General features: G+C 42.9%; 1 protein-coding gene and 2 long non-coding RNA genes across 3 annotated transcripts; 2 read left to right on the forward strand and 1 right to left on the reverse strand.

Moving 5' to 3' along the window:
- The first annotated feature begins 23,124 nt into the window (after positions 1-23,124).
- LOC309538900 lies at positions 23,125-32,688 on the forward strand. Its single transcript, XR_014222476.1, has 3 exons — positions 23,125-23,556; positions 25,889-26,041; positions 32,404-32,688. It is a non-coding gene; the product is annotated as an uncharacterized lncRNA (long non-coding RNA).
- A 16,286-nt stretch (positions 32,689-48,974) lies between these two features.
- Positions 48,975-90,479, reverse strand: LOC309539795 (uncharacterized protein; the record flags this gene model as incomplete). Its single annotated transcript, XM_082236129.1, has 5 exons — positions 90,200-90,479; positions 79,894-79,947; positions 65,572-65,706; positions 49,835-49,877; positions 48,975-49,058 (listed from the first exon to the last, which is right to left on the reverse strand). Exons 1-5 carry the CDS (start codon positions 90,328-90,330, stop codon positions 48,975-48,977), a joined length of 447 nt encoding a protein of 148 aa, XP_082092255.1. The 5' UTR covers positions 90,331-90,479.
- An 8-nt stretch (positions 90,480-90,487) lies between these two features.
- On the forward strand, positions 90,488-97,244 carry LOC309538871. Its single transcript, XR_014222426.1, has 3 exons — positions 90,488-90,801; positions 93,640-93,683; positions 95,002-97,244. It is a non-coding gene; the product is annotated as an uncharacterized lncRNA (long non-coding RNA).
- The last annotated feature ends 46,935 nt before the right edge of the window (positions 97,245-144,179 follow it).

Genomic DNA, 144,179 nt, shown 5'->3' on the forward strand with positions numbered 1-144,179 from the left:
AAAAAAAATGTGGAAGGGTGCTGTTCATGGGATGAAAATAACATATTTGCAGATCTTGCCACTTGGTTCACCTGACTTCGCCCCTGTAAAGGTAAAGGTAAAGGTAAAGGTACCCCTGCCCGAGCGGGCCAGTCTTGACAGACTCTGGGGTTTGTGCGCCCATCTCACATCTATTGGCCGGGGGCCAGCGCTGTCCGGGGACACTTCCGGGTCACGTGGCCAGCGTGACAACGCTGCTCTGGCGAGCCAGAGCCGCACACGGAACGCCGTTTACCTTCCCGCTGGTAAGCGGTACCTATTTATCTACTTGCCCCCGGGGGTGCTTTCGAACTGCTAGGTGGGCAGGCGCTGGGACCGAGCAGCGGGAGCGCACCCCGCCGCGGGGATTCGAACCGCCGACGTTTCGATCGGCAAGCCCTAGGCGTTGAGGCTTTAGCCCACAGCGCCACCCGCGTCCCTGACTTCGCCCCTGAGCATACCCCAAAACATTTTTGCAATACGCAGGAGTTGATCAGCCCACAAATCTTTGTGGGCAGGGTTCCTCAAAGATAGGAGGCTTGGGAACCACTGCTGCAGCCAATTTTACACATAATACCAGCTCTGAATATTCCTGCAGTCACTTAAAGGGATCTAAAAGCAAGCATGCCTTTACACTTAAATCAATTTTTATGTGAGATACTACAACGCATCCATTGAAAATTATTTTCAGGTTAGAGTCAAAGTGCTGCTGTGTTTGCAGATTGCTTTGACCGGGACATTTTCTCTAACTAGCACAATAAGGCACCCTTTCATTCTAATGAACATTAGTGCAGAGAGCAGAACAGAAAATATGACAAGCTACATTAAAGTGGATTCAGTATTTTTCCAAAGTAAACATTCACACAATAGCACTCAGATATGCACTGCAGCTTGATGTGGTACTTCAAAGGCCACAAAAAATAAAATAAAAATCTAATAGAAGCCCTGTTGTAAATTTCTCTCCTTCACAAAACTGGTCAACATTTTTGCTCCATCTCTTTCTCCCCACCCCCCTCAATTTCTCTAAGGAATAAAAAAAATACAGCCTGCCAATCCGTTATTGGAAAACCAAGAAATGTATTTTTAATTCAAAAGTGAACCAGACATAGTAGTGTTTCAGCTTTAAGCATGGCTCTGTCTTCTGCAAAAACAGTGTCGCATTCTGAATATTTGAGCTGGTCTGAAAAGCAAAGTTCATCCCATTAAGGTCTTGTTGGCATTCCATCATAGGTCAGTTCTGCCCTGCTTCCATGACTTTCTGTTCAAATTGAAAAAGAGCAATGGATTAGGATTTGGGAGAAATCCCCATATACCTCTGCCTCACCTAGTATTAAAGAGATAGTGTCAAAAATAATGCAAAAAATGGTATCTTACTCCAGTTAAACTTTCATAAATTCACAAAAAAATATGTTGGCAAGGCAGCAATGATAGGGGCAGTTATGGCCATATGAGGTGATCATGCCTCAAAATGTCAACATTCTGAGAACATATAATTAAAGAAATTGGTAAAATCACATACCATCAGATTATGAAAGCCCCATGGGCCTCATGGGCCTCCCTGACTTGCCTATATAATTGTCAAGGAGCTGTTAAGCAAGCCCAGGTCAACCACAAGGCAGGGAGGTACAGGAGGCATGGAATTCAATTAGCTTTTTATTAAATCGGGTCCTCCCTTAAAGAGGGCATATGTTGCGGTGAGACCTGGAAAACCGACACCCTGTATTGTGGGTGGGTAAGATTGGATAGCCACAACACCCGATTGGTAGGTCCCTTGATGCAAGCTTGAATCAGGCCAATGGGACGCAGGCTAAACGGATCAAGGGACCTATATATACCTATGCACGTGACCCAGAGCTTCCTCTTTTGGTGTGTGCATCAGAACACCCGTCCACCTCTCCCTACTTTTAGGGCTTGTGTGCTTGACCTTGCTATGCCGTCTTGTGTTATCTATCATTGGGACAGGGGCACAGCAGGAATTTTCCCCACTTGGCTGATTGGCTGGTGCCATTTGGTTTTGGCCTGCCGCGTAGCAAATTGTCACAACTTGTAAGGTTGCGGATAGGCTCTGGTTCAGGTGATAGGGTGGGAGAATGGTCTTACCATCCCTATGTGAAGGGTATTCTGTTAAAGGAGTCCAGGGACTCAATGATTTGGTCAACCCCTGAGAGGGGGTTGTGCCCATGCCTGAGTCCAGGGGAACATCTGGGTGGTGGACATAGCCTGTTCACGGTTTTCTGCTTATCCAGGTGTTCACCCTAGACTGACCTATGCTGGTACCCTGGGTCAGCGCTGTCTGCAAGGGTGCAGGGAGCTAGTCGAACCAGAGCCTATGCAACCACTCGCTTGCTGTTGTGGCCTAAATTTTGCCAAAAACCAAACCAAAATTTGAGGTCTGAATTTATTTAAGGGGGAGGTTTAAAGGTCTGAACATGCAACAGAAAATAAGAACATAGCAGAGTCCCCTGGTTTGTCTCAATCCAGCTGAGACGTTGCTGAAACTGCCCAACCCTTCCCCTTCCAGCCTCTCACTCTGGATCCCTCCCAAGCAGACGAAGACTGAATCAAGGGGGTGAGCACCTCCTCTGGGCCTGTCTGGCCCACTGCTCAGCAACATGCAGGACTCTCCTCATGAGGGGGAGGAGAGCCAGCAGGATTGGGACTGGCCTGCTGCTGGGTAGCAAAGGTAGCCTATGACCCCTCTCTGTCTGAGTCTGCACTCACACTGTGACTCTCAGCTTGGAAGGCCCTCCTTTACCTGACTCCCTCTCTTGATCTCCAAACCCCACTGCTTTTAGCCTCCCCCCAGCTCTTCCCTTCCCCAGACTGCTCTTCTGTCTCCCAGCCCCACTAGCTGGGATCTATGTCATCATCTTCTGTGTCCACCCTGGGGGGCTCTTGAGCGAGCAGCTCCCAACACTCTTCCTCATCTAGCCAGTCCCTGACAATGATGCTAATATATGGCTGTTTATTTTATATATTAGTTGAAATGGCTGCCCTTATTGTGTGGGGATTATGATTACAAGCGTGGACATAAAACAAAGAATAACTTAAATAAATTGAATACATCTATCCAAAGCAACAGGAGATTTTCTACATATGTAGGCTCTCTTCATAGGTATGGATGAAAGCATGTGTGGGCTGGGTGGAGCCAACAGGTGCAATTCCACTTTCCCAATCTGCCCATTCATATCTCCATATATAGTATGTGAAATATTTCGAGCTTCCCCTGGCTTGTTACTGTGTATCCTGTCTGGCAGTGGCAGTCCAGGATCCCAGGCTAGACCTTTTCCACCTGGGTATACAACATCTTTTAAACTGGTGATGCCAAGTATTGAAACTGGAGACCTTCTGCATGTAAAAGATGTCTTCTATCACTGATCTGTTGCCCCTAAAAATAGAAGAATCCCAAAGGCTGAGCTCACTATTCTTGCTGCTTGGAAGACAGCTTTGGGGCTTGAATACATTTTGGCCATTGCTGTGTGTTAACATTGTGTTAGGTTAGAGCACTTCCTTTAGGAACTGGTGGAATGAATTTTTATAAAGCTATTTGCTAACTCACCCTGCAAATGGGCAAGAGTGCTCAAACGAACAGAGTGCTGACTTCATCCCAGAGCAGTAAACCTTGCTAGATGCTTTTAAAATAATTAATAATCTGAGTAAGTTCATTATCATTTAAGATCTATTTTAGCTCCACACTTTAATATTCTGTTTTTGTTGCACAGCTATTTAGATAACTGCCATTCATTGATAATAAGTCATTTATTCCTCATTAACTCTTAGGATGGATGTAGATATTCATTACTGCAAGACAACAGAGTCATTTAGCTGCATACAGTACTTGATTATGCACTTTGAGCATTGGCTTGAATGCAAATTTTATTCCACATCGGTCTCATTTTGCTTGTTACCCTCTCCAGCAGCTAAGTTATCCATGCCATTATCTGCTGTGTTAGGGTTCCCCCCCCCTCTTTAAGTATGGCATTTATATAACAAACACTGTTGCACTGATCTATTGACATTAGAGGTTTGCTGAATCTGCAGGTCATGAAAAAGCTGTTTCCATACTTAAAGAATGCACGTTGTGTATTTTTGATGTAGTCATGACAATACAATCTTATAAGAGATGAATTTAGGGCAGTGATGGCCAAACCTGGCCCTCCAGCTCTTATGGGACTACAATTCCCATCATCCCTGAACACTGGTCCTGTTAGCTAGGGATGATAGGAGTTGTAGTCCCAAACAGCTGGAGGGTCAAGTTTGGCCATCACTGATTTAGGGGAACGTGACAGGTTTGGTCACACTGGGCACAGAGCCTTGGGGGTGCGCTAGGAGATGCCACATTTATGATTTAGAATGGAGCAAGGATGTGTCTGCCAAATTTTGGCACCATACAGAGCACCACTGAAAGTTGAGACCACAAAGAATGCATAAGTGAGCCTATGCATTCTTCTCAGAAGTAAGCCCTATTGAATTGAGTGTTGCATACTCTAAGATAACTGCCTACAAGAGTGCAGTCTTTAGCCATTCAAATGGTACGTTGATCAACAAAATATTTTGTTAATGAATTAATGGGGTCCAATATTTAAATCCAGAAGGATGTGGAAACAGGATGGAACTGGTTTATGAATGAAGAGAACCAGAGAAGCGAATTAAATTCTGCACGTTGCCAAGGCATGCACACACACACATACATGGAACATCTGTGGAATAAAAAGCTATGGGTTTCTGCAGAAAAAAGCTATGGGCCACACACTGATTGCTACAGATGTCATGTAAGCAACCAGGAAGTTTGGGGGCACAAATCATCCTGAATGTAAGGTGCACAAAAGACCATCCTGGTACTGCAAAGAACACAAATTATCCTGAATGCACATTAAAAGACCCACATAGAGGGGCTCTCATATGCTGAGATATGCAGTGCTTCCCCCCCCAAAAAAAATAAAAATAAATTAGGGGTACTTTCATTTTCCTACTCATATTGAAATACTGCCCCTCAACGAGGCCAAACTTAGATTCACAAAATGTTTAGGGGTATGCGTCCCCCTGTGTCTCCCCAGAAAAAAAAGCACTGGAGATATGTAACTGTAATAATATGCCATCACACTGAAATTCCCATTAAAGAAATTACCTGGATCAACCTATTATTGCCCATATGTTATTTTGCAAACTCTTTGTTCATAGGAATGTGCTAAACAGGTTTTTTTGTTTTTTAAAAATAATTAGACCTTGTTTGTTTCATTTCAAATGTTTTCATACTGTTATATGTGTCTTTTTTATATAAAAAAATGACATTTCTTTCCTATAATGCCTGGGATTGCAAAGCAGGGAAATTACAATGATTGAAAGGAAACTTAAGCTTCGACACTCATGCCAAAACAGAGCATCTAATTGAAATAGCTTAATCTGTGCTAGATAACCTCAAATAAAAGCTAGAAGCCTCAGAAATATAATAATGGCTTTGACTTATGATAAAACAGCATAACTTGGATGAAAACTAGTTTGAACTTATCAGTCATATTTCATTTTCTTTGAATGATGATCTTTTCTTTTTTTTTGCTGACAAGAAAAAATATGCTTGCTTCAAACATTAAAGAACATATTTTATTTATAGCCATGCGGGCTTGAAATTCTTCATCTTAAATCCACACTGAACTTTAGGGAAACCTTTAAAAACTCAATTACATTTAGGAGAGTTGTTGCTCCTGCCTTTGGGGCCCAAACATTCTCATACTGTGGAATAAGAAACACTTGTTCCGAGAGCCTTATTACCCATTCTAAACCAATGCTTTCCCTTGGCTACTCAACGTTTACATGAGTCTCCTCATTTTCTGTCACAGCAAGTACCTGCTCTATTTCTCACAGAAGCATGGATAAAATCCCAGATACACACCACCACAACACGCAGGATGTGTGGTGTGATCCAACACCTGGACACAGACATCCATTCACACGCAAGCTCTACCCAAGCAGGCAGATATTCCAAGTGCCCCGATTTTCCAGAGACAGTCCTGGATTTACAGAAGCCATCCTGGTTTTTGATTTGATCCCAGAATGTCCCACTTAAGATGTCCCCATATTGTTGGAGGGCATGAAGCTGTCGGACCTCCAAGCCATCTAAAGGCTGTATAAGGAAGTCATTGAATGTTTAATGCTTTATTATGCTTTTAATTATGTTGGAAGCCTCCCAGAGTGGCTGGGGCAACCCAGTCAGATGGGTGGGGCATAAATAGTACAATTATTATTATTATTATTATTATTATTATTGAAAAAGAGATGCCGGAACTCACCGTGAGTACCTCCCTTATTCTCTTATAATAGCAATGGTGCCCTTAGAGGTAGAGGAACTGAGTCCTGGTGTGTTCTAGCTGAAAAAAGCCCTGATTATTATTATTATTGAATGGGATGTCTCTGTTTTCATCACAGAAATGTTGGATGGTATGAGCATGTATTCATGGAGTGCAGGGAAGTCAGGCTCCAGGTCTGAGAGGGTCTTTGTAAAATGGATCCTATATTTTTTGGTGGGTCCCGACTTTAAATGCCTTGCATTGCTTCAGAGCACCCGCTGTAGCGTCTCTCCAGGGCATTGTTGAATATTCAGAATGAGCACTCCGTCAAATCAGCCACTTGCTCCTCCTCCTAGTGGAGGAGAGGTGGAAGCCAACTGGCCCTACTAGGTGTCCTGGCAACCGCTGAAGGATACTGAGTACTGGAATCAGTCATGACTACCTGAGTCCTGTTCATTCTCTCACTTAATTGGCCAGAAGGAAAGATACTTTAAATTGCTTTGTCTGCAGCACAGGGTTGCACTGGATCAGCACCTATGTCATTCTGTCAGGAGTCCAGTCCCCGGCTTGATAACACAGTGAGCGTAGTTAATTAAAAAGAATGGTTTATTGTCAAAACAAACAGATAGCTCCGGGCAGCTTAACACAGCCTCCACCACCATCAATCAAGATGACCCTTCTGAGGACTTCTTCCGGTTACAGAATATATTGAACTTTCTCACTTTGTGCCTCTTGCTTTGTTTCCAGTCTAACAGCCCTCCCCTTAGCCTACTCTTAGGAGGGATTGGCTCAGCTCCAATCTTTTCCAATTCTGAGAAACTGCTTCCTTCTCTGTTTGCACCAATTGGCACATCCTGAGAGCATTGGCTGGGGTCCGGCTGGCTCTATGCCATTCCCTTTTCAGCCAAGAAATTACACAAAACAAAAGAATTGCCGTGAAAATCCCTGAAACGAGAAGTAATCGACTATAGAGTTAAATTAAATAACAAAAAATCAAAAAGTTTAAGGAAAAATTAATCTAGAATTAAACAAAGACTTAACGAGATGCCGGCTACAAAACTCGTTTCACTGAACTAATCAGTTTCCTCAGAAGGAAATAAAGAAATTATAAACCTTAAATGATTTTAAGTGATATCAAACAAACTCAAGAGCAGAGCTGAAACGCTTCCCTGAGTTTACAAAAAAGGTATGAAAACCTCAATGACAAGTTTTAAACATAGCCCTATTTAAGAGAACCAAGCAATAGTAAAAAGAAATTGAGGACTCAGTTTCAAAAACTTCAGTATTGCCTTTACAAAAAGGTTTTAAGAAAAACTTACAAAGGAATATGAGATAAGCTGTTTAGGTTTCAAAGAAACTCAAAAACAGGGCAGAAACTTTTCAGCTGGCATTCCAAGGGGTGGAGGAGTTGGCACTAGCTGATGCTCATGCTGCATGGCAGTTAACCCTCTCTGTTCCTGGCTGCTTTCTTCAGTTTGCTGTCAACCTTCCCTGGGAGCTGGCTGCAAATCTTCCCTGGGAACTGGCTCATTCATGACACATTCGTTGTGAATGGAATTGGTTGATAGTTGGGTACAAGTAACATGGAATGGTTGCTTCAGCTGAGTGATTGTTGCAGAAACTCTGTCTGTTCCAGTCAAGAGACAAATCTGGGATTTAGGTCCACCCATCTCCCACTGATAGCCACCCAAGGTGGTTGTGAAGGCTGAACTAACTACGACATAGGATACCATATCATATCCATATTGTCAAAATAATGTATCTGTTAAGGGTGTGCTTCTTAAGAGTGGCAATTTTCCAGCAATTTTGGTGCCAGGATGAACATGGAAAACCCTTGAAACAACACCTTAAACCAAACAGGTTTTTTGTTAATTAAATTTGGAGAAGGTTCTAGTGCAACACACTGATCAAGCAAACTTGAAAGTGAAAATGAGAAACTTGATGGAAAAGGGGGGGCAGGATTATTAATAAGAAATAGAACACTATTTAGAATTGTAAGATGCAACATACAATTTACATTTTGTCTGTTGACTGGGTAGTTTCTTAAGTGAAAAATAAATAGAATACAGTGGTAGCTCGGGTTACAGACGCTTCAGGTTACAGATGCTTCAGGTTACAGACTCCGCTAACCCAGAAATAGTACTTTGGGTTAAGAACTTTGTTTCAGGATGAGAACGGAAATCGTGCAGTGGCGGCACGGCGGCAGTGGGAGGCCCCATTAGCTAAAGTGATACCTCAGGTTAAGAACAGTTTCAGGTTTAGAATGGACCTCCAGAACGAATTAAGTTCTTAACCCAAGGTACAACAGTATAAAGAATCTGAAGAAAGTATCAGAGGTGGTTCTGAAAAAGGGTTCTTCTTATGTTGATGGACTAAAATCAGTTTGGTTAGTTATGTAGGCCTCCTTTTGGAAATGAATAAAGGCATTTTATATTGAGGAAGACACACAAAATCACACATTAGCTAGAGGTATGAAATGTATGACAGAACCACCGTTGTAACCATGCTATTATAGAAGGCTGCAGGCAAACACTGTTGTATTTCACACATTTTCCTCATAAAATACACATTTTTTAAAGATTGCCTTGAGGAACTGGGAAATATGACAATCGGGATAACTGAGTTCTGACCTGTACTCAAGTCAAGGAGATCATGATCAGGTCATTTTGTATCTCAATTCCTAGCTTGGAACACCATAAATGTAGGGTGAGTCCCACAGTTTTACATTTTACCTGCCTTCTGCCTATGCTCAATAATACAGAATTCTCTCCCCCCCCCCCACGGTTAGGTCTCTCTCAATGAGTTTTTACAGTACTCATAAAACAGACCTGCCATTGTGGCTGAACAAACCTCTAGGCTGTATTATGAAATCTGTTGAGTATTCTCCTAAGTAATAGCAACCACAAACTCACAAGTTCATTTTATGCTCTCCATAAAAAATCTTTCAGATATCTTGGATATGAATCTGACAAATTGAATAATAAAGAAGGACACAAACAGATCACTCGGTAACAACACAAATCTCATGAGTAAATGGTTATTGTTGCCGTATTAGAATAAGAATATAAAACAAAAGAATTCACTTATTAGTCTGTTTTAAATTTAAAAGATTATGTTAAGAGAAGGATTAGACAGAGAAGGGAATAAAAAGAAGAATATTGCCAAGCAGTGGTTTCAGGCCTTCCTGGTATATGTTTTAATAAGTGGTAGACTCAAATCATGCACAGGTCCCACTTATATGCGCTGATGATGTAGGAACCATATGTCTCAACACAGCATATAGCTTGGGCCTATGGATGAAAGCTTTGTGGACTTCCCACTGTGGGAGTGGGAGTGGGAATCATACTTGGCCGCCCTAAAACAAGCTGTCTTCCGATCTGACCCATATTCAATAACCTTCTAAACTTCCAAAACTATCTGCAGATATACTCACACAAGCAGGGAATTTTCCCCAATCCAGATCTGAGCTATATCAAAGTATAGACTGTAGGTAATTGAACTTCTACTGCTGGGCGGGCTTCCATTACCTTCCATTTCCTAACAATTGGCCTCCTCTTTGATGTTATGGGTGAGCTAGCTGGTATTATTTGATCTATAGAAGAGTTTAAAGGAAAGCACCTAGGGAAGAGTTTAAAGGAAAGAGATGTGGGTAACTCCTCTTTCCACACTAATGTACTCTCAAATGCACTATATTGGATTTGTCTAGGGACCTGCTCAGTGGCAACTAGAGTGTAATGGTTCATCCTGATTATGAAAGGCACAGGCAAGAGATTAGGTGCTCTGCTCACTCCCAAAGCATACAGAATATATGTAATCCTAATGCCATCTCTCTCTGTGTTGCATTTTTTCCAATTCGAAATAAACAGATTTAAATGATTTTTTAAAATGAAATAAAATGCAGAATCACTGCTCTTTGTTCAACATGAAATTTTAAGACTCCTCTGGATGACCTATTTATTGAGCATTCACCCTGACATGCTTGGACAAAGCTTACATGGAGGCTAGATTGTTCTTGATTTTATTGCAGGGAGGTAATACAGCTATGAGCATTCATCCTGGTTTGCTTAAGGACAGTTTATACATCATCCACACATTTAATGCATTTCTCTATTACAGTGGTACCTCAGGTTAAGTACTTAATTCATTCCAGAGGTCCGTTCTTAACCTGAAGACCACTTTAGCTAATGGGGCCTCCTGCTGCCGCCGTGCCGCCGGAGCACAATTTCTGTTCTCATCCTGAAGCAAAATTCTTAACCCGAGGTACTATTTCTGGGTTAGCGGAGTCTGTAACCTGAAGCGTATGTAACCTGAAGCGTATGTAACCCAAGGTACCACTGTATTTCCAAACGCCTGTGCCACACTTCCGGAAGTACAGAACAGAGCATCCAGAAGTACACTGTGGCAGTGAGCAGGCAGGTGGGGGGGGGGAGGTGTGTGGCAGTAGGATGGTGCAGGATGGGTGTCCCGATTTCTCCTCCTGAGAGGTTGGAGGTTATGCAAAAGAAAGGAACTGCTAGAGACCAGCCTATTAGCATGGAAATGTTAGACCAGAGCAATTCAAGGCCCTAAAGGCTCTTGCTTTTTTCTTGCACCTATTACAGATTTCCCTGCACCCCACTTAAAATAAACCAGGTCCGGCAGGGGACAATTGCTAAGAAATGGTGCCTGAGAATGTCACAGAAGTGAAATGGTTAAAGGAAAATTAAAAACTTGCTGCAATTGAGGGTGAGTTTGTGGTATTTTTTCCAGAGTGAACAGTGTTATATTAGTATGATGGAACTGATGATCCACTTCAAACAGATATATAGGTATCTATTTCTGATAGATATATATCCAAAATGTCTCACTCGTAGGCATATTTCATATCTTGGTTGTCTAAGAAGTAAACAGTTAATTAAATATACTTCTGAAAATATATTTTGGCATTGACAACATCTTGGTAATATGCATCAGTCATATTGAATGACAACATAAATGCTATGCCAAGAATCTTATAATTAAGGTGATCTTTCATAAAAGTCTTGGAATTAAAGTGAAAACTGACAGGTTTTCTCTAGAGGAAACTATAATGGAGATGCATTTGACCAAGCTATGATTGTGGAGGGATGCAACATTCTGTTTGCTTGATGATTGATAGCTGCCTTCTTGACCAAATTAACTCAAGAGGTGCAAACTAGCATAGGACGAATTGGTGAAAAGGGATAATTACAAGGTATACTCAACTAATTATTGCAAGTCAACGCATAGCAATAACTGATACCTCCAACAAATGTGTTCCAAACCGCAAAATCTTATGCCTTATTCACATGCTATGCAAATCAGGTAAATGGAGATAGTGTTGTGTTTGGACTAGGAAGCTTTTTTGGTTGGCTTTGGACATGTGGCTATCTTTCAATCTAGCCTACTTCCCAGGGTTGTTCAGAGGCTACAGCTCTGCTTTGGGCTTTTCTGAAGAAGGATGTTATGCAAAATAGTAAACTGTATGCAAAATAGTAAATAAGTTATCAGGCAAGAGGGAAATGATCTTGCTGCTTTATCTGGAGATGTCCTAAAAACCACACGAAGGAACATAGCTCACTCACACACATCTAGAATTAGACCCCAGGGAAGAGAAGGAGGAAAGGGAAAGAGGGTTGTCAGGTGAGCAGAGGGATTGGAGAGAAAGTGGATCAAAAATGTGAAAATATAAAGAGTGGGCTTGAAACAAAGTGTAAATATATCGTAAATAACTAAGCAAAGTTTTGTGTAAATAAGACAAATGAAAAGTAAGGAAATGCAATGTTTAAATTCAAAAGAAAGTTGTTTTAATTTTATATATATATATATAAAGTGGTGCCAAGATGTAACCAGAAAAGAAAGTAGCAAAATGTCCTGCGGGTCTCCACTTTCAGGGCTACAAATGTTAACCAATAATTGACTGCATGTTGTGTCAATTTACATGTTTACATTTACATAATTGACTGCATGTTGTGCCAATGATTTACAGACAAGAACTCTGTGTTAATGTGATTTCTAGAAAGCTGTCTTAATGGTGTATGAATGTCATGGGTGGGGCTGACAAAGGTTTTTCCCTGCTCACTTGGACTTCAGAATTAAATCTCCACTTAAAACTATCATGACGTCTCTCTCCTGCACACAAACACACAACTACATCTTGAGTGGGGAACCTGAAGCCCTCCATATGTTGTTCAGTTCTGACTCGCCTCATTGTTGTATTTTATCTGTGTGTGAAAGATCCATTCATTCCAGAAACAGAGAAGATTCAAGAAGCAGCAGAAAGCGGAGATTGTTTTGACTATGCAAGCTCCTTTTCCTTGGGAACTGTTCTTTGGATATGCACAGTTTCTGCAGGAAGGACTGATAACAGCGTAACTTGTTCTTTTGCTTGTGACTTGCGGTGGAGAGAGAGATAGACTTGGACTCTAAGTATGCCTTTACCATGGCTGTGGTGAATGATTGTATATATTTGCTACCAATTTTATAACCTATCAAGTAAACCTCTATACTTGACTGAATCCTTATTGTGTCCACAAGTGTTTATTGTCTTCTTTGTGTAACTACAACCCAAAGATGCTTCTTTTGTGAGAAGGAGCTGTGCTAAGATGATGCTCTGCTGATTGGGATGCTGGCACACTACACCCAGCGAAAGTGATGCTGGAAAGTGTCCTTTATAGATCATCCAGCTATTTTATGGATCATCCGGCACTCATCCCTGACCATTCAACATGCTGGCTGCAATGGCGGAGGAACCCTCTCCAGCACCCGGGGAAGGGTGAACTGCCTGGTGGCACAAGCGCGGTATCCTTACGGACTGAGCACACGTGGCATCCCGTAAGGACTGTGTGCATATGCGGCATCCCATACGGAGTGCGCAAGTGCGGCAGCCTGTACAGTCGCTGTGCGAGAGGCAGCCGTACGGATGCCCATATGGACAGCACATAAGAGCGGCAGCCCATACGGACGCCGTGCAAGATGCGCCCATACTGACTACGCGTGCCCTCGGCCGCTCTACTGCTGGGGGAAAGGCAGAGGCCATCTTGTCAAACCCCCCCAGTGGCACCTGGGGCGGCCCACTCCCTCCGCCCCCCACTTTGCACGCCCCTGGCTGGCTGGGACTGAGAGGAGTTGGAATCCAACAACAGAGGACACTGTCAGCCAGTTCTGCCTTTTGCCCCATTTGTATTTTGCTGCACAACTTGAGAGTGAGCTGCTCAGCCAAATGCTGCTCACTGGTCACGTATCAGAGGTGCCTGAACCCCCCCCCCATTTTGCAATCCCAAGCACAGATACCATATGTGGTTAATAGACTTTGTTGGATTGGCGTGTCACCAGCTGTTAAGGCCTCAGGACTTAGGCACTGATTTACTTGGCCTGGGAGAGCCAGTGTGCTTAACAAAGGTCACATAGGATGGTTTTTTATTATTATTTTAAAGTATTGATTTGACAAGAAGAAAATGCATGCTAAATAAAGTGTGTTTAAATGCGTTCTACATTTGCTAGGCCTCTGAAGCGGCAGAATGTAATGCAAGAGAATGATCCTAGTCATTAAGCCTTGCTTTGTTATACTAATTCCTCCCCCCCCCCGCAAGTAATTAGCAGTAACTACAGAAATATAATGAGGGGAACATGCTCTCAGAAGGTTCCAAAGGGAAAACTTCTACCATATTCTTTACCCTCCATGGAATTAACCAACAGGTATCCTGAGACAGCATGGTTGGAGCAGGAGGAAAGACAACAAGAGCAGAGGAGAATCCAATTTAAAATGAATCTCCTCCCCCTGGGATAAAGATTTAAATGGGAGAGGCATAGAACTAGGCTGGGGCACTGGGTAGCAATTTAGAGAGACCCAAGCAATACAGATTAAAAGGCAAGTGCCAAAGACGCTTGAGGAGAGAGACTGTATAAAATTACTGTTCCAGTAACAAGAAGCCGAAAGCACCAGCCTGAAGATGACGAGTGAGACCTCGTCGAAACGTCGCACAGACACCCCGACTCTTACACGGGAAGACACCCGAAGACACCAAAACCTGCATTCCTGTACCCGTGAAAATCTACGAAAGCATATATATATATATATATATATATATATATATATATATATATATATGCAGGTTTTGGTGTCTTCGGGTGTCTTCCCGTGTAAGAGTCGGGGTGTCTGTGCGACGTTTCGACGAGGTCTCACTCGTCATCTTCAGGCTGGTGCTTTCGGCTTCTTGTTACTGGAACAGAGCAGAGTCTGGTGTTTGAGTTCCTATAAATACTGTTGAGGGGTGTGGTGTATAGCCTCCAACGTTCTGGGCAGAGAGGAAGTTCCTAGATTAGTGTGCCTTTTCTTCTTTTGTTCCTTAATTACTTGAGGGATATCTTGGGTGATTTCATGAGTGATATTCTGAATACCACTGGGTGGGTCATTAAGTGTAGATTAGTTGCTAAAGCTTTCGTGTCTTGACCTCTTGAGCTTGTGAAGAGTTTTTCTGAGAAGATGGCTGTGCTGCATTTAGTTGTGCTCTGGCTTGGCTTCGTGTATAGGGGCGAGCTGTGGTTTTGTGCCTTGTGCCAGCCAGATCAGTGTAGGGATTGCAGGGGGGTGCAGCATCCGGAGGTGCCACTATAGTTTGGTTACTGGATGGAGTCTGTAATATGTCTGTGGAGAGGGTCTGGGTTTGGGTCTGGTGTGGTTGATTGGTGACGGCGTTCTGTGTGCCTCTGGTTCTGGTGTCGGTTTTTGTGGGGAGGGCTAATTTCCAGATGTCTGGCAGGCGGGACGTGTCGTCACGCTTGTTCATGTTGTGAGGGTGTTTCTCTATCTCGATGGCTTCCATGATTATTCTCTTGTGGTGATGTTCCATGTTAAAGAGCAATTTGGAATCTGCAAAATTAATTTCGTGTCCTGTTTCTTTCATGTGTTGGAAAAGAGAGGAAGTTTTTTCTTCTTTTTTGACGGCATTCTTGTGTTCTGCGATACGTGCATTTATTCGTCTGTTTGTTTGTCCAATGTACGTGGCTGGGCAGACTTTGCAGGGTATTTCATAGACCCCTTGGTTTTCCAGCTGGATTTTGTCTTTTGGGTTTCTGAGGATATTGGCTATTTTTTGGTTGGTGCAGAAGGCTGTTTTGATATTGTGTTTATGGAGGATTTTGCTGATTTTGTCTGTAGTGCCCTTGATATAAGGAAGGAGGGCCATGCCATTGTTTTCTTCTGTGTATTGGTTTTTGGGGGGTGTTTCTCTTTGGATTAGCTTCGTAACCCTGTTTTTCTGGTATCCATTGGCGATTAACACATTTGAGAGATTCTGTAACTCAGTTGTCAAGTGGTCTTTGTCAGCCAGGCGTTTGGTTCTGGAGATGAGAGTCTTGGCTACGGAGTTTATTTGTGCAGGGTGGTGGTGTGATTGTGCATGTAAGTAGCGGTTGGTGTGTGTTTTTTTCCGGTAGATAGTGTGTCCTAGGGAGCCATCAGGTTTTTTGTAGATTAGGACGTCAAGAAAGGGGAGTTGGTTGTTGTCTTCTATTTCCATAGTGAATTGTATTTTGGGGTGTAGGCTGTTGAGATGTGTGAGGAAGCTATCTAGTTTTTCTTTCCCGTGTGGCCAAATTACAAAGGTGTCATCAACATATCTGAGCCAAAGTTTGGGTTTGTGTTCTGACTTGTCTAAAGCATTGGTTTCAAAGTGTTCCATGTACAAATTTGCGATGACCGGTGAGAGGGGTGATCCCATAGGTGCTCCTTCTATCTGTTTGTATCTTTGTCCATTGTGGATGAAGTACGTGTTGGTTAGGCAGTGGTTGGTCAGGTCCAGGATGTATTTGGGGGGGTTGTATTTGTTTTGAATGGCTGTCAAGGCTTCATTAATGGGCACTTGAGTGAAGAGAGATACAACATCGAAGCTCACAAGTAGGTCATCGGGATGTAGGTATTGTTTCTTTATTGTTTCTATGAACTGGAAGGAGTTAGTAACGTGTGAAGCGATGGATTCTGCATAGGGCTGAAGTTGCTTAGCGAGAAATTTAGCGAGATTTTGTAGAGGTGAGCCTATGGAGCTGACTATTGGTCTGAGTGGTGTTCCTTCTTTGTGTATCTTGGGGAGACCGTAGAGTTTGGGGCATCTGGATGATTTTTCTCTGGGGATGATTCTTAGCTGGATTTCTTCACTGATAGGAGAGGCTTTTATTTTGGATTTGGTGGTTTTTTCCAGATAGGTGGTGGGATCTGTTTTTATAGGTTGGTAGGTAGGGTCTTGGAGTAGATTTGATAGTTTTGCTTGGTAGTCCGATGTGTTCATCACAACAGTGGCGTTGCCTTTGTCTGCTGGGAGAATGATTATGTTGTTGTCTTTCCTCAGGTTGGTGAGTGCTTTCTGTTCTTCTTTGTGTAAATTGCTTCTGGGTGGTTTGCTGGAGCAGAGGATGTTGGTGACTTCAAGTCTGATTTTATTGGCTTCATCTGGGTCGATTTTGGTCAGGCTAGCTTCGACTCCGCATATGATGTTTTCCGTGGGGATGCGTCTCGGGGCGACTGCAAAGTTGAAACCTTTGGAGAGTACTTTGGTTTCAGTTGGGGTGAGGATCCTGTTTGATATGTTATGTACTGTTTGTTTCATGGGTTGTTGTGGAGGGTGGCTGGGCTTCTGGCGTTTCTCTAGTTTGTAGAGTTTGTTGGTGTGTCTGTCTGTCTTATGTGAGGTCTCAGTTTCAGCTCTCCAGACGGCTAGTTGTTTGCATTGGACTGCCCAGCCACGTACATTGGACAAACAAACAGACGAATAAATGCACGTATCGCAGAACACAAGAATGCCGTCAAAAAAGAAGAAAAAACTTCCTCTCTTTTCCAACACATGAAAGAAACAGGACACGAAATTAATTTTGCAGATTCCAAATTGCTCTTTAACATGGAACATCACCACAAGAGAATAATCATGGAAGCCATCGAGATAGAGAAACACCCTCACAACATGAACAAGCGTGACGACACGTCCCGCCTGCCAGACATCTGGAAATTAGCCCTCCCCACAAAAACCGACACCAGAACCAGAGGCACACAGAACGCCGTCACCAATCAACCACACCAGACCCAAACCCAGACCCTCTCCACAGACATATTACAGACTCCATCCAGTAACCAAACTATAGTGGCACCTCCGGATGCTGCACCCCCCTGCAATCCCTACACTGATCTGGCTGGCACAAGGCACAAAACCACAGCTCGCCCCTATACACGAAGCCAAGCCAGAGCACAACTAAATGCAGCACAGCCATCTTCTCAGAAAAACTCTTCACAAGCTCAAGAGGTCAAGACACGAAAGCTTTAGCAACTAATCTACACTTAATGACCCACCCAGTGATATTCAGAATATCACTCATGAAATCACCCAAGATATCCCTCAAGTAATTAAGGAACAAAAGAAGAAAAGGCACACTAATCTAGGAACTTCCTCTCTGCCCAGAACGTTGGAGGCTATACACCACACCCCTCAACAGTATTTATAGGAACTCAAACACCAGACTCTGCTCTGTTCCAGTAACAGAAACGTCACACAGACACCCCGACTCTTACACGGGAAGACACCCGAAGACACCAAAACCTGCATATATATATATATATATATATATATATATATATATATATCAACAGTATTTATAGGAACTCAAACACCAGACTCTGCTCTGTTCCAGTAACAAGAAGCCGAAAGCACCAGCCTGAAGATGACGAGTGAGACCTCGTCGAAACGTCGCCCAGACACCCCAACTCTTACACGGGAAGACACCCGAAGACACCAAAACCTGCATTCCTGTACCCGTGAAAATCTACGAAAGCAAATATATATATATATATATATATATCTAAAAATATGATTTTCAATTTTATACAATTCAGTAATTTTATTATCATTTTAACATTTCAAAACTTGTCTTCCTTCCCCCTCTTTCTGCGGTTCCTTAAATTTATTTTTAATATTTTCCTGCATATCCAAATTAACGTGATTTGCTCATTTATTCATCTACTTTATAAAACTGCAGGTTATTACAATAATCCTGCCAATGTTCTTATCTGTTTACAATTTATTTGTAAATATTCAATAAACCATTTCCATTCTTTTATGAAAAGTTTGTTATCTTGATTTCTTATTTTTCTGGCAAGTTTCATCATTTCTGCATATTCCATAAGTTTTGGTATCCATTCTTCTTTCGCTGGGACTTCTTCTTCTTTCCATTTTTTGGGCTAGTAACATTCTTGCTGCTGTAGTGGTATGCATGAATGAATTTCTATACAGTTTGGGTAGTTCTGTCCCTATATTTCTGAAAAGGAATCGTACAAGTGTTTATATGCTATGCTAAAAACCTCTGGGCCAATCTAGTGAACTGGAGTGCTTGGTCTTAGAGGATAGCGTTGATAACAAAAACCTGGTGGAACCGAGAGAACCATTGGGACATGGTTATCTTCAGATATAAAATTTATAGGAAGGGCAGGGAAGGACGCACTGGAGGGAAATTTGTGGGTATTGAGTGCAGCAAGCTAGAAATCCTCAAAGGGACAGATTCCTCCACAGAATTGTTGTGGGTGGTGATACCGGGCCGGAAGAGTAATTGATTAGTGGGGATGTGTTGTCATTCCCCTGATCAAAGCGCTCAGCAAGTACTTGAGATGAAGGATGAAATCAAAGACACACCCAAAAGAGGATATGTTGTAATAAAGGGTGACTTCAACTGCCCTCACATTGTCGGCATCCATCTGTCTTGAGAGAGAATGGAGTGCACCTCTGAGGGCAAAGTCAATCTGCTATGTTAGCATCACCAACATCATCTCCCTGGACCACAAGCCTGGGTGGGCAGCGGGTATGGAGGTCCTGGGCTGTCCAGACAATAAGACACCCCTCTCAGCCTCACTGATGTGGTCCAAAGGGAAGCGGAGCAATAGGTTTGACATTAGAAGTTGCCGGAAGGAGGAGTACAAGGCAGCACCCAACCGTCTTAGAGACTCCACTCGGGATTTGTGTAGGGTTTACTCCTTGGCCTTTTTTTCTCCTGAAGATATCCTGCAAGGCAGTGGAGGGTTAGGTTCAGAGCTTTCCTTCTCCACCCTCACATAGGCCGTGCCAGCCATGAGGGTAGAGTTGGAAAAGATTCAGAAAAGGGCAACCAAGATGATCAAGCGGATGGAACAACTACCCAATAAGGAATGATGGCTACAACTTTTGGGACTTCTTGGTTTAGAGTAAAGGTGAGTATTAGATGGCAATATAGAAGTTTATAAAAATTGTGCACACCATCGAGAAAGCGTAAAACACATGCTAGAGGAGAACTTCTGTCTATGATGCTAACATTTGGGTTTTTAATTTTTTTTAAAAAAAGCCTGCTCAGTCACAAGTTCAGCAAATACATGCCCAACCCTGGAAATATATTGCAGTATTTCGTTGCAGGACCTGTTTGTGTATTTCTATTTTAATAGTCCAAGTGATGGGGGTGGGGGGAGTACAGGAAGGCATAGCAACCATTATTTAAAGCGTAATGATATGAGTGCTGACAATTGAAACAAGTGGGCAGGATTTAATACTGGTCTGTTCTTAAGAACAACTGCCTTGATAACACATAATAATCAATATTGAAGGAGTTTAAATTGCAATCCAGCCTTCTTGTATGAAAATGAAACTTTTTCTTAGTTGCAGCATTCAGCTTAAATGAAGACTCATTGAAGACCCCTATTCAGAAGGGAACTGTTATTCCTAGTAATGAAAACATTTATGAGGAACAGCTTGATAGCTGTACAGTTCTTCTTCCTTTCTCATGCTAATTATTCTTATGAGGAAGCTACAAATAGAAACAGAGCCTGCATCCAGTCTCATGCACTAGCAGTTTTAAAATTACTCTTTCGATGAACAAACATTTCCTCTGAAAGGCATGCCAGAGTTACTTACAGTTATATATATATATATATATATATTTGCTTTCGTAGATTTTCACGGGTACAGGAATGCAGGTTTTGGTGTCTTCGGGTGTCTTCCCCGACTCTTACACGGGAAGACACCCGAAGACACCAAAACCTGCATATATATATATATATGAGAAACGCCTGATCCTTAAAAACTTAAAAAGTTTCATCCAAAGAGTCCCCCCTCAAAATCCAGCAAAACCCCAAAACAAAACAAAAAGACCCTTACTGATTGATTGATTGATTGATTGATTGATTGGCCTGACATCAAAAATATGTGCCACATTATATTTAAAGCGAAACTGACCAATACAACTTGGCAAACGGTGCCGGATAGCTCAGTCGGTAAAGCACGAGACTCTTAATCTCAGGGTTGTCGGTTTGAGCCCCACGTTGGGCAAAAGATTCCTGCAATGCCGGGGGTTGGACTAGATGGCCCTTGGGGTACCATCCAATTTGATCACAATTCCAGCAGTAGTATAACTTGGATTTGGTCCTCCAAGTCCCCCCAGATTTTCTGTTTCTGCTTGTACCTCAGTAATGTGAGAAGCTTTGCAGGAGCACAATGCGTAGGGCGTCGGGTTGGGAAGCAGAAGCCAGGAGTTGGAACTCCGCTGAGGGAGCCAAATATGCTCCAGTCAAGGGCATAAGCTTTGCATGCAAAAGGTCCCAGCTTCAATCCTCCATGTAAGATCTATGAAAGACTCCTGTCTGAAACACTGCAGAACTGGGGCTGGTCATTGTAGGGAATATGGGCCAACCGTCTGGCTCCAGATAAGGCAGATTCTTATGTGCCATACCAGCCAGGTAATCTGAATAGCCTACTCTTTTTGCTGTTTTATGATTCCTTGCCTTGCCTTGTGTGTTCCTACTCCCATTAACTGACAACTGAAGGAACCATGCTGCATCGATGCCCAGGCTTTGAAGTGATGCAAATGAGATTTACTGGCAACCGTAAATATGTCATATGGCATTAATAACCCCTGCTATAAATAAGGTTGAGTTTTATTCTAGCCTTCTCATTTGCACCTGAATAAGAAAACTATATATAAATATATAATATTGACTGCCTTGCCTTCTGGACATTTGGCCTGTCCTCCAAGATGCTTGCTTTGTTATCCATGAAGTGTATTGAGTGAAATAATGGCTATGAAGGCATGCCTTAAAGCAAAATAATGGAGGGCAGTTGCAGCAACTGTCACTTATGTGCATCTCCCATTGTGTGTGCTCTCACACACAGATGCCATGCTCTGCCTCTTCTAGGGTCTCAAATGGAATATTTCAGTCTCTGTGCCCAAGACAATTTAGTTTTCCTTACTAAAATTGCTGGCAAGAGCTTTGTTTGTGCCAATAGGTGTTTGTTTATGTTTGTTTGTTACCTGATTATCAGAACACCTGCTTACTTGGAAGACGTCCGGAGCATTGAGTCATTTTGGGCAGGCATCTGAATATTTCTCAACTTGTTTCTTGTTGTTGTTGCTGTTATCCAGTTGTGCTGCACCCACATTAAAACTATGGATCTGATAAGTAATAAATATTGTGCACTTGTGCCTTGAAAGAAAAGTGCAAACACTGAAATGCCATTATTCCGAGAAAGATAAGAACTTAGAAAGAAATGAACTTCTGATATATATCAGATTAGATTTTTAAGCTTCTGTCATTATTATTATTAAAAGTATTTCCAAGCAGCTTATAATGCCATATGGCCTAAATAAAATAATCTCTAGAAGACTAAATTACATTGGCCCTTCCTACCTTTAGAGCTTGTCACATTGCTGTACATGTATTGTGTTATGATAGTTGAGGATTGGTTCATTCGTTTGGTCCATGGTGGAACTCCAGGACTCTCCAGAAGAGATGGGGGGGGGCTCATGCTGTGCGTGACATCATAACATCATGCTCGGACATTGGACCCGACGCCCAGATGTCGGACACGAGGCCTGGATGTGACGCTGTCGTGTATGATGTCCAGGTGTCAAATGGTAGTTCAGCTTCCATGGCCGGCAGCTCCACCACTTCCTCCTGCTACCACCATGGGCTAGGGGCTGCTTCCCCTCCACGGCAGGAGGAGGAGCCACTGCATTCCTGGCTTGCATGACCACTGTGAGCCACTGTGGCCAGACTTCCAGAAGCTGCTGACTGGAGAGCCAGTGTGGTGTAGACTCGTAATCTGGTGAACCGGGTTTGTGCCTCCGCTCCTCCACATGCAGCTGCTGGGTGACCTTGGGCTAGTCACACTTCTTTGAAGTCTCTCAGCCCCACTCACCTCACAGAGTGTTTGTTGTGGGGGAGCAAAGGAAAGGAGAATGTTAGCCGCTTTGAGACTCCTTCGGGTAGTGATAAAGTGGGATATCAAATCCAAACTCTTCTTCTGCTTCCAGAAGCACAGCTCCAGCACACTGGCTTCCAGATGGTGACAGCAGCCTAGCAGGCCTGCCAGCAGCCTGCCAGTCTTTGTGGCACCGTTGACATTCTAGTAGGCCTCGTTCTGGCACCAGCAGCCCCAAAATACCTCACGGCAGTGGCAGCAGTAGCTGCTCATCTACTGGGGGGGGGGCTCTGCCCCATCAAATATATTTGGGGGGGGGCTACAGTCACCTAGTAGTTGGCATCCTGGTGTGGGATAACCGCATCACTGATTCACCCTGTAATAGGAAAACTGTAGAAGCAGCTGCACCTTTCCATTAATATGGTATGAATCAGACCTGAAGTCTGCTGCAAGCGTCCATGTGATTATTATACCAATACCTGAAACAAGGGCATGCAGAGATTCTTTCTTTATGGTTGTTACTGAGCCAGTTATGGAGCCAGTGGCTGGCTTTGGGGCTCAAATTTCAGCAGTGCCCTGTGTGACGCCAAAATTTGTCCCCCCGCCTTCTGCTCCATTTTAAATCATAGTTGTGGCACCTCCTGCACCATCCCTGAGGCTCCATGCCCCACGTGAGTGAACTGGTCATGCTCCCTTAATGTCAGGATGCTGTCAGCAGCTCCCGGCTGACCAGTCCCTGACAATTAGTTTTCTTTAACAGTGGAAGCAGGTTTTCAGATTATACAAAGCTCTTCTTCAGGTTTTGATTATGAGAGCAAAAAATAAACATCCAATAGTCTAGACAGAAACAACTGGGTAGTCAGGCTGATGGTTACTTGGTTGCAGAAGTTTACTGGCCATTGCTGTTGGCATGGAGATAGTCTAGGTTGAATGCAAACATGCCATTCTGATGTCATGTGTGATGTCATAAAGAGGATCTGCTTTAAGTCTTGGTAAAACCAGAAACAGTTAACAGTCAGACTGCATCTCAGCCCTGTCAAGATGGATCTTCATAATAGGTGATGAATAGTTTTATTTGGGGGATATATTAACTTTTAGTATTGGGTGAAAGTTTTAGATTGGTTTGCCAGTTTGTAACCCACCAAGCTGAGGCCAATAGATATACATTAGCAAACCCTGTACCCATCAAATAATCAACTTTATGTGAGACTTTGGGATGGATTCATACAAACACATTTCCATTCTCAAGAAAGGTTGGAAGGTATGTAATTTGAATGGCTATTGCTGTCAGGGTGCTGTTAGTGGCTCCTGACTGGTTGCCCAGAACAGTATAAAGACAAGGAAAAGTTTCATACAGTCCTTTTTTATTTCAAACTTTATAGAGAGAGGCTATAGAACCCAACCTCTTGGATAATGCTGTTGTCCTGAGTGAATCACCACCACCCGTCTCTCCCACTTCCTCATTTGTCAACCTCATCACTTCCTCTATGTGTGCCACTAAGTGCCCTCTGTCTGCTGGATTTTGGGAGATGGTGGGTCTGGAATGCTCTCCCATGATTTCCCAACTTTCCCCCTCATTTGTCTCTGAGCTGCTACCTCCCTCAAACCCCTGTTGTAAATCTATACTGTCCTCCTCTTCCTTCTCCCTGGAAGGGTCAGGATGGGGCGGTGGTCTCTACCGTTTCTCTTCTGACAAGTCCCTGACATCTAAGTCCATCTCTGATGAGATACTCTTCCCTCTGAGACTCATCTCAGGCAATCATTAAACCTTTCTGGAAGTGTTGCAAGATTGTGTCTGGCCTGACTTGGGGTATCTGTATACCTGTATAGTTTCAGTTTTTAAGGGTTTATTTGTAAGGCCAAACTAAATGTGAGGATGACCACACAATGAGTGGTTGTGTAATTGTAACAAACAGAAGCTGGGCTGGGGTAGCAGGAAGAAGCCATTCACCCTTTGAACCCGCCATGTTCCCAATCAAGTCTTCTTTGTGTTTGGGGAGAAACACAGTTTCAAGAAACAGTTGCAGGGACCCCCTGCTGCGGTCCCAAAATGGATAGCATCTCCTCAGCTGCTTTTAACCTTTTGAAGACACATGACTGCTAGTTTTGCCCATAGTTTCCAGTTCTTGGTCAGCATCATGCTGAATGGCTCATCATTAAGAAAATAAATCAAAGCTGATCTTTGGTGATAGATTTCTCTCTCTCTCTCTCTCTCTCTCTTTCTTTCTCTCTCTCTCTCTTTGTCTCTCTCTCTCTCAACCTGAAATTCTTTCTGAGCTGCCTTCTGAAGTTATTCATTTTGATGAGGTACTGTGCAGGAAATGATACAATATAGAGAATGTTATTAATCAAAGCTATTCACTGAGGCCTTAACTGTGACCATTGTTGAGAAATGGAAAAGTGCAGTCTAAATCTGATTGGTTATTCCTGTCATCCTAGACTCTGCATATGGAACAGGTTCCTTCATTTTGCAGTGACAGATAAAATACATATGGGGAAAATTTATTCATTTTATGTGTGTGTGTCTGTGTTTTTTTAAAAATAAGAAACATCAAGTCATTTGTATATTATTTCACATAGAGACTGTGGTTGTGACAGACCAAGTTTACGATTTGAGAGGATTTTCAGTATTTTGATAGGAAAACAGCAAGCTTCAGGACTATGAAAAATAGGAGGGGATTAATAAATTAGCAAGCATTTCCAAGCTACTCAATACACCCAATACTTGTTTGTATTTAGAAATATTTTAATTCAGAAGCCCATCTTCTCTGACAGCTGGGTCAGACTAAGAGAAGAGCTCTAACATAATATTTTCCAGAAATGAGGATGCTTGAAAATAAGCTTTTCTAATCTCCCTCTGTGCTCCCCAACCCTGCTAAATCTCTACTGTCTAGCGGGTCTCCATTATTCTCCTGCCCATTTCTAGGCTCTTTGGTCATGAGTGGTTGCATTTGTCACGATTCCATCGTGGGTTTTTTTAAGGTCTTTAAAGTGCTCCTAATCCACCCAAGGTTCTGTAATAATGGAGCATGAAATTGTTCATAAATTTACAAATTGATCGATATGGGAGGGAATGTAAAGTGAAATCTTCGAAGCTTGCTTTCAAAACACCAGGAAAATGGGTCATCACAGCGAGGACGAAAGGGATGATGGTGGATACAGAAAGCATATGTAGAAGAAATATGCCTCCGATTGCTTATAGTGTGCCACACTACAGCCATATAGTGTTCCACCTACACAGCATCACAGATTTTCCCCTAAGCGCATCCAAATAACTTCATTGTACTAGCCATTGGCTGTGACAAATCTGAATCAAAAATAAATACAAGCAAAAGGGGTGCCACACCACAAATAACAGTCTTTATTTACATCTCTATGTCTCCCTTACAGTTCATTGTTGTATTGTCCAGGGTCTTCTTTCTTATCTTTTTGGCCGCCACAGCAAAAAGGGTGACTTTGTGAGCCATTGAAGTGTTTACATTTCTAAGAAGCCATAGGACCTTCTATGCCAGGGACAGACATCTTTCCTGTACGGATGGTAAGGTGAGAAATTGCCTCCTGGGTCCAATGTATAGTGGGCAAAATAGTAAATAGTGCAAGATGTCTTCCAACTGTGGTTGCCCACATATACAGAATCTGTCTTTGTATGGTACCCTGTACCTTTGTACAGCATCATCTGTCCAGGACGAAGGATGGCATAGTTTGAAAACGTAGCTCAGTAAAAGTGAATCTTAGTGAGGCTGGCCAGAGATTCAACAGGTAGCTAGCTCTAAAATGGACCATTTTTAGAAGGGGGAACCAAGGAGAGAATTAGTGTTTCAAGGAGCATTATACTGCTTTCAGTGTATAGTGCAGATGCATAGTGTTAGTCTGGATCCATCTCCTTTTTTCCAGTGGAGTCCATTCACACACTTAGCTGGAAGTTGTAAACTACAGAATAACAGAGTGTTGAAAACTCAAGCAATGCACAACATGCATGTCTGAAATAGCTTTTAGACTCGATCCACGATCCATGAATTGTTCTCCTGTTCCACTAAAGGCAGTTCTTATTAGCCTGAACAGATAAACAGGAAGGTTTGAGGCATTACAGAGATGAGAGAGGAAATAATTTCCCTACATGAAATAAGAAATGTCAATTCCAGTAAGTTGGAGTTAAAACAGAAAGCTGCTAGGTTAGTATTAGTACCAATAAGCAATCTGTCATTATGTAAAGGCTGCCATCTATCATTCAGTGTGCCCATATTTTTAGGATTACTGTGCCAATTTTCAAATTACATTGTTTTCTTCCCCTTGCATACACACACACACACACACAGAGAGAGAGAGAGAGAGAGAGAGAGAGAGATTTTGTGATAGTGCTCCCCCTTCACCAGTCAGATATGAGACCTCTGTATAGAAAATGCCCCTATCATTAAATGAATGGAATACACACCGTTGAGCAAGCAGGAGGCTTCCCTTTGATACCCAAGGACTCCATATGAAATAATCAAGGGACTCATTCTATTCTCTTTGAGCTTTGACGTATTCTCAGATCTGCTGTGAACTGAGCCACTCTACCTTCTGTTCCCCAACCCATCCTTTCTACGTGATTCCAATTCAGAGTGCATCTTCTTTGAAGAAAGGATTTCCTTTCCCTGTGTGTTTACGGACTGTCTCACAAAAGTGTACCATCTTCATCTACCCTGTAGACATCAGGGAATATCAGAGTGCAAATTGTTAAATATATATCCAGAGGCAATATGGTTCCCATAGTCAAAATCTTTTCATAACACTCACAAATGAAACATCTACATTTCCCCTCAAGATAGAGTTACGGGCTCATCCAGACCACACTTTTCAGGCACAGGTCCACACTTTAAAGCTCAGAGTCCAATAGTTTTTGTTTGTTTTTGTACTGCTGCTTTCCCCAGGAAAACCTGTGTTTTTAGAGCAAGCACCAATCTGCAGAAAGGGTACAGTAAAGTTGATAGCACAATAGCTTCGTAAAAAGCATTTTGGTTTCCCTGTGAATGTCCTGGTCCTCAAACACTCTGCGCTTCAGCTGGGAGAAAGCTGCACTCGCAGAGCTCAGGCGATGCTGGATTTCGGCATCGATGTCGGCCCTTGTGGAAAGGTGTCAGCCCAGTAGGAGAGGTGATCACACTTTTCACACTTCTCCAAATTTTATAATACCTATTCTGCTTCAAAAATAATATCAAAACACATAGAAGTGTGTGTTTAGGATGAATGTTTTTTAATGCATCGAGATAAAATGTATATTTAAACATGTAATTTTGATCAACATTATCTGAGTAAGTATCTAAATACCAATAAAAATATGCCGAACTAAAATAATCTTACCCCTCCATCCCTACCTCCAGCACATTTTATGAAGTCACTTTTGATTATGGCCTGACACCTCATTTTGGGAGGCCTTTAGTGAGGGGCAGATGCATTGTTTTCACATACCCAAAGCAAAACCTTGTGTACGCCTTGTATGCTCTCGGTAGTGGGGCGATTGACTCCATTTGTCCAAGAAATTGCTACTTCAAGCTATACGTGTTGTAGATGTGCTATAAATTTACCAACCAAGAGTGACTTAAAAAAAAATACTGCCAATTTAAACACACAAGTGTGGGATGCTGCCTTACTTCAAATTAGGAGCTGGCTGGCAGCAGCTCTAAGGGTTTTCAGCAAGGGTCTCTCCTGGACCTAGCTGGAGAGATCAGAGATTGAACCTAGACCTTATTCCTGCCAAATCAGATGTTCTGCCACTGAGAAACGGCCCTTCTGTATGCAATTAGGCCAATGAACAAACGTTCCTGGAGCTAATTGATGGGGCAGCTGTTTTGTCTTCTATTAGACAATCTGCAGAAAAAGGTACAAAGAGATGGCAACAACTACAGGTTGTCATAGAGACAGAAACTATGTAGCCAAAGAAAAGGAAAGGAAAAGACTTGGATCTGGAGAGACTGAACACAATATTGAGCCAGTGTCTACTGAAGAAGACTGTAAAAGTGAAGGTGTTTGTAAAGAGTGCTCTAAGCAAAGAAAATCTGTTTGGTAACTTTACTGGCTCCTGTCACCCCACTACCAGGATTCTAAAACTATTGTAAGAACAACAGGCTAGCCATCATTATTGCCACCAAAATTCTCAAATCGCTATAAGAAAAGCAAATTAATGATTATTTATCACTTAAATAATTTAACATGAGGCTGTTTTTCATCACAACAAGCTCTGTTATGCTAATTGCATGGTTAGCATCAATGACCACTTTACCAAACTCTCCCCTGACTCAGTAGACATTCTCAGGCTTCATGCCTGGACCCATTGGCTTGAGAGTCAGTCCCATTGAACACAATGAGGCTTGCTTTTAAGCCGTCATGTGTACAATTGTGTCACCAATACGCAAATTTGTGCAAATTAAGCTGAATCCCTAGCCGGAATTAAGATTGCCGGAAGAAATATCAAAAACCTCAGATATGCAGATGACACAACCTTGATGGCAGAAAGTGAGGAAGAGTTAAAGAACCTTTTATTGAGGGTGAAAGAGGAGAGTGCAAAACATGTCTGAAACTCAACATCAAAAAAATGAAGATGATGGCCACTGGTCCCATCACCTCCTGGCAAATAGAAGGGGAAGAAATGGAGGCAATGAGAGATTTTACTTTCTTGGGCTCCATGATCACTGCAGATGGTGACAGCAGCCACAAAATTAAAAGACGCCTGCTTCTTGGGAGAAAAGCAATGACAAACCTAGGCAGCATCTTAAAAAGCAGAGACATCACCTTGCCAACAAAGGTCCGTATAGTAAAAGCTATGGTTTTCCCAGTAGTGATGTATGGAAGTGAAAGCTGGACCATAAAGAAGGCTGATCACTGAAGAATTGATGCTTTTGAATTATGGTGCTGGAGGAGACTCTTGAGAATCCCATGGACTGCAAGAAGATCAAACCTATCCATTCCGAAGGAAATCAGCCCTGAGCGCTCACTGGAAGCTGGATCCTGAAGCTGAGGCTCCAATACTTTGGCCACCCCATGAGAAGAGAAGACTCCCTGGACCTTGAGCTTGTTTGGAGGTTCTAGCAGGGGAGCGCAGCTATCGTATACCCTTGACCGAAGAACGGTACACTCCTTCTATCTGGGATGGTCGTCCTCTTCCACCGAGCGCGCAGCTTCGGGAGGGACGCACATGGAGCGGTGAGGGAGGAAGAGGACACCCCCCTAGCCAGCCAGATCAGCCAAATCAACACTGGCGATCAATGGGGTGACAGATGTCGCAGCCAGATCCCCCTCACATCCAAGGTTCTAGAGAAAATTTTAACTATGAATGAGAGACAGAAGTTTCAGGAGGAGACAGGACTAACATTGTTTTAAAAAGTGAAATACTTAGGGGTTAACATGACTGCTAAAAACGTGAACTTATTCAAGGATAATTATGAAAAATGTTGGACTGAAGTGAAAAAGGATTTAGAAGTATGGACAAATTTGAAGTTATCATTGTTAGGCCGAATTGCTGTGATAAAAATGAATGTGCTGCCAAGGATGTTATTTTTGTTCCAAACATTGCAAATTTTGGATAAGATGGATTGTTTCAAGAAGTGGCAGAAGGATATTTCTAGATTTGTTTGGCAGGGCAAGAAGCCTCGAATAAAATTTAAGATATTAACGGATGCTAAAGAAAGAGGTGGATTTGCCCTGCCAGACCTTAAACTTTATTATGAATCAGCTGCCTTTTGTTGGCTGAGAGAATGGCTGCTTCTTGAAAATACTGAAGTGTTGGATTTAGAAGGTTTTAACAATGTATTTGGATGGAATGCATATTTGTGGTATGATAAGGTTAAAGCACACAAAGCATTTAAAAATCATATTGTTAGAAAAGCATTGTTTAATGTTTGGATAAGATATAAGGATTTGTTAGGGGAAAAAACCCCAAGATGGTTGTCACCAATGGAAGCGAAGGCACAGAAAAAACTCAGTATGGAGTCCAAATGGTTGAAATATTGGGAAATTCTGGAACAAGATGGAGAGAGAATAAAATTGCAGAGCTTTGAAAAATTGAAAAACAAAGTGCGAGATTGGCTCCATTACTATCAAATAATGGAGGCATACAAATTGGACAAAAAAGTTGGTTTCCAGAGAATGGCAGATGAAGTTGATGGACTACATGGAATTGGCGGAAATGACTGGCAGAATCCGAGACCAGGGAGAAGAGTCGGTGGAAGAAGACTGGAAAAAGTTTAAAGACTATTTACAGAAATACTGAAAAATTAAAGGTAAAGGTAAAGGTAAAGGTACCCCTGCCCGAACGGGCCAGTCTTGACAGACTCTGGGGTTTGTGCGCCCATCTCACTCAAGAGGCCGGGGGCCAGCGCTGTCCGGAGACACTTCCGGGTCACGTGGCCAGCGTGACAAAGCTGCATCTGGCGAGCCAGCGCAGCACACGGAACGCCGTTTACCTTCCCGCTGGTAAGCGGTACCTATTTATCTACTTGCACCCGGGGGTGCTTTCGAACTGCTAGGTTGGCAGGCGCTGGGACCGAGCAGCGGGAGCGCACCCCGCCGCGGGGATTCGAACCGCCGACCTTTCGATCGGCAAGCCCTAGGCGCTGAGGCTTTTACCCACAGCGCCACCCGCGTCCCTAACTGAAAAATTAATGAATGTTAAAAAGATGTTGGAATGAAGTTATATGGCTTTAGTAGAAATGTCATAAGGAATTAAGTATAAATAGATTATTAGAGCATTAAAGGGAAAAATAAGGTTAGAATGTGTTAAGACAATTATAGGATAGAAAATAGAGGAAGATGGAAAGGAATTGCTGAAACAATTAATAGAAGTGGAATACAAAAAGGGAGGTGTGAGGAGGTCATGGAAATTAGTGAAAGAAAGATAAGATATTGAAATTGGACTGTGTTTTAAATGGTTTTTGTTTTGTTTTGTTAGTTGCATATTAGTGTTTAGCAGTTTTTTTTTGTTTTTTGTTTTGTATTGTATTGTATAATTGTATGTTTTTTTTCTTTTTTGGTTTTTTGTAATGTTGTGTTCAATTTGTTGGAAAACTAATAAATATTATTATATATAAAAAAAGAGAAGACTCCCTGGAAAAGACCTTGATGTTGGGAAAGATGGAGGGCACAAGAAGAAGGGGACAACAGAGGACGAGATAGTTGGATAGTGTTCTTGAAGCTATTAGCATGAGTTTGACCAAACTGCTGGAGGCAGCGGAAGACAGGAGTGCCTGGCGTGCTTTGGTCCATGGGGTCACGAAGAGTCGGACATGACTAAACAACTAAACAACAACAACAACAAAGCTGAAGAACCGAAGAAGTGCTCCTGAGTTTACCACTGGCATACTTTAAGATCCCTTTAAGAGTGTTTTCCCTTATGTCTAAACTTATCTAAATAGATTTAAGCATAATCTCTTTTGAAGCAAAAAAATAAAATAAAAAATCAATACAATTTTCTGTTGCATGGGGTGTTTTCCCTACTGATCTTCATTTCCCCATAGTTGTTCCCACGCAGACATAGGCTTTCTGAGTGGGGTATTTCAATTAAGACAGTGCTGTCAAACAGTGATACATTATGTCAGATTCCTTCCCTCATGTAGCCCAGCGGCTGTAATCTTTTCCAATAATTAGCAGGAATGGCTAAAATGTGCTTGCAATTTTTATGTCAATGTCCCCTCTGTCTTCCTTTCCTATAGTTTGCTCAGACTCATTCCCAGCCTTTGGCTCCCTTTGGTTCAAAAATCATCTTTGCATTCGATTTTAAACCAACCCGTGTGTGTGTGTGTGTGTGTGTGTGTGTGTTTGCGCGTGCAAAACAGTCTAATTCGCTCATCGTTACCAAGTTGTCTAAGCCATGCTGTTCCGTTAATTAAAATTGCTACATTCTTCTTTTCTGTGTTTATCTTTTGCCTCTTCAGCTCTTTGCTTCTCATTGTAATGCTCCTTGCTTGAGGATGACTACATTGTTCTCTGATACAGTGTAATGAGTTTTCTGGTGGTGGAAGGCTTACTGTGTTTTGGCAGTCCTGAAAGTAACAGGCATACAGTGCACCAGCTAATTTAGAGAAGAGAGATGCCTATAGGCCACATCTGAATTCGCAAATGCAAGCACACACAGAAAGCTCTCCTCTGCTGGATGTATTTTCACCCATCACAAGTCAATATATGAAAGAAGGTATGTGAAGCCCCATTAGCACACACACACACACTATTTACTTTTAAAGTATTCATGGAATCTTGGCAAGCATGAGCCCAGAATGGAGTTTGTAGGAAGTGGGTCAATAGGAAATGGAGCAAATGATTAGAGCAAGGATCTGAAAGGCAGCACGTGTCCTGGCATCATAGAATCGTAGAGTTGGGACACCAAGGGTCATCTAATCCAACCTCCTGCAATGCAGGAATCTCAGCATATGGTTCCCCTTCCGCTCTAAAGCCATACTAGACCCTACTTAGCTTTGCCAATGTGCGAGCAGTTTGATCACACAAAGATCAAGAAGCAGAAATCTGAGAATGGCAAAAGGAGAGGACCGCAGCTCAGTGACAGAGCACCTGCTCTGCCTGCAGAAAGTCCAGGTTTGATCCCTGTTGTCTCCAGGTTGGGTGGGGCCAGGACTTCCTTCCTAAGAGCCCAGGAAAACAAGGTTACTTTGTGTAGACAATACAAAGCGAGATGGACGAATAGCTTCTTCTAATCTCACGCAGAACTAGTGCTGTGCACAAATTTGTCTGGATTTGTTGTGAGTGGGGGAACATTGTGGGGGTGAATGTCTTAGAAATTTTCAGGTTTGGGTTGAGGGTTGGCTTGCCTTAAAAATAATAATCAAGGAAGCTCAGCCCTCTGAGTATCTTTATCTCTACTCCCCTCCCCCCAAAAAAATTTCTCATTTGGCAACACCCCCTGCTCAGGCTGCACCCCTCACTCGCCCTGCTCCAGTGCTCTTCAAGTGCTTTTGCCTAGCTGAAACAAATTCTTGAACCATGATAATGTCTCTTGCCTGGATGAAAGGAGATGTCTTTTGTGTTTGTGTAGACATCTCCTGGTATAGTCACAGTTTCTGGGAGTCCTGGCTTAGGTGTCTTAGTGTCAGGCTTCGGGAAATCGGCTTCCTCCCCCCGTGGCAGTAGATAAGAAGATCAAAGAAAGGAACGCCTTAGCAGTTAGAAACTTTAATAATCACAGCGAGAGAACAAAGAACATATCTCCTAGAAATGGCGGTGCTCCCAATTAAGGATTACACCGCCTTCTGTCCCTATTAATCTATGTCACTCCTACATCTTGTAAAATGAGCTTGTACCTTTTTGTGCTTTCTTTTTCTGACACTTTCTGAGCTCTTCTTGACCTTGGGCTGACTGGAATGCTGTCCAGAGACACTGAATCTGTTAACTCTCTCTCTCTCTTCCAGTCTTTCTTTTCCTAGCTGTTCCCTATCCAGTACTTCCCAGCTTCTGCCTTCAGAACTATGTCCCTCTGCAAACCACTGTTCCAAATCTATACTTCCTCCTGCTTCTGGGAAGATGCAGGAGCAGGAGCAGGAGTGGGGTAGGCTCCCACCATTCCTCCTCAGTGCAACCCTCCTCAGCATGGTCCCTGACACTTAGATTTTAATGGTCTCTGACTGCTGACTCAGAATCAGGCCCATACCTGTGGTTTCTGAGTAGTGACAACAGTGCTACTGATCCAGCTGGTACCTCACTTCTTTGAAGTCTCTCAGCCCCACTCATCTCACAGAGTGTTTGTTGTGGGGGAGGAAGGGAAAGGAGAATGTTAGCCGCTTTGAGACTCCTTCGGGTAGTGATAAAGCGGGATATCAAATCCAAACTCTTCTTCTCTTCTTCTTCAAAGTCTGGTAAGTGAGACACTGAGCTTTGAGATAGAGATGTGAGGCTTTGAAAAGATCCTAGAGTCCTCCAACCTCTTTCCCAAACCCTAGTAAACACTTGTTTGGGGATGCAGGCAGGAGGACCCTGACAGCACCCTAGATTCCTCCTGCCTCCTTCCCAAAGCGTAGTTAGCATGTTCTCACCTTTGGGGAGGGGATGGGAGGGCTCTAGGACCCTGTCAGAGCCTTTGTGCCTCCTTCCCAACACCTCCTTACCTGCCTTTGCAAAGGCAGTACAATGGTGGGTGGGTTTGTGCGCACCAAATCTTGGCCTTGCACAGAGTCTCGTAGTTCCCAAGTATGCCACTGTGGCCACATTCGGTACCCCTCCCCCTCCCCCAATATTGGGTTCTCTAAGAATGGGCCATGAAATTTGGGCTTTAGGTCTACAGAATCCAAAACAGAAGAGTAGGTGGTACTTACTGTAAGCCACCCAAAATGCCTTGGGTGCCCTGGCAGAAAGACAGTATATAAGTTCAGTAAATAAAGGATAACAATTGGTGAATTGAACAACAAATATACGAAGCCCTTTTGTTAAAGCCAAGAGGTTGCTCTATCTTTCCAAGACAACTTTCTTATGGTTCAGCCTTTGATGCAAGCTAATATGTTAATATGTGTGCCAGCTGCTACTACCTGTAGGGCTGTCCTGTTGTATTTGTTCATTCAGCTCTTTTTCTTTGGTCTCCAAATAACATTACCCCCAGGCCTCGTGATATTTATTGTGTGAAGCCTATACACAACAAATGAAGCAGCGCAGGGGATTTTAAAGGAGCGTTTTGCTGCTGCTGCTTCTTTACCAAATGGCAGTGAGCTCGGAGAAAGCCTTTCCAGGGTCAGAGCACAGAAAACCGGCTTCTAATGGTATTACAGGTCAGATGCTGGCAGCACTGTAGTCAAAGAGCCGGGAGGTTTTGATGTGCATGTGTCAGGGGGTGCTCTGTATGTGCAACCCAATGGCACACCGTGCCTGAGATCACTTTTTGTTTTCCAATTCTCTTGCAAGTGGGCATTCCTCATGGTACTTAGTGATCCAGAAGCCATGTGATCTTGCACATTAAACTACTTTAAGCAGTGATTTTGACTTGCTTAATTAGCTCTGCTAGGATTCCTAATCGTCGTGTGGCCTCCACTATGTACCATGTAATTATTGTGACATTAAATTCTCTCGTGGAGCTGTTTTGCTCTTGATGTCATCTTCTTTCCTGTTGGATATCTTGGCGGGTGAATTTACTACTGCAGAGAAATGAGCAACTCTAAAGCAATCTTTAGATATCATGTAGAATTTTGCATGGCCTCCCATGGGATGTGAATATTGTCTCCATAAGCCATAGTAGCTTGCGATAAGAGTGTGAAAATATAACAGTATTAAGTGCCAGCAGATACTTTTTTTAAAAAAAGAATTAAATGCTGTTCAGTCACTGTGAGTGTTTTCACTACCTCACAAAGCATGCTTTTTTTAAAAAAAAAGATTAATAAATAAATGGGAGGTTTGGATAGAAAACACACAAAACTGACTTAAACTGAGACAGACCATGAGTCCATCTAGGGTTTGGGATTGTGGAGGATGGTCAAATGCAAAGGTCTTTTCCAGGAAAGCCTTGTTAGCCAAGAACCTTTAAATTGAGATGTTAATAATTGAAAATTGAACCTTAATGAATGCAAAATCTAAAAAAGTCACTCCTCCCCCCATGGAAAACTTCATTGATCACAATTCCATGGCAAGGAAGGAATAATAATAATAATAATAATAATAATAATAATAATAATAATAATTTATTATACCATGCCCATTGGGCTGGGTTTCCCCAGCCACTCTGGGTAGCTCCTAACAGAATATAAAAAACACGATGAAACATCAAACATTAAAAACTTCCCTAAGCAGGGCTGCCTTCATATGTCTTCTAAAAGTCAGATAGTTGTTTACAGTGGCGTAGCGTGGGGGGTGCAGGGGGGGCCGGCCGCACCGGGCGCAACATCTGGGGGTTAGGGTTAGGGGGCGCAAATCCACGGGTTAGGGGGCGCAAATTACTTGCCTTGCCCCGGGTGCTGACAACCCACGCTATGCCACTGGTTGTTTATCCCCTTGACATCTGATAGGAGGGCGTTCCATAGGGCGGGCACCACTACCAAGAAGGCTGGTTCCCTGTAATCTCACTTCTCTCAATGAGGGAACCGCCAAAAGGCCCTCAGTGCTGGATCTCAGTGTCCGGGCAGAACGATGGGGGTGGAGATGCCCTTTCAGCCTATATAGGTGTGGCTTCTATATATACCCACCAAAAACCCTGAGGGCATCTTTAGTGGCCTCTCCTCAGAGACGCCCACCAAATGAGATGGGGTGCTATTTTTTTCTAATAAAAAAAGGTTTGAGAATTCACCAGCATTTTAGTGCAAATATATCCTAATAAACACATTTTTGTCAGCAATTTTGTCTATGGTACATATTTTTTTGCAGAGCACTTTCCTCAGGATAGTGCATTTCTGCATGTTACTTTTCCACAGCTTAAGTATTTTTGGCATATGTTACTTGGCAGAAGAGCTGCATTGCAAAATCCAGAGCCGTGAATTTTGAAGGATGGCTGCGTTTCAGTCCTCCTATTGTTCCAGAGTGTGAAAAGTTGGTAGGTTTGCTTTTACATGCAAACTTACTTGGATTTCTCTCCCCATTCCTATTTGAGAGAGGGCCTTTTTAATGTTCACACTCCAGTTACAGAATGTTCTATTCAGAAAGGCTCATCAGACACTTAATAATGGTTCTTTGGGCACCCAAGCTTCCCTCCTCAATATTTTTTATTCACCATTTAGTCAGTGCTATTTTTCTAGAAAAAGAGGTGCTGGAAATCACCATGAAGGCCTGCCTTGTTCTCTTATATTGGCAATGCTGCCCACCTAAGAGATTCTGAAACTAAGTTCCGGTGAGTTCCAGCTGAAAAAAGCCCTGCCTTTAGACCTTTTTTGTTATTTTATATTATTTTCTGCTGCAACTTCCCCACCTTTTGTTGTAATTATTTGCTTACTGGTTTAGCTTGCATATCATTTTTCTGACTGCTCAGATAATGCTAAGTTATTGGGTGCTGTGAACTAACCTGAGATCTATGAAGGGTGGTATGCAAATTGATCAAATAAATAAATACGCTGCACAAATGCTTAAATAAAAATAAAATAATCGAGTAGACTGTACATCCAAATTCTGTGATGCACAGTGGTTTTTTACTGCAATGGTCTTTTCCAAAACTAAAGACAGATAAAACCAATGCCTTGCATTCAGGGGATAACCGATCCCATACATATCCCGTCAGTGCTTATGGGATCGGTTCAGATACTTATTCTGCAACCCACCGAGGGACAAGTTGAATTGTTCCTGAAGCAGAATGTAGTTCCAATCTCATGGATGCAATGATGTTCTTGGTGGCAACCACATTGTTTCAGGTGCACATGAATTGATCTAGTGTCCTTGAATATTCATCGATTATTAATCCATTACATTCAGGTAGGTAGACGTGTTTGTCTGACGCAGTAAAAATAAAAATAAAAAAATTGCCCAGTGGCACCTTAGAGACCAACTAACATTTGTTTTGTGCATGCACATGAAAGCTTATACGCAGAACAAACTTAGTTGGTTTCTAAGGTGCCACTGGACAATTTATTATTATTATTATTATTATTATTATTATTATTATTATTATCCATTATTCCAACTTTCCCCCCAAAGTTGCTCAGGATGGTGTCACCAACTGTATCTTCTTAAGAACTCTGTAAGGTAGGTTAGGTTGAGAGATAGGCACTGGCACTAGGTCAACCAGCAAAAAAATTGTGGCTAAATAGAACTGTAGAACTGTTTGTATTTATGTCGTATAGCATAAAGTGAAGGTCAGGGAAATGAAAGATAAAGAAGATTATGCCTGTTGAATTTCTACCACCTATTGAAGACATTATATATATATATATATATATGCTTTCGTAGATTTTCACGGGTACAGGAATGCAGGTTTTGGTGTCTTCGGGTGTCTTCCCGTGTAAGAGTCGGGGTGTCTGTGCGACGTTTCGACGAGGTCTCACTCGTCATCTTCAGGCTGGTGCTTTCGGCTTCTTGTTACTGGAACAGAGCAGAATCTGGTGTTTGAGTTCCTATAAATACTGTTGAGGGGACCCACCCAGTGGTATTCAGAATATCACTCATGAAATCACTCAAGATATCCCTCAAGTAATTAAGGAACAAAAGAAGAAAAGGCACACTAATCTAGGAACTTCCTCTCTGCCCAGAACGTTGGAGGCTATACACCACACCCCTCAACAGTATTTATAGGAACTCAAACACCAGATTCTGCTCTGTTCCAGTAACAAGAAGCCGAAAGCACCAGCCTGAAGATGACGAGTGAGACCTCGTCGAAACGTCGCACAGACACCCCGACTCTTACACGGGAAGACACCCGAAGACACCAAAACCTGCATATATATATATATATATATATATATATATATATATATATATATATATCTCAGCAGCCATTTTTATAGAAATCTGATTTTATAGTTTAATGGATGTGAATTGTTTAAATACAAATAATGATTACCTAGTATACCTACCAGTTATGCCAACTCCTCAGTCCAGTTAAGAACCAAAGTGCAGGTTTGCTGCAGAAAGCCTTTACAATTACAAATTCAATAGGAATTTTGCTACTGGCTTCCATTAGAGGGGATTATGCTATGACTGTTTGAGACACAGAGGAGAAAAACCAGTGTGATGCTGGTATCACAATTGACAGTGTTGTTGCTGTTGATAGAATCCTCCAAATTTCTCATCTTCCAGCTTTGATGTTGCTTAGAATTGCTACAATGATTGCCAAATAGCCCTACAGACCTGGAGAAACAACATTCATATGCGGTATTATACATTAAATGTGGCTGGCTTCAACCCTATCTGAAATTTAGCACAATATTTTCCAATGGACTTGCAGATTCCTGCAAATTCCATTTTGTGGCAATTTTGTACATCTGAAATTTGCTTCTTTGCTGCGGCCTTTCTCCTGAAATTTGCACTTCATATTTTTACTCCCTGGATATATTCCTCCTAGCTATATGTCAGCATGTAAAAGACTAAAGATGCAGAGCAGACTATTGTGAGGTTCTCTGAGAGTGCATGATTGATTGCATTTAACCAACTTATCATTAGCCTTACAGCTTGTCTTTTTACCTTTATTCCTAAATAATACCATTAGGTGTTGCATGAACATGTGGGGCAGAACTGCACAATGCATACTACAAAACAGCAGCCCCTATATAATAAGCCAACAAAAGAAAATTATAGCTGTTATGTAGAACTCACCGAAACATGCAATTATCCAACTGGGGGGAGAGAAAAAGCCATCAGTGAATGATAGACATTAATGGTGTCAATTTGTTCGTCAATCAACAGACAATCTGAAGCCAAATCTTGGCAAACACAATGTTTTCCAAATTTCAGGAAGTACGTTTTCCATGGAACCTATCATTTGGGTGGTAAGGATCTATCTAATCTTGTGGACTGGTAGCATATTTTGAAAGTTATGTTCATCATATGTCAAAATCTGGCAGAGAAGCATGAATAAGGGCCATGAAAAGCGCTCAGAAACATAGTAGTTCAGTATCTGGAGCTGTGGGGTATCTGTGGAAGCATGTTAGCATATTTCTGGGATATTTATTTTTTCTTCCTCCAAAGACCTCAGGGTTTCACCAAGAGACTAACCCTCTGACTTTATTGCTTACATTTTATTTTATATTACCAGGCAGACATAGCTTTTAACTGAGGATAACACTGCACACAACTGATGAAGTGGGCTCCAGTCCACAGGAGCTTATGTCATAAACCCTTTGTAAATATGTAAAGGAAGATTCATTATTGCTTGGTCAAAGTCACCCAGTGAGTTTCATAGCAGAATGGGGATTTGAACCTTGGACTACACAGTGTAGATGTTGATTGTTGAGTACAGAGTGGGAAGATTTCTTCTACTACTTCTTCATCATCATCATCTTCTTCTTCTTCTTCTTCATCTTCATCTTCTTCTTCTTCTTCTTCTTCAATTTATATACTGCCATATACCCGGAGGTCTCAGGGCGGTTCACAGAAAATATCAACATAAAAACCACAGTATATATAATAAAAACAATAACAACCCATTAATACCCCCCACCCAAAAGAGCCGCATTTTAAAAGAGTATGTTGTTGTTGTTTAGTCGTTTAGTCGTGTCTGACTCTTCGTGACCCCATGGACCAGAGCACGCCAGGCACTCCTGTCTTCCACTGCCTCCCACAGTTTGGTCAAACTCATGTAGTAGCTTCGAGAACACTGTCCAACCATCTCGTCCTCTGTCGTCCCCTTCTCCTTGTGCCCTCCATCTTTCCCAACATCAGGGTCTTTTCCAGGGAGTCTTCTCTTCTCATGAGGTGGCCAAAGTATCGGAGCCTCAGCTTCAGGATCTGTCCTTCCAGTGAGCACTCAGGGCTGGTTTCCTTCTGAATGGATAGGTTTGATCTTCTTGCAGTCCATGGGACTCTCAAGAGTCTCCTCCAGCACCATAATTCAAAAGCATCAATTCTTCGGCGATCAGCCTTCTTTATGGTCCAGCTCTTAAATGATTGACTAGTGAGTCATCTGGGTCTTTGAATTCTTGGGTTCAAATGTGATTTCTTGGGGGGGTGTAGGGGGAACTAGGAACCCTTTTCCCCTTTCCAGAAGCTTTTGTACCTACCTGCCAAACTGCTTTCTGAACTTGGAAGACTTCAAAGAGCAACTTGCAGGATCCAGGGATGAGCAACATCTAAAATGGCAGCTCATGGAGAAACAAGAATTTTTATTCAGCCAGAATCATTATTATTATTTAACAACAACAACAACAACAATAATAATAATATTATAGTAATAATTTATCAGCAGGGCACTGATATCAGGAGTAGAAAAACAGGGGGTGCATGCTTGATTCTTTCACTTTCTCCTGTTTGTTCACTCAAAATCACCCTTAGCTGATTTTCCATTCATCAGGGAAAGTGCCAAGGACCCTTTAACTTTCCCTCCCACTGGGAAAAAAGCAGCTGGGGTGGGGCAGTTTTGATTAGAGAAATGGAAGAAATCTCCTTGCCCCCCACTTCCAATTTTAGCTTTAAATTTATTATTTGGAAACTATTGCAAATAATTCATTTGCATATCTGTATTTATGTGCAAATAAAGTCTAAGAGGTAGATCATAGCAGTGAACAGCATCATATCAACAACACAAGACTGTTGATGGGGGTAGATGGCCTACAACATTTGTCACATTTGCTAAAGCATCTACATGGCTTGCCCATATGCTACCAGGCCAGATTCAAGGCTCTGTGTTGATATACAAAGTCCTGAATAACTTGGGTCCACGATACCTTTAAGACTGCTTGAACCCTTATATCCCAGCCCAGTTTCTGAGATCCTTGGGAGCAGCGCTGTTCATTGTCTCCCATGTTACAGAGGACTAACTGGTCTCAGCCAGAGGAGATCACTAATGAGGGTGTGGGAGAGGCATAAAGATTTAACAGAACAAAAAAACACCCTGGTGGTTATCACCAATTGAAGCTTCGTTACTCAAACCGCTTGGCAAAAAGGGGAAGTGGCCTACATACAGAGATTTACTGAGAGATCAAGAAGGGAAATGAAAATTAAAAGACTATGAGGAAATTAAAGGCCATTTTCAGAGTTGGTTACATTACAGACAACTACATGAAATGTATAAGGAAGATAATAAGAAAGGGTTCAGTTATACAACTTCCAGATTTCAAAAGGAAGTTATAGAAGAAGAAGTGAAGCTGCTGAAGAAAGCATATAGTATTCTGCTAGAATGGGAAACAAAAGACGAGGAGGTCAAATCAGTCATGATCAAATGGGCACAAGATATAGGACATAATATACAATTTGAGGACTGGGACAAATTATGGAAGGTAGATCTGAAATTTACAGAATGTTCTCTTTTGAAAGAAAACTATAGGAAAATGATGTAAAGATTGTATATCACACCAGCACAAATAGCAAAAATGTACAAAACCGGGTCAAATATATGTTGGAAATGTAAAGAAAAAGAAGGTACTTTTCATCATATGTGGTGGGAATGTAGAGAAGTTTTAAAAAATTGGGAAATGATATATAATGAACTGGAAAAAATGTTTAAAATGACATTTGTAAAAAAACAACAACACAGAAGCATTTTTGTTAGGGAGTGTAGGACAAGAAAAATAAAGAACTTATTTATGTATGCTACAACAGCAGCAAGAGTCTTGTTAGCACAAGGATGGAAGAATGAGGAAATCCCAACGAAAGAACAGTGGCAAGAAAAATTGATGAGCTATGCGGAATTGGCCAAACTGACATACAAACTACATGATAAGGGCAATTGTGACTTCAAGGAAGAATGGGAACTTTTTACAAATTACCTAAAAAGACAACAAAATGATCTGGACTCCTTGGCAGGTTTTGAATAAACATCCACAAATTTATGAGTTGAACACATGATTGATAAGGCAAGGATAGGTACAATTTTATAACATGCAGAGAACAATATGTGCAAAGAAATCAGAGAGGGGACCTGAGGGAAGTCCTTGGTGGGGGGGAGGGAGGGGTGGGGGAAGGTGAAAAAATAGTGTAATTGATTATTTGGACTGATTTCTTATACTGAAATTGTTTAATAAAAATATTTTTTAAAAAACAAACTGGTCTCAGCCAGAAGACAGACATTTAGTTATGCTGGTTTCATGCTGTGGAGTACTCTTCCAGCAGAGATTTGGCAGGCATCTTTGCTTTTCAATTCAAGGCATCTATTGAAGGCTTGTTTTCCATTCTGACAAGCCTATGCAGTTGTTTAAAAATGTTTTGGGAAAACCAGTCATGTTAATGATTGTTCTGTGCTGCTTTTAAAGCTTTTAAAACTGCCCTGATGTTTTGTAAGACAGCAGTACGCAAATACTTTTACAAATTAATAAATGTATGTCTCAGTTCAGTGGATCGCATTAATTAATTGAACAAAGGAAAGTATTGGTAGGCAGGTGACCTAAATGCCAAAACCGAAAATGCCTGCCTGAAGTTCATTGGGAGCACATTCCAAAAGGCATATAATCCCACACAAAGGATCCAGGTCTTTCTGGACATAAGATTAGCCCTGGGCACTGCTTACAGATAGGTAGAGTGTATGGAAGAAGACTCGTGGAACCACTCATCGTGTGCAGTTTTGACCTCCATTTTAGCTAGAATGGGTCCTCATGAATTGGCATGTTAATTTGGTGCCATTCCCGAAACTTTCAAGGACAGTTCATGGCACCCTAGACTAATGTTTTCTTTATAAACAATGCATATTAGCTGAACATGGTGTGCATAAGCAGCCAATCTCCTTATTTCTAAAGCTTGCTTTATGTAAATGCATATTGCTTGCATTTGGCCTGTTAAAACCTAATTTACAGTTTGTGCCCCAAGAGGATAAGAAGTTATGCCTATAAGCTCTACTGTGTGTCCCTAAGAAACAATTCTCTCTGTAACTGTGATATTTTTTTCTTCCCATGGCAAATTGGTTCTGAGATAGGAAAAAATAAACACATTTGTTTTCATGAAATGCTATAGGGAAAGAAAAGTCATCATTTCCTCCTCCTCCTCCTCCTTGAAATGTGCCATAATTTTTGTCTTTTGCACAAGGGATCCACTGGAGGTTTCACTATTTAACTGCAATGATTGCTTTTAAACACAGGGGAAAACCTTATGCATGGATAATCACAAATAACCCACATGTTTAAAACATTTGTGATTTGGGATTTTAGAAGGATGACACAGCATCATTTCTGGATAATATCAGTTGGGGCCTCAGTACCCAGGAAGGGCCTAGCCCCACTGGCAACTGCTCTGGTTCCCCCTTACCAGGTGGCAAGCAACTATCACCCATGATTTAAATATCCCAAAATGGCCTACAGCATGAATTGGAAACCTTTGACCCTCCAGATGCAGTTCCATCATGCCTAAAAGTCTGGTAGTTGTTCTTCTCTTTGACATCTGGTGGGAGGGCGTTCCACAGGGCGGGTGCCACTACTGAGATGGCCCTCTGCCTGGTTCCGTGTAACTTGGCTTCTCGCAGTGACGGAACCGCTAGAAGGCCCTCAGCGCTGGACTTCAGTGTCCAGGCAGAATGATGGGGTGGAGATGCTCCTTCAGGTATACTGGACCGATGATGATGAAGAAGAAGAGGAGGAGGAGGGGGAGACTGAGAAATTTTAGAGTAATTCAGGTCACTCCTTACTTGCCTCTTAATAGTAAGAAAAGACATTTATTTTTATTTTTTAATAAGATATTTATTAAGATTTTCAAAATATTACAAAATAAAAAGAAAAAAAGAAAAATACAAAATAAAAATAATTAAAAACAACTCAATCTTTCCATTACTTATTTTCCATTAGCTTGTTTCCCGGACCTCCTCACGCCTCCCTTTTTTGTATTCCAGTTCAGTTTATTGGTTCAGCAAATCCTTCCCCTCTTTGTTTATCCTTATCTTTAATCTTAAAATATTATAAAATTAAATCTTTACCTATTAGTAATCCATTTTTCATATTCCCTTATAGCATTGCAGCTAAAAACCCCTTAGTTTCTATCCAACATCGTTCTAACATTCATTAATTTTACAATATTTCTGTAAATATTCTTTAAATTTCTTCCAATCTTCTTCCACCGACTCTTCTCCCTGGTCTCGGATTCTGCCAGTCATTTCCGCCAATTCCATATAGTCAATCACCTTCATCTGCCATTCTTCCAGAGTGGAATAGTAAGAAAAGACATTTAGACAATGGGGTTTTTTTTTCATTTCTACTCTAAAATTAGATTTTGCTGGTTGCCTTGTTTTCGTCTATCTAAAATGTTGCCGGGCCTTATTTGCTGTGGAATTTCACACTGAAGCAACAGGTTGTTTTGCCGTGGACCTCAGCAGCAACAACTAAAAGTAAACTCAGCTTCTCTCTAGGTTCATTATTTTATACCAAAATCCAGAAGTACTCCCACATAGCTGCAAGTCAAATTAAGTATATTTGAGGAATCAGATTTTGATGAACTCCAAAGTGTGCTGACCTAATCTGCTTCTCCCAGACTAATGTGCAGGTAGGCATGTAAGCATCCTTCAGATTTTCCACAACTTTAAGTTTCGTGATATAGCTTGCAACTCAAAAAGCATGTGAAAATTAGTTTAGAAATTTGCAGTTTAGAATGAAACAAAATACATGAACCAACACATGCATTGGGATGCAATACATAATTGATGAAATACATATGTAAAAATATGTACTTTGTGATAAAAAAATATTTAAATGCATATTAATATGCAGATTGTTAAGCCGATTTTTATTCTATTTCTTACGAATTCCACTCACTAATGCAGAAATGGGATAGGATGGATTTAGGGATGAATGCAAAATTATCAAAGGCCGGAAGTAGAGTGATATTTCCACTGCTATGTCAAGTACAGGGGGACGCGGGTGGCGCTGTGGGTAAAACCTCAGTGCCTAGGGCTTGCCAATCGTACAGTCGGTGGTTCGAATCCCCGCGGCGGGGTGAGCTCCCGTCGTTCGGTCCCAGCTCCTGCCCACCTAGCAGTTCGAAAGCACGCTTAAGTGCAAGTAGATAAATAGGGACCGCTTTATAGCAGGAAGGTAAACGGCGTTTCCGTGTGCTGCGCTGGTGCTGGCTCACCAGCTGCAGCTTCGTCACGCTGGCCACGTGACCCGGAAGTGTATTCAGATAGCGCTGGCTCACGGCCTCTAGAGCAAGATGAGCACGCAACCCTAGAGTCGGACATGACTGGCCCGTAAGGGGCAGGGGTACCTAAAGTCAAGTACAGTTTGCAACATTTACAGCTGCTCTATCTTCAATGCCTTCTAGTCTGTTTCCAGGTTCAATTCAAAGTGCTAATTTCAGATTTTTATACCTCTTCATGGCAGGGGAGACATGTATAAACAGTTGCTTTGTCCCTGTTGTCCAGTTCTGTTAGTTCAATAAAGGTTCTTGCTGTCATCACTGTGTCTTGTGGGAACCTTCAAATGCCTTAGGTTTTTATTGAGGAACTGCCACCTCAAATTGCACACTGGACAATCACTTCACCAGTTCTACAATAGATTGTACTTCCTACTGTAGCCACTGGTTAAGGGCATATACTGTTCCCATTGCCCAGTCGTCCACTCAGGTTCCCTGCCCTCTAAATTCTGAAGCAAGATCAGTGTTCCCTTAGCAGAAGATTGCACTGAACTTTCATTGGTAACTATGGAAAGATATTTGCAAAATTAGGGGCTGGGGGTGGGAATTAAGGATGTTGCTAGAGAATTATTGTTGTTTCTGACTCGTGGTGCATTTATGGTTGTTGTTGTTATTATAATTTTTAAAACTTAATTAAATACAGTATCCTTTCTAGATAATTTTTTTTTTTAGGTAAAGGTAAAGGGACCCCTGACCATTAGGTCCAGTCGTGGCCAACTCTGGGGCTACAGCGCTCATCTTGCTTTACTGGCCGAGGGAGCCGGCATACAGCTTCCGGGTCATGTGGCCAGCATGACGAAGCTGCTTCTGGCAAACCAGAACAGCACATGGAAACGCCATTTACCTTCCCACCTATTTATCTACTTGCACTTTTTAAAATGAGCACTTATTTTCCATGTTTGAACTGAGCTATTTTAAAGCCCTAAATCCATTTAAGTTTTGCCATCACCTGTAACAAAGCATGGCAAAATTGTGTTCCAGTATCTGAATTTCCCCTCTGTTCTGCATGTATAACTTGTAGCACTGCAAGCATCCAAGCCTTTGTTCCATGTTATGGATTATTGGCACCATGATTTAGAGTCCACTTGGTTGCTATGCACTTTTGTGCCAACTTGTTCTCTGCTGCTCTTTCTCATATTTTGTGTTGCCTAATGGTTTATGTTGCTAGGTAACACACCTACTTTTCTCGGTTACCATAGTGCCCCCTTCAGAGGAAGACAGAGCAAGCAGAGACATTTTCTCCTCTACACAGTGGGTGAGTGTAGAGAGAAAAATAAGTTTTTACTTCAGGATTGACTTCAGATGTTTCAACACATTCCTTCATAAGTGCATATTTGTTACTAGTTTGTGCAGTATACTCACACATCTTCCCTCGAGATTGCACATTTCCCAGTTGACTTTTTTATTCTTTCATTTTATGTCTTTATGAGGTGAAAAATGGACAAAAGTAATGTCAATTTCATGAAATCTACCCAGCAAGGGTTTTCTGCCAGTATCCCAAAATATCAAAAACAGACAGCAGTTCTTTCCTTTTGTTCTGTTGATGTTGTTCTGTCCTTCTTTCACATTAGGGGTAAAACAGGGATACAGCAGCAACAGAACAGAAGGAATAACCTTCCTGGATTCTTTGGGAAATTGGTGCAAAATTGTGTCTTGGTAGATTTCATGAGAGTGAATTTCTCCCACACACTCATTTCTCATGCTTGTTTTGAAAAGACAGTATTGCTAGTTGGAGACAAATATAATCAGAGTTAACATCTGAGGGCGGAACATAAACTTTGGAAAATGCTGCAGTATTAGGAGGTCAGCAGAGTGCAACCTTGGGAGCTCGCAGGCTGTCACTATTTTTGAGTAAGGTGCCCTCACATAACAGCACATGTAGGTTATGCAATTGAAGTTGAAATGGTGTTACCGCAGAAGAAACCCACTCCTCCTCAGATTTCTTGCAATAAGGAAAATGACAAAAAAGTGCACTTGGAAGTTGCTTGATGCAACCTTGTCTTGCCTCCACACAAACAAATTAGGACGAATGAGCTATAAACAGCTGGCGTCATCTACCTCCCTACAGCCTTTCTGCAAATCAGGATGAATGCTCAAGACACATGTCATCTGGAAGCAACTGCAGATATCCTGTTTATCCCTTTAATATTTCCTAGGCACAGTGGGGGGTTTTCTGGGGATACTCAAGTGTATGCAGTGCCGGCTCTTTTTTGTTCCAGAAGAAAAGCTCTGGTTAAAAGTGTGGCACTTACTGCAATAACTTCATGGTGAGTTTCACACCTTCTTTTCCTAGAAAAAAACAACCCATGGTCATATCTGTGTCCATGAATATTACCCTCTTCTTAAAATTCAGAATACTACCTTGATTTTCCACAACAACGATTATATGCACAATCATGCCTTGGGTTACAGATGCTTTGGGTTGCACAATGTTGGGTTGTGCACTGCACTGAACCCGGAAGTACTGGAACGGGTTAATTCTGGGTTTCAGCGCTTGCGCATGCGCAGAAGTGCTAAATCGTGCTTTGTGCATGCACAGAAGCACGACCCACGTGTGCGCAGACGCGGCGCTGCGGGTTGCGGACACTGCGGGTTGTGAACGTGCTTCCTGCACGGATCACGTTTGCAACCCAAGTGACCACTGTACTATAAGAATTCGTTGTGGCCAAAACTCACATTATGCCAAAGTATTTCAAGAGATGATGTATTTACAGCCCTTGCAAATGGGCTCTTAGTTTCCATATCTAAGGTCCTCTTCTTCAGACAAGTGGACTTGATGTCTGTGACACCCATGACCTTATGAAACACCCACTCTCATCTTGATGACCCCTTTTCATTATTATAACATCCGGCTGGCCACATTTTCAACATTATGTTTAAGAAGGTTCCACTCGTCACCTTGCTCCAGGTATGTGACATTTACCTGTCCGCCAAAAATGCAATGAATAACCTCATGCATCTTTATAGTCTTTCATCATTCTAGCTCTGCAACTCTCATATATTTCCATTTAGCTATAACCTCTTCCTCTCTGTTCGCTCCCCCCAAACTCTGTCTCCTTGCCGATCTCTGAACTCCCGCCAGCTCTTATAATGCACGTCAATTCTATACTTCTTTTCCAAGCCCCCTTCTTTCTTCCTCTCACCAGTGCTATCTGTTTCATTTCTGAATAGTTTCATATTCCTAGCATTAATTTTGAGCAGATGACATTTCTACAGCTAAGATAGTGTAAGCTAACCTTGTCTCAAATTGCTAATATATTAGGAAAACACCACTGTGGCCTTCTTACTCCTGTGCCTTTAACAGCTGAAACCAGCAGGAGAAGGATTTAAAGATATGGAGATAGGCATTATCACCTCTGATGTCTACAAATCAAGTTGCTGTTCAAGGCACAGGAGAAGAGGCCAATTTTCAAAAATGAACATGCTTAATAAGGTCACCTCTCTCATTCTAACAAGGTGACTTATTTGACAAACAATTTCCTGTCAGATCGAATTCCTTAATTAAGAGTGAATTCTGGATTAAATAATAATAATAATAACACCAGGGTTGTCCATTGATTAAAGATTTGTTAGTTGATTAATCATCTGCCATGTAACCAATGAATGGATGAATTAATTACATATTATTTCTCCTTTCTAGAGCATCTGTAGCAGCCAGACACCATTCATGATATTTATTTAGAAAACACAGGCACTTACAATCCAAGCAAATCCACTTGGTAAGTTCCAGCTCTTTAATATACTAAAGGAAAAGACAATGTAATTAATATAACAAAATGATTGTTCAAACATAGCAGCATAATCCCCCCCCTTTCCCCCCAGTTGTTCTAATGAAAACATCCCAGAAATGCAACGGCTTCTACATAAATGTCTCTTAAATGACATACTTATGTTGAGGTTATTTTTATTTGGGCATGTTTCTCAGCTCCACTAATTAAAATGCCTACTGATTAATATTGCTTGTGATCAATTAATCACCTACAACTATAGTGGATACATTCACCAATTAAAACTTGCAGCCCTAAACTATTCCTTTATTTTTGAGTGATCTAACTTTCTTTGTGTATAAAAAATTACCTAGACCATCTTACTAACATCACTTCAGCCAACCACATGCTTTTTGGGACTGCATTATTTTGCTATTAGTTGTATATCTTAAGTCAGTAGTACTTCATTATGATAGGCTGTAATGGTGAGAGAGAGGGGAAAAATATTTCGCTTCAACAAAATCTCTCCAGAAGAGCTCCATTAAGGCATTCTGCTGCATGTAGTGAGGGTGCAAACTATGTCCTTGGGACACATTCCCTGGCCCTGATCCCACATCATACAGGTGTTGCTCACTCATCCACTTTTGATATTCATGCACTCAGAATGACAGTGAGGGGTGAAGGAGATGGCACCACTGGGAGGTTGCTGGTGCTGTTCTTTTCAATGAATTCATCACTTAATACAAAATGTCTCTATGTGACTTACATGCGCAATCAAAAAACAACCATGAGGTTTCGCAATAAAACAACAGTACTCCCACAACCCAAAACATGCAACACATCAAGAAGTATGATAATCACATTCTTTCGTGGGAGAACATGTTAATGCCAGTGCTTGGTGGGTCTTGCTTGGAAGAGCATTTTATAGACTAGGGGCTACAACTGCTTACCCTTCAACATTTCTCCAATGAAAGTAGGGTTCTCCTATTCAATAATAATAATAATATGATTTATATCCCACCCATCTGACTGGGTTGCCCCAGCCACTCTGGGAGGCTCCCAACATAAATAAAAACATAATAAAATAATAAACATTCAAAAATGTCCCTATACAGTGGAACCTCATGTTATGTACTGTCCTCCTTATGAATGTTTCAGGTTATGAGCTCTGCTAACCCGGAAGTAGGTGCTCCTGGTTGCGAACTTTGCCCAGGATGTGAGCGGAAGTCGTGTGTCAGTGGCAGTGGAAGGCGCCATTAATGAAAGCACACCTCAGGTTAAGAACTCTTCTGGGTTAAGAACGGACCTCTGGAACAAATTAAGTTCGTAACTGGAGGTACCACTGTACAGGGTTGCCTTCAGATGACTCTGGGGTTGGATAACTCCACACCCTCCAACATTTCTATGATGAAAATAGGGATGTCCTAAGGAAAAGCGGGACATTTCAGGATCAAATCAGAAACTAAGATGGCTTCTGTAAATCCGGGACTGTCCCTGGAAAATAGGGACACTTGGAGGGTCTGCAAGTGTGAAGACCTTCTTTGAACAACTCTTAGAAGAGGCACCCGGAGAAGGGACTCACATACTGAATTCAGGGTCTGGCATATTTAAGTCAGGAGAGGCTTGCATGCACAACCCCATATATTCTACACAGTTCTGTACCTACACATTCAGCCAAATGTCTGAATACTGCTAATCCAAAGTAATAAATGTTGGAAACGTAAAAAAAAAAGAAGGATCTTTTTATCACATGTGGTGGGAATGTAAGAAAGGGGAAAGCTTCTAGGAAATGATATATAATGAGATGAATAAAATGTTGAAGTATACATTTATTTAAAAAAAACACCAGAAGCATTTTTACTTGGCATTGTAGGGGAGGATATTAACAGACAGGATAGTAAATTGTTTTTATATGCAACAACGGCAGCAAGAATATTATTGTCACAGAAATGGAAACAAGAAGAACTACTGACAAAAGAAGAATGACAGACAAAATTAATGGACTATGCAGAATTAGATAAGATGACAGGTAGGATCTGAAGCCTGTGGGACCAGAGATTCTCAGAGGACTGGAGCAAATATTTGAATAGGAATTGAATATTTGAAAAGGAATTGTAATCAACAGATTACGCTAGTAGGACTGCAAGAAGTTTTGTAAGGAGGACTATGCGAAATACTGCAGAGAAGATTATGAAGAGAGTTATTAGTTAAGGACAATTAAAAGTAATAGAAAAATTAAGAAGTGTAGATTAAGTGATAAAGACTGAAAAATTTCAGATGTGGTTGATGGAAATCCAAAACATTGCATAAGATAAGAAAGTATGTTATATGGTTTTTGGAAATTGTGTGTGTGTGTGTGTGTGTGTGTGTGTGTATGAATACTGCTAATCCAGTTCAAAGTTCTACTGCTGAAGTCCTACTGAAATGAGTAGGAGCTCCTCAACAACACTATAGTGGCAATATCCTTTGCTTGAAAAGTCCCAGGAAGTCTGACGCTGATAATGAACACATCTTCTGAGCGACAAAGTGTAGCATCAGAATGTCAGGATCTGGGATGCCCATTCCACTTTGCAGCAGCAGGCTGTTTGCCTTGGAGACAGGCTCTGATGCCTTGAGTCATAAAAGGAGCAATATCAGTGCAAGCTTCACAGAACTTTGTCACGACAGCTGCAAGTTTCCTGTGCAGCCATATATCTGGATCAGGAAAATGCAGCCATCAGCTTTTTTTGATGGCAGGAACGAACGTGCAGAGGGAGAAATAAGCGAGAGAAGAGAAATAAGCAAGTCTGCGAGGCATTTTGAAAGATAAAAGGACAAGAAATCATAAACAGTAATAAGCTTGAAAAGCACTAAGGTCTATTAAATGCAGCCCATAGCACAAATAAACGAGATGCCCATGGTGGGTTTGGATGGTGGGAAGAGGAAGAACACAATAAAACTGACTGGTTGAAGGCATACGCATGTCATTCAAGCTAGTATATCCACTTTAGAGATACGTAAGCTGGGTCCCTCACCTAGAGTCAGGTTCTTGACAAACTAAGGGCCCTTCAACATGGTGCACAAATACATAGAGATGGCTATCACTACAGTGAACTCACCAATACCAGGAGCATTTCCTATTCCAAAGACAGGGCTGAATATGGAAAGAAACCCATCCTAACTACACACAAAGCCCACCCATTTATTTTCAGGTTGTGAACTGAAAGTGGCCTCTAGAGCATGGGTAGACAGACTAAGGCCCAGGGACTGGATCCAGCCCAATCACCTTCTAAATCCGGCCCACGGACGGGAATCAGCGTGTTTTTACATGAGTAGAATGTGTCCTTTTATTTAAAATGCATCTCTGGGTTATTTGTGGGGCATAGGAATTTGTTCACCCCCCAAAAAAAAAACAGCTTGCCCCCCTCAAGGTCTGAGGGACAGTGGACAGGCCACTTGCTGAAAAAGTTTGCTGACCCCTGCTGCAGAGCTTAAAGCATAATACTAATAATAATAAATTTTATTTATATCCCGCCCTCCCCAGCCGAAGCCGGGCTCAGGGCGGCTAACAACAATAAAACAGTACAAAAGTACAACATAAACAACATTCTAAAATCATTCATTATAAAAATTAATTAATTCAAGCCACTAGCAACCATTGGGCCAGAGCTCTGCGAAGATTGCCGAGGGAGGGAGTCAGGCTGTGCCCTGGCCAAAGGCCTGGTGGAACAGCTCTGTCTTGCAGGCCCTGCGGAAGGATGTCAAGTCCCGCAGGGCCCTGGTCTCTTGTGACAGAGTGTTCCACCAGATCGGAGCCACAGCCGAAAAAGCCCTGGCTCTAGTTGAGGCCAGCCTAACTTCTCTGTGGCCTGGGACCTTCAAGATGTTTTTATTTGAAGACCGTAGGTTTCTCTGTGGGGCATACCAGGAGAGGCGGTCCCGTAGGTACGAGGGTCCTAGGCCATATAGGGCTTTAAAGGTTAAAACCAGCACCTTAAACCTGATCCTGTACTCCACCGGGAGCCAGTGCAGCTGGTATAGCACCGGGTGAATGTGATCTTGCAGCGAAGACCTCGTAAGGAGTCTCACTGCAGCATTCTGCACCCGCTGGAGTTTCTGGGTCAGTCTCAAGGGCAGCCCCACGTAGAGCGAGTTACAATAATCCAGTCTGGAGGTGACCGTCGCGTGGATCACAGTGGCTAGGTCAGGGCGAGAGAGGTAAGGAGCCAACTGCTTAGCTTGGCGGAGATGGAAAAATGTCGCCTTTGTTATAGCTGCAATCTGCGCCTCCATGGAAAGGGAGGTGTCGAAGATTACACCCAAACTCTTAACGGACGGTGCTGGCACTAATTGCGCCCCCGCAAGAGATGGGAGTTGCCCCCCCAATCCCATATCGCCCCGTCCCAGCCACAGGACCTCTGTCTTCGAAGGATTTAGCTTCAACCGGCTCCCACGTAACCATCCAGCCACAGCTTCCAAACATCTGGTCAGTGTGTCTGGGGCCGAGTCAGGATGGCCATCCCTTTAAGGGTTGTGCCATTTATTGTGGAACAATGTTTAAGTAACTTCACCCCCAATCTGGATTACAGCACTTCTAATTAAATGTCTTCAATGACAAATCAAAGCACTCCATTTCCACTGGGCCACTTTCATGTGGCACCAAGAAACGCTTTGACATTTGAGCATCGGGAAAGTGCAACCTCTTGCAAACTCTTTTTGCCGCTCTCAAATTCTCTTGCCCTAACCACCCATTGAGCTGCTGGAACAGCTTCTTGCAATACATTCAGACCTAATTAAGATACCAATTAGTGACTGAAATCAAGAAGGAGAATATGACTATTTAGCATGGGCTGTAAACGGCTGCCTTGATCGCCCAGCAAGAGCCACAGCCTTGCTGCCTGACTCCACAGGTAAGTAAAGAGTATCATAATCAATAGTTCAGTGTGCCAGGGCACAATCATTCCATTCTTTATAAGCCAGTACAAGTATCTTTAAATCAATTCAGCCTTTGACAAGAAATCAGTGCTTACAATTTAGTACCCATTTGGTCTTTATAAAGGTTATGTTTACAGGGTACCGTGGTAATGGGGAATCTGTACAAACTGGAGTTTATGAACCAAAGCAAACATCTGGGGGAACTGGAAGTAAGATTCTTGAATTGCCTATGTCATGTTGCTACAGGCATAGCTGTCAACTTACAGATTTGAAAATAAGGGACCAGCAGCCTTGAAAATAAGGGAGCAGCCGCCAAAATAAGGGACCTGCAGCCTCACCTGTTCCAGGCACTCCAGTCTTCCTGTCCTCCTGGTCAAACTCATGCTGGTAGCTTCGAGAACGCTGTCCAACCAACTTTGTAACCAGAGGTTCAACTGAATAGAATCTGAATCACATGCACCACAAGGCCTATGCAGCCTCAACTTAAGATGGCTCCCCGGCCTGGCTTTGCACTGCAAAGTTTGCAGCAGCATGTGCAACAAAATGGCGTCCAGCATTCAAAAACCCTCTCAGCTTGCATTAACTAGCCACACACAAGGCATGCAAGCTCCACCCCCCCAGTCGTTCTTAGACTTCTTATTGGGTGAGCAACACAGTTGGAGCCTCCCTCCTCCCTGGCCGGCAGGGAGGGAGGGAGAGGAGCTGCTTCCTTTGAAATTTAAGGGACATCATTTAAGGGACATCCATCAATAAGTGACAGCAGCGGGACATGGCAGTGGAATAAGGGACTGTCCCTTCAAATAAGGGACTCTTGACAGTTATGGTTTCACCTCTAGTATACTGTACTAAAATTTGATGGAATTCTGTTTTTTAAATTTTTAAAAAAACTAGAGGGGAGATGCATCCATATTGCAGCATCCTTTGGTGTCTTCTCTGTTCCAAAAGTAGAAATTGACAAACTGATGCATTTTCCCATTTTTATTTTCAATTAATTAAAACAAAAAACACTTCACTTGCTTAAAATGCACAACCCCTGTTGGTCCGACAATCTGCTACATTCCCACACCTAGGCAGGGACTGGGGAGCATCTGAAATATTTGATGGGTGTATCCTGCAGAAATCAAATGCTGATGATTAGACATACCATTTTGCATACCTGTCTTTATGGTCTCAAGGGGTTGGATGGTGATTGGCAATGCACTCCACTGGCTTTTGTTGAATGCTATATTGTAGTGATGGCGAACCTTTCAGAGACCAAGTGCCCAAACTGCAACCCAAAACCCACTTATTTATTGCAAAGGGCCAACAAGGCAATTTAACCTGAATTGGTGCAGACTCTTCAGTAGTTGTCACTACTCTGACTCCTATTTAACCCTTAAGAAAGAAGTACCTGGTTACCATATTGCATTGTATCTGGGGAATTTGTGTGAAGTCCAGGCAAGCTCTCTCAGTTTTTGCATTGAAAGAGAAGATGCATATAGATCTTTTTGCCAACAATTACCCATTCTCAGCACCGTTGTTTGCCTTCATGAAGGTAAGTGTAGTTAATATGTTTTGACATCACCACCACAAGACTGGGTTTGTCTTCTCTATGAGATACTCATCTTCTCTGTTAGGATAAAAAACTTGTTTCTGCAGCAGCTGGAGCTATTAGAGAAAATAAGTTCCAACAGTGATTTACCCGCTCCCTCGTACATCCCTGACCGGCTCGTATGCAGGGTGTCGGGCATGGCCCCAGGTGCGCCCTCAATCGCTGCGCCTGGCTGTGGTTGAGCCACAAGAAGTATACCAGCAAGTGGGAGGTGGTCATGGTGTGGTGAGTCCGGTGGGGCCCAGAGCCCCGGTGCTGGGTGAGGGGTGACAAGGACGGGGCAGAGGCAGCCCTACCTGGCTACCCAGCACTGGAACAAAGTGACTTCTTGAAGCTCACCAGTGTTGCCATCCTCCTCTGCTGGCTCCTGCCTAGCGCCTCCTATTGGCCTCGGCTGGAGGGTGTGTAAAGCTTCAACCTTGCAGCAGCAGCAGGAGGAAGAAGGCTGCTCGGATGCCCAAGTTGAGCTGAGGACTCGATGTGCCACCCTCGCCTTCCGCTGGCTCTGTCTTGAGGCGATGGCGCGTGTACCCACAGAGAGGACTCTGGCATGTATGCCATAGGTTTGTGCCACCACTGCTATATTGTCATAAGGAATGCTAATTTCTGTCTCTCCTCTCACACTGTAAAACCAGGTCCCTAAATTATTATTTTAAACCATTCCAATTTGTGGGATTTTAGAACGGCCAGATCAGTTAAGTGTTGCTAAATTAGCTTCATTGCCCTTTTATTTCTACCAGGTAACATGTCAAAATGAATGATGAATATCTAAAGCCTCTGATGTAAGACTAGCTAACACATTATCCAAACGAAATGTTTAAATAATAGAGGAAATTATAAATATGCTCAGCTTGCATGAACACTTTCAAATGGATGCTGCCTTCTGTATTCTTCAAATTACAAGGACAGGCCTCAGGGATGGTTTTCATCTGATTTTGTAAGAGACAAAACAGACCTGCCATTTGCCTCTATGAATAGAGCAAATTGAGATGCTCTCAGAATTCATGAATAATACAGACAGTAAAGGTAAAGGTACCCCTGCCCGTACGGGCCAGTCTTGCCATACTCTAGGGTTGTGCGCTCATCTCACTCTATAGGCCGGGAGCCAGCGGTGTCTGCAGACACTTCTGGGTCACGTGGCCAGCGTGACAAGCTGCATCTGGTGCGCCAGCGCAGCACACGGAACACCGTTTACCTTCCCGCTGGTAAGCGGTCCCTATTTATCTACTTACACCCGGGGGTGTTTTCGAACTCCTAGGTTGGCAGGCGCTGGGACCGAACGACGGGAGCGCACCCCGCCGCGGGGACTCGAACCGCCGACCATGCGATTGGCAAGTCCTAGGTGCTGAGATTTTACCCACAGCGCCACCCGCGTCCCATAATATAGACAGTAGTAGAATTCTAAAACTGAGTCTCAAGGTCTGGGAGGAGAAGCAATTTGCCCCTCTTCCATTAGCATCAGGTTTCCCCCGATTGCATTGTTTTCACTTTGTTCCATACAACTCGGTAGAGGGTACGTTGATACTCTTATATAACAAAAGAGAAGAGCTATAGTCTGGAAAACAGTCCTATCCCAGGCCTACCACTGAGTGGCTCAGTCAGTGACTCGGTTGCTTGGCTGATGTCAAGGAGCTGTCAATGAACCAGGTCAACCACAGGGCAGGCACACACATGGAAGGCACAAAATGCCATTTGCTTTATTAACAGAAAATAACAACACAGCAGAGTCCTCTGGTTTGTCTTACTCCTGCTAAGGCATTGCTGAAACTGACCACTAGCTCTGCCCTTTCCCCTCTAGCCTCTGACTCTGGATCCCTCCAAAGCAGATAAAGGCTACATCTAGAGGGTGTGCATCACCTCAGCAATGTGCAGGACTCTTCTCGAATGGGGTGTCAGAGGGGTGGGGGGGAGAGCCAGCAGGACTGTGTCTGGCCTACTGCTGGGTAGCAAGGGCAACCTCTGTCTGAGTTTGCTCTCACACTGTGACTCTCAGCCTCTAAGCCTGTCCTGGAAGACCCTCTTTCTCCTGACCCACCTTGATCGCTCAAACCCCCTGCTTCTAGAACCTCCCAGCTCATCCCTTCTGCAGACTGCTCTTCCGTGTCCCACCACGAGGACCCGGGATCTAAGTCATCGTCTTCTGTGCCCTCCCCTGGGGGGCTCTTGGGTGGGCAGTTCCCAACGCTCTTCCTCATCCAGTCAGTCCCTGACAGCTGAGTAGTTTAGAAAGACATTCCATTACCTATTCTTCAACCCAAGTTACGTTGTTCTTCCATGTATGTTGACAAACATACTAAGTTCTGAGCCAGCTTTTCTGTGTCAGCAGCCTTTCATTGGGCAGAATGGAGCCAGAGTCACAGTGAGAAGTATATCCCTCCCCCCAGTTATCCATTATCATTCTGGAAGGATGTATCCCCTGAACATGGAGAATTATTTTGCAGATGTGTACAGAGACACATGTCCAGAGAAAGCAAAGCTGCAGGGGACCATCCATGGCTCAATGCTTCCTGGCCCTATTGTGCTTCTAACCATGTCCATGTTACTTGTCTCCTAAAAGCTTGAGGGACTGGAGTCCATTTCTAACCTTGCCAGGCTTTGCCACAGCTGGAAACAGTTCCACATCAGCAAGGCAACTGTGTTCCTTGCCATCAGATGTGACTGATTCTGCCGTCTTTGGATGCTTCCACCCTGACACAATTTTCAGATTGGATTCAATCACAGACCAGCAAATCTTGGTTGTTCAATTAAAATTTGGAGCCCATCCCCATAGGACTTTTTGTGATAAGGAAAGTGACATGAAAATGCACTGAAAAGTATGGGGCAACATAGGGTTGTTGCAATGTTGTCAGGATGAGTACTCAAAAAATAGCCCACATGGTTTAACCTCCCCCACAAATGTTCAGTGGCTGTGTAGGACTTCACTCCCATAAGCACAGTACAATAGGAAATACATTTAACTACTTTAAAACATGTCATTTGTAGCTGAAAACTTGTCAGTTCATTTGGCCATAATGAAACAATAGTCAACATTTAAGGAGGCAGTATTTCCCTGCTGGCTTTAGGTTTTGCACAAATTATGATGTCTGATTCTCATTACACATTCTTAATTTAATTTTTACGAGGAAAAAAGATCCACATGCACTAGTTCTCAAGAGTGCAATAGTAACAAGAAATCATTTTGATAATTTTAAAGTGATGGAGTGCCCTATTATAAACTCTGTATTAATTTCATATTAAAAATTAATTTGCTTTCTGCTTAATTTGAAATGTAGAGTAAATAAACAGATGGGAGGGGGATTTTTTTTTTTTTAGTAGCAAATGGTTTTTCAGATTTTCTGCTAGTGAGTTTATCCTAAGGTGAATAAACTCTGGTGCACTTAAAATGTGGAGTTGCATGCATGCGTGTGTGTGTGTGTGTGTGTGTGTGTGTGTATTCAGTATCTTTTCTATTTTTCTTCTGCCCAATTTTCCAGCCTAAAAGCCCTTTTAAGAGACCTATATATGGGGATGCTAATGTCAAATTTTCATTTCTCATCTTTAAGAAAATCTTAAATTCATTTCTCCACAGTTCCACATTGGCTTGTAATTACATTTTATTTCAGTCCTCATGAAAATTCATCAGAAATCTGGTGTGGATTTCTCCGAATAAATTATTTTTTGCAAAACAACTTTTCTCATATAAAGCATTTTATATGCTTTTTTCACCCATCAATATATGCATTTATATGCTCACTTTACCCTAGTATATGCACTTTTGTACACAAAATGACTGGAGAACTGCATTGCAACATCTGGAGATGTGTGAATTTTGAAGGATATCTGTGTTGAAGTTTGCATATTGCTTTGGAAAGCGCAAGTTAGGTAAGATCACTTTTAAATGGGAACTGAACTGAAATTGTCCCCTGTCCCACTAGATCTATATTTAGAGAGACAGACAGACAGACATTTTCTTCTGGATCAGGATCTGTGATTTTTGTGCAAAAGGTGGAAAGAAAATCTTTCTTTTCTAGGTTGGGGGTAAGTAAAGGCAGATATATATATATATATGTATATCAATCTAGATCAATCTTTCGAAATCTGGTATCCTCCAGATATCTTCTCCTAGTGTGTCCATCAGCACAAGCTAGCATGGCAAATGAACAGGTATGCTGGATATTGTTGAATCCCTCAAGAGCACCAGGTTTTGGAAGGTTGATCTAGATCAAGAGGCTTGGACATTAAGCAGAATGTGAACTGAGAAGCAAGAATATTTGGACATTAAGCAGAATGTGAACTGAGAAGCAAGAATATTTGGACATTAAGCAGAATGTGAACTGAGAAGCTAGAATATTTTATTTTAATTGTTTAGAAAATGATAGAAACATTTTCTTCTAAAATTAGACTTATCCAAATATCTGAAAGCAGGACTGGAACATTTTAACAAGGACCAATATTTTATGTCCAGTTATGTTTGAATACAGGAACCTATGAAGAACTTATACCATGTCAGACCATTGGTCCACTTAGTTAAGTACTGTCTGCAGTAGACTCTGTACTGACTGACAAATGACTCTCCAGGATTTCAGACATGGGTTTCTTCCATCCCAGCCTGAAAATGCCAGGGACAGAATCTGCACACAAAGCAATTGATCTACCTTGGAGCTACACGCCTTCCTCACCCTTGCATAGACATTTGGTTCAGGGTATATTCACACAGCTATGTGCTAAAGTATTCATATGGGGGATTTGTCACCATGTATTCTAGATGGGAGCCATTTTCATCATCCCCATGTGAAAATGGCTGAAGTTGCTATGTCAGAGCAACTGCTGGTTTTGAAAGGCTTTCTCTGACATAATATCTTTAGACAATTTCAGGTAAACTGTTCTCCACATGAAAATGAAGAGACAAAATCATTGTGGTCCAGTTCACACGCTGATCCTCTCAGCAGGTTGCTGAAGTGTTAATCTGCATGGGCTGTCATCATTCCTGCAATTGTAATACAGTGGTACCTTGGGTTACATACGCTTCAGGTTACAGACTCCGCTAACCCAGAAATAGTACCTTGGGTTAAGAACTTTGCTTCAGGATGGGAACAGAAATCGTGCTCCGGTGGCGTGGCAGCAGCGGGAGGCCCCATTAGCTAAAGTGGTGCTTCAGGTTAAGAACAGTTTCAGGTTAAGTACGGACCTCCAGAACAAATTAAGTACTTAACCTGAGGTACCACTGTATGGCTCATGATCATTGTGTTTTGCAGAATGCCTCTGAATACCAACTGCTGGTCAACACAAGTAGGAAGAGTTCTGTGCCAGCAAGCCAGTATCCTGTTGCTTATTCCTGAGGAGAGTCAATATGCCTGCATCTAACTGACTTGCCCTCTAGTTCACAGACTAGATAAGGCTGCTCTAGTGCAGAACTTTTGGTATCTCTAACAAGACATCAACCCCTTTAATTTTGTACTGTTGGATGCAGAGAGCAAAACCAACCCCTGTATATGCAGTTTATTGACCTGACTAAGGCTTTTGACACTTTAAATCGTAATGCCCTGTGGACTGTCCTTCTGAAAATTGGCTGCCCAGATGAATTTGTGAACATCATTCGACTCCTTCATGATAATATGACAGCAACAATTGCAGATAACAATGGCTCTCAAAGTGAACCATTCACAGTGGGATCAGGGGTTAAACAGGGTTTTGTTATTACCCCAACTCTATTCATTATTTTTATTGCCATGATCCTACACTTTGTTGAATGGAAACTCCCCACCAGAGTAGAAATCATATATCGAACAGATGGAAAGCTCTTTAATCTGAACAGGCTGAAAGCAAAGAGTAAGGTTACTGTAACTTCCGTCATAGAGCTTCAGTATGCTGATGACAACGTAGTGTGTGCACTTTCAGAGGATGGCCTCCAAACCACCCTAAATATCTTTGCAGAAGTTTATGAAAAGCTTGACCCATCATTCAACATCCAAAAACCCAGGCGCTGCGCCAACAAGTACAAAATAACCCCTCTGCAGTGCCACAAATCCAACTCAATGGTGTAACATTGGAAAATGTCGATCACTTCTCCTACCTGGGCAGTTATCTTTCCACATAGGCCGACATTGAAATTCAGCATCACCTTAGCTCTGTTACTGTGGCTTTCTTCCGATTGAGGTGCAGAATGTTTGAGAACCGGGACATTTGCAGGGAAACCAAGATGCTTGTTTACAAAGCTATTGTACTACCAACCTTACTGTATGCTTGTGAAACATGGAGAACTTATAAACCCCATCTCCAACTTCTCTAAAGATTCCATCAACGGTGTCTCCGCTGTACTGCAAGAAGCAAAGATCACCAGTGTTCTTCAACATCAACTCCGTTGGACTGGTCATGTTGTGCGGATGCCTGATTATCATCTTCCAAAGCAACTACTCTATTTCAAACTTAAAAATGGAAAGTGCTATGCTGGTGGTCAACAAAAGAGGTTTAAAAACTCTCTCAAGGCAAATATTAAAAAATGTAGTATAAACACAAACAATTGGGAAACACTTTCCTGAGAGTGCTCCAATTGGAGAACAGCCTTTACCAAAGGTGTCATGGACTTTGAAGACACTCGAACTGAGGATGCAAGGGAGAAACGTGCTAAGAGGAAGGCACGCTTGGCAAATTCACACAGTGATCAACTCCCACCAGGAAACCAATGTCCCCTCTGTGGAAGGATGTGTGGATCCAGAATTCGCCTTCACAGTCACTTACGGACTCATTGTTAAAACCATGTTTATGGAAGGTAATCTTACTTGGCTATGAGTGATTGCCAAAGAAGACACTCCTTCTTCACCCTTGAAATGTGCATAGTCATTTGGTTCAGGGTTTTTCCACACAGCTATGTGCTAAAGTATTCATATGGGGGATTTGTCACCATGTATTCTAGATGGGAGCCATTTTCATCATCCCATGTGAAAATGGCTGAAGTTGCTATATCGGAGCAACTGCTGGTTTTGAAAGGCTTTCTCTGGCATAATATCTTTAGACAATTGCAGGCAAACTGCTCTCCATATGAAAATGAAGAGACAAAATCACTGTGGTCCAGTTCACATGCTGATCCTCTCAGCAGGTTGCTGAAGTGTTAATCTGCATGGGCTGTCATCATTCCTGCAATTGTAATATGGCTCGTGATCATTGTGTTTTGCAGAATGCCTCTGAATACCAACTGCTGGTCCACACAGGTAGGAAAAGTTCTGTGCCAGCCAGCTAGGATCATGTTGCTTATTCCTGAATCTAACTGACTTGCCCTCTAGTTCACAGACTAGATAAGGTTGCTCTAGTGTAGAACTTTTGGTATCTCTAACAAGGCATCACCCACTCTAATTTTGCACTGTTGGATGTATTGTCTGATAGGCATCATCATGTTGCATCATTCTCAGCAGGATATTGTGGGAAATGTAGTTTCCATGAACCCTAACCTTCTAATATCACCCATGGATTCTTCTATCCAGGATGCACCTCTGGCAGAATTTCAGGTCTAAATTAGACAACACTGTGAATGAGGGGAAGGCTAACACCCAGCTGAGACCATGATGAGCTGGAATTGTATCTTGGAACTTGTAATTGGCTCAGATATCCAAATGCCATAGCCACAACATACAAACAACACATTTGTGAATATTCACAATGGCTCTGTACTATTATTTTTATACCATAAATGATGTTTCTGTACCATTTCTGCCCAGAGTGGCTGAAGCAACCCAGTCAGATGGGCAGGGTACAAATGATTTGTTGTTGTTGTTGTTGTTGTTGTTGTTGTTGTTGTTGTTGTTGTTGTTGTTGCAATTAAGACACATAGGCCAATCTGGCCATCCCAAGATCATACTTTAAATGCAAGAATGTCCCAATAATGAATGAGATTTGTGTTAATGGAACTGAGTGCAGTGAAGGCAGTGCAAACAAATAAATGAATGTTTTTACAAGGATTCCCAAACCATCATTTGAGGAGGAGTCATTTTTTTGGCACTACTGAAAATGTTGACAAAGTTAAATCATGAGTGGTTTCAGCTCATCTTGAACAACAATGTGTTTCAGAGCAGTATTATTACTAAAAAGAGTCAGGGACGTGATGCTTCAGTTCTGTGGAATTTCTTTGTGCCTCTCAACAGCATGCTTCGGTGTCCCAAGAGTCTTGCATCATTGTCTTTATTTTCATTCATGTCCCTGAATCACGCTTATTAAAGACACATTGAAGAAGGTATCATTTTCTCCTTCCCCTCTTCTATCTTGAAGACTGTCCTTGTACAATAGAAAATTGCCCCATTGTTCAATGATTGAGCTATGTTTTAAGTACACTAATTTCATCTATCTGTAGATAATTAAAAACAAAAAGCCCCCCAACAGGAGGACATAATTTCTTGAGAAATGGCATTGTATGATCTACAGTTAGCAATAATAATAATAATAATTGGATGTTGGACAGTTTGGAGACATTGATATAAATAAAGGAGTTATTTGTTAACTGTAAACTTTTAGATTCCCCAAAAACAGAAACAAGGAATAAGTTCGTTCAAATAAAGTAAAAAATGGGTTGTCGTCCCCTTTGTCATGTGTATATATTAGAGGCAGAACCCAATGCAAGATATATGAGAAATCACTCAAGGAGTCTACGGCAATGAAATTCAAAAATTGGAAATATGGCAGAGACCTCTTTACAGAATTGTTGCTTGCTAAAAGTATAATTATATTGCTGACCTTTAGGATAATCTTAGAGGTTTTTGTTCACATGAACCTTCCTGGTTATCAAGGACTTCTCAAGAGGCTTTGTTTTTATGTCTTGCTGTTGATAGGTCATGGAACTCATTTCCTGGAGGGCCCCCATTTGCATTATCCTCTGGGTAGTGATGCGGGTGGCACTGTGGTCTATACCACTGAGCCTCTTGTGCTTGCCAATTAGAAGGTTGGTGGTTCGAATCCCTGCGATGGGGGTGAGCTCCCGTTCTTCTGTGCCAGCTTCAGCCAACCTAGCAGTTCAAAAGCACACCAGTGGAAGCAGATAAATAGGTACTGTTGTGGCGGGAAGGTAAACAGCATTTCTGTGCACTTTGGTTTCTGTGACTGTGTTCTGTTGCGCCAGAAGCAGTTTAGTCATGACCCAGAAAGCTGTCTGTAGATAAACGCCAGCTCCCTCGGTCTGAAAGCGAGATGAGCACCGCAACCCCATAGATGTCTTTGACTGGACTTAACTGTCCAGGGGTCCATTACCCTTTTTTTTTTACCTTTTATCCTCTGGATGTAGGATCTGCTGCACTGTACACACCATGAAGACACTATCAGAAGCCCTGGAGCCCATGGGATAAGACTGTGTTGCAGCTCTTGCCTGAGACAATGTGGCCCTCTCATAACTTGCATTGCTAGGGGGAAGACAAATGTAAGATGCTAATGTTGACTCTAAATAGTTGCTCAGTAAGAACTAAAAAGAGCATGGTGTTAGTAGCACTACATGGGCAATTATCTAAACAACAACAACAACAACAACAACAACAACAGCAGCAGCAGCAGCAGCAACAGCAACTTTATTTATACCCTGCCCTTCTGGGCAGCTTACAGCACATAAAAGATTGTAAAACATTAGACCTTAAAAATTTACCGATACAGGGTTGCCTTCAGATGTCTTTTGAAATTAGATAGTTGCTTATTTCATTGACATCTGATAGGAGGGTGTTTCACAGGGCGGGCACCACTACTGAGAAGCCCCTCTGCCTGGTTCCCTGTAGCTTCACTTCTCACAGTGAGGGAACTGCCAGAAGGCCCCCTGAGCTGGACCTCAGTATCTGGGGCTGAACGATGGGGATGCGGGGGCAGAGTGATGCTCCTTCAGGTGTACAGGGCTGAAGCCCTTTAGGACTTTTAAGGTCAGCACCAACACTTTGAATTGTGCTTGGAAAGGTACGGGGATTATATGATTTGTATCCCTGACAAATTCAGAATTAGGCTAAGAAACACTTCATTCTTAAATTCCCCAGATACTCTCAGATAGAGTCTGTGCTGCAAAAACACACATCTGCAAATTAATTCCTGCACTAAGGGTTTTTAAATGTTAATATTAACATTAAAGTCAGCACTGAAATTTCATCCAGATTTAAATTCAAAGTGAGCGTCTGGGTTCCTCCTCCCATGAAACACCTGAGGAATTCTGAGGGAAGCCAGAAGGGTTTTTGATAGCAAAATTTCTCAGGGGATTCCATACAATCTTACAAAGGCACCAAATTCTACCCAAGCACCTTTGGATATTCTTCCTTTATACTAAGCAACTGAGGAATATTGCGGAAAGACAAAAGAGCTCTGATATAGCCACTACGTTACATCCTTCCCTCTTGGCTGAAAATTCTTGCAGATTGCAGCTTACAAGCTCTCTACACTCCTTGATATCTGTATTAGTAATTTAAATTGATCACAGAAGAAGCAGATGTAGGAAGCTAAGGATGGGAGATTTATATGTGGAATTTGGTGTTTCCAACCTAGTGGACCTTTGCCCACATCAGATGTTATGAATGAACCAGCCCCCAGGGAAGGGTTGCAACCAGCTCCCAGTGAAGGAAGTAGCCAGGAAGAGAGAGGGTTAACTGCCAGGAAAGATGAGCATAGCTTAGTGCCAACTCCCCGTCCCTTAGAATGCCAGTTGAGAAGAGAATGAGGGTGAATAGAGAAGGAAGCAGTTCATCAGGTGGGAAAGAGCAAAGAGGCAGTCCCTCAGAGAATGAGGAAGAGGCGGGAGCTGACCCTTTTAGTCCCAGGTCTTGGCGAATGGGAGGGTTACAGGATAGGAGGCAGGGCAAAACACGTCGGAGGAAAAAGTTCAGCTGCTTCTGGTCTTCCAGGAAACAGTTGATGAGACTAGTGGCATGTTAGAGCCGTCTGGATAACTCTGTTTGTTTTTGCAATAAATCTTCCTTTTTAATTAACCATGCTTGCTGTGTTATCAAATCGGAAACTGGGACTCCTGATATCAGACCACCACTTGTTCCATTGCTTCATGCACACCTGTAGTGTCTGCAGGGAGGACATGACAATGCGGGGGGGGGGGGAATCTTCTGCTTATATAATTAAAACAAAGACTTAAGTCCGTGTCTCTTTCAGAAGTCATTTTAATATCATTGATTTGGCAGGTCTCAAGCCCATGGATAGGGAATCTGGTTTGATCCTTGAAGAAAACATGTGAAATTATGGTCCAGAGAAGGAAACACAGATAAGACATGATGGGAAAATGCCGCTCCAAACTTAAGGAGGGAATCTTTGCCACACCCTGGGCTCACCTAAAAAAGAAGACTCAGAAATATTGCCCAGGGGAGGAGTGGACAATGACAGACAGGTCCTAATGGTCCAATCTTGAGTGAGAGCTAGCTACACTCTCCAGGAGTGCCTCACTTTTCTCCAATTTTTGCACCCAGCCCCCATATTCCAACCAAATTGAGCTTTGTCCACATTAGACCACCTCCTATTTCATGCATGCCTACAGTAACTGTGTGGAGGGCATGGCAAACTGGGATGGGGGCAGTTCACCTAACTTAGTCTACTTCCTACCAACAGCACCTCTCCAAAGAAGAAGAAGAGTTTAGATTTGATATCCTGATTTATCACTACCCGAAGGAGTCTCAAAGCGGCTAACATTCTCCTTTCCCTTCCTCCCCCACAACAAACACTCTGTGTGAGGTGAGTGGGGCTGAGAGACTTCAAAGAAGTGTGGCTAGTCCAAGGTCACCCAGCAGCTGCATGTGGAGGAGCGGAGATGTGAACCTGGTTCACCAGATTACGAGTCTACCACTCTTAATCACTACATCACACTGACTCTCTAAAGTCCTAGCTAGAATGCTACCCATCTATTGTGGCCTGTCAAATGCTTAACAAAGCCACATTCTAGGTGGGCAGCAAAATCCAGTAAGTTTATGGAGCCTCTGTTGGACCACCATCTCCAGTTAGCAGAATGCACTGTGTTCTGTCTCAGGTTGTGCAGTCCTTTTGTCCTTGGAATGATGTATTTACAATTTGCTTTCGATTACATTTCCCCTTCCTATAGTCCCTGACTGTGTTTTACATAATGCACAGCTGCGGTTGGTATCCTGTTATATTGTATATGCATTTGGGACCATGGAGAAATAGGTAAATGAACAAAGGGGCATTGCTTTGTTTCCATAGGTATATATTTCAGTGGCACACTATTTAAACAGCATAGGCTCACAAGCCCTCCTAAGGGAGCCTTTTGAGAAGTCTCTGCACTTATCCGTTCTTTTGAGGAAACCAGAGAATTTGTGAGTCATAATGATACTTGGAGCTCATCTCTGTTGGAAAACATCTTTCATTTGTCTACTGCTGAAAAATGTGCTCCATCCAAGTTTACTTTGATATCTGTTAGACATAAGGAGAGCTTCACCTTCTTATGAGCCACATTAAATGATTGCAGAAGTATATCTTAGCTCTATTTTTATGTCCCCTGATGCCAGGACATCATGTCTGTTGTTTTCCCCAAGGGTGTGTGTGTGTGTGTGTGTGTGTGTGTGTATCTCAAAGTAATTCTCAAAAAGAAATCTTTTGGAAGCTTAAGGAAAAGGAGAATTAAACACCTCCACTGATATTGAGGAACACCATCATGGAGCATTTAAGTACATGTGATGTGATTTTCAGAACACAGTGGCCAAAAGAAAAGAAAAAAGTGGAACTCAAACAAACAAACAAACAAGCAAAAGTAGGAAAGCTCGAAACCCCTTTATAAAAACTGATTGTAACATTTCAGCACAAGGATTTCTCAACAGTTCAGTTTGTAATGATATTAATATTAGTACTGTCTTTTGTACTGTAAAGTAGACTTGCTGTACGGAAGCCTAAACTGAATGCCACAACCAGACTGCAGAACCCCTTTCATCCCATGGACCACATTCCCTCATTCAGAACCTTCCAGGGACCACATGCCCATAACAGGTAGGGCCAGAGATATAAGTGGGTGGGATAACTGATGTGACTCTCACTCTTGTACAGTAGGTAACATTCCAGTCACACAAAAGTAAAAGCTTTCTGTGCACCTACAAGTCACTCAATCATTCATCCAGGCAAGTAAGATGTGTTATTGTTGTTTGTACAGTAGGTTACATTCCAGCCAGACAAAAGTGCTCAAGTAGGGTGTGGACTAAGAAAGGTGTGTGGCATAGAAAACATCTCAAGAGTCATACAGGCCTGGAGGACTGCATTTTGGCTGAAGTTCTACACAGACACCAGCTCTGGGAGGCTCTGGGTGCCAGGGCACCCACAATTTTTTGTGTGGGTGCTGGCTCCAACGCGACTTCTGGTTTCTATCGGAAGTCACGTCAGAACCCCAACACAACCTCCCAGACACCGTCCGAGGCCATGTGAAACCTCGGAACACGACTTCCAGTAGAAACCGGAAGTCGCATCAAGGTCGTGCAAAGTGTCGGATGTGACCTCTGAGACCCCACGAGGCCTCGGGAGAGCTGCAGTGCTGCCAATGCAATGTGAAATCATGACATCACATTATATCACAGGTGCCATTCGGCACTTATAACCTGGGGCACAAGTCAGCACTCCTGGTTCTACACCACTGCAGTACAGCATCCACTTGATAGCAGCATTGCCAATGCTCAGAGATGATGGTAAATGCAGGGCATCATGTTGGCTACCATGGCCTAGTTTTCACTGAGATGGCAGCTGTACCAATTTGTGCAATGTAGGGAGGAAGCTCCCATTACTGAATGTTCTCCACCCCCCACCACTCCACAACAAAGCATATTGAGGAAGATGCTAGGATTATTCCCCAAATCTAGGGGTTTCTTATGTGGAGGGAGTTTTTTTTTTCCTTTTTGAATGAAGACTATTCAGTGATGGTTCTCACTTGCAGTCTGAAATGATACCACTCAGACACAGGCAGTTCTATGACAAAAGTGAGAATGAAGCAATTGATGGAGCAATGTTGCCTTCGTTTCCTACAATAAATAGAGCAACTAGCTTAAGTTAAAAACACTTAGCTATATAAAATGATTCCTGTAGGAAAGAAAAACAAACCCACATGGTTTACCCTGGAGTATGACAGCTACAAAAACATCATTTTGTTCTTTCCCTTCCACTGCTCTTTGTTTTCCATTACCATCCTTGCCATCATCCTTGAACTATTGTAACCATTGTGGTATGACAATAGCACCTTTATTGCTGCTGATCAATCCACCTGGAATACATATGCTGTTCTTTCATAACCAAAGTTTGCTAAGCAATTACTCAAACAATTACTCTTATTATTATTTTTTATATGTGTGTTCTGCAACCTAGTCCATATGCCAATAAAGATCTCATTCTCAAAATGTAGGTCCTAATGTAATACCAACCTACATACAAGCGTGGGATATCAGCTGGTTTTTTCATATTTGTAGAAATACGAAAAAAGATGTGTGGGGGTGGGGGAACTCCATGAATAAATCCAATATTTTTAACAAAGCCATTAGGCAAAACTGAGTCCACCTCCAGCTCACTCTGCAAAAACTGAACGCCTGCAGCAAATAGAAGAGTTTCAACTCTTTTAAACTCAGTTCTTATTTAATGTGAAAATTTTTAAAAGTAGTTCTGCTTATACAAATTGTCAAATAGATACCGTTCTCTATTCCTTTGTAGCAGGATAGAAGGGGCTGTGGCTCAGCAAGATGGCTTATGATAGCCTTGCAGTGTAGTTCATAATTAATATTGCAAATCAGGCACAGATTGATTGAAAAAGAACCCTGTTTGTCAAAATTGCCAGTTAGGGATAGGGCTGAAGCTGAGAGAGTAGCTTGTAACTTTCAATTTTTCCAGCCCTCTAGCCCAGGGGTTGTCAGCCTGGTCCCTACCACCCACTAGTGAGAGTTTCAGGATTCTAGCTGGGCAGTAGAGTGTTATATGGCACAAGCTGAATCCTCGTTCCATCGAGCACTGATGGGAGGTAAGGAAATTTTACCATCAAGAAAGATGCATTAGTGGACGGTAGGTATAAAAAGTTGACTACCCCTGATCTAGCCACAGGGTCAAGAAACACACACAACAGGAATACACCACAACAATTTTTTGCTGGGCTCCATTGGTATAATGAATATTAATAGTGAATTCATACTCAAGTGCTTATCCCTGTGTATAAGCACCAATCAACAGATTTGGAAGAATCCCAAGGTTTGCACAAATACCCTTCCTTAAAAAAAGGAAACCTTCCAGAAAGAAGCTCTATGGCTGGGGAGAAACCAAAAGGACCCCAGGGAGAACAGAGAGTGCTGTGTTGCCATATTACAGAAGACCACTGTGGTGCCCACAAATTGCACCTCTCATATCCACATAATGCCTAGAAATCTTGTGGCCCCTTTAAGTGGTTAATTCTTTCCCGCTCCTATTATCCCATAAGAGAATCCTTTCACCCAGACTTTGTGGGAATTGTGACCTTCTCGATAAGCTTCCACAGGGATCCTCTGATGACACCTGCTGTATGGAATTTCTGCTAGTCCCAGAGCTATCTATTATGGCTCGTCATATATTAATTAGTCATTTACCTGGCAGAAATCCATACATTATGAGAAGGCCACTGACATATAAAAGCCACCAACAAATCAAAGCCACTGACATAAATACTAGGCCTGGTTTATGTAACCCTAAGAGTGTATCAGTCCTGAGAACATATCAGTTGGTTCGCCTGGTACATGAGATCCAGCTGAGGACTGGGAATGATAAATGCCCAATGCCTGAGCCAATGTCTCCCTACATCTGAAACTTAATAAAGTTGTGGCCAACACATTGTCTTCAGTCATTATTCTGCTTGGGGGTCACCTGGAGTTGGGGGGACTCCGCCTGTCCATGCAAACAGCTTTCCATACAGAAATGTTGTGTCGCACAGCCCATCCATAGGTCTCTGTATTCTAGAATGTGTGAAAGTTATAAGCATATTACAAACTAGACAGAACTGCAATGCCTGGATGATTCTCTCCTTTTGTTGCTCATTAAGCATTTTGCCTTAAGGGTTCAAGCTCAGCAGGGTTTAGGTCCTATTTCTGTATGTCGCATAAGGCTTGGATTCCAAAAAGCTCCTTAATCACTTCAATCCTTTTTGAGAGTGTGTGTGGTTCGCACAATACCCTTAGGATGTAAGCAAGCACATGAAATTCCCTGAGTCACATCAAGGAGCTGGCAGTGTTCCGAGAACCACTGTGTTTTTGTTTCTGTTGTAACACCAAACATTTCAATTTCATTGGACTCAAAATGTTGAGACAAGGAGGGTGAGCTGACTCTTCCAGATAAGGCTGTCTCTTTAAGAATTGTGTATTAAAACAAAACAAGCCCTGAGCCCCCGTTTATAACAGTCATAATCTTCTTGATGTGCTGCTGTGATAATGGTAATCCCTTTGATTTGCTCGTGTTAATGACCCTTAACTCCGCCTTGGGTTACTGTCACTACGTACTGGTCTTTAACTGCAGAACAGTAAGAAATGAAAAAGAGAATAGCAAACTGTTTGCCTAGCGTTATTGCTCTGGCAATGAAGACAATATCATTTTATCTCATATTATCACAGCTCTCTGAAAAATAGTGGAGACACGGTGGTCTACCAGCAGTTCCTAGAAGGCGCTAGCTACTTCACAGGAGTAGGGTGATTTGTTTTCCCATGGGGATGAAAATAAAAGAAATATCAGTCCTGGCAAACACTTCCTCAACACTTCATAGAATATTCTTGGAAAACCCAGGGTGGGGTGCAATGATTTCTGGCAAGCACTACTTATTGACCATTGCAGGTCAATTCACCAACCAGTGTGCAGAGTAAATGAAAAATAACTTTTCCAAATTTGCAACTCAATCCTATGCACATTTAGTGAGAAGGAACTCCTATTGTGTTCTATTGAACCTACCTCCTAATACGTGTATTTAAGGCTGCATTCTTATACTGCAACTAGGAATATTGGGAAATTATGAAGGAAATGGTAAGGGGAGCAGAAATTGCTGGTGTTTGCTTATTTGACCCATGTCTATCTTGGAAGTGTCAGGGTGCAACTCAGCCTATGTGATCTGTGTTGATCTTCTTTCAGTGTTAGACTGCTACTTTTAGGGTTACTGGCCTCCTTCCCTCCCTCAAGTCTTCCTCTTGAGTGCAGACATATTTTGGATCTGTCTTCTCTTGAGATGCAAAAGCAAGCATGGCTCATTTCATCTCCACCATAGCCAGATAAGCCAAAGCATCTTTCCAAACATTGTGTATTTCTGATAATAAATATAAGCCTTCTTGTTTTCTTAAACCCAGAGTGTAAGTGAGATTGCATCCAGGGGAAGCGTGCTCCTTCTCGGTAGTGGCACCCACCCTGTGGGATGCCCTCCCACCAGATGTCAAAGAGAAAAATAACTACCAAACTTTTAGAAGACGTCTGAAGGCAGCCCTGTTTAGGGAAGCTTTTAATGTTTAATAGGTTATTGTATTTTAATGTTTTGTTGGAAGCCGCCCAGAGTGGCTGGGGAAACGCAGCCATATGGGTGGGGTATAAATACCGGTAATAAAAAATTATTATTATTATTATTATTATTATTATTATTATTATTATTATTATTAGTTAAGCCTTTGGAATGGAAACCAATCTAGTGAATATGATCAATATCCACTGTGGTTGTTGTTTTCAGTCCACAAACAAGTAATTGATGACTTTTCCATTGCATTGTGTTTCCTGTGCATGGAAACTTTTCCCACCAAAATGAATGGTGTATAACATAACTAATGCTGCAATTAGTTACATAAAATTCCACCATGGTGGGCTAACATGGTTTTTGTCAGAAGCTGAACTGCAGCAGAATGGCAACACTGGCATGCAACAAACACAAGTCAAAATGGAAATCAGTGCCTTCCTATATCTCCAGCTGCAACTCTCTGCACATTTAGCAGTAAACCTCACTAAGTAAAATGGGACTGACTTCTTAGTAAACATGCAGAGGATTACATAGTCTGAATTACCTTCACATCCAAATATAGAACAGTTTATAGAAAATTAAACAATGTAGTTAAATGCAGCTAGTCTCCTGCCTAGGTAGTTTAAAGGGACCAACCTGTTTAGTTCTAGCCATAAAACTGTCTCACAAATCCTAATACAATTTCTGGGCCACAAACCCTTTGGCTAACCTGTGAGTAAGCCCCATTGGGCACAACAGGTCTTTCTTTTAGGTGAACACACATGGAGTTGAGGTTGCTCTTATGAACTATTTCTGAAGTTGTAAAAACTTCTAGCTGAAAATATGTACCAAAAGACAAAGAGGGGGGAGAAAAAAAGGCTTCCGTATTTTTGCTCTAAATGAGACGGTTCAGGTTTTTATTCAGTGAGGGATGCAAAATTGGCTCACGTTTGCCAGTTTGCACAGGTGCAGATGTGTTTGATCATATGGCATGCTTACTGACAGCCAAGGGCACATCTCCAAATTGCAGACCCAGATGCTTGGATCTTTGCTGCCTTCTTCACTGCCGGAGATGGAGCCGGATGCATTCACCTACTTGCTCTCTCGCTAGACTAGGAAGCCAATCTCTTTTATCAGACAAAATGTGCAAGGAGAATCAGGTGGTGTCTCCAGATTGTCATAGCCAGTGTTCCTTTAAAATGAAATAACCCTATTTTATGCTTGGTTTATCTACACCCCCGTGTCCCGGCCTAATCCCCCCTCCTGCTACAATTCTAGGAAGAAGGGGGGGAAAGCTATCCCCTCCAGCAAAACTCCTCTCCTTCCTCCTCTTTCTTGATCTCTGGTGGCTCTTGCATCTATTATGGCACTCTGCATGAAACAAGCTCATGTCAATTCCCACTCTTTCATCTTCATTTTTAATTAAATTCACTTGTTTTGTTCATGGCAATATAAAAATCTGCCTGTCGCAGTTTATTAAACTCTGGCGCTATGAATATGTATTTTAGATGGAAAGCATTTCAATATTTTTATAGATAAATTGCTCCCGAGTTTAAAAATAAAACAGAGAGGAAACAAAAGAGGAAGGTGGGAAGGGTGCTTTTTCGTGCCTGCAATGCAGACCTTTTTAGTTGTTCAGTCTTGAAATGAGTGGAGAACATTTATTGCTGCAATTCAGCCAGAGGATCGAGTAAGCCTGCTTGAACTTAACAAGACAGGAAGAACAATCCTATACACAAGAAGCTGGTGTAAAGTTAAGCCAAGCCAGCATAAATAACTCATATCCAAACCCCATGTCAGTATCCCAGGGTGAGAGGCTGGGAGGAGAAAGGATTCCAGTTGAGAGCTGGGAGGGACTATCTTTTGTGTGTGGAAGGGGCTGAGAATGGCCTTTAGGAGAAGACTCCTACCCTTAGTTGTTTGTAAAGTTTGTAGTTATTATCTTGTTGTATTGTCATGAACTTCAATAAAAGTCTTATAATAAAAAATTACATTTTTTATTAATGCATTTATCCAAATAAAATAGTAAAGGGTAAAGGGACCCCTGACCATTAGGTCCAGTCGTGGCCGACTCTGGGGTTGCGGTGCTCATCTAGCTTTATTGGCTGAGGGAGCCAGCAGACATCTTCCGGGTCATGTGGCCAGCATGACTAAGCCGCTTCTGGTGAGCCAGAGCAGCACACGGAAATGCCGTTTGCCTTCTCGCTGGAGCGGTACCTATTTATCTACTTGCACTTTGACGTGCTTTCGAACTGCTAGGTTGGCAGGAGCAGGGACTGAGCAACGGGAGCTCACCCTGTAATAGGGATTTGAAACACCGACCTTCTGATCGGCAAATAAAATAGCATACATCAAATTGTTGCCTCAGCTCCTTCGTAGCTGATACAAATTCAGGATGTTGCTTATGTCAGTCATCTCTCTCCCTATTTTATCCTCAGGCCCTTTGTGGGATACTGCTATGGTGATCCTGTCAAACGTGGATGTCCTTAGTTTACTGACCCCCAGAACTGGTCAACAGTCAACTTGGGGATAGCACTCTTTTTAGTGGTGCCGGTGGCAACCTCTAATAAACAATACAAAGAGGTACTACATCATGAGTATCAACATCTTAACCTTCAAATCCTAGGGCCAGCTAGTCAAAAATGTTTTGTTTCCCCTAGTGGCTGCACCTTATGATATGAGAGATACAGGCTTAGAGTGATGCAGCCATATACAATCACATATGCTTTCTCACTATGTTGGAAGGGAGTGTATTTGTAGCATAGTGCCATAAAACTGCTTGGGGCAGCAAAATGTCCCCAATGAATGACACGGCATCTTGGATCTGAATGCCTGCATAAAGCCACCGGCTATGATGATACAGTGATACAGTGGATGTTCGCCCTAGTTCTAAACACTTGCCTCATGGAATTAGGCTGTAACTTCTTGAAATATGCAATAAGGAGACTGCTGGGCCATACCTTGGCTATTTACTGACCATGCTTGTTCCCTGATGTCTGTCCCTGCTTGCAACTCCTTGACTCATTAATCAAGAGTGCTGAGCAAACGTCCATTTCCTGCACTGCAGCTCTGACCTGCTTTCACAGTTACTAGATTAGCACACCCCAACACACATATTCTTTAAACTGCGGCAAAGGCCAGGCTGGCTTCTTATCTTTTGTTTGCACAGGAGGCAAAACGAGCAATAATTATGTCTCAGGGCATGGTTGCAATTCTACTTTGCTTAAGCTGATTTATTCAGAATGTATTTCAATACCGCCTTTCAGCTCTGGAAAAGAGCTCCCAGCAGCGTGATGCCTGTTCCCATGGACCGAGATCCTCAGCATCCTTGCTAAACTATAGTCTGGTTAGCATCCGTCTGTCTCGGAAGAGTGTGCCTTCGGGGATGAAGTCGAATCATTGGTGAGTTACAGTGTCTGCTGTGGTTGCAGAGAGTGAAATGGAAGAGACATGTTTTGTTGCAGTTGGGGCAGATGAAGGCTTCCAGTTGTGTTGATGCAGGTATACCATGATGCTTCTTTTTTGTGCTCCTCTCAGCAGACCAGACCACCTCTGGTCACTGCTGCGCACACATGACCTGATTGTGTCTAGAAACTGTGGTCATCTGCAAGGGATTCCTACATGGCGGGGTTAATGTTGTCAGTCTTCATATCATGTTTTCAGACATATTTGTAAGCAGACAATGTAGCACCCTGCTTGTGGTTAACGCTTAGCTGGAATGAAATATTCAACGCAGCAATAGAGAAATTAATAATGTATTTGTCAGACAAATAAATGAGAGACACAGTGGTATATGGATACCAAAGCTCTGCCCACTCCAGCCCTGATGGCCAGTGCTTATTTTTCCTCAGCCCAGCCCCCTTGCTCCTCCTTTGGCTGCCTCTGTCCAATCAGCCTGGTTGAAATTCTTATTGGCTGTTTGCTAGAACCAATTATAAAAGATACACCCATTTCCTATTACCTTTTATGGGAGACAAAGAGCTATATTTCCTTCTATCTATAAGTGGCAAACAAGTAGCCATATATCTTACATTTGCCTCAACAAGACACCTTAATTATCAGATCAACTTTGCCCTATTGCCCTATTCACTGCAAAACAGATGGTTAAAACAGATGGTGCATGGTTTTTAATTTTTATCTTAAACAGAGATCTTGGGTTCACCTTCTCACACACCATCAATGAAATAAGAATCTAACATAAGAATCTAACATTTCTTACTTTCTAAATCCTTTGCATAATTACATTTAAGCCAATATATTTCATACATAACATATATAGATTTTTAAAAGAAAAGGAACTTAATAAAAACACTTTCGGTTTACAACCCTTCTTTCCCTAGACAGCTGCTGTTTCTATTAGCTCTTGCCCTTTTTAACCTTATGAAAATATGACTCGAGTCTTCTGTTAAACAATAAAACTTACTATTTACCAACTCTTAATTTGGGTTTTTGCAGCTTGATTGTATTCTGTAATTTGTATGGTCAGTGTGACCTTTTGCTCCCAGCCTGTAATTTCCTTTTACAACCCTGAGGAGCTCGTCTCCTGCTTATAGATCAGTGGGGCCCTGTTTAGGAAGATAAACATCTGCCAAAGCACCCAGCTGGTTTCTGCCTGGCATGAGAGATACAAAACATTTATAAATATATATTTTTAAAGCTCATTTTAAAAATACAGGTCTTGATCAGATGCCTCAACAACACCACTGGGCAGGTATGGATCCACTCTTCCCTGTATCTAGGAATGCCAACACCTGTTTTTATCTGTTTTCAAATGGACACACTGCGGGGTAATGCAGAATCAAACAGCACTGAGCTTCTATTTTTGGAACTATACCAGTTTCTCAAGAAGAGCTTGTCAGTGGCAGAAAATATGCAGTGGATCTAGATTGTGTGGGGACCACAAAACAAGCATTCAGTTTCCATTGTTTCTAGAGCAAAATGTCATGTACCCACAGTCCTAGTTTGTCCCCTCTGAGGATGGACTGAATTTTAATGGGACCCTCCATCTCTAGTGGCAAGTGGAAAAAAGGCCTCACAGTGGTAGATTGCACTTCATCTGCTCATTGCTAACATACAATACATAAAAAATCCTATATAAAATAAGAATAAATGCCCTGCAAATTCAAATCACCACAAAGCAGATTATGCAGCAAGAATCATCTCAACTAATTCTGAATATCATATCTGGCATACTGTATCAATTTCTCCTAAAGCCTGAATGAATAAACACACTTCTAAACATGATGGAAATGAAATACTGGAGCTACGAGTGGAGGGGGGGTGAGTTGTTCATTTTTGGTACATCCTTATTCATTCTGCTACTTTTTACTGTTACAGTGGTACCTCGGGTTACAGACGCTTCAGGTTACAGGCTCCGCTAACCCAGAAATAGTACCTCGGGTTAAGAACTTTGCTTCAGGATGAGAACCAAAATTGTGCTTTGGCAGCCGGAGGCCCCATTAGCTAAAGTGGTACTTCAGGTTAAGAACAGTTTCAGGTTAAGTACAGACCTCCAGAATGAATTAAGTTCTTAACCCGAGGTACCACTGTATTAGTCACATTCACTCCTTTCTTGTAGACCACTTTAAATGCTTTTTGTAGACAACTGTCACATAAATGTTTTAAACAGATAAATAAAGGCATGAAAGTAGACAGAACATGTTCATGGAGGCAAACATGTCCTCAAAATACATACCGCTGTGTGTGCCATGACACTCCTAAGTTATCAATAATTTCCGCTGCCTAGCTTACATATTGAAGCTGCATTGTCGATTATTTTTCTTCTTCAGTGGTAAATACATTTTGGAATTTCAATAAACACATTTGCACCCTCTGGGCAAACAAGAAGACTCCCAAAGTGCTACACCATATGGCCATTTGGATGCAAGCCATGCTTCATGCTGTTGCACTAATTAAAACAACTGTGACTTTAAAGACATCACATGGGTCCCCCCCCCAATGGGTTAATAAGTTCATATCATTAGTAATGCTAGTGTGCTGTTTCAGGGGGATGCAGTTTAAAATTCCCGAAGATATGTTTTGGGAGACCATTATGAAAGAGTGAGTTATAAAAGAACATTTTGGCAATGAGAATAAGGTCTGATATGCATACGAAACAATATGGCATGGTGGAATACTGAAATTATAACATTGATGAACTCACTCAGTGTTCCAGCATGGGATCACATTTTTCTTGTTCTCCCAAGTATTAAAATTCCTGAAAAACAGAAAAACAGTGCAGCATACAAATGCATAGGGTCTAGGGTTGAACATCTCCCTCTCGCTTTCTCTCTCTGGTAGAATTGTGACATTTTCTGCTTGTATGCGTGTGGGAGAGGTGGGAGGGCTCATGAATGGTATGTTTGAATCTACCACCACATTCTGCCCCATATGTAGACCTAAGCAAGGTCAAAATGCTGACTGACCATGGAATCCTAGACTAGAACGCTACCTCAGCTGCAATCTTTTGCAAACTTATTTGGAAGTGAGTCCAATTATTTTACAGTGGTACCTCAGGTTACATACGCTTCAGGTTACAGACTCTGCTAACCCAGAAAGAGTACCTCGGGTTAAGAACTTTACTTCAGGATGAGAACAGAAATCGTGCTCCGGCAGCGCGGCAGCAGCGGGAGGCCCCATTAGCTAAAGTGGTACCTCAGGTTAAGAACAGTTTCAGGTTAAGAATGGACCTCCAGAACGAATTAAGTTCTTAACCTGAGGTACCACTGAACATACAGCCCACTTTTTATTCAGTATTTACAGAGGGAGGCTATAGAACCAGCCTCTTGGATAATGGCATTGTCCCGAGTGAATTTCCACCCCCGTCTCTCCCACTTCCTCATCCGTCAATCTCATTTTCTCTTCTACGCATGCTGATAGGTGCCCTCTGTCTTTGAGCTCTTTGCTCTTCTACTTTCAAGGCTCACTGGTTTCTGGGAGATGGAGGGTCTGGAATGTTTTCTAAAGATGCTGTATCCATCAGCTGTCACCCCCCTCGTGCTTCCTCTTCCTCCTCCTCCTCCCCCATTATTTCCCAACTTTCTCCTTCATCTGCCTCTGAGCTGTGACCTCCCTCAAAGAGTGGACAAAGCTGGTGTGTAACTTTTGAATAAATGTGTTCCTAATAAAATAATAATAATAATAATAATAATAATAATAATAATAATAGTAATAAAGAACCCCCAAATGTGTGAGGCATTGCCCCCAAAGTTGAGACATTAATCACTGAGTAGGCAAAAAATATTTGTGGTCTTAAATTTAAAAAAAAGATTTAAGCCCTCCAAAATAGATGGGAGGTATGAAAGAGGTTTTGTTAAATAAAAGTTATTACAAGAAACACTACAGTAATGCTTCCAGGTTTGGCTATCTTATACCTGATACATACCCTATCAGTCATGGATTATATTTTCCCTAGGAAGGAAGATATAATGCCCTTGGAGTTACCATATCAGCAGAATATAAAGAAAAAGGAGCTGCTGGGGTGTGTGTGGAATACTTAATATTACTAAAGAATTGTGGGGGGGGGTAGGGGTATCTAAATTATTGATTGACCATCTGGTCCAGTTGACATATAGCAGGACAACATTATTTCCCACTGTGTGAATAAGCCCTGAGTTCATAACCTGTTCTGGTCCTCTCAGAGAAAATCTCCATGGGTTTGTTTTTCTTCCCTCAAGCAAAATCTGAGAAGAAATTTGAAGAGTTTGTTTTTGTGGCAATGGGAGATGGGAGAAATTGCTTCCTGGGTAATCATTGGAAGGCATTTTGTGGGGAAAGACTATCCATGACTAGTGAAATCTCAGGGAGGGGTATTCCCACATATCCCTATATTGAAATGCTTGGGAAATACACTTGCTTGAATGAGCAAAATAAGAGACTACTTAAAATCTGAACGGAAGAGAATTCTAACATGGAAGTGATCAGCTCTTGATGAAAAATACAAGGGTGCTCAATGTGTTCTTTAAAAGGAGAGAAAATGGATAAAAGGAAGGGGGTGAGACCATAATATTTTCAAGACTCCTGTGGAGTTCTATATAAAACTAAGCTTCAGGCACAGCCAGAGGAAAAAGATGAGTTTTTGACAGTCTGCCTTTGTCCGCATTAGATGTAGCACTGGAGGAAAAAAAGAAACCTATTTGGATTAGGACATGACAAAGGATCTGATCACCAGAGTAATTTCTAAACTTAAAAGTTAACAAGCCTGCTAAAGAAATGAATGGGGCCTTGGCAGAATTCCATAAAGCATGTACAACAGGATGTCACTCCATATGGCGTTAGAGATTTATAATGAAGCTCATCTCCTTTTGCCTTGAGAAAAAAACTTCTATATTGCTTATATCAGCAAGCTAGCGTGCATTAATTTAAGGCTAAAAACTGAATAGTGCTAGACAAATCATCTACATGCCAAGACCCGTTCTCAGCCCCCTGCGACTCATGCCATTAAAAGTAATGCCCTCTGGCAGTGTGAGGGGTATGGATGGGACCTTTTAGCAAAATCCCCAGATGCCTGCAAGTATGCTAATATGGTGTATTGCAGCAACATGGTCACAATACTGTACATTATTTAACTTTGCTCCTTTTTGTATTCTTATACAAGGGGTAGGGAACTGGATCTATCTGGCAGGCCAGATCCTGACCTCCTCCACCACCTGTGAGCCATTTTCATAGGTGGGTCAGGTTGAAATCAAACCACGCTAGAAGATGAGTGAGGTTTTCCAGGAGCCACCCAAACAGTTGATTGGCAGCATATTCAAACCCTGCTTTCAATAGGTAAAGGTAAAGGGACCCCTGACCATTAGGTCCAGTCGCAGATGACTCTGGGGTTGCGGCACTCATCTCGCTTTATTGGCCAAGGGAGCCAGCATGTGGCCAGCATGACTAAGCTGCTTCTGGTGAACCAGAGCAGCACACAGAAACGCTGTTTACCTTCCCGCCGGAGTGGTACCTATTTATCTACTTTCACTTTGAGCTGCTTTCAAACTGCTAGGTTGGCAGGAGCTGGGACCGAGCAATGGGAGCCCACCCTGTTGCGGGGATTCGAACCGCTGACCTGATCAGCAAGCCCTAGGCTCTGTGGTTTAACCCACAGCACCACCCTCGTGGCTTTCAATAGGTATCTGCTCCAATTGTGAGGTTCAATCGGATGCTCCTGATTGGACCCAATCCCAGCAGAGCTTCTGTTTTATGCCAAATTAAAAGGCACCGAGTACAAGTCCTGCTTGCCAAGGAACAATCAGGAATGCACTTTAAAGTTCCTAGTTGTTCATTTGCAGCTGCAACTTCACCAATTCCACCTCTGGTATCAAATATGAGTGGGACAAGTTGGGGTGGCTTGAGTAAAAGATCCTGAGAGGCCAAATTAGGACTCTAGTAAAGAAATGAAAAAGGTACTTAAATGTACTTTTCCTAAAAAAACCAGAGGCCTTTCTCTTGGGCATTGTCGGCCAATTGGTGTCAAAGAGGGATAGAACTTTTTTTATGTATGCTACAACAGCAGCAAGAATACTCATCGCAAAGTATTGGAAGACACAAGATCTACCCACTCTGGAAGAATGGCAGATGAAAGTGATGGACTATATGACACTGGCCGAGATGACAGGCAGAATCCGTGATCAGGGAAAAGAGACGGCGGAAGAAGAATGGAGAAAATTTAAAAGCTATCTTAAGGACTATTACAAACTTGATGAAGGTTAGAATGTTGTGGTTTTCAGGAATAAAGGGATACAGTGACATAAGGTCAGAATACAGAAAAGACTAAGATGATAGAGGTTGGAAAGGAATAATTGGGAGTTGCTATAAAATTATGGACATTGGGATGCAGAAAGGGGGGGTATGGGGGAGTCCCGCAAAAGAAGTTTATGAAAAAAATGTTATGAAATTATACGTGTTTGTATGTCTTTTTAAGTGTATGTCTGTTTTTAAAAATTTTGTAAAACCAATAAAAATTTTATAAAAACAAAACAAAACAAATTAGGACTCTAGTAAAGGTACAGGGACCCCTGACCATTAAGTCCAGTCATGACTGACTCTGGGGTTGTGGAGCTAATCTTGCTATATTGGCCGAGGGAGCCAATATACAGCTTACGGGTCATGTGGCCAGCATGACTAAGCCGCTTCTGAAGAACGAGGGCAGCACACGAAACACCATTTACCTTCCTGCCGGAGCGGTACCTATTTATCTACTTGCACTTTGACATGCTTTCGAACTGCTAGGTGGGCAGGAGCAGGGACTGAGCAACGGGAGCTCACCCCGTCGCAGGGATTCAAACCACTGACCTTCTGATCAGCAAGTCCTAGGCTCTGTGGTTTACCTGCGTCCCTAATTAGGACTCTGAATGGGCATAATTTAGACCTATGGACTGGAGGCTCCCCACTGCTGCCGTATACCCATTTTTCCATTTCGCTATGGTAGCCCTGAGCTCCCAGAGATCAACTAAGCCAAATGCAGCCTACTAGTTATGTACTGGCAATCCCCTCCCCTATTCATTCATTCATTCATTCATTCACTTTTTAAATTCTCTCTCAAGCAGCAAAATCAGCATGATTATTAAGCTGGTGATCCAAGTCTGGCAAGGTGAATCACAAGTTATGCATGGTAGAATGAGCATGGAAGTCTCATTGCATAACTTTTAAACACAACTTCCATTTCTAAAGAGGGAAGAGGCTTGGCATCAATCTTGGGTTTCAGGGCAAATGGCACCCACCAAGCCTTCATGGAAATGAAGAGCCGGGTTGAGACTCAGTGCAACTGGTGGGCCCTTGTAGCATCCCAGCGACTCATCGAACACAGCTGCAAACTCATTGGTTAGTTTCCAACTTTTTTGGCCTATGGGGTACCTCAGATTGAGGCAGGCTTGTCAGGGTCTACACCATATCTTGCAGTCGGTGTACACCTCTGCTTGAAAGCCCTTTGGTTACATAACCACATCTACATATCAGCTAGAAAGTTCTAGCACACCTCAGTGCAGTTTCTATATTTCCCCTCACTTCAATCAATTTTCACAAAAATAGTTTAGCAGAAGAGGCCCATTGTTCAATGGCAAGAAACATTCAATTATGACAGAAATCTAGGATAAAACACTGATTCACACTTGCATGCCCTACACTTTCTTGTCACTTCTTGGCTGGAAACTGAGTGGCATTTGCAATTTACAAGAAAACAAATCTCTAGTCTGAAAAACAGCACCAACCTAGTCATTCCTAGCTCTGTGCTAAGGGTTTTGTTCAACCAGACATTTGCTATTCTAGAGGGAGACAATACGCTACAAAGCACTTTGCTAAAAGTCTTTTCAATTGAGCACACACAGCAATTACATATATCCAGAGGATAAGATCCAGATCAGCTTCAACAGGATGTCAGAATTAAATGGTGCCCATTTGAGACATAACAATAACTGAGGATTAAGATAAAAGCAAGGGACTTCCATTATCTAAAATTGGTCATGTACCATTACTTTACAGAAAAATGAATGTTCTTGTCTCACCCCTTTGATGGTGATACCAAGCATGAACTGTTGGGGAAAGGAAGGATGTGCAATGCTTTTACAGATTTAATAGAATTAATCCTTCTTAGTTTTTAGAAGTTCAGTTATAGACTAAGAACCTTCAGCATTTTAGGCTGAATGCCAATCTTTCGTCTCACCCTGCAACACTTTCAATTTTTGTTTCATAAACAGCCTTCTCTTTCCCACAATGCCTTTCCCTGTTTCTGTCTCTTGAGCATTCTTTTCCCCATTATTTTTTTCCTAAATTTCTTTCTGTTTAGAGAACTTAACAACAACAAAATGATGGTGTCATTGGAGCCATACCTCCAGAGGTATGTCCCATCAGCTTGATTTGGAATTTGCTACGAGGTGTGTGAGAGCTTTGAGAATCATCACACACACACGCGTACACACAGAGCTTCCATATTTTCCAAGAGTTATTTTCTGGCTCTCCGTTAAAGAAAAGAATCATATTTGTTTTCAGCACAGGTCATCACAGTTCTAACAGAGTCTAACAAAAGCCAACAGATACTGCTTTTCTAGGGAATCGTGCACTTTCTGAGGAATTAGACCACAGAATACAGCCTGAGCTCCTGTGCACTGGAGCAATGCAAAGATCAGGGAAACTCCCAGATCCAAATGAGGTTAAGCTTCAAACAGGCTCTCTGCCATATCTCTCATTTAGCTCATAATCTGACTATAGTTAGAGCTGAGGGTGGTGCTATGGCATAGTCCTCAGATATTTCTTCCCCAATAATAGATAGAACACATTGACTTGGAACTAAGTAGAACCTAATTCTCACCAATGGGGCTGCAGTATGGAGGAGAGGATAAAGAATTCCCGTTGCAGATTCAGAAGAAGGCCACTTGTGCTATATTGGATCTCACTCGATCAATGTAAGCTTAAGATGTATGTATAAAATCCATATTTGGTTGTATTGCATGACCAGGTGGCAACAGCCCCAGCCCTGAGGAATTATAAGGACAATGTTACATAGAATTAAAATTAGGCCACAACTTTATTAAACTTCCGAATGTAGGAAGACCTTGGTTTAGGGATATGGGAAGTGTAGCAGGCAGCCAAGCCCATATCTCCGCACGCAGGGTAGTTCACTGACAACCTTTCAGTGTATGACCAGTGACACCCATATATAGCACCCCTTTAAGGGGGGGGACCCTGGAATCACCACCGCAGGGGGGTGAGTCACCACTTCACCCCCCCCCCCTTTATAGGGAAGAGAAGACTAAAGGATTCCACCCAAGGCCATAAGCTGTGACGAATTGCTATGGGGAAGACAAAACCTGCCAATGCAGGAAAATTTCTTTCCGGTCCTTCAACAGCAACTAGTCAAAGACTGTAGCAACGCCCGCTAAGCAGAAAGAAAGAGTTAACCTGCAAACAAGAAAACATTAAACAAAGGGAGGGTAGGGAGGGTGAATCTCCAGAGCTGACTGCCTGGCTATTGTTGGCTCCACCTCCTATTTATAAATGGGGCTGGCCCCACCTCCCAGCAATGATTACTGAGGCTGTGCGTGAACCTCCAAAAATTAACACTGAGAGGTGAGCTAGCCCCTGTTTGCCAGTAAGCTCCCTGGGAACTGTAGCACCACACGTGATCCCGCAAAGGGTACCCACAATGTAAAGTGTGAGTGCTTATTATTATTATTATTATTATTATTATTATTATTATTATTATTAAATATGTACTGAGTGGAATTCAATGTTATGCTATTATAACTGACCTGCTGCACAGACATTTCTGTTTGCCAGATGCAACTATTTCATCTCTCCTCCCCCTGTTCTGTGCAGGTTCTTCTCAGCCCCAGAGCCAATTTGGGGGGCACATTGGCGGTGAAGAAGGAGGAAAGCCATACTTGTATTAGTCGACCTCGTTGCATTTGCTCCTGCTGGTATAACTATTTAGTTGAATCTGGCCCACTGAATATAACTTAATTTCATCCCATTTTTAAATGTGTGTTTTTATCCATTCTTCTGCTTTCACAATTCTTACACCTCACAGATCTAGAGAATTTCCTAGAGAACCATTCAGGGTATGGCTGGTCAACATCACTTAATCTTCCCTGAGATATGAAAGGCCACAGATTCAGAAAATGAGATTATTTCACCCTTCCCTCTTTGCCTCGCCACCATCTGCTGTGAATAGGAGGCTATTTCTAGGCCTATCTCAAGTACTGAGGACTCTGCCAGAGGAGATAAGCACCTTCCAAAATCTTGCATCTAAACAGCTCAAATCTTTCACAAAAGGCTCCAATTTTTGCAGTTCCTTCTTTGTCTCTTTTTCTCCTGATTAGGAATGTGCTCAAAAAGAAAATCTTGCCTTGAAACATCAAAAAGCAGAAAATGCTGAAACAGCTTTCAAATTTATGCATATTCAATACAATGTGGTTCTTAGCAGAGGGAAGAGGCAGTGTCATCTATCCCAAATAAAACCATATATTCTGCAATTACAATCTCCCAGCAACAAAATGCACAGATGCTTTTTGTGTGCAGATGAAAAACAAAACACTTTAGATTAACAACAATTTAGCTAAACTGAAGTCTGTTTAAAGTTGGCGTCATTGTAGCACCATAGGGAAGGAGGTCTACTTTGTTCATTTCAAAAAGTTAGTTAATTTTAACCAGGAGAGAACCAGCAACTTATTCAGTAGAATGCTAATTGTCTAGTTATTGCACCGAGATGTTCACGCTGCCTTTTACTGTTATTGCCACACAATCAGAAACACACTTAATGCCTGCCTATAGAAAGGAAGTCTCACTAGACTTTCTCCCAGATAAATCGCTCTAGGACTGTGACCTTAGGGGACAATCCAAAATCTAAATTATCCTGGAATGATCAAATCAATAACTGGCAGACCTCTGGCATAAATGCCCAAACCTGGATCAGGTAGACATACGCTGGCACAGCCCTAACTCCATTCAGCTTAGCCATATGACCAGGCACCGACAAGAACTTACACCAGTAAAGCGGTGTAAAAAAAAAAAGCTTGTCTTCTCTCTGCCAAATGTGAACCAGCTCACCTGGCAGTAGCGATGCTCCTGAATGGCGTTTGGATTTGGTATACTTTATGCCATTTGAACATAAATTTTCACCTGTGGGAGGGGTGATACCTGTTCCCCCATAGGGGTTTATTTTTCTTATTTGTGTATGTGTGTGTGGTAAAATTCACCTCCATTGTGTTTTAGCGCTACCCTTCACAGTAACAGCTTCTTCCATCTATATATATATCTATATCTATATCTATATCTATATCTATATCTATATCTATATCTATATCTATATCTATATCTATATCTATATCTATATATATACACTTGTCAGAGCTGCCCTAGGTCCCAGCTCACAAAGGACCAACGCCAGTTCGTTGTTATATACAAAGGTCTTTATTGAAGTTCAGTTTCACCTTCAAAGCCGTAGTGTGCAGCTCTACGTCTTAGACTCTAGACCGTCGAAGCTCCGTCTGAGTCTCCTCCCCCCAGACACCAGTTTAAGACTCTAGCCTTGCTCCACCTCTTCCTCTGCTCTTTCCTTCTCTGGGTCCGCCTGTCAGCTGGGGTCTCGCCCTTCCTAGACTCTTCTGACGCTGAGTCCCCTGAGTCTTCCCCCTGCCTCCGGCGGGCTTTAGAACCTGGTTCCCGATCCGGGCTTTCTGCTGTCCCGTGCGCCTGTACGTTTGAATTTGGCGCGCGCGCCCAGCCGGCAACCTTCCTCCTGACCGTTACACTGCTCCTGTCACTGCTTCTCCCTTCGTGGAGGCTAGCTGGACTTGACCTCCCCTCCGTTCCCCCACTCTCCGATAGAAGCGTGGTCAGTCTCGACTCATCTTCTCTCCCTGCTGGAGGAGACGCTGGCCCTGACACCTGGGACTCTTCCCCCCCACTACGCTCTGGTGGGGAAGCTGGCCCTGATCTCCGGCTGCTGCTTTGGGAGTCCCTGCTGGCCCCCCTTGCCCTGACCATCAGCGCCTCCTTCTGGGAATCTTCTGATTCGCTGGAGAAGCTCATGGAATCTCTCGGGTCACTGCTATACCCCCCTACGCTGCCCTCCGATTCTTCCCCTTCGCTCTCCATCTCCTCTCTCCCCTGTGCCTCTGTTCCTGAGGCCCTGACAATACTTTATTTTGTTGCTACTCCAGGTAGCAGGATCAGACCTCCTCTTTCAATGATCCAGCTACCATTTTCTTTTCCCAACTGTGCTCTGGACATAACATTGTTGCAAGGAATTGTGAGGAGACGTGCACTGCTAAGCCATCATTTCTCCAGCTTAAATGCATTAGCTGAATTTATTTATTTTTTTCATTCTGACTTGTGATTAAAATGTTTTTGTTTACCACCCTGGGACTCTTGAGTGAAGAATGTAAAATGTAAAGGTCAAGGTCCCCTGGACGGTTAAGTCCAGTCAAAGGCGACTATGGAGTACAGACTATAAATACCTCAAATAAGAAAGCAAACTTTGAATAAAACCATATATATCCATATGCATCCTAGATGCCAGCAGAAATATGGTGAGGAAAATCTTAGCCAGCCGATTTCCACAGCTGGTGTACCACCAGTGCTTTTTCTTCTTCTAAGAAAAATGTTTAGGGGTTCTCTCATTTTCCTGCTCATATTGAAATACTGCTCCTCAATGAGGCCAAACTTAGATTCACAAAATGTTTAGGGGTATGTGTACCCCACGTACCCACAGAAAAAAAGAACTGTGTACCACTACTGAGAAACTGAAAAATGTGATTTTTTTAATGGAAAGTATAATTTCTGTGTTTGGACCTGTCATGTGAAAAGTCATGTGTTGGTCCACAAAACATGCCTGGAATCCAAACAGTGACAAAGATTGCTGCCTCTGCCTAAGAAACCCTCATGCTGAGTTTAGTAGCAATATCTCCAGAGGAGGCCAAACCTATGAGAATAAACAGGAAAAGTCATGCTAAAGTTATGTTTTGCTTCACCATCTTGATTCAGAATGGTACCTGGCATCTAAACAGCAATGAAGACCACTGTCTCCACTCCAGGAACCCTCATTCCAGCTCTGGTGAAAACATCTCAGGAAATGGCTAGACCTATGCCCCAAAGTGGTTGAAGTCACATTTTCATCTGCCATCTTGATTCAATATAGCGTCTCTGTCAGGATGCTGTCAGCAGCTCCTGGCTGGTTGTCCAGGAAAGTATAAAGACAAGGAAAGGTTTCTGACAGTCAAAAATTACTGGCCATTGCTGTTGGCATGGAGATAGTCTAGGTTGGATGCAAATATGCCATTCTGATGTCATGTGTGATGTCACAAAGAGGATATGCTTTAAGTCTTGGGAAAGCCAAAAGCAGTTAACAGTCAGACTGCATCTCAGTCCTGTCAAGATGGATCTCCATAATAGGTGGTGAATAGTTTTATTTGGGGAATATATTACCTTTTACTATTGAGGAAAAGTTTTAGATTAGTTTGCCAGTTTGTAACCCATCAAATTGAGGCCAATAGATATACATTCACAAACCTATACTCATCAAATAATCAACTTTATGTGTAACTTTGGGATGGATTCAAACGACCGCATTTCCTTTCTCAAGAAAAGTTGGAAGGTATGTACTTTGAATGGCTATTGCTCCCTGCTGTCAGGGTGCTGCCCTGGATCCCAGCTAGTTGCCCAGGAAAGTATAAAGACAAGGACAAGTTTCATACAGTCCTTTTTTTTATTTCAGACTTTACAGAGAGAGACTATAGAACCAGTCTCTTGGATAATAGTGTTGACCCGAGTGAATCTCCACCACCCGGCTCTCCCACTTCCTCATTCGTCAACCTCATCACCTCTTCTATGGGTGCCACTAAGTGCCCTCTGTCTTCAAGCTCTTTGCTCTCCTTCTTTTAAGACTTGCCAGGTTCTGGGAGATGGTGGGTCTGGGATGCTTTCTAGCGACAACATGTCAGCCAGCTGCTCTGGCTCTCCCATGATTTCCCAGATTTCCCCCTCATCTGCCTCTGAGCTGTGACCTCCCTCAACCCCCTGTTGTAAATCTATACTGTTTTCCTCTTCCTCCTCCCTGGAAGGGTTAGGATGGGGAAGCGGTCTCCACCACTCCTCCTCCTCTGCCCAGCCCCTGACATCCTGACATCCAAATGTCAACAAAGAGTACCAACCTCCCCTCAGAAACCCTTGTGCCAAGTTTGGCGGCAATGTATCGAGTGACATCTAAATATACATATGGACAGAAAAACCTCTTTCCAAAATATAAAGTAGATTATAAGGGGTGGGGAGCTGGATCTGTCTAATAGGCTGGATCTTTATTTCCCCCACCCCCACTGTCAAACTTTGACAGAGATTCTCATTTGTCACTAACCTGATACCACAATGCCAACAGGTGGTCCACATTCCTTTATCCATGCAGTTTGAAATCCAAATAATGTGAGCAAAGACTTTGCAAACACTGGTAATCACAACCAGCGAGGAAACCTGATGGAACAGAGGTACCCCATTGTTTCACTAGATCTTACAACCATCAACCCCATTTATGATGGTGGAGGCACCCAGAAAAATCCTAATGCGATCTAAATGCACATGGCAGACTCTATGGCCGGGGGAAGGGTGTTCCTGCAAGTACACCTCCATGTGGTTATGCTAGGGATTTGAAGATCAATGGTAGCATTTTGAAATGGGCCCAGAAACAAAGAGGCCATCAACCCAGACATTGGGGGGGGGGTCTAGTAATAAACACTCGGCTGCTGAAGTCACAATCAAAGCCTTCTCACTTCACTTAGCTGTTTCATTTTGCAGCAGCAGTTTGCAATACTTGGCTGAGGAGACAATCATAATGGCTGAGGTCAAGTTTGACCTTTTGCCCATGCTGCAGCAATTTCTTCACATCGTTCGTACCGATCTTGTACAATCTTCCAACACTTTCCTGCGAATCTATCTGCCTCTTGGGGTTATCTATATATTGAATGCTCTGGCGCACTGTTTCCTTAAAAAAAATAAAAAAATCTAATTCTACCCTCAAGTCGTAGTTTCAACATTTTTTGAAAGAATGTAGTATTCCTCATTTTCTGTTTTTGCTTTATTTAACAGAAATGGTAATTTTGAGAGTGTTAAATATATATATATTCGTGCATATTAATGGGCTTCTTCCAGGCTTAAGCTGATTTATATATTTGGTGTAGTTTACAGATTATACAGATTTTGGGTTATGAAGATTTTAATCAAGAAGTATGTCTTTTTAATCTTTATGCTCAGCCTCGTTTTGCTTCAGTATTAGCTTGGCAATTAAGGTAATGAATTTTACTGAGGAAGGCTGAAGGAAGGGAGTGCTTTCTAAACAGACACCTGGCATGCACTGGTTGTCATGGTGATTTCCCAGATGCTCAAACAAGTGGAGAAAAGCAGCAATTCAATATTCCCATAACAGAAGAAGTAGAAACACTAATTGATATCTGTTTCAGAGAAACATGGGCTAGACTGTGGGATTTCAAGCTGCAGATGTTCTTAGGAAGATACATTAAGAGCTATAGTGCCCTAGAAGCATCGGAAGAAGGCACTATTTGAATACTACATTAATCTGCTCAGCTAACAGGCTGCATTATCCCTTTGATTAGATGGTCATGAAGAACGCATAATTTTTGCCATGCCAAAATCTGCCCTCCAGTTTTGTGAAAGTTCTTCCCACCCACCCCCTGTTGAAGAAGCTTCCATTTTTCTGTCTCATTGAGAATTTGGGCGAAATGGTATTTTGAGCGTATCTTATTGTGAAGTGACCAAAGATGGTAGCATGCAAGGGCAGGGTGTATAGGCTTTTTTGTGTAAAAAGGGATGCCAACTTGAATAAAATATTGGGGGACCCAGGTAAGTCCCTGCCCCACATAATCAACAACAAGACACAGCACACACATACTATTTGAATGGAAATGCTCATCAACTTTGCGGAGGTTCAGCCCCCTCAAATATTTTATGGGGGGGCAAAGGGACCTCAACCCCTAGGAGTTGGCGCCTATGTGTGTTAATATTTATCCTATGAAGGTGGGTACAACTAATGCAGAATGTGGCAGCTAGACTGGTGGCTGGGAGCGGCTGCCGAGACCACATAACACCGGTCTTGAAAAAACCTGCATTGACTCCCAATACATTTTGGAGCACAATTCAAATTGTGGGCCTAAATGGGCCTAAATGGCCTTGGCCCAGTATACCTGAAGGAGCATCTCCACCCCCATCGTTCAACCCAGACACTGAGGTTCAGTGCCAAAGGCCTTCTGGTGGTTCCCTCACTGTGAGAAGTGAAGTTACAGGGAACCAGGCAGAGGGCCTTCTTGGTAGTGGCGTCTTCCCATCAGATGTCAAAGAAATAAACAACTATCTGATGTTTAGGAGACATCTGAAGGCAGCCCTGTTTAGGAAAGTTTTTAATGACTGATGCTTTAATGTATTTTTGTAGGAAGCCGCCCAGAGTGACTTTGGAAACCCAGACAGATGGGCGGGGTATGAAATAATAATAATAATAATAATAATAATAATAATAATAATAATAATAATAATAATACATCCTGCCACTGAGCCTCTCTGGATGGCTATGCCTCCGGATCTGAAAAAGCTCCATAGGAGAAGTTACCGGTATCTCATGATGTTTCCTCAGGGTCTTAACTGGGCACTCTGGGAAGGCTGCAAAGTCCCGGTCACAGACAACATGATTTGCCTAATGGAAGGAAGGACACTTGTGAAAATTGTCAGCCACTTCAGGAGTCAGATACATAAGTGGGACAAAAACCCTGTACCCCACCCATGAGTATTCACAGGAATTTTCTGTCCCCAGTATGCATGGCACTTTACAGAACACAATTCTAAAATTTGTGGCAGGAGAGAAGAGCAGAGGAAGAGGGACCAAAGGGGAGGTTGGAGTAAACAAGGCAAGAGTTTGCTATTGTTCCAGATAACATGTGATTTTAGCAGTGCTTTTTTTGGGGGGGGTGGAATGCAAGGATATGCATACCCCTAAACATTTTGTGAATCTAAGTTTGGCCTCATTGAGGGGCAGTATTTCAAAATGAGTAGGAAGATGAGAGAACTCCTAAACATTTTTTTAATATATATAAAAAAGCACTGGATTCTAGGCTTAGCTATAGGCTAAATATATCAGCTAATGATCCACTGGCTCTTAGCTCACCCATCCTATTAGATGGTGGGTTTGGATTGCTCTCTAAGCCAGGATTGTACAGAGAGCCTACTTGAGTAGAGCAGACTCCCCACCACAGATATCCACCCCACAACTCATTAGGTGATGGGAGAGCAGAAACCATAATGACATATAGGTCAGAACGAGTGGGACCATTCCCCCTTGCATATGTTAATTGTGTGTGTGTGAAGAATATGTCACACTGTGCACTCTTTGTAAGTGCTTGAGGAGCCCTTTGAGGTTGTGAGCATCAGAAGGAATATTCACATATCTCCAACAACTTCACCCCAAACTCACCAGAACTCAGTTCCGGCACCTCTCAGGTGGTCACCATTGACATTATATCAGAACAAGGGAGGTGTTCATGGTGAGTTCCGACACCTATTTTTATGGAAAAATAGCAACGAGCCTTAATCTTTATGGCTGTTTTCCAATTCAGGTATGACTTCAGGTTTCATGGTAGAAAGGATTTGAACAAAGGTTCAAATGCCTTCTCTTGACCAGGTTAAAATTAAGCGATTAAAACCAGTATGCATTAATGATACATGTAGTACTTACTTTCTTATAACTTAATCTAATTAGAAGTAATGGCGCTCCTGATAAATAATCATATGTGGTCATTTTCAGAAGCACATTCAATGGTGCCACTACTGACAAGATCCCACAAACTCCTGTATTTCCTTCACATAGTCATCTGTACATGTTATTCAGCAAAAAGCCCAGGTTTGCTACTCACCATATGTTTTTGAACACCTTCTTGCCATATTTACACTCTCCTTTTTCTAAAACGCACATAACTAACGATATGAAGTGTGAAGAGACCTCAAGCTGTCAATGTAAAGGCACTAATTTACGCTCTGCCTCGCTCTATTTTTTTCAGGAAATTCATACAGCTGCACTTTTTGTTTTGTTTTTATAGAGAGAGCCGAGTTTTAGTATATTTGTTTCATCATAATGATACAAATTAGTTAAGAAGTGGGTGGTGGTGGCATTGAACATTATATTATTTGATATAGCTGGTTCTTTTATTTTATTTTTTGTAATGAAGTATTTTTCTACTCTTGTGATTCAAGTATGTAACAATCTCATAAAGTAATTAACCGCATTTCTTGGATTGCCCGCTGAAGTGCATAGCAAAATAAAATGGCCAATAATCATAATTTAGGATGCACAAGACATCTGTGCACCTCGTTTGCGAAGTTGTTAGCAACACAGCACAGCCTCCTACATCTGTACATTTCATGGACTTTATCCAGCTTCATCGCAAACCCAAACAACGTAATTGTCTTAACATTGTAATGAAGTTTAATGGTTTATATAGTAGCTGGGAAAGCATTATTGGAACAAGTACGTATTAAAGTCTCAATTGTGCACCTTAGACTTGAGAAGAAACCAGAAAGCATTCCACCTCATCCTCCAATTTGTTTATTATGGTATGGGGATTCTAAATAAATAATAGGCTGATGGTTAAAGTTGCCGGCTTTTATGCTGTAACCACTCCCATGCTTGTGACTACAAACTGATGAGATGGTGAAGCTTTTCCAATCTCTCCAGCTCTATGCCACTTGGGTCAAAAGTTGTGTAGGTGGCAGAGAAAATCAGAATATAAAGGCATGGAAAGACTTTGTACATAAAACCAATAGGAAGCAACAGTACACTACCTTGGACTGTTATAGAAAGCCACATTCACTTCCTCTGCCTCTCACTAAGGTCATAGAAAGTTTCCTGAGGTGCAATGTTGGAGTAAGTTCCTTGTTATGTCCAAGCTCAGGGAAACTGTGAGCATTTTAAACCAGGTGCAGAAACATTTTTCCATCCAAAGTCTACATTTCCTCATGGATAACTTTTTGATGGACACATGCCAGAGAAGGGTATGGCCAGAGGTAAAAAATGACAAGGCAATTACTTTTGCTCCTATTTTTGAACTAAGCATAAGTTAAAGTAACCAGGAACTCTGGTTTGCTTCAAAGCAGAAGCTTTCCATTTCGTTTTTACAGCCATTCTAGTGCCATGTCCGAGGAAAAGTGAAGTGGAAGTAACAAGCTCTTTGGCACTAGATGGTGAGTCTCCACAAATGGTGAAAAAATTGTCCCATGCAGAGGACACACTTGCAGACTGAAGTTCCACCAAATGTCACCTACAGTGAAACCTGAGATGAATTTAAAAGTTCCTCCTTAGCATAAACAACTGATGGGTTTTCAGGCTGCAAAGAGAATTTCAGAAAGATGGCTGAAACATCTGGGTTCTTCTAGTGGGAATTATATTGTAATTCCCACTTTGTGGAGTATGTTGTGGGTGCAGTTTTCTGTGTTCCTTCACAGAGTGAATGCTTAAATGAAGAAGAAAAATAGGTCTCCACAACTACCTCTGCACCACCTTCTACATCTAACAAATATTCTTTCATCTCTTGTATAGCCATGCATAAAATGTTCTCCATCTAATGCATTATAGATTTGCCAGATGTAATTTAAAGCATAAGGAAGTGTTCAATAAAAAATTAATGACATTTTAAACATTTTTCAAGCTCTGAATAGGCATTTGCACTCAAGCTAAATGTTTTCTTCAAAAGCAACATTAGAAGGGGGGAAAAGAATTCATTAGGTTCCCACTTTCATTTCTTAAAAATCTTTTTTTCATGAACGAGGCACCCTTGTACGGTATGTGGTATGTGACTATGCAAAACTAATTATTACCTTTCAAGAACAATATATGTATATCCCTGCAGGCTATTATCATTGAAAGCAAATCGTGTGGAGTCGAACAAACAGCCTTGAGGGCTTTCATAATTACTGACAGGGATATTAAAAGTGACAGATATGAGATGTATGCTTCAAAATAATAATAATAAAAAATTATTATGAGCACAGCTACCAATTTGTCATTTGTATTTACTCCTGTTTGACAAACCAGACACCCATTGTGTGGCCACAAATGATCTATTTTTGCTGCATTTGGGGTAGAAATGAACGGTTCAAGCAGGCTATATTCCCCTTTCTAACAGAAGGATTCCTTCACTTCATGCAGAGATAAAACTGTGAGTCTTTAAGTAAAAATAAATCAAATCTGCTAAAAGGCTTCCAGGCTACTTTCTGAGGCATGTATTTTACGCAGCATATTTAGATGTAATTAAAACTATCCATTTAAGTTCTGCAATTGACGGGGACCAGAGTTAATGTTCCGTGACCCCACAAAAACTCCATATTTGCCTTTTATATTTTAAGATCCACAGAACTGAAGAGTAGTTCTTTTTGTATCCATCGCAGGCACAGCAACCATCCCTCATGCTGGGAGGTAGATTGCCATAATCATCATCATTATAATCATTTTATATGTATGGCGCCTTTCCATAGTTAAAACAATGCTCAAGGTGGCTTACAGCATGACAAGATTTACATAATTACCAACATAACAAAAGTCATAAACAATAAATAAAAAGGTAAACATAAAGGACCCATGACAGTTAAGTCCAGTCATGGACGACTCTGGGGTTGCGGTGTTCATCTCGCTTTACTGGCCGAGGGAGCCGGCATTTGTCCACAGACAGTTTTTCTGGGTCATGTGGCCAGCATGACTAAGCCGCTTCTGGCAAAACCAGAACAGCGCACGGAAACACTGTTTACCTTCCCACCGGAGCGGTACCTATTTATCTACTTTCACTTTGATGTCCTTTCGAGCTGCTAGGTTGGCAGGAGCTGGGACTGAGCAATGGGAGCTCACCCTGTTGTGGAGATTCGAACCGCTGACCTTCCGATTGGCAAGCCCTAGGCTCAGTGGTTTAGACCACAGCGCCACACATCAAAAAGTACCCAACCAAATGGAAAGCAATTTCCACATAAATCATAAAATCTAAAACTAAGAATCCAGCATTAATATCAGTCACAATTTAAAATGAGATAGATAGAAACTAAAATCAGTATAGAAAAACAAAAACAGAGCCCTCTCTGCCCAGCAAGGCAGTGCCCTTCAGGCTCCCAGCAGGTCAGTCCTGGGAAGCAGTGGCGATGGCAGCACTTCTTTATGAGCCTGTCATGCACTTTGTGTGGGTCTCCTCTTGGTGACTGTATTGGTGTTTCAACTGGCATGGTAGCCAGCCTGATAACAAGGGTGAGATCTATGAGCACCAGTATTCCAACATCAGCACTAGTTCTGTAGTGTCTTGTAAGCACAATTCACTTCTGCACTTTTGAACTGTGGAACACTAAATGGCTTTACCCTAGAACATCTAAGAGCATGCTTCTTCTCCCATAGCCTCTTAGAAGATGGCCGCTAACAGGAAAATGCACTTTAGCATTAGCTAAAGTGGTACCTCAGGTTAAAAACAGACCTCTGGAATGAAATAAGTTCGTAACCAGAGGTACCACTCTATCTATCTATCTATCTATCTATCTATCTATCTATCTATCTATCTATCATCTATCTATCTTACATTAACAGGGTGATGCCATGATTCTACATAACCAATCAGATTTGGCTACTTAGTGATTTCACTGGAGTCAAATAAAATGAGTTCAGAGAGATGTAAATAAACATCTAAACACTTTCTCAAGTGGAGCAAAAAGAGAGAGTTTATACAATGAGAAACACTACTCAGAACCTTCCTGAAAACGTTAAATAACTTTGGCCATTGCTAACACAACATATATTAGTACAGTGGTACCTCGCAAGACGAATGCCTCGGAAGACGAAAAACTCGCAAGACGAAAGAGTTTTTCATTTTTTGAGTTGCTTCACAAGATGAATTTCCCTATGGGCTTGCTTTGCAAGACGAAAACGTCTTGCAAGTTTGTTTCCTTTTTCTTAAAACCGCTTGAAGAGCTGCAGTTGCGACTTGACCGTGCTTTGCAAGACGAAAAATTCGCAAGATGAAAAAACTTGCAGAACGAATTAATTTCGTCTTGCGAGGCACCACTGTAACTAATAATTAAGAGGACATTGTTCAGTCCTTTGTGAGTGAAAATAATGTGGTATGGCTTCCACTGTTACATTTTTGCACAGGATGGAGGAGAGCATATGAATCTTCTGGACTCCTTTCCCATCTTTTCCAGTGCTGAAAGCAAAGCCCTGATTTTGAAAGCTTTAAAGCTCAGCAAGCAGGGGACCAAATGCCACCAGAACACAGTGAAGAGAGAATTAAGGGGGTCTAAGAAAACTGAGCAAGAAATACAAAGCATAGGAAAAGTTCCCTTGACTCCAACATGGTGTTTGGGAGGAATATAAATGGATAAAGACACTCGCTGGAGGTCAGAAATCTTCCTTCCGTCTCCTGCTCTTTCTTTTATGGAGCTATGGATTATTCATGTTCTTTTTGCAATGTGAGGGATGGACAAAGCAAAGCCAACTATCTGGCCCATGGCTAGCTGACATTGTTGAATATAAATAGAAATAACACACAGCACAGTCCTAATTAAACCCTGCAATCCATTTTTATGCTTCATTTGAACAGGGTCCAATATTGGATATACGTAGTTGGTGCTTACTTTTAATATAAGGGATGCTTTCTACAAGTTAGGTGAAACGCTTAAAGCTTTATTCTAGGATGGAACGGAAGACACATTGAAATCATTGGTGTTTATTTCCATGTACTTCTCTATAAACCGTCAAACCTATCCCTACCCCCCAATTTCTCATTTTAGGAGTCAAGTGCAACTCAGCTGACTCACCTGAAATACAAGGAATTTCGTAAGCCTATATGCCTATACCATATGATAAACTAGTGCTGCTTAACATTACAGTTTTACCCAGATGCTGTAAAAATGTAGTGCTCCTGCAATGATAATCTGTATTGCAGACAGTGTGTTCTCTTGCTCCTCATAATCATTCTGTATTTCACATCACGGGCTGTAGTCCTGCTCCGTCTCTCACCCAGGGATAGAAAATCTATAGCTTTCCCTCCAACTCCCAGAGGTCCCAGCAAGTATGGGACGGATGGTCAGGGATGATGAGAATTGGAGTCCAGCAACATTTGGAGAGCCCTAGACCCTAGGTAGGGAAACTAAGGCCCGGGGGGTGGATCCGGCCCAATCTTCTAAATCCGGCCTGCAGACGATCCAGGAATCAGCGTGTTTTTACATGAGTAGAATGTGTCCTTTTATTTAAAATGCATCTCTGGGTTATTTGTGGGGCATTGGAATTCATTATTTTTTTTTTCTTTCCAAAATAAAGTTGTCCCCCCCAAGGTCTGAGGGACAGTGGACTGGTCCCCTGCTGAAAAGGTTTGCTGACCCCTGCCCTAAACCGTCTGTCAGCTTCCAGTGTCAGAGCGCAGCTTCCATCTATGTAAGTCCACTCACTCGCTTTTTCTCTTACCTTTCTCCAGCTTCATGAGTCTCTTCTTCACCACAGTTTTCACCTTATCATTTTAACTGCACTCCCTTTCCCCACACATTGACTTCCACCCTCCTTTCCTCCAAAATTCCATTCTCCTTGATAACAGATGCATGGAGCTACACACACCCCCACACCCCTGTTTTGACCCCAATTTTCTGTCATTCCATCCAAGTGTACCTTCCTCCATCTGCCACAAGTGAATCAAATGAGACTGGAGAGGAGAAATCAATGTCAGTAAGTTGCTCCAGTTGGCATGCAGTTCAGCTCAACATGCTTGTTTCTCTAATATACGTTCAAAAACTGTCCTTCTAATTATTTAGCATAGCTAGAAAGCCTAATCATCTGTTTAATATATCTGTTTATAGATGGCACTAATTGGTTGACTTCTTTTAGAAACCCATCTCAGTTATGGCCTTATTATTATTAGTAGTAGTATTATTATTTAAAAAAAAACATATTTGCAAAAAGGACTACTGATGCCCAGGTGTGTTTTTTTCCTCCTTGTGTCTTACATTTGTGTACTTATTAATTATGGTGAGAGAAGGCAACACCAACTCCTGTATCAACAGGGAGACAGAGTAACATCCAATTATGCTTTAGCACATTTGCTGTCTGAGCTTGCACAATAACATTTTACCTAAATGAATCTCTAATTCAGCGTATGTGGAAAAGGTAATGCTTTGAGCTATATTCCCTTCTGCAAGTGTATCGCTTATTGGACCTCATATTTGTAAGAAACACTCCAGAGTGATGCATGTATCTCATTCTTTATCTCCCTTGCTGGTTTTTAGCCATCAGAGGTTTATGATTTTAGCAGATGTTGCTGGGTTTGTGGGTGGAATTTTTTTCATGTTTTTGTTTGTTTCAAGGCAAGTTAATGAATTGCATCCTTCCCTGCTTTCTCACTTTGGTAGTGCAGGGGGACGATGACAAATGCATTCATGAGTAAGTTCCTTGCAATAGTTGGCGAATCAATTTTGCATGTTTTCCTCAATGTTTCCAGTGCAGTTGTACAGCGGAACTTGTAGTTTCACTTTATTATTGATGAGGGCATTTTGAATAATTAAAAAAACACACACCCTGTAAAGTTGGAGTAGTGCAGACAGTAAAATGAACCATCTTTTCTCTTAGCTTATGATCAGAGGCACTTCATGGAATAGACGTTATATGAATCAGAAAACAGAATTTTTGATCGGTATCACTGGGAGGCCCACTTCAATCATAACTTAATTGAGTGATCTTTGGCAGAAGAAAGGGCTAAGCAGGAAACCCTACACAAATCCAGAGTGGAGTCTCTAAGATGGTTGGATGGCACCTTGTACACCTCCTTCCAGCAACTCCTGCAGCCATGCTGGTCCCAAATGTGTTGCTCTGCTTTCCTTTTCATATCAGCAAAACAGAGAGGAGGGTCCAATTATCTGGGCAGCTCAGAACCTCCGCACACACTGCCCAGGCTTGTGCCTCAAAAGGTCCCTTGGAGGCTGCTTATACAGCAATGTGACTTTACCCCCAGAGGTGCACTCCATTCTCTCTCAAAACAGACAAATCTCAATAAGACATGTGAGGGGGGTGTCAGAGATAAGCACACTTGCATCTGTGTATAACCCAGGTTCTAAAATTTGTTGGGAGCCTCAAAAGGTCAAAAAGCATTCCTGCTTCAGTCTGTTGCCTTCTATATGATCGAAGCAGGCAAAAAGGTCCTCATCTTCACTGCCGTCTCCTATGCTTACCATCACCTTATAGTAGCACCTAAACAGGACTGGATTGCCTTAGAACTTCCTCAATGACTGTAGGAAAGTACTGGATTGATATGAGTCTACCCTGTACATCGCTGCTTAATGCACATTACATTGAACAGTGCGGGTTCAAGCTATAAAGAATCAGGTCACTTGAGGGATTGGATTTTTGTAGATTCCAGGGCCAATTAACTGATTCAAACCTCTTGGATTAACATGTGGATCATATTTCAGAAAGTGAGAGTCCGGACACAAAAGTTGTTGAGGTTTATTTGGGGGGAGGGGCGAAGGTTTTCCAGATTTCTGGAGACATTTCAGTGATTTCTGCCCACACGTATGGCAACCTTACATTTCCCATTGGTGCAACTCAATATCTCAAAATACAGTTCTAGACTGGTGTACTTTGAGGGGTGTGTGTGTGTGTGTGTGTGCAAATTATGGAGGTTACCCACTGCAATAAGTGAAGTCACAGTAAACTAGACATAGGGCCTTCTCAGTAGTGAAACTCACCCTGTGAAGCACTTCCATCAAATGTAAAAGAGATGAACAGTTATATGATTTTCCATAGACATCTGAAGGTAGCTCTGTATCAGGAAGATTTTAATATCTGATGTTTCATTGTGTTCCATTATATTCTGTTGAAAGCCTCCCAAAGTGGCTGGGAGAACCCAGTCAGATGGGTGTGTAACAAGTAAATCATCATCATCATCATCATCATCATCATCATCATCATCACTGATTCATGTCGCTATTTGGAAAAAATAAGTTATGAATGAACACATACAAAAGTGATGCATATCACACACTCATTTGTCTGTCCTTAGTACAGAAGCTTCTCCCACTTAGCTATTCATCCATGTTAAAGAAACCACAGCAAATGGCTTACCATGTATTGTCTGCACACTCTGACAAGCCACACTTGAGTTAATGGCTTTCTCTGTTGGCCATTGGCATAAAACATAGGGGAGATGGCGTGGTGTGTGCGCCTAAAATTTATTTGTAAATGATATCAATAATATCTGGATACCAGGTTCTCCAGTTTCAATGGTGTAAGGTTGGATGCAGGTGGCGCTGTGGTCTAAACCACTGGGCCTCTTAGGCTTGCTGATGGGAAGGTCAATGGTTTGAATCTGCACGATGGGGTGAGCTCCTGTGGCTCTGTCCCAGCTTCTGCCAACCTAGCAGTTCGGAAGCACACCAGTGCAAGTAGATATATAGGGACCATGGCGACGGGATGGTAAACAGCATTTTTGTGCGCTCTGCTTTCCGTTGTGCCAGAAGCAGTTTAGTCACACTGACCACATGACCCAGAAAGCTTTCTGTGGACAAACGTCGGCTCCCCCGGCCTGAAGTGAGATGTGTGCTGCACCCCATAGTCACCTTTGAATGGACTTTACTGTCCAGGTGTCCTTTACCCTTTTTTATTTTATTAAGGTTAACACTAGGATGGAGAAGAGGTGGCAAAAAGACCACAATCTGTGCATTCACTGAGACTGATAAATGTGGACACCTCAAGAGCTTAACAAAATGTACAAACTTCAAGTCAAATTTTCCAGGCACTAGAATTCAAACAAACCACTGCTGGTTCTCAGGTGCAGTTCAAATGTAAAACAGGACCCTGGGGATACCTCTGTGGTTCATGTTGAACATCTTTACTTGCACTTTTGGAGACTCTGTCTGTGCTAAGAATACCAGGGATTTTTCGTACTATCCATCTTGCAACATTTCAAGCTGTGATTGTTTGACATTTTAGTATGGGTGCTTTCCGCAGCTGCACCCTAGGTCTAGGACTAGGTATGCATAGATGAACGGATCTGTCAATTTCAATTTCTATCAGTTTTTCATCTTTCCAGTGTTCAGTAAGCCCCATTTCTGCATTAGTTTGGAAGATTGTTTTTAAAAAAGAGGTCCACAGAAAAAATATATATACATTTTTTTCTGATGCAAAGATTTATAATGCATTTTTGCCCAATATACACATTTTTTGCAAGAAATTTGTCCTAATATAATGCATTTTGTGCATTATTTGCACTTTCCCCTAAAATACACATATGGGGTGGGGGGCTGGACAATTGAAGCCCACAAAAACGGAGAAGTGTGAATTTTGAAGGATAGCTGCATTTCAGATCACATATCAGCTTGGGAAGGGCGATTTGCTCTGATTCAGCACTGAACAATGGATTTTCCTGGGGAAAGCAGTGGGACAATGAGAAAACTGCTTGGATCTGTGCTTAGAAAGCACAGGACAAGTGGAAAACTGCTTGGAACAGTGCTTTCTAGATATGGAACAAGTAGAAGTCTGGAAAAGCCCAGGACCAGTGTGACCTGGGGAGAGGGGGTGTGGTTGGGGGAAGTAAGGCTTTTGACACTGTAAATCGTAATGCCCTGTGGACTAGTCTTCTGAAAATTGGCTGCCCAGATAAATTTGTAAGCATCATTCGGCTCCTCCATGATAATATGACAGCAACAATCACAGATAACAATGGCTCTCAAGGTGAACCATTCACAGTGGGATCAGATGTTAAACAGGGTTGTGTTATTGCCCCAACTCTATAATAAATTATTAAATTATAAATTATTATTATTCATTATTTTCATTGCCATGATCCTACACTTTGTTGAAGGGAAACTCCCCACTGGAGTAGAAATCATATATCGAACAGATGGAAATCTCTTCAATCTGAGCAGGCTGAAAGCAAAGAGTAAGGTTACCGTAACTTCCGTCATAGAGCTTCAGTATGCTGATGACAATGTAGTGTGTGCACACTCAGAGGATGACCTCCAAACCATCCTAAAAATCTTCGCAGAAACTTAGAAAAAGCTTGGCCTCTCACTCAATATCCAAAAAACCAAAGTGCTGCACCAACAAGTACAAAATAACCCCTCTGCAGTGCCACAAATCCAACTCAATGGTGTAATGTTGGGAAATGTTGATCACTTCTCCTACTTAGGCAGTTATCTTTCCACAAGGGCTAACATCCAGCATTGCCTGAGCTCTGTGAGTGTGGCTTTCTCCCGATTGAAGTGCAGAGTGTTTGAGGACCAGGACATTCGCAGGGAAACAAAAATGCTTGTTTACAAAGCTATTGTACTACCAACCTTACTGTATGCTTGTGAAACATGGACCACTTATAAATGCCATCTCCAACTCCTCAAAAGATTCCATCAACTGTGTCTCTGAAAAATTTAACACATCACTTGGGGAAAAAGGCGAAGTAATATCAGTGTACTGGAAGAAGCAAAGATCACCAGTGTTGAAGCAATAATTCTTCAACATCAACTTCGTTGGATGGGTCATGTTGTGCGGATGCTTGATTATCGTCTTCCAAAGCAACTACTCTATTCCGAACTTAAAAATGGAAAGCATAATGCTGGTGGTCAGCAAAAGAGGTTTAAAGACTGTCTCAAATCTTTAAAAAATGTAGTATAAACACCGACACTGGGAAACACTGGCCTGCGAGTGCTGTAATTGGAGAACAGCCTTTACCATAGGTGTTAGGGGCTTGGAAGACACTTGAACTCAGCACACTCTAAGAGGAAGGCATGCTTGGCAAATCCACACCGTGATCAACTCCCGCCTGGAAACCAATGTCCCCACTGTGGAAGGACGTGTTGAGATTCCATTGTGGGATTGTTACATGTCACATGTCTGTTTACATTCCAGCACAGATTGCTGGGTCCCGTGAGCAGAACTTCCACTGTATTGCTTTTGTTTAGACTCTCTCTCTGAGAAGATGGCAAGGAGAGACATGTTTCATTGTCCTGATTTATGTATAATAAACCCATAGTTTTAGTATGTATCTGTGCAGTTTACTGTGCTAAGTAAAGTGTGCTCAAGTCAGCAAGCTTGAGTCGCTGATTTACGTCGGAGCCAGAGGTCGATGAATCTCCGCAGCGAGAAGACTGAGAGGGAGACGCTCCAGCTGGGGCTGAGCCAGCTGGCCTATCGACTCCCAGATGCCAACAGGACGTGTGGTTCCAGAACTAGCCTCCACAGTCACTTAAGGTCTCATTGTTAAAACTGTGTTTATGGAAGACAATCTTACTTGGCTACGAGTGATCGCCAAAGATGATGATGAAGAAGAATTTGGGGAAAGAGTTCAAATGTCCAGACATGGAAGCTTTGGGGGCCGCATTTGGCTCCAGGAACTGAGGTTCCCTATCCCTGTTTTACATGCTCAGGTACATTCCTAATCATAACTTCCATGTGGTGCTTTACTGTTACATTCTTTTGAACACTGGTAAAACCATGAAACACAAGTATATGGTACAAGTATCCAATCAACCCCACCAAGATTTCTGTATCTGGAAATGCACATAAGTGCCCATTCAGTCTGGTCAAACAACACACTAATAAGAATCCTTTAGAATTAATTTAAAAGCTTTTCTTGTTCGAGTGGAATTCAGGAGGGGCCGAATGAAAGTGAGAGGGGTTGCTGAAGTATGAATTCTGCCCTTTATTTTCAGATACATGAATAACAATCTGAAGATTGCACTTGTGTAGCTTTGAACCCCTGGTCTCTCTGACACCCCACTTGCTCAGGCACTGAGTGTGTGGCAGGTTATGCTACTGACCTATAAGAGCTGCCCTGTGTTTGCCTTGTGTTTTGTCCTTTCTCATCCAGATATATGTGACTCAGTGGCAAAGAAAGCCTCACACATCTCTCATTTTGTGTCAAAAGATTCTCAAATAATGGCCACATGGAGAAGAATATAGAACAAAGTTATAGGGGCAGGAAATACCAATCATTATTCACTATCCTCCATATACCCACAATCCAGATTACTGGCATTTCAAAGTGTTGCAAATGTATTCTGAGAATATTTTTCTTGCTCTTAAATATTTATTGCAAAAGGGATTCAACACACTTCAAGTATGTGATTATATTCTTTACTCCTTGTTGTCTCATCTCTTCAAGGTTTTCAGAATTTTTGCAGCAGCAATCTCACCCAGTATGCTGCGAATTGTTAGCAAAACGACCGTTTCATTCCCAATTCCTGAATGGCCCCTTCAGCAGCTTCATGTAGATGTTAAACAGCAGCAGCCTGAATAGCATTGTTGGTTAGAGCATGATGCTAATAATACCAAGGTTGCAGGTTCAATCCCTGTATGGGACAGCTGCAAAGCCCTGCATTGCAGGGGAATGGACATGATTATCAGGGTATCTTCCAACTCAACAATTCTATGATTCTATGGGGGACAACATGAGATCCCTTGGGATGCCAAATCAGAAGAGTACAGAATTAAACTTAGTATATCCACTTATCACACAATTACCTGTTTGAAATTGGAACAACATTTTTTCCCCACCTGATACTCAAACCTATACTGATTGACATGGGGAATTTAAAAGATGAAATGTACATTTCAATATATCTGAGGCAAGAATTCTCTAAAATTACATCCTGTTCCATTTATATAACATAAGGCTCTACAGATAATATATTTGTGCCTGCTCAGAAGTATGCATCATTGAATTCAATGGGTCTTACTTCGTGTAAATGTATATATTGTTATGAGTTTGTGGGTGCTAGACAAAAGGGGGGAGGTAAAGGACCCTGGATGGTTAAATCCAGTCAGAGGAGACTATGGGGTGCAGCACTCATTTCTCTTCATGTTGAGGGAGCTGATGTTTGTCCACAGACAGCTTTCTGGGTCATGTGGCCAGCATGACTAAACCCCTTCTGGAGCACGGAGGACTATGATGAGTACCAGAGTGCACAGAAACACCATTGACCTTCCTGCCGCAGTGGTACTTATTTATCTACTTGCACTGGCGTGCTTTTGAACTGCTAGGTTGGCAAGAGCTGGGACAGAGCAACGGGAGCTCACCCAGTCACAGGGATTCAAACCACCAACCTTCTGCTCAGCAAGCCCAAGAGGCTCAGTGGTTTAGACCACAGTGCTACCCGTGTCCCAGGGTGCTAGACACCTGGGTCCAGTAGCTGTTAGAATTTAAGCAATGCTTGGAGTGTTACAACTGGGTTGAGAGACTAGTGTGTGTTAAGCCAGACCATGTGTATTAGGCTGTGTACTACACACTTCTAAATCTCCTGGAATCAGCATATGTGAAGAGCCAATTGAAGAATGCTAAGCTTCCTGTGTCCAAGAAATAGCCTGGGATGGTGAGCCATTAGGAAAGCTAAAAGATCAAATGAACTCTGTGTATGATAGCAAATGGATGGGGACTCTTCCTCCTCCAGATTTGAGATAGTGAGAAGAACATAAGCCAGAGTTTAGGGAAGCAAGGGGAGCCAGAAGACGAAGGAGAAACGGCAGTCAGGAAAGGCAAATTCATGGCTGATGTCTGTTTGAATCCAGGGGTGAATCAATGAAGGAAGGAAGACCCTACTGAAGCACTAATGCTGTGAACCCTTCAGTCATAGGCTCAAGTTGCATATGTGTGTAAAGAAAGCATATGCCATATAGACACCACAGTCTCTGCTAACATGGACCCTGGGTGAACATGCCTGGAACCCCTGGGATCTTGCACTGCTCAGAGATTGGTGTGGCATGCAAGAATACAGTTAAAAGTCTAGTTGAGAATGCGGTTGTGTCAACAAGGGGAATCAAATGAGCACTGGTTGCCTTAGAGACACAGTGAGTTTTAGCTACAAGTGTGTGTCGGGGAGAGAAAGTAAGACCTTACAACAATGAGCTAAAAGGAAATGTTACTTTAATTAAGTGTTTGGGGACAGCTGAGTCAATTGCAAAATCTCATACATGGCAGTAGAAGCAGAAGTGTAATTATTGCCTTAAAAGCACATGTTAATACACTGTTGTGAGATGAAGATTGCTGACAATATTAAGAATTGTCAATTGTGATTAATTGCTAGATTTATTCTTAATTACAATTCTTGAATATATCGGATGAATGGTCAGTGGGTCTACACATGTAAAAAGAAAGAACCTAGTATTGGATTAAACATTTAAATGGTGAGTCTTTTTATCATGTAGTGAACAATCAGAATAAAAAAAGCTTTACTAATCTGCTGCAAGAGATTTGAATTTAGATTACCACAATTTTTCAGGCATCATGGTCTTAAAAGGAGGATAATATCGAAACTTTTTGCTTATGCCTTTCATTATTTTCTATACCTCGCTTGCACTAGCAACTATCACTTTCCTGAGGCTTATTTCCATTCTCAACATTTTTATAGCTCACACCTCAACTCGCAGTGCCTGCATTCCAATCCAAGGGTGCAACTGATTAAAGTAGAAGCTGAAATATGCAATAATTATATGCTTCAGTTTTGTCACTCATTTATTTACATATAATTTTCTTATGTGACTGAATGCATCCTGCTAGACTTCAGCTCCTACCTGAGCAGAGTGCAGCTGTATCTGGTAGCTTATTGACATTTCAGGAGTAGCCAATCAGGTGCCCTCTTGGTGATACTGGATTCCAACTCCTATCAGCCTCAGACAAAATGGCTAGTGGTCAAGTATGGTGGATGCTGTAGTCTAATCACTGTACTATGTAAACATTCCATTCCTCCTGTTTCCCACCCATCTCCATTTGATGAGTATCCTATTTCCTTTTTGTTTTATAAAAAAGAAATTATTTACACAAAAGATAAACACAAACAGGAACAAAAAACATAAAAATGCAAAAAAAAAAAATCAGAAATGACAAAGGGGCTTGGTATCCATTATCTTAATTGGTTCTTGTTGTAAATATCTCATTTCCCATATTATTTGCTAAAGGAACAGCTAGATTCTCAGATTTTGTATGTATGCCTAAGGATGCTGTTGTTTAGTTGTGTCCGACTCTTCATGACCCCATGGAGATCATGCCAGGCAATCCTGTCTTCCATTGCCTCCCGCAGCTTGATCAAACTCATGTTGGTAGCTTCAAGAGCACTGTCCAACCATCTCATCCTCTGTTGTCCCCTTCTCCTTGTGCCCTCAATCTTTCCCAACATCAGGGAGTCTCCTCTTCTCATGAGGTGGCCAAAGTATTGGAGCCTCAGCTTCAGGATCTGTCCTTCCAGTGAGCACTCAGGGCTGATTTCCTTAAGAATGGATAGGTTTGATTTTTTTTCAATGAATCCAGGGTCACTTATTGTTTGCTATGTACATGTGAATGCTGAGAAAGCTGTAAATCTGGGGACTGTCCTCGGGAAACAGGGACATCTGGTAACCTTAGTCATGGGACTCTCAAGAGTTTCCTCCAGCACCATAACTCAAAAGTATCAATTCTTTGGCAATCAGCCTTCTTTATGGTCCAGCTCTCACTTCCATACATCACTACTGGGAAAACCATAGCTTTAACTATAAAGCCCTTTGTCAGCAAGGTGATGTCTTTGCTTTTTAAGATGCTGTCTAGGTTTGTCATCGCTTTTCTCCCAAGAAGCAGGCATCTTCTAATTTCGTGACTGCTGTCACCATCTGCAGTGATCATGGAGCCCAAGAAAGTAAAATCTCTCACTGCCTCCATTTCTTCCCCTTCTATTTGCTAGGAGGTGATGTATGAAAATGTAATGTTAGACAGATTACAAACATGGTTAATTAACCCATTTGATCAGAGGTGTAGCTGCTGTAGTTGATGCAACCCAATTGCCCTTTCACGGTCCATTTCTATGCCTGCCTATTCAGATATAAGCATCTTGGAGTTCCGTGGGCCTTCATTCCCAAGTAAAGCTGCTAAAGACTCCTGGAAAAACTAAAAAAATAGCACAGGAGGGTCTAAATAGAATGCATGGTTTTGGACCAATTTGTTGCATTAACTATATCCAAAAGCTGTTAATGATTTGTAAGATGCTTCTGTTGGAGAAAATAATAACTTTGTAAAACTGCATAATTCTGATGATTCCATTTTCTTTTCAGCCTATGTTAAATTGAAAAGGCCTGTGCCTGACTACTTTTCACAGAACAGAACTAGCTACTTTTAGGTCCTGTACACAGTGAATATCCATTCTAGAACAACGAAAAGAATAAACTGTTAGAATCTATTGAGGCCACTGTATGTATAAAAAGAGAATCGGCTAGGCATGGCAATTGTGATTAATCTTCAATTGTTTTGTAGACAGATGGAAGGGGATATTGGGAGACATTTAATGAATAGGAAAATTAGTCAAAGAAAGTCAAAGACAGACACTGAAAAATATAATCACGTGATGTGGGCTGATCTGAAGAACCAAATGATTTTGATTGATTCAGGATGATGACTTTGGGTTGCATCTATTAAGTTTGCAGTGATCCTTTGATTGCTAAATAGAAATCTGGAAGTGTATGAAAAAAACATTGCTTTGGATGTGATTCTTTGCAGCCTCCTTCTCATTTTGGAGGCTGTCCCTATGCACATTTGCATTTCAATAAAGGTCTATCTTTTCCCCCTTGGAGCTTGCATCCTTTCCTTTTGGATTTCTGGGAGGAATATCTCCAGTCTAGGAACCCCTTTTCAAATTTCTCCTACACTCCAACCCTACGTGAGTTAGGTGATTTCTCTTCCATGAGAGGTGGTTGACTCTGCTTCCTTGGAGGTTTTTAAGCAGAGGTTGGATGGCCTTCTATCATGGATGCTTTAGTTGAGATTCTTGCCTTGTAGGGGGTTGGACTAGATGACTCTTGTGGTCCCTTCCAACTCTACAATTCTGTGATTCTTGCAGTGTGCAGATTCTACCTAGCACATACTGTACACCCACACCTGTTACTGAGACCTAGTTTACTCCTGGATTTGCTCTAAACATTACTGTTCTACCAAGGTTCATGGTGAACATGCTTGTTTGTTCTTCTCTCTAGCTTCTGTTTTTACAATGAGCCAGTTTGAAAGCTGTGCATTATGATGCTGAACTGTTTTAAATTTTATATTCATACATACAAAAGCTTGAACTGTGTTGATCCTTGAATTTCATTAAAGATGTGAATAGTGGCCACCCCTGTGAAAAAATATTGCTCATCTTATCAAACAATGTTTAGCCCCTCTTGGATTTTCTTTGTTATTTTGCCAGTGGAGGACCTCTCTTATAATGTTGCTTTTATTTGTCCAAAGCTACCATAAATGTCTAGGGACACGGGTGGCGCTGTGGGTTAAGCCACAGAGCCTAGGACTTGCTGATCAGAAGGTCAGCGGTTTGAATCCCTGTGACAGGGTAAGCTCCCATTGCTCGGTCCCTGCTCCTGCCAACCTAGCAGTTCGAAAGCACATCAAAGTGCAAGTAGATAAATAGGTACCGCTCCAGTGGGAAGGTAAATGACGTTTCCATGTGCTGCTCTGGTTCGCTAGAAGCAGCTTAGTCATGCTGGCCACATGACCCGGAAGCTGTATGCCGGCTTCCTCAGCCAATAAAGCAAGATGAGCGCCGCAACCCCAGAGTCGGTCACGACTGGACCTAATGGTCAGGGGTCCCTTTACCTTTACCTTTACCATAAATGTCTATATACTAAGAACACAAAAACATAAGAAAAGCCCCAATAGATCTGATCAAAGGTTTATCTAATCCAGCATCCTGTTCACAGACTGGCCAACCATAGGCCTATGAGAAGCCCATAAGCTGGATTCTGATACCCTGTGTCCCATCCAAACCTGTGATCCTGTTTCTGTAAGGGTAGAATGTGTAAGAGGAAGCTTGCCATACCAGTTCCTTTGTCAAGGTAAAGGTTTTAGCTGGCTAGTTAAGTACCACAATTTAGCATATCCAGAGAAGTTGTTTGGTTGTCATAGAGGCAAATGGGTGGCCCTTTTCACAGCTGAAAAACAGTAAGCTGGAAGGATTGAAAGAGTTGTGTGTGAAAGTTGGGTTGACACTGGAAACTAGAGATATATAAATGTGTTCCTCTGTGCTAAACTTGGGTGCTATGTCTTAGAGCTTCCCTAGAACCCTAAAAGGGATAGGTGTTTGAGTGTTAATGCTCTCATTCATAGAATTACACAGTTGGAAGGGACCCTGATGTTCATCTGGTCCAACCCCTTGCAATGAAGGAATCTTAACTAAAGCATACATGACAGACGGCCACCCAACTTCTGCTGAAAACCTTCAAGGGAGAAGAGTCCACTACCTTCCACAAGAGTTTGTTCCACAGCCAAATGCTCTGTCAGTTCTTCCTGATGTTTAGTCAGAATCTCATTTCTTGTCACCTGAATCCATTCATTCAGGTCCTACTTTCCAGAACAGGAGAAAACAAGCTTGCTCCACCTTCCATTTGACACCCTTTTAGATATGTGAAGATGACTATCGTACCTGCTCTCCCTTTTCTCATATCCAGGCTAAACATACCCAGCTTCCTCAACCGTCCCTCATAAGGCTTGATTTCCATACCCTTTATCATATGGGTACTGGGTCTCAGAACACATTCCAGCTTGCCAATGTCCTTCTTAAATTGTGGCACCCAGAACTGGACACAGTACTATGGTACCTCAGGTTACAGACGCTTCAGGTTACAGACGCTTCAGGTTACATACTCCGCTAACCCAGAAATAGTACCTCGGGTTAAGAACTTTGCTTCAGGATGAGAACAGAAATTGTGCTCCAGCGGCCCGGCAGCAGCGGGAAGCCCCATTAGCTAAAGTGGTACCTCAGGTTAAGAACAGTTTGAGGTTAAGAACGGACCTCCAGAATGAATTAAGTTCTTAACCTGAGGTACCACTGTACTACAATTGTGGTCTCACCAAGACCACAGAATAGAGCAGAACTATTCCGTCCCTTGATCTGGACACTATACTTCCGTTCAGTGCTATTTTTCTAGAAAAAGAGGTGTCCGAACTCACCATGAATGCCTTTCCTGTTCTCTTATAATGGCAAAGGCACCCACCTGAGAGGTGCCAAAACTGAGTTCTGGCTAAAAAACAACAACCCTGCTTCTGTTGATGCAGCCTAGAATAGCATTAGCTATTTTTGTCTGCTGAGACCCCTAGATCATTTTCACATGTACTACTGGCAAGCCAGGTCTTCTCCATTTTATATTTGCATCTCCTTCCAAGCCCCCTAGTGGACGGCTGATACATGCCAGTGTTGAGCCTAGGATTACATGTCCTCCACAAGACACAGATCTACATGGAGAGTCCCCTCCCCCCCAGCCACTGAAAAAAGATCTATGGCCTATGCTGCAAACCTTGGCTTTTGGATACAGAATTCTGACTAGACCCTATCTAACAGGATATCCAGTTATCACACTGTTTCTTGGTGGGGGTGATGTACCACTACATCCCCTTACCTGATGTTAGACTAAAAGGATTCCACCCAATGCCTTATCCACCACCTGAGACTCCAAGGGTCAGATGCAGGTGGCCTTATAGGCTGGGGGGCAGAAGGGAATGAAGCCTGCTCCACTCTGGTCTGCTCCCAAGCTGCGCCCACCCAACAAGGCCGGATTGACATTGGGTGGTGGGAAAGCCCACCTAACCAAACAGCTGGCCAGGGGATTCCCCCAAAGCCCAGTATTGCTTCCTGGGGGGACAGAGCCTGCTGCAACAGGTGCCACAACAGCAGACCCTGCAAGTGTCCCTATTTTCCAGGGACAGTCCCAAATTTTACAGGAGCCACCCCCGTTTCTGATTTGCTCTCTGAATGTCCCACTTTTACTTAGGGCATCCATATTTTCATTGGAGAAATGTTGGAGGGTACAGTAGGACGTTCCCATTTTCATCAGAGAAATGTTGGAGGGCATGGTGTTATGCCACCCCTGAGCCAAGGGGAAAAGTAACATACAACCTTTAGAAGTCATCTAAAGGCAGCACTGTAAAGGAAAGTTTTTTTAAAGTTTAATGTTTATATATATGTGTGTGTGTGTGTGTGTGTGTGTGTGTGATTGTGTGTGTGTGTGTGTGTGTGTGTGTGTGTGTGTTAGAAGCTTCCTAGGGTGGCTGAGTTGCCCAGTCAGATAGGTGGAGAATAATAATAATAATAATAATAATAATAATAATAATAATAATAATAGAAGAAGAAGACGATGTCCCAATTTTCATTGGATAAATTTTGCAGGGTATGCAACAGCCATCCACCCTGAGACTGGGTAAGCAGCTATTATGATTCTGTGTTTAGGGATAGATTTCTTCCCCTTAAAAGGGGATGCACATTTTTTAAAAAAATGAGGGAAAGAATCAATGGGCGAGAGTGCTTTAAAGAGCTTGTGTAGCAACAGAGGCTGTTTCTGCAGTTTTGTTTTTCCTCTTGGTAATCCTGCTGTGCCAGTTGTTCTAAACCAATGTGCTCCCGCTGTAACAGCAGATCCAGCCTCCATGCCTGACTAGGCTACTTGAGTAATCATGGTATTATATTGTTAAATCTTAATGAGCTGTGTAGGGCCCATGAGGCCTTAAATCAAGGAACCAACAATTCAAAGGGGGGAACCTGGGAAGGGGGGTTCCATTCTTCCAACGAGCTGTAATTCCACATCCCATCTGTTATCCTCTCGACCAAATTGTTTACACTGTATTTACATTTGGGATATATCGTGTTTCTTAGTACAGTGCTGGTAGATAGGGCGAAAACTAGCCATGGTATGAAGAGCTCTAGCTGAGAAAGATAATGAATGCCTCGGGGCTCTCTTGGGATTTGTCGGCCGTAGCAAAATGCTTCAGCCATTTTCAAGCCAGAAATGGTCATTATTTTTTAGAAAAGTGCAATGGGGGACTCGCTCATAATTTTCAGTCAGCCTGCTCACACTTAACCCCTTTTGTCAGAACTAACCCTGCCTTAATTCTCGATTCCTCAAGAATCTGGGGCCTCGGTCTGAGACCTTTTGTGATCCTGTGAGAAAATGCACATGAATTAAAAGTTGCCCAGCGCAGCGTTAGTTTTGGTACCAACTGATTCAGGAGGGGAATAGTTATTCCTGGCACATGCAGTGAATCCGAAACAAAAGTGTGAAAAGGGAGAATGTGCTGGATATCTTCTGTAAGGTAGCTACTGCCACAAACAACAGGTAGACAGGTGTGTGTTCCTTACCCTGCAACAACTAAAGCAACAGCAGCCGTACATGTGGCAGAGAGTGTACACTTTCATTATAAAAAAGTACAATGCACTACATCAAAAGTTTTGATCAGCTGCCAGCATTTGAACTCTGGTAATGTTTACACCAGGGGTCAGCAAACTTTTCCAGCAGGGGGACGGTCCACTGTCCCTCAGACCTTGTCGGGGGGCAGAATATTTTTTTTTGGGGGGGGAATGAACAAATTCCTATGCCCCACAAATAACCCAGAGATGCATTTGAAATAAAAGGACACATTCTACTCATGTAAAAACAGGCTGATTCCCAGACCGTCAGTGGGCCAGATTTAGAAGTCGATTGGGCCGGATCTGGCCCCCGGGCCCTTAGTTTGCCTACCCATGGTTTACATGAAGGGCACAACTCTCTCTCTCTCTTAAGGGCTCAGTTTTAAAAGCATAACTAAACCACAAATGAGTGAACCAACAACACAATGATATTGTGGCTTTGCTTTACATACATTAGCTCAGTAATGCTTAAAACCACACTGTAAAGCCAGTGGGCCATAACCAGCCCCCCCCCCCCGTTTTTTGTAGTTCCAAAGACCCACCCACAATTTACAATTTTTGACCTGTAGCCCCTGAAGTATTGACCATGTGAATCTGCCTCTCAGACTGAACAGGATTAGCCTTTAGAGTACGTCACTTTAGGTACATAGAATCATAGAATTGTCAGGTTGGAAGGCACTTTGAGAATCATCTAGTTCAATTTCTTCATTGCAGGAACATGCAACATACAGGGATCAAACCTGCAACCTTGGCATTATCAGGACCACACTCTTGCCAGCACCACACTGAGCTGTCCATCAGCAACCCTGGGGCATGCAGTTTACAGGGTGTAATGTCCATACTAAGGATGTAAGTATTCTTGGGTCCCTGACATTTGAGGTGCTACCATATCAGTGGAGGAAAATGAGGGAGAGACCAAGAAGTCTACCTCTCAGCAGAAGAAGTAGATGAGGAAGCTGAGTGAGTGAGAGGCCTTCTTCTATGGCATGAATGACAATCTGAGTTGGAGAAGATCTGTTTGAGAACAGGTGCCCAGTTGGGAATACAGGCGTGTTCAAAAGTGCACAATTCTAACTGGGGTATTTCTGAATTTCAGAGACATCATTCCTTTGAATCACAGCCATGTGAGAAGCGCTGCTCTATCCTTCTGGGTAGCCAAATTTCTGTCTGCCAAACCCTCTTTGTTTCTTCCCCTCCTTATAGAATCTAAGCCCACAGCTCTTCGACTCATATAAACAAAGATTGATTGTCCGTGTGAGTAATGTAATATCAACAATGATTAAGGGATCCCTTTCAATCCCCGCCGTATCATAATTAAAACTAAACCTTTTTCTTTATTTCTTTTTTTGCATGAGTAATGCAGGGGTGGTAGTCCCCTGGAACCTGAGTCCAGATTGCAAAGCAGTTTGTTTTGAGGTTTAATTTTCTTTTTATTTAACCTTTCAGAAATTCATAGAATGGTGTACCGTTGAAATGTGAGTAAAAGTTGCCGCAAAGGTCTCTGTGTCAAGAATGCACCTGACCTTAACAATTAGTTTGTAGGAATCAGGAAATGTCCTTTGATTCCTTTAAGAAAATAACAATTTTTCTCCTGGGCAGGACCATCTGTAACTTTCAAACAATAGTTGATATCACTGAGCAGTAAGCATCTCCTCTGCCGCTGTGATTTAATGAAAGATAAAATGGATATCTGTGATCAAAGGCTGTCACAGAAGATGACACCAATGTCAGAAAGAAAAGGGAGAGTGCTGGGTATTTGAGTATTGTTATTCAACTACTTTTGTTGGAATTAACTTTTTTAAAAATAAAATAATAATAAACCAAAAATCATCTCCATAGAAACCTTTGAATAGCAGCATTGATGGTTTATAGATTAACAATAAGGCAAGTCACCTTCTCTTAGACCATTTCTCTATATAACCTAGTTTCTGAATAAATGTATAGAATTTTTTTTAAAAAAATATTTAAAATAATATAAGCACTTGTCTGCACAATGCAGTAAGTGCACTAATTAAAATAATCAAAACTGTGAGCCATTATTACAGGCCTAAAATGGACAATTTAATGGACTGGATTTTATGCAGTTTCTAATGAAAGTTGACCTCTTTGATTAATCAGAATTCAGGGTAATTCAGCACTGACTGAGTACTGCATAAGATTGCAGTTAACGCTGGGGTGGAAAAGGGTGGGGGAAGCAATAAAAAAATTATGCATTCTTCACCCTCATAAAGCACTATCATACACATTTATCCAGGTCAGTTATGCAATACAACTTGCTGTGTTAAAAAAAAAAAGGAAAGCATTTCTTCAAGAAGAGATGAGACTGCAAATATTGCCTTATATTATTATGATTACTATACAGCAAAAGTGCTGGGGCCCATCGGTTCCTGATTCACAACAGTCTATCCACTTAATCTTCAACAAAAGGCTCGTTCTTGTGTTGCCATTCTCTGGACTAGTACTTGTGAAGGGGGCAATTGAAGAAGGGCCTCAGATGATGATTGCAAGGTCTAGGTTGGCTTACATGGGGAGAGGCTCTCCTTGAGGTGTTGCTGTCCTAAGCCATTGAAGGCTTTATAGGTCAAAGCCAGCACTTTGAATTGGGCCTGGAAACTAATTGACAACCTGTGCAGTGTAATATGCTCAAACTGTCTTGTCCTGATGAGCAACCTGGCTGCCAAATTCGACAACAAACATTCTTCAGAGTCAGCCCTACATATAATGTGTTGCAGTAATCTAACCCAGAGACTACCAGATCATAGATAACAGTACAGTGGTACCTTGGTTCTCAAACTTAATCCGTTCCGGAAGTCTGTTCCAAAACCAAAGCGTTCCAAAACCAAGGTGTGCTTTCCCATAGAAAGTAATGCAAAATGGATTAATCAATTCCAGACTTATAAAAACAACCCCTAAAACAGCAATTTAACATGAATTTTACAATCTAACCAGACCATTGCTCCATAAAATGAAAGCAATAAACAATGTACTGCAGTCACGCAACCAATCAGTCAGTAGATGAAATGGGTTCCACATAGTCACACACACAAAAAGAGCCGCAAAAAGAAAAACACAAAATAAATAGCAAAAACAAACATACCTCAGCATAACACTCAAAATGGAAGTGTGGCACTCAAACTGGAAGTGTAGCATTCAAATCGGAAGCGTAACACTCAAAATGGAGCACGTTCAGCTTCCAAAAACAGTTTGCAAACTGGAACACTTACTTCTGGGTTTGCAATGTTTGGGTTCTAAGTTGTTTGAGTACCAAGGTGTTTGAGAACCAAGGTACTACTGTAGTTAGACTATCCCTGTCCAGCTGAAGCTGATGGAAGGCACTCAAGGCTGGCCAGGCCACCTGAGCTTCAAGCAACATCGAAGGATACAGAAGTACCCCCAAGTTAAGTACCTGCTCCTTCATAGGGAGTATAACCCCCTCAAGAGCAGGCAAACTCCCATCCATCCAGTCAAAGGTACCAACCACCAAGAAACTTATCTTCAGTTTGTTGGTACTCATCAAGTCCGCTACCAATCCAAAGTCAATCCAAAGCATTTGGGAGGGCACTTGATTGGCAAAATCTAGTTTATACTAACCCAAATGAACTATGAATGAAGCAGGAAGTCTCGGAAGAGTTTTAGTCAAGAGGGGTAGATTTTCCTCTTCCCAATCATTGTGACTATGGACTTAGAAATCCTAATTCCTAAGAAATGAGGGCTATAAAATACCCCCTATATATAAACAAAATAATTTGACTTCCTATAGCAGGCATGTCCGACCTGTCGATCGCTATCTACCGGTCGATCGTGGGGCGTCTCTGGTTGTTCCTGGTCGATCATGTGATCCTGATCTATTGCCAAAACAAAAGAAAAGAAAAGAAAGCTCAACAACTTTGTGAAGCCTCCCCAGAAAAAGCTCAACAACTTTGGGTCTTCCTCCCACCCAAAAAAACTTTGGGAGTAGATCACAGTTCCTTGGGAGTTGGACATGCCTGTCATATAGCATTCATTTTGTGTGAATCAAAGCAAAGAGCCAGGCTTGTTAATTTAAATTTGAAAATGAAGACTTTAAAAGAAAGCAATAATAATAATAATAATAATAATAATAATAATAATAATACAGGGGCTGAGGGTGGTTAGGCCAGTGTGCAGCTTCTGAGCTTGGATCCACGGCTAATATGACATCCCACAGCACGTCTTGCTTCATTGGAGCCAATCCAAACTCAGCATGGTGTAAGGGAGGTAAAGCCCTGACCTGCTTTTCTTCAAACTCCAAAGCCATAGTAAGTTGTACAACGAAACTCTCCTCTCACTAACCAGTTGTGCTGTGACTGCAGAGTGCTTCAATAGCTCCCTATAGCTCCTGGAGGCCTATAATTGTCAAGTGACTTATGGTAAATGTTTGAACTCTTCCCTCCTCCCCCTGCTTCTTGCTATCTTTCTGAAGATGCTCATAATAGCTGCAAAAGACAAAAGGCAAATGCCTAGAGTGGCAGGGGATTCATTTCAGCAGTGCTCCTTGATGTTGGTTTGCTTTCATTTACTTCTGAGAAACAGTCCCTTAAAAAAAAAAAAGAAATCCTTGCTTTTAATTATTTTTAAGGAGCCATGTTTGGCACATCATGCCTCATTTCAGACCAAGGCCAACTACAGGCACCCGGGAGAAAATAAGATCTCTGATTGCTCCTTTGCTACCCTTTAGTGTCTCCCATTGATGCAGTAAAGCTATTAACGACTCAGAGCGGCGCATGGGGGAAGTAAGAGGGAGAGAAGGCTTGTTGTAATAGCTCAGTGGAAAATATGCTATGGAATTCCTATAATTTCTCTTCCAAGGGATAGAAATAAATTCTGACTTTCACGCCAAGAGCTGGTAATAATTTAGCTATTGTTGTTGTTGTTGTTGTTTTCATTGTTGCCCTTGTCGAACTCAGTAAGGAGGAGGCTGGAGATAAAAGTAGAATTAGTTGGCTCTGTCTGTCATTGGCTATAACTCCATCTGTTGTTGATTGCCCTTTCTTTTGCTCTGTCAGTCCTAAGGGCACTGGTGCCAACTTGAAATAGTAACAGTAACAACAACAACAACAACAACAACTATTAGTACCTTGTCCACCTGACTGGGTTGCCCTGGCCACTCTGGGTTGCTTCCAACAAATATAAAAGCATAATAAAAAAACAAACATCAAAAGCTTTCATATACAGGGCTGCCTTCAGATATCTTCTAAAAGTTATTTGGTTATTTATCTCCCTGACATCTGGTGGGAGGGTGTTCCTCAGGGTGAATGCCACTGCCGAGAAGGCCCTCTGCCTGGTTCGCTGTAACTTCACTTCTAGTAGTGAGTGAATTGCCAGGAGGTCCTTGGAGCTGAAAGATGGTGGTAGAGATGCTCCTTCAGGTATACAGATTTCTTAGGACTGATTCGTTTTGAGGATGAGCTATCTGATATGGACACTGCCAGTGGCTGTAGTGACTTACTTGTGGCATGCAGATACAGAGATGGATGGACTGGAACATGAGTGTCATGCTGATAGGCAAGGGGGGTGCCATGGGGTGCACCACAGCTGTGTAAAAGCCAAGCAGTGGGCATCACAGTGAAAGGAGGGGCTAGCACAGAGTGCTATAGCATATCCTCCAACATTTCTCTGTAGCAAACAGGGTAATCCTATTCCACCACCATCATCATCATCTTATTATTTATACCCCACCCATCTGGCTGGGTTGCCCCAGCCACCCTGGAAAGCTTCCAACATATATAAAAACATAGTGAAACATCAAACTTACCTCGCCCCTCAAAAAACCATTTCCCTATACAGAGCTGCCTTCAGATGTCTTCTACAAGTTGTACAGTTACTTATCTTCCTGGTTAGGGCGTTGCATAACTCCATACAGTCCAACATTTATCCAATGAAAATAGGGACATACGTACTAAGGGAAAGCCGGACATTCTGGGATCAAATCAGAAAGCGGGATGGCTTCTGTAAATCTGGGAGTGTCCTTGGAAAACAGAGACATTTGGAGGGTCTGCTCTAACTTTTAACTGTGATAAAAACAGAGCAAACAAAAGCAAGGAGAAGAGAAGGAGTGCTGCGATGAGATATGATAAATTTGTAGTGAGCAGTCTCAAAGAAGAGTGAAAAAGAGATTGGAGCATCATGGGAGACAAGAGTGGCTACAGGACTGCGGGCAGAAGGAGGTTTGTTTGCCTAAGCAGAAAGCTTGGTGGCCAACGAGGATGTGTTTAAATCAAAGCTAACCCAAGAAGTTCAACGATGAAAGGGACTCAAATGTCCTTGGAGTGTCTGGGATCCAGTAGGTGAACCCTGAAGTAATGGTACATTCTGTGGCTCTGAGACCTTCACCTTGCAAAGTGATAAACAGTCCCCTTTCAAGGCCATGCCCTTGTAAACTGCTGTACATGCTAATGAAGAGACATCGCTAAAAAAAGAAAAGGAAAAAGGCAGGCACATTTTCCATGGTTTTGTAGTAACTGACTCTTACAAAAAGAGACAGGTCTTGCCTCCAAAAACATATTTTTTTTTTTTACATTAATAATAAGTTTGGCCCATTTTAATCTCATATATATCAGAGTAACAAGAGGAATGGGAGTACATTATTGTTGCTTCAGATTTTTTTGAATTATATTAATTTAGAAAATGGGCATATTATTGTTAGTGTCTCTTTCCTTTTCCTTCATTATTTTCACACTGTGCTTGCTGACAGAAGTTCTTTTATTCATTTCTCTCTTCTCTTCTTGCCACAAATTCTCCCTGCTTGTTTAACTTTGAATTCTTAGTCATTCTCCATAGAGGAAACCTGTATAGATCTTTATAAAATGTATCCATTCTTTCCCATTCATTTGCTTCTTGAGAGTTTCAACAATCTAGAAAAAATAATAATCACTCGTATCAAATAGATGAGTGAGCATGCCACAACACACCCAGTTGTATGAAATACATCCTTACTTCCAGCAGGCTATAATAACAAAATATTGTGTGTGTGTGTGTGTGTGTGCCCTGTGTGTATCTACCAACATCTTATTTGATAGCATCTCATTGTGCACAATATAATGAAATCTAAATTTATTGAGCTTTCAAAAAGAAAAATGCTGCTATTATGCACAAAAAGCCCTCCTCGGTTTTGTTAAGTATTACCAAACAGTCCATCTATTATGCAGAGAAACAAATAAATTTCATGAGTCCATTTTCATACTGAAAGAAAATTAATACTAGTTTTGACAAAACCCCACAACAATTGGATTATGTGGTACCTTTATCGCAGGGTGTTGTCATTGCATTTATGTTTGGGGTGGTCAATTGCTTGGACTTGTTGGGGTATACAAGCAAGGTTGGAAGGATGCAAGCTCATTCAATGGCCTCAATCACTGTTGCAAGAGTGCTCTCCCCATCATGCTAGACCCTTCAAATATTGGTTGGTGTGATCTAAGACACAATATACCTCAGCCTGAAAGCAGGTTCATGGCAGAATGGTGTTGGGTAGGAGGCTGCAATCTGAAACTCATTTCCCTAAGATTAGGACTCATGGGATTCAATAGGACTGCTGAGTCCATTGTTAGGATTGTGCTGTATGAGTTCTAAGCCAAGAAGGTCAGTAGAGCACGAGACTCTTGATCTCGAGGTCGTGGGTTCGAGCCCAGCTTTGGGCAAAAAGATTCCTGCATTGCAGGGAGTGCTTCCTTCTAACGCTTCAGTTCTATGATTTTATAACCCCTTGTTGTAATAGTCACAAACTCAGTAGATGTCCTTAAACAAGCCATTATTTTATGACCATTTTTGAAACCCTGATTCAAGCATTTCTCTGCCCAGACATGGAAAGTGATATGCAAATCCCATCCCCAGTGTACCCAGATACATGGCCTCCTCTCAAGCATTTTTGAGGTTGAGCATAATTGTATGAAGGGGCTTCTGAAGACATTCAACTGGTCATGCTTAGAAGCCCCTGTGCACTCAGGAATCCTGATAAGCAGGGCTCCTAGATTGCTAAACAGTCATTCCTGTGCTGGATAACATCTTTTCCACTTGAGTAAAGGTACCCCTGCCCGTACGGGCCAGTCTTGACAGACTCTAGGGTTGTGCGCCCATCTCACTCAAGAGGCCGGGGGCCAGCGCTGTCCGGAGACACTTCCGAGTCACATGGCCAGCATGACAAAGCTGCATCTGGTGAGCCAGCGCAGCACACGGAAACACCGTTTACCTTCCCGCCAGTAAGCGGTCCCTATTTATCTACTTGCACCCAAGGGGGTGCTTTTGAACTGCTAGGTTGGCAGGCGCTGGGACCGAGCAACGGGAGCGCACCCCGCTGTGGGGATTCGAACCGCCGACCTTTCAGTCGGCAAGCCCTAGGCGCTGAGGCTTTTACCCACAGTGCCACCCGTGGCCACCCGCGTTCCACTTGAGTATGTTTCTCATTTTTCCAATCTTAAATTGAGCTCAACACGTTTCCACAATTTTTAGACTTTTTCCTCCAAAAAAGGTCTCATGAAAATTTGTCAACATTTTAGTGTGCATTTTAAATACCGTGGCACATTTTTGCAAGCAATTTCCCTTCATATAATGCATCTTTTATGTTACTACACAGCTGTATTTATTTTTATGCATACTTCTGGCTAATATATTCATTTCTGGATTGTTGTTGTTGCTTTAATTGGAGAACTGCATCACAAAATTGGGAGAAGGGCAGATTTTGAAGGATGGCTGCATCTATATAGCTTTGGGAAGCGTAAATGGATTGAATTTATCCACCATGTCTACACCTGAGCATTTCAAAATTCAGTAACATTACAGGTCAACTCAGAAGTAAGTCCCACTGAGTTCAGTGGGAATTATTTCCAGGTAAGTGTGTACAGGATTGCAGTCTAAAAGTACTGACTAGATTGCTGAAATGTGTGGAGACCAGGGAGTTTGTCAAGTAGACATGAATCAACAAAGCTAGACCAGTTTCAAGTTTCTTGCCAATAGCATCTAAGTTGTAGGTGATCAGAAAACCAGTCACTCAGGAGATCTAATATTTCTTCCATCCCTCTGAGTCAATCACACGATGTTGTACAAATAAGAAATGGGGGAGACTCATATTTGCCTCACCAAATGAAATTGTGCCATTTAATTTGGCAGTTGCTGGGCCTCAGGTGGTGAAATTGCACCTGCATTTTCAGTTCCTTGTGCCCAGTAGTGCTAGAGAGGATTCACAGACTAAAAAAGGATTCAGGCATCAACAGGATGTTGTGTAAGGAAATGGTTAAACTTCAAAGAGAGCAGGCTAAAGTGAGATACCATTACAACTATGTAAAATGTTGTTGGAGGCAATGGGGAACAGTTCCCAGTTATGGCCACAGAGAGTGAAGGGGAGTGGGGGAGTCAATGGTCTTTAATTAAGAAGTGAGGAAAATGCAGATCGAATATCAGGAAAGCTTTAATAACCATAAAAATAGTCAGGTAATGGAAGAGATTACCAAGGGAGGTTTTATGAAAGTACTAAAATAGGTTATGAAGGCTGCAATCTACAGGCCACTTACTTGCAGTTAAACCACCTGAGCCAATTAGGAGAAAGCAGGCTTGCTTAAGTGGTTTGTAGAAAGGAACTATAAACATCTGTCAGAAGTGAATTATGAATAATTGGTCCTGCTTAAATGATGGAGGGTAGCCTTTAAAGGATTACTTTCTAAAAGTGTCTCCTTTTTCCTAAGGTTGTAATGAAACTGGGGTTGACTTTTTACAACCCAGCTCCCCATCAAGCAATTTAGAATCCCTTGAGGTCCACTTTTGTTCAGAAATAAAAAAGGAGGCTACAACCAGGAAGGAGGAAGTAAGGCAGTCTTATTGGAACAGTTGCAACAGAGTCTCTCACTAGCCCCTTGCAAGGAGGTGAGGATTTTTTAAGCCCTCAGGGTGTGACCGCCCAGTCACAGAAAGCCCACCCCACAAATACCACAGATACATCAAAAAATGGGTTGTACCTGTAAATCAGATCATGCTCAGTGTTCATGTTTCTCCAACATTTTCACAAGTCTGTCAGTCAAGATGTCTGACAATACCTTGACTCCAGAATCCATTGTCCCCATTCATACACAGAAGGTACCCTTTTGCTTGGCAGATACCTGTCTAACCAGTTTGTGGAGGGGCTGTCTATCAGGAATTTCTGCTATGTGACCTGAGAGGGTCTCTGAGGTTGACTAGGGGCCAAATGGCCTAAGTATTGCTGTCTGTATTATTTTGGCCCAAGTTTAATTGAGTAAACTGATATTTTATTGAACAATTTGTGTCTTTCACTGCTAAAAATAAAAAAGAGGCTGATAGAAAGTATCAGTAAGCAATAGACTGCAGTGACTGACAGATAAAGAGTTACACTGTATTTCTTCAGGTTTTTTTTTTTTGCAAAAGGGATCCTGAACAACAACTTGCAGTACCTAATGGTTCAGAAAAGATCAGAAAAGAGAAAGGCATCTTTGTGTTGATGAGGAGATGACAGTAACTCAAATTAGATCTAATATAAATTAGTTCATGCATCAAAAACAAGCTCACACTTTTCATAGCATTTGTATACATACTTAAGGTAGGTGTGTAAGAGGCTCATTTATACAGTTGTACCTTGGATCCCAAACACCTTGCGACTCTAATGTTTTGGCTCCTGAACGCTGCAAACCCAGAAGTGAGTGTTCTGGTTTGTGAACATTTTTTGGAAACCAAACAACACAGCTTCCATAGTTTCCGATTGAGTACAGGAAGCTTCTGCAGCCAATCAGAAGCCACACCTTGGTTGTCAAATGTTTTTGGAAGTCAAATGGACTTCTGGAATGGATTCCGTTCAGCAACCAAGGTACGACTGTAATTATATTTTGGGAATGATTCATGCAGCTGCATTGTTTTATACTTTGTGGATGTCCCATGATCATATCAGAAAGTAGTTGTGTTCTGCATTACAAATCAAGCACTGTTAGGAGTTTTTTATTTTTATTTTTCCAAAGTATTTCTTATCAATAAAAAAATTGGTGTGTTGCAATATGCCCTAGTGTGTGTTTTATATAAATACGCACATACACATACCTTTATATACACAAATTGTCACTCAGGTTTCAGATGACTGGAGGAAGGACACTTCTTCCATTTTCTTTTAATACGTGGCTTTGGTTTGCATTTTTACTGCATTGTTGTTGTTTTTTATTGTTAGCTGCTTCTAGAGACCATTTGAACAGCAAGCAAAATATGGCAAAAAAACAAATAATTTGATTTGTAGAGTTGTCACTTGCTTTGATGGACATTCAATTGCTTCTGAAGACACTTGTCTGCTACAGCCACTGAAGTGCTGAGGAGAATTTTAACAGCTTTCTAGCTTACCAGATTTCTGATTGGCTCTCTATCTAGAGCAGGAAGTTACTGGTACATTTCTAATGGCTATTGATCCACAGTGAAGTATAGGTAATCCCTGAACTCTTTGGAGGAGCTAAGTGATTTATAAATTAATATTCAAATCAATGAATTGCCCTTCCCAAGGCAAACTCATAGATATCATGGGGGCAAATGTATGCTCAGAAGTGCTCTCTTGAAAGGTTTCATTCACGTAAATTCAATGCTGCTAGCTAAACAGTCTCTCTCTCTCTAAAGAGTGTGCCATTTCATCTAAAAGGGATAAAGTTCATTCTCTCTCTGGCTTGAATTCTGCTATGCTTCTGAGTTATCTCTTATCTCCTATCTCCATCTGATCTTAGTTCAGCTTTAATGAAAAAATAATAATCAAACACTTTAAAAAGTTGCTGAACATGTACAAAGAGGTTCTCCGGAGAATTGCCAATGTATCTACTTCATAGACATCTTAGACATTGTGAACACTGAACTGCCATCCTGGAACTACAGAAAAACTTTTAAAACAAACAAATCTTCCTTTTCCTCAATCTGCCAGCAGCTGTGGAAAAGTCCTCCGTGGATTATCGGTCTGTCCCATTAAATATACACGATGATTCTTTGAACGAGTACCAAGCCAAGCCTAGAATTAAAATGCTCAACCTGCTCTGAAGTGTATATTTTTGATTTCTTATGAGTGCTTTTCTTGTTACGTAATTAAATCTGTGAATGCTAGCTAGGTCAGAGGCTTCTAAGTAAAGCAGCTTTCCAGTGAAGATCTAGAATTCTCCTCTGAAATATATATGAGAATGTTAACCAATTATTCTTCCTGTCTCTGTCTGTTCTTCTTTTCCTTTCCTTGTTAAAAATAAGTATATTGAGGCCATATTGGCAATGACACCAGTTCTGATCAATTAAGGTGGTGGCAGGAGGAATTCAGTTGGGGTGGGGTATTATTAACTCATTAATTGATTAATTAAAATTGTATACCACCCTTCATCCACAGCTCTCATGGTGTTTCACAACATAAAAATACAATATAAAAACACAAAGTACATGATAAAAACCGGGGGTGGGGGTGACCACAAACCAATAATCCCCACCCAATGCCTCAAACACATTTTAAAGGGGTATAAACAGTGCTTTTTTCTGGGGGTACGCAGGGGTACGCATACCCCTAAACATTTTGTGAATCTTTGTCCATTTACTGTATTTATTTTTCCTGATTTGAACTATAAAATGGTGATTTTCTTGAGTCAAAATGAGAGTACCCCTAAACATTTTTTTATATATAGAAAAATATCACCGGGCATAAACATGTGAATCAGTCAAAGCCCTGGTTGAAGAGGTATTCAGTGAGGGTGCCTGTAGAATCTCCCTGGGGAGAGCATTCCATAGAAGGGAGCCACTGATTTGGCATTCTTGTACATAACAAACCAAAGTTTGTTTCTGTTTCTGTGCAAAGGAAGCAAATCATGTATAAATTTTCTCCTCCAACTAACTAATCTATACAAATCCCTGCCTGAGAGTGTGTTGCGTTGCTATTCCTAAAGATTAGGAAGCAAAACCTCTGAAACTCAATATCTCTGAAACTCAACATTAGCCAGTTCATAGGTCAAATCTACTATAATTGTGATTATCAAATGAATCACGAAACCAAGTTTCAATCGAATGAAGTTTTCCTCTCAGAGCTGCCGGTTTCAGAAGTCCCTGGGGAGGTTTATTGACTGTTTGACCACTCTGGGAATTGTAGTGCTGAGCCACTGAAAAACTCTGAGTAGGGCCAGGCAGCTCATCCATGAGGTTATGTGAGACTACTGCCTCAGGCGGCAAGACCCCAGGGGCAGAAAATCCTGGTGTTAATCCTTTCCTGCCTGTTCCTGGTGTAGATCCTCACTCACCCCTTCTTCCTTGGTAGCGAGGGTTTGCCACAGCTGCCGAAACTTCTTCGGCCGGCCCTTACTCTGGGCACCCTTAACAAGCTACCATTCCCAGGATTAGTTAGCAGGAAGCTATGACTGTTTAAAGTGGTATGATGCTACTTTAAACGTTATAGTACAGAGATGGCCTTCATTTCCTGATGGCCAGTGTTCACTGTATGAAATAGCCTGCAGAGGATGCAATCCTCTTCACGGTCTCCGATCCAAAGTCAAAGCAGCAGGAAAAAAACAAGGTAAGAAAAACAGCAGCCAGTCTGAACTGGCAGCATGTCCTGAGGCCAGATCTGAAGGGCAACAGTTATTGAGTGATAAAATTAATTAACTGAACTATGTGGGAAATAAACAGAGCAAGCAGAGAATCCAGGAAACTCAGCGGGTGATCAACATCTCTCAGGCATTAAAAGCATATCCTGGACAAAGGACCAGGAAATGCACTGGGGACAGTGCTAATTGATGTCACCTGCCATGCATTTTTTATTACAGCATCTAATACACACACACACATACACACAGTGGTACCTCGGGTTACAGACACTTTGGGTTACAAACTCCGCTAACCAGGAAGTGGTTGCTCCAGGTTAAGAACTTTGCCCCAGGATAAGAACGGGAATTGCATGCCAGTGGCACCAAAGGCCTCAATAGCAAAAGCATGCTTCAGGTTAAGAACCGTTTCAGGTTTAGCATGGACCTCTGGAACTATTTAAGTTCTTAACCCGAGGTACCACTGTATATTGGAAATGCTGTTTAGCAAAAGGGTGGCAGTGTTTTGCGTTGCCTAAGTATACACCAACTTTTTGAAATTAACTTGAATATTCTGCTGTTCTTCTCCATTGTAGAATTAATATATGGGGCACAGGTTAAGTGACAAAGTGTGCCTAGCCGAACTATGTGTGATGTCACTGACATGTGTAGCATGTAGCTACAGGTTACAGACCTATGAATGTACATAGCATGCAGCTGCAATATCCTAACTGTAGGGATGGGGGTGATCCTTATGTGGAAAGCAGTGCCTCCTGGAACACACATGTAACGTGGAGCCTATGGGGAGTGTCCGCATTGGGACTGGAGGAGATGCAAGATTCCCTTTCCTGCATCCTGCCTTCCCAACAGCATCACTTATCCCTTATTCCTGTAATGAAGTGGCGGTTGAGGGAGGAGAGAATCGAGATACATAGCTTCATGCAATGTATCTAGAGTACACCTTGTTTGCCCCTGAGGGCTTATTCTGACATTGTCTGCGAGGCATGTGAGTAACAGCAGTACAGGCCTTTCCTCTGCCCCTTGGGTAGCTTCAGAGGTTCAGAAGCCCAGGAGTGTGTGGGCAGATGATTTGGATGCTTCCGATGACAGCGCTGCAGCCAGACCGTTTTTAAATCACAGAATTAAAAATAACAACAGTGTCATGAAACTCATAAATAGGTGAGTCGAAGTGAAGAGCAGGAGTGAAGGACATTTTTCAAGGGAAGCACCACATTCCCTTCCGGGCAGCATTCTGAGAGTCACAGGCCAGCAGAGGGCAGGACAGGAGGACAAGGTTGGTGGGGCAGTTAATGTAAATGTTTCATTTTGTGGTTTGTTTGTTTTTCATGCATAATATTTCTATATGCTGCTTTTCACTCACAAGAGTAGCAAAGCGGCTTACAAACAATAAATGAACATGACAGATGCAACACAAATCAGGTAGAATAATCAACAAATCATCATTAAAACAATTGCAAGTCATCAATGAAACAACTACCTTCTATAAAAGACTATTAGCAAAGCAAATGGGGGGGGGGGGAGAGAAACAGCACAACCCAAGCAAACATTATATTATAAGATTTACAAAGCATTACAGTTCTCATACTCCACAAAACAATATTAGCAACATCTGCTGGATCTACACTGACTTTTTAAATGTTGTTAGAACAATATTAGATATATCATTCTAAAACATCACAGGGCATACTGGTAACATGAAAATGTTCCTTACCTGTTTCTTCTTCTTCTTCTGTTGTTGTTGTTGTTGTTGTTTAGTCGTGTCCAACTCTTCATGACCCCATGGACCAGAGCACGCCAGGCACTCCTGTCTTCCACTGCCTCCTGCAGTTTGGTCAAACTCATGTTGATAGCTTCGAGAACACTGTCCAACCATCTCGTCCTCTGTCATCCCCTTCTCCTTGTACCCTCAATCTTTCCTAACATCAGGGTCTTTTTCAGGGAGTCTTCTCTTCTCATGGGGTGGCCAAAGTATTGGAGCCTTTCTTAACTCTTCCTTGACATTATAAACCATGAGTGTAGATCTGCCTATTAACAATGTAACTATGCACTGTTGAAATTTACACACACACTCTTGTCATCCTAATGACTCATAGTTTCCCCGTCAGTTCATCAAAAGACACATACACAATAATGGCCATGGCAGCAACTCTATTCTGAAGGCCCTTAGGACTCCTAGATCTGGAGGGTGGGGCAAGGCAGGTAGAAAAGGCCATGACCTGGTGGTCAGCATAAAGTCTCATTCCCCTTGTCGTTCTTCCCCTGGAAACAGCTCTCTTATGAAGCTTAAAAGGACTGTCCACTAGCTGCTGCAGACACTCTCATGGGCCCTTCCCAAGAGACATTGTCAGAGAAAAGAAGGTTGTGGAGAAAGGTCAACGAGGTTGCCTGTGGAAATTGGAAGGGGGAGCAGCCCCAGTGCAACTCTCACTTCTGATACTGAGTCCCACCTCTGAGAAATTTCTCCTCGCCCTGGAATATGTTGGTGAAGTAGCTCCCACCCCAATTTGTTTGTTGTCAGCAAATAGGAAGGAGGATTTTGAGAGGGCATTTGCTGTAGACTGTTTCTCCCATATTGCTTCACTACACTTCATAGGGACCACAAAATATTGTCATATGGACTCCAGGACTTGAAGGAGACAAACCAGACTTAAGGACAATGGCTAATGTGTATACTGAATGGCAAAAGATAACCATGCAGGTTATGTGTGTTGTCTGATGGATTGCTACATATATTAAATAGACAAGGGACGTAGGGGCAGGTGTCACAGAGTGGCATGGACGAAACACCATGGTGACCTCGCCCACCTACTGCTATGCGCCAGCTAGATGTTCAACTATTCAGCTGTGATAAGGGGCCCTGCACATGTATCAACATATGTATGTATAGCTCCTCACAAAGGGAGATCTATTTTAACACATTTGTTTGTTTGTGCACTTGCACCTGGCACAGGGTTGTGGCCAGCAACTTTATTTCATAGAATCATAGAGTTGTAGAGTTGGAAAGGACTATGAGGGTCATCCAACCCCCTGCAATGCAAAGTCTTTTGCCCAGTGTGGGCCTCAAACCCAGAACCCTGAGATTAAGAGTCTCGTGTTCTACCAAACTGAGCCACCCCCCCCATAGCATATTGGGTGTTTGTTTTGAAAATGAGCATCATGAAAAGCTTAACTTTGTAGATAAATAGCTACTGTGAACATGAGAACAGTAGCCAAGAAGCTTGTTCTGGTGTTTAATTCAGACCTAAATCTCCCTTTCCAGGGCTGAGTTCTAAATAAAGTGGCTACAGAAAGTGGCTGTGGATTGTCTATAGGCTGACATGATCCTTGCTACTCCCCTGGCTCGATCTACGGCACATTCAGTTGAAACAAGATTTGCCCCCATACCTTCACTGTGTCATTATATTTGCCTTTTAATTTGCTTGTATATCGGCCTGCAATGGAAATTTCACAGCTAGGAATGCACTGTGGGGTGAAGAACTCATTGCAATTTAATATTATGTTTCATCTTCACTTTTCAAGACTGTCTGGATCTTACCTTCTAAAATAAAAAAAGGCTTTGAAATATGAATCTCTTTTTCTCTTAGCAGCAGGTGTCATAAATACAACAGTGTGGAGCCCCGAAGAGTGGCAAACTGCCCCACAGTGGGAGCCCATCAATATCTATTACACGACCAGCATGTGAGTCTGATATGGATGACACACCCTGATTCATATCTATTTCCTCTGTCGCCTTCTCTCCAGGACCGATGTCAGTTTGGCTCAGTGAGAGAAAAGAATAGACTCATTCTGACTTGAATCTTTTTCAACAAGGCCGTGGAGAATATTCTCTGAATTACGAGTAGGCAGCCAGTTATTAATTCAACAAGGACCGTGTTGTTGCAAGAGGACAACGAACAATGCTTCTATGCTTTTGACATGCTGGAAAATGAAGTGCGGTGGTCAAGGTGTCATTAGGGCTGGAATAGGCTTCTGAATTACTCAAATGGTGGGCTTTCCTTTATGGAATGCACCATGCAACCTAATCTGTTATGCTGCCTAATCACACCTAGGGAAAGAAAGCTGATATATATTGCATTATAATTGGCACACCCCAAACACCATCAACAGTCCAAAGCAGTACAGTCTATTCTACTATTTCTGGGCTTTACCACTTCACTTGGCTGCATATGTAGAGCCAAATTACTCCTATCTTTGTGAGATACAGATAGTGAGATATGTTTTGGAAGTCTTCACAAAGTTATTCTCCGGCTTGTAGGCTAGGGTCCCATTTCTCCCGTCTTGGGTGGGGTGAAGACAACAGGTATGCCTTGGGTACTTGTACAGCTACTGGGGAGGGTCTGGGTGGTTTCTTTTTAGATCTGTCTTCCTCAGCAGTGTTTTTGTCCTAGAGGAAGCCTCTCACACCCAAGGTGCCAACTCCTGAGGGCCAAGCCATTCCCTCTCCCAATATTTTTGGGAGGGGGCCAACCCCCCAATGCATGAAAATATCAGGGGGCGGAGTAGGCCAAGCATAGATCCTAGCATATTGGGGTTTCAGTAGCCTGGCCTGCTCTTCCTCCTCCTCCTGTTGACTCTGCCTCCTGGCGTCTCCCAATGCCCTGACATGACGCCAACCTCCCTCACAAATTGGCACCTCTGCCTCACATAATATAGCATTTTAGTTCAGCCAACCAATTCCTGGAAGCTGAATAGGAATTTTCAGAATGGCTCCTACAATTGGCCATGGGGAAATGCCTATTTTTCACTGATTCCACACTCCTAGGGATTCAGAGAAGAAGGAGGAGGAGGAGGAGGAGGAGGAGGAGGAGGAGGAGGAGGAGGAGGTTTGGATTTGATATCCCACTTTATCACTACCTGAAGGAGTCTCAAAGCAGCTAACATTCTCCTTTCCCTTCCTCCCCCACAACAAACACTCTGTGAGGTGAGTGAGGCTGAGAGACTTCAGAGAAGTGTGAGTAGCCCAAGGTCACCCAGCAGCTACATGTGGAGGAGCGGGGAAGCGAACCCAGTTCACCAGATTACGAGTCCTCCGCTCTTAACCACTACACCACACTGGCTCTCATTTTACAGCTGGCCTACCCAGCTTTTGTACATGCTGCTCACAGCAAGAAGCTTCAGAGCTTTTTGGATCAGGGAGTTTAAACTGTGGCCTTCTGGATGTTGCTTGACTCCAACTCCCATCACTCTTAAGCAGCATGTCCAAGGGTCAGAGGTGATGGGGATTGGTTCCATCAACATCTGGAGGGCAGGGGTAACCCCACTCCTGCTTTAGATTGCTCCTTATTTAATAGCATGAACAGAATACAGCATACATACAATAGCCATTTTGGGAGGCTGGCATCCAGATCCAGCTCCCCTAAACTCCTAAGAAAGGAAAAACATGCTCAGAAGTGTGGAGAGGATGCTTCTTCCTAGCCTCCTTATGCTTTCCTCACGTGGTGCATCAGACTGTAGTGTCCTATGATGTCTCTGAGCCAGTGGGCTATCTATGGCTTTTATGCCTACTCTGCTGTCAGGGACTGGGCAGAGGAGGAATTGTGGAGACCGGCTCCTCATCCTGAGCCTTCCAGGGAGGAGGAAGAGGAGGACAATATGGATTTACAACAGGGTTTTGCAGGAAGACACAACACAAAGGCAGATGAGGGGGGAAGTTGGGAAATAATGGGAGAGCCAGAGCAACAGGTGGGGAAAACAGATCTGTGGCTCTGGTAAGAGATAAGAGGGGAGTTATTCCTATAGCAAGTGAAAGAAGAAAATAGAATACTGTCACAGAAAACACAGAGAGTGGAACCTCGAGTTGTGGACATAATCCGTCCTGGAGACACATCCGCAATTTGAAGCATTCACATCCAGAAGCACTGTGTCTGCGCATGTGTGCAGTGCGATTTAGCACTTCTGCACGTGTGAAGCATGATTTAGCGCTTCTACCCATGTGCGAGTGGCAAAACCCAGACGTAAACATTCTGGTACTACCAGGTTGCTGTGGGACGCAACTTGAAAAGATGTAACCTGAAGCGGACACAACATGAGGTATGACTGTAGTGACTTACTACATCTTGTTGAACAGGATCATATGTCCTTATACTGTCCTTCATTTGAATAGGTATTCCATCCATAGAAGGGGAGTCTCCCAATAGATTCTAGTAACTTTTTCCAGATACCTTCTACCACTACTCCCAGGCAACAGGCTCACCCCCTGCATTACTGTTTATTTGTTTTTAGAAGGCCTTGCAGAATATGTTTAAGCCACAACAGGAAGAGGGGCTTTAGGATCTTATACTGCTGAATTTATTAACTTTGTCATACAGTTTGGAAATTAAATTGTTCTTTGGAAGTTACATCTATTGTACTCTTAATACGTAAGCTACCTCAGATGAATTTTTATTTGGAAAACCAGTACACCCACATACAAAATAATAATAATAATAATAATAATAATAATAATAATAATAATAATAATAATAATACGAGCAGAATTGTGCATTGGATGTTATTCCAGAGTAGGCTTCTTCTTTGTGGAATAGAAATTCAATACGTAATATGAAGCACCCATCATTCCTATGCTGGACCACAAAGCAATCTTCCTAGCCCCCTCACTTGTCATGCTTAGATCTTCACCATACTCATCCAGATCTTATTCCTGGTTCCTTATCTTCTCCTTCTTGGTTATTTTTTCAAATACAGAGAAAAGGCTGCTATAGAGTGGAGAAAGGAAATGTGGTTGTATGAATCCGTCCCAAAGTCACACATAAAGTTGATTATTTGATGGGTACAGGGTTGTGAATGTATATCTATTAGCCTCAACTTGATGGGTTACAAACTGGCAAACCAATCTAACACTTTCCCCCAATAGTAAAAGTTAATATATCCCCCAAATAAAACTATTCATCACCTATTATGGAGATCCATCTTGACAGGGCTAAGATGCAGTCTGACTGTTAACTGCTTTTGGCTTTACCAAGACTTAAAGCATATCCTCTTTGTGACATCACACATGACATCAGAATGGCATATTTGCATTCAACCTAGACTATCTCCATGCCAACAGCAATGACCAGTAAACTTCTGCAACCAAGTAACTGTCAGCCTGACTACCCAGTTGTTTCTATCTAGACTATTGGATGTTTATTTTTTGCTCTCATAATCAAAGCCTGAAACAGAGCTGTGTATAATCTGAAAACCTGCTTCCACTGTTAAAGAAAACTAATTGTCAGGGACTGGGCAGAGGAGGAACAGTGGAGACCTCCTCCCCATCCTGACCCTTCCAAGGAGGAGGAAGAGGAAGGCAGTCTAGATTTACAACAGGGGGTTGAGGAAGGTCACAGCCCAGAGGTAGATGAGAGTAAAAGTTGGGAAATAATGGGTGAGCCAGAGCAACACCCGGCTTACACGTCATTAGATAGCATTCCCGACCCACCATCTCCCTGAACCCAGCAGGACTTAAAAGTAGGAGAGCAAAGAGCTCAAAGACAGAGCGGCACCTGTAGAGATGATGATGATGATGATGATGATGATGATGATGATGACGACGAATGAGGGAGAGAAGGGGGCGTGGAGATTCATTTGGGACAACACCATTATCCAAAAGGCTGGGTTCTATAGCCTCTCTCTGTAAAGATTGAAATTAAAAAGGATAGTAAGAAACTTTTCCTTTTCTTTATACTTTCCTGGGCAACCAGCTGGGAGCTGCTGACAGCATCCTGACACCTGGTCACTCTCTCTGCTGAATCTGCTAGGAGTTCTGGTTGGGCTTTACTGCCCCTTCCATGCTATGCCCATTCTTTTATAGTTCTGTGCCACCCTACCCAACCTTGGCCAAGCCTTTCTTCATCATGTCCCATATGTTGCTTGTTAGCTCCCTATCCTCTGGGTGTCATACCCCATTCAAGGCAGGGTGTATGTTTTTATGTCTGGTTCAGGTTCCCTTAACGGAACTCCTTCCAGGCTTGATGCAGAAGGGATCAAAAACCATTGCTTCTAACTCCCTTTTGCAATGCAGTTGGAAATTACTTTCCTTCTTTGTCTGGGAACAGTGCAGAAATGGGTACTCATAGTTTACTCCCCACTATGGTGGCAGTGTGAACTTTACAGCTGAAATTAGTGTGGGAGCTATCAATCATATGTTTGAACAGATAGTTCCAGAGTTCATTGGTAGAAAACATGTTTCACCTACAAACGGTCACATGATCAATCCCTGGCTTCTCTGTGTAGGGTTGCGTGAGATTCCAGTTTGAAATAATCGATGCAGAAGAACGAACGAATGTTCTTTCATATGTGGTGGAGCTTTAAAATGGTAAAAGAGTATTGGGAAATAATTTATAATGAACTGATTTTTTTTTAAGCACTTTCCCAAAAAACCCAGAATCCTTTCTGTTGGGGATAATTCAGATGGAAATTCCCAGGTGTCAAAAAATGTTATTTAGGTATGCCACTACTGCGACCCATGTTTTGTTAGTCCAAAAATGGAAAACGAGCGCGGTCCCAGCCAAAGAAGAATGGCAACTTAAACTGATGGAATATGCAGTTAGATAAATAGGTACCGCTCCGGTGGGAAGGTAAATGGCGTTTCCATCCCCTGCTCTGGTTTGCCAGAAGCGGCTTACTCATGCTGGGCATGGCCAGCTCCCTCGGCCAATAAAATGAGATGAGTGCCGCAACCCCAGAGTCAGCCACGACTGGACCTAATGGTCAGGGGTCCCTTTACCTTTTTTATGTTATGCAAAATGAATCATGCAAAGAGAAGAAGGAAAGTCATTGATATTTTAAGATTATTTAAATGAATATTTTAAATTGTAAAACAGAATATTTAATAAAAAATATACATCTAAAAAATGAAATCATTGGGGAAGTATCCAACTATTATGTCCCATTAGTGCAAGGATTTACACTTGCACAACAGACCTTCCTCACTTCCTTCTACTCATGTGTACCCCCACACCATCTCCAGATCTGCTCCAGGGAGTTGGAGCAACTCCTAGAACAGATTTCACAGATGGGACAAGTTAGCAGGATACTGCCCACTAGAGAGGTACTGCCAGTATTGACAGTATTGAGCTAGCTGGGCCAGTGATCTAAAGCATCGTCCTATGACCTAATGAAACTTGCAAAGAGGCCCTTATATGAACACACCAGAATTGAGCTCAGCTCCTACCTCAGGATCACAATTCCGGTTGAAAGGTTCCTAATCTCCTACTTCATATATTACTAGATCACTAAACTAACAAAGTAGGAGATAATTGACTGGTATCTAATCTAAAAACCCAAAAGGTCAGGTCAGAAAAGCTTTTATCCCTGTTGTCCTGATGCACTCAATTAGTCATGTAACAGTGGGCTTGCAACTTGAACAGGAATGGGGGGGGGGGCTTGACAGCATTCCATTCATTAGTAATTATTGCATTCCCATGTCTGAAAAGCAATGTGCATTTGACACCACCACCACCCCACCTCACCTCAGAGAAAGAAAAGGGGAAAGGCTGAAAGCATTTCTAGCATCGTGGATTCGAATTTCTTCATTGCCACATTACATTCCGATAGCATCTTCTTCATAGAAACCTTTGGCCCTTTGAGATCAAAAACTTTTATCTCTTTAAAACGATTCTCACTTGCTCATTTGGTCAAGGTTACAATCAAGCTTGGCATAAATGGGGACTAAATGAGGAAAGAAATTGGGAAAGTGTTGCACTTCCTCGCAGCATCTTTGAAGGAGGATGCAGCGGGAGAGATAATTTTGCTTTAAGTGGGCTTAATCATAGTTAAATAATGCTGGACCACCCAAATATTTGTTAAATTGAACAGAGACATAAGATGTAACAGAGGTAATTTGTCAGGCTAAGGAAATTCAGATGTGATTTAATTTTCCTCACACACAAATTCCACCCTCCTGCTTCCTTAGAAGAATGCTAAGCACATTATTTATCCTCCTGGCATCCCTATTAGCTGTATTTCCATGAGAGCAAAGTCAATAATATGCAATAGTTTCTCATTGCTTTGCACAGACATGCAAGCACTATGGTTCCTAGGCCCAATTCAGACACTTACTGGAGCTGAGGATTCTCTTCTGGTTGTGGATGAGAGGGTGGATATACCAGCCATGTAGTTACCGTATTTTTCGCACTATGGGACGCACCGGTGCATAGGATGCACCTAGATTTGGGGGGGGGGGGAATAAAGGCCAAAAAAAATTATTCCCCCCCCCCGCCAGGCGCGGGGCTGGGGCAGGGGAAGCCCGAGCTTCCCCCTCCCCCAGAACGGGACCCAGAGCAATGCCGAAGCTGCGCGCAGCTTTGGCATCGCTCTGGGAGCTTGCGGGGCTGGGGGAGGAGGAAGCCCTCCGCCAGCCTCCAAACCATGTCGGGAGACAGCGGGATGGCGCGCTGCACCTCTCCCGCTGTTCCCCGAGTTTGCGGGGCTGAGCCAGCCTTCTAACCAAGTCGGGGGACAGCGGGAAGGGCGCGCTGCGCCCCTGCCGCTGTCTCCCGAGTTTGCGGGGCTGGCGACGGGGAGGAGCAGGCTTCTCCCCCCGCCAGCCTTCTAGCCAAGTCGGGGGACAGCGGCAAAGGCGCGCTGTGCCCCTGCCGCTGTCTCCCGAGTTTGCAGGGCTGGCGATGGGGAGGAGCAGGCTTCCCCCCCCCCCGGCCAGCCTTCTAGCCAAGTCGGGGGACAGCGGCAAAGGCGCGCTGCGCCCCTGCCGCTGTCTCCCGAGTTTGCGGGGCTGGCGACGGGGAGGAGCAGGCTTCTCCCCCCGCCAGCCTTCTAGCCAAGTCGGGGGACAGCGGCAAAGGCGCGCTGCGCCCCTGCCGCTGTCTCCCGAGTTTGCAGGGCTGGCGATGGGGAGGAGCAGGCTTCCCCCCCCGCCAGCCTTCTAGCCAAGTCGGGGGACAGCGGCAAAGGCGCGCTGCGCCCCTGCCGCTGTCTCCCGAGTTTGCGGGGCTGGCGACGGGGAGGAGCAGGCTTCTCCCCCCGCCAGCCTTCTAGCCAAGTCGGGGGACAGCGGCAAAGGCGCGCTGCGCCCCTGCCGCTGTCTCCCGAGTTTGCGGGGCTGGCGACGGGGAGGAGCAGGCTTCTCCCCCCGCCAGCCTTCTAACCAAGTCGGGGGACAGCGGCAAAGGCGCGCTGCGCCCCTGCCGCTGTCTCCCGAGTTTGCGGGGCTGGCGACGGGGAGGAGCAGGCTTCCCCCCCGCCAGCCTTCTAGCCAAGTCGGGGGACAGCGGCAAAGGCGCGCTGCGCCCCTGCCGCTGTCTCCCGAGTTTGCGGGGCTGGCGACGGGGAGGAGCAGGCTTCCCCCCCGCCAGCCTTCTAGCCAAGTCGGGGGACAGCGGCAAAGGCGTGCTGCGCCCCTGCCGCTGTCTCCCGAGTTTGAGGGGCTGGCGATGGGGAGGAGCAGGCTTCTCCCCCCGCCAGCCTTCTAGCCAAGTCGGGGACAGCGGCAAAGGCGCGCTGCGCCCCTGCCGCTGTCTCCCGAGTTTGCGGGGCTGGCGATGGGGAGGAGCAGGCTTCTCCCCCCGCTAGCCTTTTAGCCAAGTCGGGGGACAGCGGCAAAGGCGCGCTGCGCCCCTGCCGCTGTCTCCCGACTTTGCAGGGCTGGTGATGGGGAGGAGCAGGCTTCCCCCCCCCCGCCAGCCTTCTAGCCAAGTCGGGGGACAGCGGCAAAGGTGCGCTGCACCCCTGCCGCTGTCTCCCGAGTTTGCAGGGCTGGCGATGGGGAGGAGCAGGCTTCCCCCCCCGCCAGCCTTCTAGCCAAGTCGGGGGACAGCGGCAAAGGCGCGCTGCGCCCCTGCCGCTGTCTCCCGAGTTTGCGGGGCTGGCGATGGGGAGGAGCAGGCTTCTCCCCCCGCCAGCCTTTTAGCCAAGTTGGGGGACAGCGGCAAAGGCGCGCTGCGCCCCTGCCGCTGTCTCCCGAGTTTGCGGGGCTGGCGACGGGGAGGAGCAGGCTTCCCCCCCGCCAGCCTTCTAGCCAAGTCGGGGGACAGCGGCAAAGGCGCGCTGCGCCCCTGCCGCTGTCTCCCGAGTTTGCGGGGCTGGCGACGGGGAGGAGCAGGCTTCCCCCCCGCCAGCCTTCTAGCCAAGTCGGGGGACAGCGGCAAAGGCGTGCTGCGCCCCTGCCGCTGTCTCCCGAGTTTGAGGGGCTGGCGATGGGGAGGAGCAGGCTTCTCCCCCCGCCAGCCTTCTAGCCAAGTCGGGGACAGCGGCAAAGGCGCGCTGCGCCCCTGCCGCTGTCTCCCGAGTTTGCGGGGCTGGCGATGGGGAGGAGCAGGCTTCTCCCCCCGCTAGCCTTTTAGCCAAGTCGGGGGACAGCGGCAAAGGCGCGCTGCGCCCCTGCCGCTGTCTCCCGACTTTGCAGGGCTGGTGATGGGGAGGAGCAGGCTTCCCCCCCCCCGCCAGCCTTCTAGCCAAGTCGGGGGACAGCGGCAAAGGTGCGCTGCACCCCTGCCGCTGTCTCCCGAGTTTGCAGGGCTGGCGATGGGGAGGAGCAGGCTTCCCCCCCCGCCAGCCTTCTAGCCAAGTCGGGGGACAGCGGCAAAGGCGCGCTGCGCCCCTGCCGCTGTCTCCCGAGTTTGCGGGGCTGGCGATGGGGAGGAGCAGGCTTCTCCCCCCGCCAGCCTTTTAGCCAAGTTGGGGGACAGCGGCAAAGGCGCGCTGCGCCCCTGCCGCTGTCTCCCGACTTTGCAGGGCTGGTGATGGGGAGGAGCAGGCTTCCCCCCCCCCGCCAGCCTTCTAGCCAAGTCGGGGGACAGCGGCAAAGGCGCGCTGCACCCCTGCCGCTGTCTCCCGAGTTTGCGGGGCTGGCGATGGGGAGGAGCAGGCTTCTCCCCCCGCCAGCCTTTTAGCCAAGTCGGGGGACAGCGGCAAAGGCGCGCTGCGCCCCTGCCGCTGTCTCCCGAGTTTGCGGGGCTGGCGATGGGGAGGAGCAGGCTTCCCCCCCCGCCAGCCTTCTAGCCAAGTCGGGGGACAGCGGCAAAGGCGCGCTGCGCCCCTGCCGCTGTCTCCCGAGTTTGCGGGGCTGGCGACAGGGAGGAGCAGGCTTCCCCCCCCGCCAGCCTTCTAGCCAAGTCGGGGGACAGCGGCAAAGGCGCGCTGCGCCCCTGCCGCTGTCTCCCGAGTTTGCGGGGCTGGCGACGGGGAGGAGCAGGCTTCTCCCCCCGCCAGCCTTCTAACCAAGTCGGGGGACAGCGGGAATGGCGCGCTGCGCCCCTGCCGCTGTCTCCCGAGTTTGCGGGGCTGGCAATGGGGAGGAGCAGGCTTCTCCCCACCCCCCGGCCAGCCAAGTCAGGGGACAGTGGGAAAGGCGCGCTGCGCCTCCGCTGTCTCCCGAGTTTGCGGGGCTGGCAACGGGGAGGAGCAGGCTCCTCCCCCCGCCAGCCTTCTAGACAAGTCGGGGGACAGCGGCAAAGGCGCGCTGCGCCTCTCCTGCTGTCTCCCGAGTTTGCGGGGCTGGCGGTGGGGCTCTCCTGAAGCCTGGAGAGGGAGAGGGGTTGGTGCGCACAGACCCCTCTCGCTCTCCAGGCTTCAGCGAAAGCCTGCATTCGCACCATAGGACGCACACACATTTCCCCTTCATTTTTGGAGGGGAAAAAGTGCGTCCTATAGTGCGAAAAATACGGTAAATACTTAAGAGGTAGTCTAAGTGGGGAGAAAATCCATACAGGTAAGTAAGGGGTAGCAGAAGAAGGATGGGCCACTCCATCTTTTCATTATTCCCACTGTAATGGAAGTGGGGCAAGTAATATTTTTACTCCCTCTCTTCCATGACCAGGTGGGTCAGTCATGTCAAACTCTAGGTAGGCTCCAACCATACTCCTCTTAAGATCCCAATAGCCCTGGATGAGAGTGCTTTCAGGCATGTTCTTGTAGCTTGCTTTTTTCCATCAAACCTCACTCATACACACTGCAAAAGTAAAGGTAAAGGACCCCTGACAGTTAAGTCCAGTCATGAACGACTCTGGGGTTATGGCGCTCATCTCGCTTTACTGTCTGAGGGAGCTGGTGTACAGCTTCCGGGTCATGTGGCCAGCATGATTAAGCCGCTTCTGGTGAACCAGAGCAGCACATGGAAACGCCATTTACCTTCCTGCCAGAGCGGTACCTATTTATCTACCTGCACTTTGATGTGCTTTCTAACTGCTAGGTTGGCAGGAGCAGGGATCGAGCAATGGGAGCTTACCCCGTCACAGGGATTCGAACTGCTGACCTTCTGATCAGCAAGTCCTAGGCTCTGTGGTTTAACCCACAGCGCCACCCGTGTCCCTAGACATTTATGGTA

The sequence above is a fragment of the Podarcis vaucheri genome (genome assembly GCF_965113315.1).
Source record: "Podarcis vaucheri genome assembly, chromosome: 8".
In the NCBI taxonomy this organism is placed as follows: Eukaryota; Metazoa; Chordata; class Lepidosauria; order Squamata; family Lacertidae; genus Podarcis; species Podarcis vaucheri.